General features: G+C 37.2%; 1 protein-coding gene across 2 annotated transcripts; it reads right to left on the bottom strand.

Annotated features, from left to right (window-relative positions):
- Positions 1-82,581: 82,581 nt before the first annotated feature.
- On the bottom strand, positions 82,582-138,004 carry CPZ (carboxypeptidase Z). Of its 2 annotated transcripts, XM_074229856.1 has the most exons (11): positions 137,835-138,004; positions 129,087-129,119; positions 124,742-125,116; positions 121,951-122,163; positions 116,820-117,016; positions 111,024-111,185; positions 102,478-102,636; positions 92,737-92,872; positions 89,418-89,557; positions 85,100-85,199; positions 82,586-83,825 (listed from the first exon to the last, which is right to left on the bottom strand). In XM_074229856.1, the coding sequence occupies exons 1-11, from the start codon at positions 137,923-137,925 to the stop codon at positions 83,464-83,466; spliced, it is 1,968 nt and encodes a 655-aa protein (XP_074085957.1). In that variant the 5' UTR covers positions 137,926-138,004; the 3' UTR covers positions 82,586-83,463. The 2 variants fall into 2 exon arrangements, with proteins under 2 accessions (XP_074085958.1, XP_074085957.1); XM_074229857.1 differs by lacking the exon at positions 102,478-102,636 and having other exon boundaries at positions 82,582-83,825.
- Between the last annotated feature and the right edge of the window lie 6,175 nt (positions 138,005-144,179).

Genomic DNA, 144,179 nt, shown 5'->3' with positions numbered 1-144,179 from the left:
TTCTGGGTCTTCCATGACTCCAAATATGATTCTTCCCATTACACTGCAATGACTTTTATTCTTTACTTTTCTATGCTAAGATCTAGTCAGCTTGGGAATTTGACTCCAGATTCTCTGAGTTGCCTAACTACCGTGTCTGGGATGAGGCAGGCTTCCCAGAGATGACTGGTTCTGTGTTTCCAATCAGGTTTATTGTGTTCCCAAAGTATCTCATCTATCTACCAATTTCACGTCCAGTTGCCTTCATGATCGTCATGGTTATTAATCAGCATTGATCGAGTTCCTCCCAGGGAGTGAGGAACTAAACCAACTGTGAAATTCAGCTCCTGATTCAGAATCTGAGCAGGATTGAAGGAACTGATTGGTCTTTCTATGATGAAGTTGGCAAATATAACCCACAGACTTTGCCTGTCAGCTGCATGTCCTGAATTTATAAACTACAAAACTCAGCATCGCTGTTTTGTTATTTGTTTCCTTTCTAAAATGAAATTGTTGCAGACATTCTGGAAATAAACCTCTTTTAGCTTCCTCTTATCCCATTAAAAAATACAGTGTGAGATTCAGTGTAGAAAGAGTCTAGATCTAGACCAGGACTAAATTCAAATGTTGCCTTGCTACCCACCTTGGCCACATTTTCCTGCCCTATTAAAGGAATGACTCAGACTAAATTATTTTCATTGTTGTTGCTTTACTGTAAATAGCTAATATGAAATAATAAATGAAAAGCTAGCTTAATTTTCAGGAAGACTTGGATTCAAGTTCTCCTTCAGGCATATACCAGCATATATCAGGTGTGTGATCCTAGGCAAGCCATTAACTTCTCAATGTCCCTAGGCAACTCTCTAAAGTGATGAATTCAGGTAAAAATCAGTTTCCACTCTCTCTTCAATAAACCTCTTCAGAAATATATTCAAGGATGTATAGTGACTAAACTTTCAAGTTTAGCTGGCTATTCTCTTCATTAGCCCTTCCTTCCAAACCAGTAAGTTTAAATAATAAAAATTCACCCTTAAATAACATTGTGAGAGGAAGCTAGGTGCACAATGAATAGAGGACCAGCCCTGGAATCAGGAGGACTTGAGTTCAAATTCAACTTCGGACATTTAATAATTACCTAGCTGTGTGACTTTGGGGAAGTCACTTTAACTCCATTGCCTTGCAAAACAAACAAACAAACAAAAATAACATTGTGGGTTTTAAAAAGACCTTCCTTTGCAATGATTCTCTCAAGTAGGTAATATAATAATTATTAGTCTCATTTTATAGATTTAAGAAACTGAGGTTTAGTGTGACCCAGGTCCCCCAGTTGGTATCAAACCTAGAATATGAACCTAGATATCAGCCCCAAGTCTAGAGTTCTTTCAACTCTGCCTAACCTATCTTCTCTCTAGACTGATGTAGTCAGTACATTCTAGTGAATAGAGTCATGCAGTCAAGTGACTTTATTCTCTAGTTTTAGCTTTGATACCACCTGTGTGACCTTGGGTGAATTGTTTCACGTCTCTGACCTTTAATTTCCTCATCTGGAAAATGGAAGTGTTGATGTTTATAAATGAAGATTCCACAGATGACACGAGACGCTAATGGACTGAACTCTAGATCATATCTGGATGATTGTGTTCAGGACTGGATACCACATGTTAGGTCAAGCTGAGGCTTTTCCAGTCAAAGGAAATCAGCATAGCATAGGAAAAAAGACACTACTACATAGGAGGATATTTGAAGGAAATGAGAATTTTTTTTTCTCTAGAGAAGACGTGGGATAGGTTACATTGCCTTTCTTTGTGTATCCTGCATGCTAGAAAGAAAGTTATTTTGATTTGGGGTGTGGAGGGGATTCTTTTTTTGTGTGTGGAGGGGATTCTTAATAGTTAGAACTATGCAAAATAGTGCAGTCTTTGGAGATGATTATCTCTCTTTCCTTAGAGGTTTTCACGTAGAGGTTGTACAAACATCTGTTGGAAATGGAGGGGATTCTTGCCCAGGTTTAGGTTGAACTTAATGAGCATCAAGATGTCTTCTGACTCCAAGCCCTGCAACTCTGTCGGGGGAAAAAGAACTTGGCAAAATTGAAATAATGAAAAGAGAGTGCACCAAATGAGATACTCACAACAGTCATGGGATAAGAGCAAGGAAAAGACCATCACTCTCATTCATCAGAAGAGGAATCTGAAGCCCAGAAAAAAGAAGCATCATACCCAGACTTACCCATCTAATTCATAGAACACCTGAAGATTAGATCTTAGATCTCTTATCCATCTAACTCCAAATTTCATGTTCATGTCACTATACCAAATTACCTATGAATTATTTTTACCATCATTAAGCAAGCACTTGAGGATCTCATAACTCTAACTCTAACTTGAGGACCTCATAACTCTAATGAAAGGACTTTAGAGGTCAGTTAGCCTAACTCACTCTCTCATCTGTATAAATATTAATCACCAGAGGCAAGAATTTGAATTTAGGGTCTCTGATTCCAGACATTGCTCTTTCCATTATACCTAATAAATAAATAAATATATATATATATGAAATAAATAAAATGTTGCTTTTGGAATTTCTTTAAATAAATTTAACTTTTTATTTTCTTACCAAGAAGTGTTTGCTTTAAGCTCTTGGGGTGATACTAGTAAGTAATTAAATTGAAAATTTTTTGGGGGGGGGGAAAGGAAGGGGAGACCTGATGAATTCCATCCCTCCTGCTTCGTGGGATTTGATAGGGAAAGCTTATGTGAACCTATAATAATTCAATTCAATTCAATTTAATTCAGTTCAAGTGTTAAGGATTCAGTCTTACCTTCTTAAATTTTAACCAAAGTCCCACATCTATTTGTACCTACCCCCTGCCCACATCTGGCTCTCATAACTTCCTTTTCCTCCTCCTTTCCTTCCTTCCTCCTGTCTTCTTTTCTTCCTTTGTTTCTTCTTTATTTGCTCACCATGTCAGGATCAAGACAATTTCTTGACTCCCTTTACAGTCCAGGAAGTAAAAGCTTAGGAGAGTAGTAAGCCTCTGTCTTCCCTATGTTGAGATTCGAGTTGGGTATGTACAAACTAACCTTATGACACATTTGTCAAGGGGGGAATAAGGATACATGATATAGATTGATCTCAAGGAGGTCAAAATGAAACAGAAAGACAAAGATGCATACACAAATAACCAAATATAATTGGAAAACAACCCCCAAATAACATTGCCAAAAATTGCTGATGTCACTCCTGAATCTGATTAATATTCAATAAATTAAAAGAACACAAAAACAAAATGGAAATGATATAATTGTAATAACCAGTATTGACCCTGGAGTAGAGAAGAGAAAATATGTTCCCTTCTTTTCTTGGAAATGTAGGGGACTATGGGTATATGATATGATATACATTATCAAGCAGAGTCATTGTGTCAGCTTATTCTGCTTAAATTGTTTTTACTTTGTTACAAAGAAAGATCCACTTGCTGAATACGGGATGTTATATTAGGAAATGACTAAGACAGAAAAAGCAAAAATCATTAAGACTAATTTTAAAGTTAATGGAAACATAGAAGAAAAAGGTTTTTTTAATGTGGTATACAATGAAAAAACTTCAACCTGACCTCTTTAAATGTGTTATTGATGCTTAAAAGTGGGAAATGGATGAAAGAAAATGCATCAACATTGGTCACAATGGTCTCACGTAATGAAAAGCATCTGAAGTCTAAAAAGTACCATCATCAGCAAATATTTGACTTACCAAGTAGAGAGGTATGGTAACAACATTGTGAGTGCACTAAGGGATTGATTCTTGAGTATCTGGAGGAGGAAAGAAAGCAAAAGCATATTTTGTAAGATCTTTGATCTTACTGCTGCCACAAAAAATGGCTGAGAAAATATCAATAACAACTGTTCCAATCTTCATACATACTTTCCCATATATTCAGGGTGTTCCAAAAGTCTTGGTGCATTTTTAAGCTTTTGAAGATTTTGGGATACCCTATATGTAATTGTATATATCCATTGAGAGTATCTTTGATGCATCTTTTAGAAGGAAGCAGGAGGTTTTACAAGTGATTTTCCAGAGTAGATCATATTAATACCATCATTTCATTATTAATTGAAAAATGATTATTATCTATGGTCTATTTGTTAAAAAGTCTCTGATGTAGAGGAGCACAATGCCACCTAAAAAAGTTCTCCTGAAAGTGTCTCTTATGCATACATCAAAATTATACAATATTCCTCAAAAGATACAAGGAGTTGGCTAGCATGTTTATAGGGTTGCCTGGAATCATGGTTGATCACTGTATTAATCAATGGTCTAAAGTCTTTCAAAGTGCCCTGTTTTTACAATGCTGTCATTTTATAAATTGTTCTCCTGGCTCAGTGCACCTCACTTTACACCAATTCATAAAAATCTCCCCATGTTTCTATGAAACTCCCCCCTTCAATTATTTCTTCTATTTATATACCATAATTTGTTAAGTCACTCCCCAAATGATAGGTACCCATTTAGGTTCCTGGTCCTTGAAACTCCAAAATTGCTGTCATAAATATGCTTGCACATATGGTCCTTTTCCTCTTTCTTTTATCTGACTGAAATATAGACTTAGTGAGTATCAAAGGGTATGTACAGTTTAATAACTGAGCATATTGTAAACTACTTTCCTGAAAGGCTAGATCTATTTAAAGTTCCATCAACATTAATATAGACATTTGCATTAATGTGACCATTTTCTCACAGTCTCTCCATAAATTATCATTTGCCTTTTTTGTCAAGTTTGCCAATCTAATGGGTACAAAATTGCCTCAGCATTCTTTTATCTTTCATTTCTCTAATTATTGGTTGTTTGGAACTTTTTAATGGCTTAGATTTGATCTTTAGAAAATGATCTGTTCATATCATTTGGGCATAGGGAGATGTTTTTTTATCTTGGGGCATTTTTTTTTAAAAGTATGAGACCTGGGAGCAGAACCAAGAGTCCATGGTACACATTAACAACATCATGAATTGATCAACCTAGATAGATACAGCTCCTCTCAACAACTCAGAGAGCTTGGACAACCCTAGGAAGCCAGCAATGGACAATGCTAACCTCATTGAGAGAAAGAAAAACCAAACCAAACCAAACCACAAAAACACTATATTCATTTTTTTTCAAAAAAAGTTTTCTTACGTAATTCTTTCCTATCTCATGGTTTTCTTTCTCTTCCCTTAATCTTAATTCCTCAGACAAAAAATGACTGATATGTAAACATGTTAAACACAAATATATGTATACAATATTCAACTGACTCTTTGCCACTGAGAGGAGGGGGGTGGGGAGGGAGGAAGGAAATTACGTAACTTAAAATATGCATGCAGATGAAGTTGAAACACTTTCATAACATGTAATTGGAAAAAATATCAATTGTAAAAAATAATATGAGACCTGATTTTCAATTATTCACGAGTAAGGGATATGGAAAATGAAGGTGATTAAAAGTCAAAAGAACCATCTGATTCTGGGTAGTTTACTTTCCCCTACCTGGGTCAGGTCTCTAATCTGTGAAATGAGAGTATTAGGTTGATTGATTACTATATCCTTCGAAAATTCTCTTTTAGTTCTTACATTCTAGTTCTCCAGTCCTTCTTAAATAAGATGTTTTCTGATTCTCTAATTCGCTAACCATTAATCTCTTAAACCCATCAAGACGAATCAAATTCTCTTAAACTATTATAAGCTCTGTTATCCTGGCTACATTAAATTTTCCCTTCCCCAACCCATCCAGTCCCTCAAAGACTAGAGTGGCTGAGAAGGAACTTTGCTTCCTGAATTCCCTTCTCAAAGTCTGAAGGTTTTTCTCAGGCTTCCTCTGATTATTCTGGCTCTAATTTGCCGCTTTACAAAATTGCCTTCTTGACTTTCTCCTCTGAAGTGAGGCTCTCCCAGGACCACCAGGGCTGCTGTGGACCCAGACCCTGAACAGCCAGTGGAAGGAGGTCGCCTGTTCCCCAGCCCCTAGCCTGGAGTCACTATTACTTCTAATTGCTGACTGGTTGAACCCTTTGAAGGACAAATGCTTGTCCTAAGGCAGGACTGCTGATGGATGTAGGCGTTTCTTGTTCTTGTCATTAGTAATTGAGAGTAAATTAATATTTACTAACCAGAGTTGCCTAGGGAAGAGAGAACTGGCAACTTGAAGGAAGAAATGCCAAAGAAGAAAATGTGAACTCTTTTCTAATACTTTGAACTCAGTTGACAACCATTAAAAAAACCACTGAAAGAAACATGATATAAGTCTGATAGTTGAAGTCACCCTTTTTCAGAATTCCCCCACCCTTGAACTTTTTCATTGTTCAATATAGTTATATTAACCTCAGATTCACCTTAGACACAGTTATTTAGATCAAAGGAAGGGAGAGACAGAAGTTTGTGACAAGCTACTTCCCCTTAGTCATGTTCTTTCTTAAAACAATGGAGCAACTTCCATTACCCAGAATGCCTGAGGAGTGATGAATTAAAGTTTCTGGGTAAACTGGAGTTGAGTAGAAATGCTAGTGACAGAAAAGTCATTCTAAAGAATCCAAATCCTTTTTCTGACTTAGTAAGTGACATCTAGTGAAGACAGAGATAATATGACATAGTAGAGACAATTCTGGGCTTAGAGTTTCTCAGTCCTCCCCTTGTCTTCCCTATTCTCTTTTACTTGCTTCTTCCCATAGCTTAGACAGATGACTCTTATAGCTACACTTGCTCTCTCTCATGGTTTCCTGTTCTGCATCCTATCTAGTCCCAGGAATAGCTCTTTTCAGATATCTTAATGAGGGATAAGACCAAAAACAGGGAGATCAATTAGGAAGCTAGTACAAGAAGTTGGGTAAAAAATGGTAAGCATGTTAATATGACAGCAGAGAGAAGGGGATGGATGGGAGAGATAATTGAAAGGAGACAAGATAAAAAAAGATAAAGCAGTTGACTGGGTATAAGAGTATATGAGAAAGAGGGAAGGATAAAGGAAGGCTCTGACCTAAGAAGCTGTACTGATAATAAGCACATCTAAGGAAAGATAGGTACTATGGTTGTTAAACAATTCTCCATATTAAGATAACCGTCAACATTCCCAGAATGGTGTGGGAAGGGCAATGGAAGAGACAAAAGCAAAATATTGCTACAGGGTCTTGAACATGATGGTCAAGGCAGGAGGAAAATGTAAAGAGGATGCTACCAGGATTTGAGTGCATGGTCACACCAAATTCTCATCTGATGGGATGATCTTCTGAGTCCATCTTCATTTCATGTATATTCTGGGCTCAAGGCTTCTGAAAAAGGATCAGTGTTTTAGGTTAGAGGTAAAGTCTCACTTATATTTCTGATTCACTTCCTATCTCTAATGTATCAAGCAGTTTCTAGCCTATAAATTTTACTTTTAATAATGTTCTTTGTTCTCTAAGAAGAACATGACATCAGAGAGGTGAATTATATTTGAGTGAAGGAATGCTGTACAACATCACTAGTCTCACTTTTTCTGCTGAAGTCATCTAAGCCCAGCAGTCAGATATGAATCAGGATAAGTTAGAGGTAGCCCTGGATATGAAGCAATCAGGCTTAAGTGACTTGCCCAAGATCACACAGCTAATAAGTGTCTGAGACTAAATTTGAACTCAGGTCCTCCTGACTTCAGGGCCAGTGCTCTACCCAATATAATATCTAGTTGCCCTTCTTTAAAAAAAAATAGAATCCGGGTAAAAAAAGGTATGAACTAGGGCAAAGACAGACTATCAGAGAAATTCTAGGTTGGAAAATTCATTTTTACTCTGAATGAAAACACTATTATTCACATACAATATAATCTTGCTAAGGCACAGGTCTGATCATGTCCTTCCTCTGCTAATAAATCTACAATGGCTTCTAATACCTCTAGAATGAAATACAATATCCTGACATTTAAGATTCTCCATATTCTGGATCCAACCTACCTTTCCAAACTTATTTCATAATACTCCCCTGGACTCAACTTTACAATCCCAAAAAACTGAACAATTTGCTATTTGCAATATATATATGGCATTTTATCTCCTTCTTCTATGTACTTTTTAAAGCTGGTCTTCAAACCTGAAATTTTCACTATACTTCACATCCACCTGATTTCAAGTCCAAGAAGGTGCTACTCCTAGATAATTTCCTTACTTCTAATTTCATCACCAAACTGTCACACCACACCCCTCAGCCTCCTCCTCCCTCTGATCAGAAGGTTGGAAGATGGATTACCAAATTCCTCCCAATAGCTTCTTTTAGAGAGGGCAGAAACTGAACTCTTGTCTCCTGTGTTTTCTATCTACTACTCTGCCTAGTTTCAACTCCACAGAACACTACATTGGTACCCTTGGTATTCTGGTCTTTCCTCCAACTCTGTTGACTCCTTTAACACATCTTTCCTTATTAGACTGTAAGCTCCTAGAGGACAGGGGTTGTCTTTCTTCTTATTTGTATCCTCAGTATCCTTTGTATCCAGCAGTTCATAATAGGCATTTAATAAACCATTATTGAATCAAGTTGGCAATTTACTCCCTCTTTATCTCTGCTGCTCATGATCCTTGTGAAGAAACACCAAATATTAGTTTAGATTTTAAAAAGGCATGATTTGAAGATAAACGCAAGGGCAAGTAATGGTGAATGAATGCAAGAGTATAACATGGCCAAGAACATTTTGAGTGAAGTGAATAAAGGTATTATATGATCCTATGGAATCTAGGATCCTCAGATGCTATAACAATCACAATCGCTTTTAGCACTCAAGGATATAGTTTATGTAGGCAGGAGAAGATAACCAAAAACAGGAGTTTTATTTTGTCTCATTGGAAGAAAAGAGAAAAATCAAAGGAGAGATCATATTTAGGATGAATAGGACAATGGTAAAAGACAACGAAAAGAATAAAGAAATGCATGTCTTTTATGTTACTTTTGGTTTTCTGACAAGGAAAATAACATTTTTCCACTGTAAAGAACTGAATTAAAATGGCTAATAGTCAGAAATTCCATTTGCCTTCATAAGTCCCAGTCAGCTGGTACAGATGAAGTACATCCATGGTCAATGAAACACATGGTAAGTGCTCTAGTAGATTTTACAGGCCCACAGGTTTTGAGATGGATGGGTTCTTAGTATTTAGTCCAAGATGAGGAAACTGAGACAACATATAACTCCAATTACACAAAACAGAGATTTGAAGCAAGGACCTCTGCATCCAGGTTTTTCACTATACAGTGATGAAAGTAATAGGTTTGATCTTTCAAAGATTATAGAAGAAGGGGAGATTTGCTACAAGACTAGGAAAAAGACAAATGCTGTCTTTCATTTTAAGACAGAGAAAAGATAAGGAGGAGGTTTGATTTCATCAGGTGCAGATCACCCCAACTTACCTCATATTTCCTTTTTTTCACAAGTATTCTGGATGTGTAGATCTAGTGATCAAGGAATGATTAGGACAGTAATAGCAATAACAACTAGCATTTTTGTAGCATTTAAGGTTTGCAAAAAACACCAGTAGTTGATCTATTTTACAGATGAGGAAACTAATGGAGACAGGGGTTAATTGACTTGCCCAGGGTAATACAGATGGTAAGCTTCTGAATTTGAAGTCAAGTCTTCCTGACTCACAATCAAACACCGAGTCTGTTTGTGAGTGTATATATAGGCACACACGTGCTTTTTATATTGCACATGCATGTTCACATATATGTAGACACACATATACATGATATAGATAAACTTTACCACAATTTTTTTAAAGCATTTGTCAAAATCTCCCATGAAATTATTGTTTATAAAATGAAAAGTTGCAGACAATAGTAAACAAATAAATGGTTAGACTGAGTAGATAGTTATTAATGATTAAAAAGAGGATATTTCAAATATCTATATTTGGCACTGTACTAATTAACAATTTTATCAATGACTTGGATGAGTCTTTGCTTGTCAAATGCACAAAGGGATACAAAACTAGTATAATCCATATATTACATATATAAATACTTACATATCTTTGTATATACATATACACATTTTATATATATATGCAGAGAGAGATTAATGGAGAACAACTTAATTAAATTTGATGGTGATATTTAATAGGGATAAAAGAAAAATTTAACAGATTCACAAAATGCACTTCACAAGCAAATATCAGGAGTTGTGACTAGAAAACAATTTTATTTTTTCTGAAAAAGATCTGGGGTGTCTTGGGGGACTCTAAATTTAATATGTCAGTTGTATGTCATTAAAGCCAAGAAAGATCATGCATTCAGTAGCTGCATACCGTATATGACTGGGGAGATGATAATCTTTTTGTGGAATACACTTGTCAGAGCACATCTAGAACATTCAATTCATTTCAAAGTGTAATATTATAGGAAAAGATTGGCAAGTTAGAGAATTTCCAAAGGAGGGTGACTTGAATGATGAAAGAGCTTAGCATCATGCTTTATGAATAATTTGATAGGGAACATGTGAGGGGGAGTTGAAAAAGTACACTGACCTTCTAAATGTAAGAATGCAATGCATGATGAGGACAATGCTAGGACTATCAATGAGACAGGTTAGCCTGAAGAGAAGCTCAACTAAGGTATAGGAAGGTCTTGGGAACCCACTCTGGCCTGCCTAGTTCCTTCCCCTGATCCCTTTAGATAAAGAACTTTCATTGATCCATAGCTGATTGTAATGCTAGCCTTTCACTAGCCTATGACTTAAGCTAATAGGCAATCAAATCAGAGTCTGAGGGCTGGAAGGAATCTTAGGAATTCATCTCCCTTTCCAGATGGGGAACTAAGACCAAAGAAGAGTAAGTGAATTTCTCAAAGACACATAAAGAATAGATATTATGGACAGGATTTGATTTCGTGTCCTCTGAAACCTGAGTCCTGCTTTTTCCACCATCAGTTTGCTGGCACGATGGATGGAGTGCCCAATCTGGAGTCAAGAAGACTTATCTTCTTGAGTTCAAATCTGATCTCAGACTACACTCATACCACACTAGTTGTGGGATCCTGGACCAGTCACTTGAGTCTATTTGCCTCAGTTTCCTTATCTGTAAAATGAGCTGGAGAAGAAAATGACAAACCCTACCAAGGAAAACCCTAATTGAACTTGAGAAGAGTTGGACACACCTGAAACAACTCATCATGTGTTAGAAACATAATGGTTCAAGTTGCAGGACAAGTGGGTAGTGATGTAAACATTTTCATGGATTTATTGATGGGTACTGCTTGCAATCATATATAACAATGCATAAATACCTTAATAACCAGTTTATTCTAGGGTTGTTACATGCAAATCATCAGTGAGAACCAAGCAGAATTTCCCAAACTCTTGTATAGTCTTCAGTTACATCAGCAGGAAGAATATGATTGGAATTTTACAGTGGGCAAATGGGAAGGCAAAGGTTCACACATTAAAGACCTGAAAGCAGGAGATCTACCAATCAGGAAATTCCAGAGGTAAAAGTCACTTATCACAAGTTGGAATTCTGCAGTCAGCAGGAACTGACCAGATGGCAACAGATCTAACATCAGACATCTCAGCTAATTTCAAAAGGCTTCAGCTCACTATGTGATCTGCTTCCTTCAGACAAAATGGTAGCTCTTTTAAAGTTCTCTTTTGACATTAATAAACATCATCATGGATTTTTGAATTCTGTCATTTTGTTCAGCTATAATCTCATTGTTCAATCCACAACCTGCTGCTTCATTTCCCCCCCTCCAATATCAGGGGCAGGGAGACCAATCCAGGTGAGTCTGCAATGGCCCAGGCTTGGGCAACAGGGATGTGGATCACAGATATGCCAAGTTATGGTCTGATGCCAATGGAAGATTGAAAAGCATGGAGCCAATAGATTGGAAAGTTGATGGGAGTTATGGATCTCCACTTTTCAGATATTAGTCAAATTCTGTAAGTTATTTTTCACCTTCTGAAAGATGACAGATGCTACCAGGTCTTCTGTTTCTGTACTATGGGACCAAATTGCAATGGGACCTTCCTTACTGTGTTTCTGTACATTAGGATTGATTAAAGAAATGGAGGAATTTTAAGTTGAAGAAGAGGAGACTTGGAAGAAATATGATAGACGTCTCCAAATACTGGAAGGAATTCAGTTGATTCTGTTCATCCCCAGAAAATAGCTCTAGAAGTGTCAGTCAGATCTGATTTGGACTTGACATGAGAAGTTAGATGTCCATGAGTGGAATGGTGTACCTTAGGAGGCAGCGAGGCTGGTTGGCTACTCATTGAGGATGGTTTAGAAGGCATTCTTATTTAGGGCTGGGTTGGCCCAGATCGACTTAGAAATCCCTTCAAACATTGCGATTCTATAATGAATGATCTCTAAAGTTTGTTATAGCTCAAAAGTCATTCTCTATAGCCTAGAGAAAAAAATGATTTTTTTTCTTGAATTGTAAAGCATCATAAAAAGAGGATAGGTTTAGAAACAAGCAACCATGATTTTTTTTTTTTTTTTTTACTTTCTCAGTAATTCACTGTGTGATATTAGGTTAGCCATTCAATCTCTCTAGGTTTCAACTTCCTAATTTGTTAAGATAACAATTTGATGGTGATGATTTGTTAGGTTAACTAATTTGTAAGGATAACAGAGGTAGCTTGGTGGTACAGTGGATGGAAAGCAGGACCTGGAATCAGGAAGACCTGAGTTCAAATGTGTGACACTGGCCACGTGACCCTGAACAAGTCATTTGACCTCATTTGTCTCATCTGTAAAGTGAATTGGAGAAGGAAATGAAAGACCACTCCAGAAACTTTTCTGAGAAAATCCCAAATGGGGTCAGAAGATATCATACATGACTGAAATAACAGAACAACCACAAAAGTAGGTGAGTCTGGAGCCTTAGAGCTAGAATTAGGGTACTTTGAATTCTTCTCCCCATCTCTCGTCCACTAGCTACTGCTTCTCTTTTCTTGGACACAGTTTCCTATTCTGTGTAATGAAAGACTTCAATTATGTGTTCTCCAAGATCCCTTCCAACTTTAAAGTCCTAATTCCCCTTAATATTAGTTCCTTCCTTTTATCTCCAGTTTTCCCTGAATATGTCTTATTTTTAAGTAGTTGTTTCCACATTGTTTACCCCATTAGATTGTAACTCCTTGAGGGCAGGGACTGTCATTTGCCTTTCTTTGTATCCCCAGCTCTTAACACAGTGACTCGCAAATAATGGGAGTTTAATAAATGCTTGTTGACATGACTTGCCTCGCCTTGGCTAAAATGCTATGATTCATCTTCATTCTTCTCTGTTTTGAAGCTGTAATTCGCAGCTCAGACAAGAGCATCCATCTCACTCAGTGTTGGGCACAGGGAGGAAGCAGTCAAGGTTTCAGGGGAAGTGATTGGAACCAGATGTCAGAGCTTCACACTCTCATGAATCTTAAATTTCCCACTGGGGTCACTGGTGAGTTTGGGTGAAGGGAAGAAGTTGGAGGATAATAGGATCTGAGCCTTTAAGGTCATCCTTTTTTTAGAGGAATAAACTGAGGCTTACAAGGTGTAATGATTCACATCATAGGACTTTTTTCCCTTCTAAAAAGAAAAATGTCACTTCTTGTCAATCTTTGCTTCCTAGCTAGTGATATGAAGGGACAGGGAGTGGTCCAACAAGACATTTCTATTTTGTCCCCACCCCCATCCCTCCACTGTTTCCCCTAGATCCTTGGGAGCCAGGCAGCTCCAGTCCCACAGTGTTGATGTGCTAATGGGTTGGGTCACACCCTGAGGGCTACTTTGCCAGAGCTCCCCACAGTGGTGCTGTGGGAATCTCAAGCTCTGCCCTTCAGTGACTGGGGGTGGGGTGGGATTGAGGGGGATGGGGAGACTGGAAAGAGTGGTGGCTGCAACCACTGGGGGAGGCAACTCTTTGTTACCTCATCTGGGAACAGTTTGCCTGGCACACTCAAACACATTCAGAGACCCATGTACTCCCATTATTCCCATAGTCAATGAAAGGGTTGACAATGGAACTTCACATATACATATGGGTATAGGCAAACTCTCATTCTATTCCAGTCATATGTGCAGAACCACACAAAGACATGCATGTATAACTCACATCTCTGTATAAAACACTAATACACATTTATATGCTCAGAATACATGCAGTGATATAGATAGATAGATATAATTCACATATAAATACTTATACGTCCAAATGAATTAAGCATTTATTAAGCCCCTATTATGGGCCAGCCTCTTTGTTAAACACATAAAAATATATCATTTGAACCTCGCAATATCTCTGGTAGATAGATGCTATGGTTGAGAAAACTGAGGCAGATAGAGATAAAGTGACTTATCTAGGGTCATGCAGCTAGGAAGGATCTAAGGTTGAATTTGAACTCAGATCTTCATGACTTAAAGTTCAGCACTCTATTGATTGGGTGACCTAACTGTCATGAAATTAGGGTCACATATTTTCATACACATAAACAGGCATGTGCATATCCACATACATGAATACAGGCATTTAAACAAATATCCACACTCACAGACATACCAGATAGATTTGTATGAATACATATGTATATATTTTTCATGCCTAAACACTTGTACTAATGTATATACTTATACCCTAACTTTCACATACTTGAACATCTTCCCCTATATAGTCCTACATAAACCTGCATATCTACATCCCCTCCCTTGCATACTCATGCACAATCAATATATAATATATATGTGTGTGAAAGTATGTCCTTCATACATATAACAATGTTGCACCACTAAAGACACTTGTTTTAAGGAAAATGTCACATACAATAAGCTTCCTTTAAAAATGTGTTTTTACTAAACTGAGCCAGAGGATTTTGGTCTTCTTCCCCTGCAAGACTGAAGACACATTTATGTAAACGTGTTTACATTTTCAGCAGGGGTATGATTTCCAGGAGTCAAGGGTATGATGTCGACTCAAATTCTGGACGGTAAAACAGCAGTTTTGGAGGTTAATGTGAAATGTGTCCTGAAATATGGCAAAAAAACAACCTCTTCAGAAAAAGGCATTCCATAAACTGCTAATCCCCTCCACATGGATAATATTTCCCCATTGCTGCAGGCCTATCTATTTCCTTTTGAACTTGTGAACAGAAATTGATTCAAGGTGACGAATTTGTAATCAGTTATGATTGATGGGCTGGAGCAGAGAATCGGACGGTGTTCTATCAGTTCTCAACTTTCCTCTGAGCAAATGTTTCATTTTATCTGCCGTAATCTCCAGGTCTGATGGAGGGACCTGCATTCGGAAAATAAAGTCAACTGTGATGTGTAAGTTTTATTGAAACAGATGCCATTTAATTAAGGGTTCAAAGAGAGGGAAGTATTAAAATAGAGCTTTTGGCTGCCAAGCCCGACAGAGGGCAGGGCCTGTGTTCAACTATTACTGTGATTAGGAACGTAATGACTTGGGAGCTAATCTCTCCGGACTAGAAAGAGAACAGGACAAGATGGAAACAGAAACATCTGTTTGAATATTCTAATTTCAAAGGATAATTGTGAAATTGCAGCTTGGGATTTTTTGATACCTCTCCCCACCCCCCATCTCTTCACATGATTTCATTAAATCTCAGTTTTAAAGTGTCTTTAAGATAGGGACCAGTGAAATATAGTGTGAAAGGAAGACTCTTGAAAGAATGCAAGTTTTCAAAGCTACTGCTTCAATAAAAATGGAAATGAAAAGAGTCTGAGGAAAGCTGGACCACTAGTTAACCCTGAAGTTTGAGTCAATTGTGTCCCTTCTCTGTGTTTTTCTTTCTTCTTTGATTAAAAAGAGGGCACTGTACTATCTGATCTCTAAGGTTTCCATATTCTATGTTCTTTGTTCTAAGTTCCATTCTCAGATGAACACATTGTATTCTATGTCCTAAGATTCCATCTCCAATATTCCATAGTCTATGTTTCAAAACTCCTTCCATCTCTGACATTCTATGTTCTGTGTTCTAAGGAACTTTCCAGGTCTATAATTCTATGATCCTAATGAAATTTTTGGTGATCATAAATCTATAATTACATACATATATCCATCTATCATAAACATATATATGCACCAATACATGTATGCACACAGTCATTCATTCAATGTGGGTTTTTGAGCTCTTGAGGTCTTATATTTGATAAATATGATGTAAAAGAAGAAAAAAAACTATATTGTTGGTAGAAATTTAGGAACCCAAAGAAGAGAGACAATTATTTAACACAAAGAATCATGTTGGGGAAGTTAGTGACACAGTGAGCCTGGAATCAGGAAGACTTGTTCTCAAACATCCAAATCTGTCCTCAGACACTGCCTAGCTATGTGACCTTGGGCAAGTCACTTAACCATGTGGCTATCTTATTTGAAGAAGGAGAGTAACCATTGGAATTCATCCAGAGGGCATTTACCTGCAGACTTTGAGAGACCTTAGAACTTTGCCATATAAATATTGGTTGAAGGAATGGGAATGTTTATCCTGGCAAAGAAAAGACTGAAGGGAGACATGAACAGTGCTTTCAATGGTATGAAGAGTTGTTTTGTGGGGGATGGATTAGACTTCCTTCATGTGACCCAAAAGATCAGAATGAAGACAAAAGATGCTAGTTAAAGTGGGGGTGCATTTCAGTTTAGCACAAAGAGAAACTTCCTAGCAATTATGATGCCATTCTAACTCACCAGGAGTGGAAGAGACTTCATCATTATCAGTGAGCTTAATATCCTCAGAGTATTTAAGTTGATGCTGAACCAATGTCCAGGTTATTTTTGCATCAATTTTCTGTTTTAAGGATATGCTTTTTACACACACTCTTGGTTATATGTTTATTGTCTCTCCTGACAGAACGTAAGCTATTGGAAGTCATTTTTGCCTTGGTGCCCCAAGTGCCCATCATCCTACTGTACATTATAGATGCTTAATAAATACTTGTTGGCTAATATTTCAGAAGAGATTCATAGTTTAAAAGAAGGGTTGAATCAGAAGACCTTTGAGTACCTTTCAATCCTTAACAGTCTCTGATTTTAGGTGTGAAATTTTAGTTAAATCACATAGCCTTACAGAATCTTGGTTTCCACATCTGTAAAATGGGACTTGCCACTGCCTTCATCACAAGGCCATTGTGAAGATCAAAAGATTAGATTCGTGAACTACAAAATTCTGTCCCAATATTGATGATGATAGTGAGGACAATGACTATGATGATGATTCTGATTTCAGGTCACCTATGTTCTCAATTTCTTCATTTCATTATGACTCTATTCAACCTGAAGCTCTGCTAGGCCATCATATTTTATATGAGAGAAGAGCATTAGCACTTGGTTCTCACCAGATTCAGATGCTAGCAGTGTGACTGACATTAGATTCCTTATCATCTCTGAGGCTCATTTTCCCAATCTGTCAAAGCAAAATCATAAAATTTTCATTGTCCAAAACCCTAGCTGGCTATGGAGAAAATGCTTTACTAGATCACAGCATCACAATATATATCCAAGCCAGAGACTATTTAGTCCAAACTGATCATGTTTGTCCTTTGTTCTCAAAAACCATGACATGAGGGGAGGTGATGTGAATTGGATTTGAGTGGGGGGATATTGTGTTAAGTCACCAGCCTCACTTTCTCCTCCAGAGTCATCTGATCCAGTGGCCAGATATGAATCAAAATGACTGGAGATGGTCCTGAATGGGAGACGATCAGGGTTAAGAGATTTGTCCAAGGTCACACAGTAAGTGTCAAGTGTCTGAGGTCCACCTGACTCCAAGGGCAGAGTTCTATCCACTGTACCACCTAGCTGCCTCTTTGAGTCATCACCATCATCATCATCATCATCATCATCATCATCATCATCATCAATCACCATAACAATAGTGAAAAATTATACAAGTGATCCACACAGAAAAATCAAGTAGATGAATAATAATAATATGTTTTGTATTATCATCTGGATTATGACAATCAGTTGGATGGCTAGCCCATTAATTTCTTCTTTCAATGCATATATCTTGGAAAGCTATTGAAGATTGGGCAGGGAGGTTGCACAGTGGATAGAGCATCTGAGTTCAAATCCAGTCTCAGACATTTAATAATTTCCTCAGACATTTAATAATTACTGGGCAAGTCACTTATTCCTATTGCCTTACAAACCCCCCTAAAAAGTTATTGAAGATGGACAATGAATTGAACTTTGAATTAAATGGGAAAAACAGAATTAAAATTAGTTCAGAGGACAATGGAAACACCTATGATGAATGTAAATAGCTTATAGTAAATAAATCTAGTACCAATAATTATGTGTATGCAAAATAGGGCCTAGCCCAGTAGTGCCAAGCTCAAATTCAAGGGGGAGTAGCTAAATCATACATAATGATCCTTGCAGGTCACATGACTTAAAAACTACATGTTAAAAATAAAATAATTTTTTAAAGAAAACTATGTAATAAGATAATTTATGTTCTATTGTATTTTTTTCCCTTATTTTGTTAAATGTTTCTCAATTACATTTTAATCTGGTTCAGCTGTTCTGAGAGTGTTGCTAGACAACCTTGGCAAGGAGAATGAAGCTCTTGAGGACAGGGATTATGTAATTTCTGTTTTTGTTTCCCCAGCACCTAGCAGAGCTCAGGAATCACAGTAGGATCTGAATAAATTCATGTTGCTGACTGGATGCTTGAAGGCATCATTAAGGAAAGCCAATAATGCTATCCACAAATTACTCTAAGGCTCAGAGGAATGCCCTCGGTATATTAGGTAGATGCTTTATTGAAAATTTATGTATGATATAAATAAGAATTTCACAGAATTGAAAGGGACAATGAGTTATGATTTGCAAGGGATGCAAGAAGTACCCACAGGAATGAGATAATGTCTCCAAATAAATATTGATAAACCTAGATGGTCAAAGTGGTATGGCAGAAAAAATACATTAAACTGGAAGTTAGGATATCTGGGTTCTAGTGATGGATCTTTCACTAACTTGTTGTTTAATCATAGCACATGATTGTCCTTCTTTGAACTCTGATTTCTTCTATAAATTTTCTGTAAATTCTAAATTTTCCATAAATTCTGAATCTTTCTTTTTTTTTGAAAGTCAATGAAGTTAAGTGGCTTTCCCAAGGTCACACAACTAGGTAATTATTAAGTGTCTGAGGTCATATTTGAACTCAGGTCCTCTTGATTCCAAGACCAGTGCTCATCCCTGCACCACCTAGCTGCCCCCCATAAATTCTAAATCTTTTATGAATTCTTCCATAAATCTACCTTTCTACCTCGAGAAACTACTTGGGGACAGGAGAGAGAGAGAGAGAGAGAGAGAGAGAGAGAGAGAGAGAGAGAGAGAGAGAGAGAGAGAGAGAGAGAGTTGACCTTAGGACCAAAAAGATCTGAAGTCTAATCTTGCCTATTGACAAAAACTGACTGTGTGACTTTGAGTAAGCCTTTCAATTTTTCATTGTTTAAGGCAAGGGTGGGGAACCTTTTTTTCTGCCAAGGATCAAAACTCAAAAATTAGCCTGCTATATTTGGTCAAAAATTTAATTATTCACCCCTAAAAAGCTCCTAGATTTATTGAATTTTGAACTCCACCTGCAGTTGCCTTGGCAGTTCCAGACCAAATGATTTTGTGGGCCAGACATTCTGGGCCCTGGCTTAAGGCAACTATTGGAAGAGCAGGGAAGGACCTGCATTGTAAAAGGGAGTTTCCTGGCAGGGAATTCCCTAGATCAATGAAATAATCATCCCTATATCATACCACCATGATATCGATCAATTGATACAATTAATGTAAACTCAAATTTAAAAGATGATGATGATGATGATAATGATGATGATGATGAAATATGCAGGTTATTAAAGTTCTTAATCTAATTTTTCCTTTGCTTTCAATAATAATTTTTAACAATAATTTTCTGGGGATTTCCTAGTTATGAATAATAATGTTATGGAATTTGAGAGAATATACAACATCCTTGATGCAGTAGAGAGAATGGTAAAGTTGTAGTCAGAAGTCCTGACTCCATATCCACTTCAGATGCCTACTAGTTATGTGACCTTGGACAAGTCACGTAATTTCTCTCTGCCTCAGTTTCCTCATCTGTAAAATTAGGAATAATAACACCTCCCAAGATTATTAGGAAGATAAAATGAGAAAATATTTGTAATTTGCTTTGAAAATATGATGATAGAAATGCTAGATTATGATTATGGTTATGATTATTATTACTATTGGTAGTAGTAGTAGTAGTAGTAGTAGTAGTAGTAGTAATTGTAATAAAAGTATTATAGTGTTACTATGAAATAATGAGATTACATTTTTAATTTGGCTTAAGAAAACTAGTCATTTCTTACTTTTCACTCCCATCACTAATACCATAAGCAATAACATATCTAGTTCTCCATTTACTATACAAGGGTACTTGGAGTCTTTTTCAGTCATGTCCAAATCTTCCTGATCCCATAGATCATAGAACACCAAGAATGTCCATGGGGTTTTCTTGGCAAAGATACTGGAGTAATTTGCCATTTTTTTCTTTAGAGAATAAAGGCAGAGATTTTGTGACTTGCCCAGGGAGACACAGCTAGTGTCTAGGGTCAGTTTTGAACTCAGGGGTTCCTTACTCCTGGTCCATCACTCCAGAGGCACTATGATTACCTCTAAAGTTGTTTATAGTGATATTCAATGGAAACAAATCAAGAATGCAATTCAATTAATAAATATTGTTCATGTGGTAGAGTGGGGAAAGTCTTGGTTTTAGAATCAGATGACCTAAATTCAAACCCTAGTTCTTCTCTTAACTATTTTGATGACTTATGGTGTCCCTTAATTTCTCTAAGTCTCAGTTTCCTCTCTTATGAATTAAGCAAATTATACTCCTTTATTTCTAAAATCTCTTCTAGAATTAAATCCTATGTTCTGTCTTGTTCAGTCATTTAGTCATATCTAACTCTTCATGACCCCATTTGGTATTTTCTTGGCAAATATACTGGCATGGTTTACCATTTCCTCCTCTAGCTCATGACAGATGAGGAAACAGACAAACAGGGTCAAGTGACTTGCCCAGAGCCACATAGCTAATGAGTGTCTGGGATCATTTGTGAACTCATCTTCCTTACACCAGACCCTATATTCTATCCATTATTATCCTACAAGTAAAAGAAAAAATTATATTGTTGTTAAAGCACTGTGCTAGATGTTAGGAAAAATGCAGAGTTTAGGTAAGACCTATTACCTGGCTTCATGGAGTGTGTAGTCCAGTAGGACCTTAAGACACAAAACATAGGTAACTCATATATAATGATACATTATTGTTAGATGTGAGTAAAACTATATGAAGTCCACAGGGCAAGGTTGTTACTTATTGAGGAAGACTAAGAAAGGTTCATCAAGGAGGGTTCCATTTAGCTTGGGCTTTAAGGTATGGAGAGGAATTCAGCAAGGGAACGGGGAAGATGTGATATTCCAGACATCAGAAAGAGCAAAGGCCTCAAGTAATGAAATCAAATCAGGGGCAGGAAATAGTCTAAATTGGTTGACGTGTAGAGTACATGAAGATTCATATGAGATAACTCTGAAAAAGTTGAGTGTTATCAGATTGTGTGGGACAGAGGAGCAGGACCATTACTTGGGATACAATTGGGAACCACTGAAAAATTTTGAGCAAAGAGGTGACATGACCAAAACTACAAATCATAGGAAAAACCAATTAGAGACAGTAGAGAGGGGGCCTGGAAGACCTGTTCAGAACTCATAATCTAGAGGCAATGGAAACTGGAGTGGCAATGTTGTGAATGAAGTAAAAGGGGTGGAAACAATTCCTGTTAATTTAGTAAGCATTTATGAAGCACTCACTATTTGCAAAGCACTGTGCTAAACCATGGGAATATCAAGATAAATTAAATAATAGTCCCTATTTCCAATAATTGTTTTCTTTGCTTTTTAGTCATATTTTATACTTTCCAAAACATTTTACCATCCCAGTCTTCTATTGTGCTCCCAATGATCCAATGATTTCAATAGTATGAATTTTTACCTATTTTACAGATGGAGAAATTGATTGTCAGAGAAGTACTTTGCTAAGAAAAGTCACAAAGTTTGTTAGAGCTATGTGAGTTCTTGTATGCCTCAAAGTACACATACTTACTCTGGAGCCTAACGAGATAACATACTCCAGAATCTATTTGCCCCTTCTCCTCCCTCTCCCACCTTTAAAAAAATAATCATTAATAAAGACATACTGAGAATAGGAATTTTGGTATAATTAAATTCTGAATTTGGAGTCAAAGGAGACCTGAATTTTAACATGATTTTTTAATTATAATATGATTTTTGTGTGACTGAGTAAGACTTTTGCGCCAATATGACTCAGTTTCCAAATATGTAAAATTGGAGAGTTAGAGTAAATGATTTCTGAGGTCCCTTCCATATTTTAGAGTTATGACCCTATGTTCCTAGAAAGTCATTTCCTCCAGACAGCTGTGTGATAGTAGAGCGACCATTTACCCAGAGGTCGAGAAGATCTGAGTTCAGATTTAATCTCTGGAATTTACTGGCTGTGGAATTCTTCAATCAGTTTCCTCAGTGATAAAATGGGACAATAGTAGGATCAAATGAGATATCAATAAATATCACAGGATCTGACACATGGTACGCATGAAATAAATGTTCATTTTCTTAATAAATAATCACTGTCTTCCCTCCTTCCTCTTTGGACCTCAGTTTCTTCCTCTGTAAAATGAGGAGGGTTGGTATAGATTTCTCTTTCCAGTTCTACCCTCTATCAGCCAAATCTAGAACTTGAATCTCTTTTTTCCCATTTCAATGTGTTTCCTACCATACCATGATCCCTTTGGTTATCAAATAGCAATATATTTGGGTCTTGGATTAGTTAAACTACAGAGAGAAAAGCTACTCCTGCTGCCTGGAATTCCTCTGGCTTCTGTTTCTCCTTCAGCCTGTTGATCTACATTCTTCTGTGGGTTCTCCCCAGAGCACTGAGAGCTTCCTTTGAAGTTGGTGCTTGAAATCTGAGGAGAGCTGACCCACCTTTCAGCTGCCAATTCAACAGGTCCCCATGCTGACAACAATCTGCCGGCTCTTAGCTCCTGGGCAGAGAGAGGATTCCCTCCACTGTAACTCATCTTCCTTCTACCCTTCAGAGTTTCCTGATAAAGGGATTTCAAAAGGGTCGATTTGGAAATGTTTCTAATACACATAAGTCACTTTTTCAATGTCTTACCCCTTCTAGGATTGCTGGTAGAATTCTAGGAGACTGTTGTGGAATGGAGACACTGGAAGTCAGAATTCTCTGTCCTTCTAGTCTAGAAGTCTTTCCCTGGACATCTTGGCTTCCTGACTTCCCTGGCTACCTTCAAGTCTTGTTCAAGAGATCTTTACAAGCTTACCAACCTTCTCTCCCCACTCCTTTGGCTCCTTGAGCCCTTCGAGACTGCTTTTAATTTACCCAATATATTTGTCTGTAATTGTTGGCTTGTCTTCTCTATTAGAATGTGAGTTCCTTGTAGTCATTTGTCATCTTTCTGTATTCCATGGAAGTCATTGAGTCTGATGAACAATAGATTATTTAATAAAGTATTATTGAATAAGATAAAGGGGAATTCAAGATTTAAAATATCAGAGCTGAAGTAGACCTTAGGGCCAAGATCAGAGATTATCAGTGCTGAATTTTAGAAGATTAGAGTTCAAAGGGATTTTTGAACCTAAAACATCTTCTGAACTGTGATGGAATTTAGGAAAATAGAGCATAAAACATTAGAGCTGTAAAATCCTTTGGGTTTTAAGCATGGTTCTTGTTGGTTCTTTGTTTTTGAAGAGGACCCATGACATCAAGAGGTTAGGCTAAACTATTAGGTGAAGCAAGTTGCCCAAAGTCATCAGACTCACTTTCTCTTCAAGGGTATTCAAAACTTCTAATTGCTTCAATACTCATTGACTCCTGAATGGGATGTCTTGGATGGAACTGATGATACTTCACCCTGCTTTTAGTCTTGTTTCTTTCACATATTTAATGCAGAACTTTAGATAAGTGGGAAGTCACATGGTTTCATAGACATAACACTTGACTGAAGTTCAGTGGTAGGACAAAAATTCCCAGACACAATAGATGACCTTGGCATCTTCAAAGTCTGACCAAGCTCTGAGTATTCCACAACTGTTTCAGCCTTCTTCATGGCCCTTGGAACAAATTGTTTTCATCTGCCCTTCAGTGGGGGTAGGGGGGGGTCTTCACCTGTTCCAGGCAGACACTCCCCTAATTCACTGAGGGGTCCGGGGTCTTTCAGTTACTCTCAGCATCTGATGAAATGGTCTTACAAATGTAGCTGCAAACCTGCTTCAACTTCTTGGAGACATAGGTGAAAAAGAAGAGGTAGAAAGGTTTATAGAATGTCAAAACTAGAACTCAATTAGACTGAATTCTTCATTTTACAAATGTTAAAACTGATATCTGGAGAAAGTTTTAGGAATATAGATTTAGTTTTTTGATTTTATTTATTTAGGACAATGGGGTTAAGTGACTTGCCCAAGGTCACATAACTGGGTAATTATTAAGTGTCTGAGGCTGGATTTGAACTCAGGTCCTCCTGACTCCAGGGCTGATGCTTTATCCACTGCACCACCTAGATGCTCTTAGATTTCAGTTTTGAAAGAGACTTTAGAAATAATGTTGAATGCCTTCTCTTTATAAATGAATTACAGAGAATTTTAAAAAACTAGTTCAAGGTCACACAGGATGGGTTGACAAAATCAGAATTTGAAGCCAGATCATCTGACACCAAATTTAGTGCCATTTCTATGAAACTTTATTGTTTCCCACTTGCCTAAAGTCCTTAATCAAATATATGAGAGAAAGAAGATTAAAATCAAGGTAAAGTATCATCAATTCCATCTAAGACATCCCATTCAATAAGTCAGTATTGAAGCAATTAGAGGTTTTAGATACCCTTGAAACACAACCTTAGCTTCTCTCAGAAGTCCTCTGACTTCAACCACATCCTCAACATGACCCATAAAATTCACCCATGAGGTCATAGGATAGACTAGAGCAGAGGTGTTTGACACCTGTCCCATAGTTCATGGCAATACTCTTGAGTGTGGTTGGAACAGATTAAAATATAATAGTGACATATTTAAATAAATATACAGAAAAACATAGATAATGTTAAGTTGTGGCTTTCTAAGTCAATATGTAACCTGCAGGGACCTTTATGTATGCCTAATGGCCTTATTCTATTTGAGTTTGATACCACTGGACTAGAAGATCTATGGAAGAGTCTTCTAATTCAGGGATGAGAAATAAGGCATTGGAAATTCTGAATTTTAGAACCTTAGAACATATATAAAGAAGGCCTAACTTATGTTTAGTACCCCTTTACTCCCAATTTCTCCCATCTAGGGCCTGTCCTTCTTGAGATGTGGGGCAAAATCCCTTATTTAAACAAGTCTTTTCCTATTTCTCCCTTCAAAATTTACTTTCAAAAATTACTACCTTCAATAATTCTTCTTGGTCTCATTAGTCACTGGTTTGTTAATTCTGGTAAATTAATTTATGGTAAAATGTCATTCCATTACTGAAGATAAAACTCCTTGAGAACAAGTTCATTTTTCTGTCTATACCTCTAATGTCTGGCAAAATACTTACTAAATTTTTATTGGGAAGATTGGCACTAACTAGCCATGGGACACTGAACAAATAAAAATATCTAACATTTATGTAGCTCCTACTATCTGCCAAGAACTATGCTAAACATCTTCCTAATGTTAGCTCATTTTTTCTTCACAATAGCCCCAAGTGATATTATCATTCCCATTTTACAGATGGGGAAACTGAGAAAAACAGAGGTTAAGTAACTTCACCAGGGACATTCATCTAGTAAGTGTTTAAGATCAGATTTAAACTCAAGTTTTCTTGACTCCAAACCTCCAATTCATCTTCACAATCAGGACCTTAATCTCTGCTGTCAAATCATTATAGTGGACTCTGACTAGCTTGAGTTATTTGTTCTAAAGTAGTTTTTAGCCATAACTTTCCATGTTTTAGATTCTAAGGCCCCTCTAGTGCTGACATTCCATGTGCTATGTCTCAAGCTCTGACATTCTATATTCTATGTCTCTATTTGGGTCAGGCTCCAGTTGGTCATGCTTCATTATTTTGAAATTCAAATGAGATAATTTTGTAAGGTCTTTCCATGGCTGGACCAATTCCAAGTCATACCAGCCTCCTCCCATTGGGGAGTTCTTTCTAGAATCTCCATTTTAGGGTCCAGTATGGCCATACTTCATTTCCCTTATGCCATATATTTAATTTCATGGACATGTTATGATGATTATGATCCATGGCCATTTTTGCATGTTCTCTTTCCCCATTAGAACACTAGCTCTCTGAGGGGAGGGATTGTCTTTTATTTTTTGCTTCTATTTGTTACCCCAGAATTTAGCAAAGTACCTGAACACAGAAATCACTTAATAGCCATTTGTTACCTGCCAGCCTATGCTTTGACATTCTAAGATTTTGGGTTCCCATAAAATTGTGGAAGTGATTTGGGGATTTCAATATTAAGTTATGTCTTTTGTACAAAGCTTCCATTTGCTGGTCAGAGATAAATAGCATAAATCATCTTTTCACATATTCCTCACATAATTTAAACAAACTACGATAGTTTCCATAAATTCTACTGCACAATGAAGAAAGAGTAACTTCCATGTTAAAACCCAATCAAGTAACCAAAGACGCCACAAAGTGGTCATTTATGTGAAGTGCAATTTTCCTCTTAGAGCCAGAGTTCTCCCAGAGGCAGAAAACATAGAATGAAATTCCTGAACTCTCCCTTATTAGAAAGGAGCCCTTTGAGAGATTCATAGAACTAATTCATCTTCACTATTTCCTATTAGAGATGGCTGAATTTTTTTCTGATCTATTTCATCTATTAAAATATTTCACATCAAGTAATAACAGGAAATTATTGGGATGCAATTACTCCAGTTGCCGCTCAGTTTATGGAGCTTTAAAAACAGATTGGAAGTTTCTTTGCATTGAGTGTAGGTTAAAAGGAAAAACTATCATGATGCTCCTGACTCTTCATACGACTTCAAGTCAACTCATCTGACTTAAAATCTTGTCTTCTTTCTTTGCCTCCAAACTTATCTCCCCTTACAAGTAGTTATCAAGACTTCACTTGAACACTTCACATGAAGGAAAGCCCTCTCTCTCACAAAGCAACAATGGTAATTGCATTATTGACTAGCTCCAATTACAGGAAGTTATTTTTATTTAGTATTCAAATCTACCTCCTGAAGCCCTTCTTCTCCTCTCTTGAGTCAATCAGAAAAGCTTCTGTACTCTTTCCCAGGTCCTCTAGATAGAAGAAAACTGCAAGAGATCACAACTGTACTACCTTTCATTTCCAAGATGAATATCTCTAGTTATTTCAAATTACACTCACATGACATTGTATTAGAGACAGTTAGGTGGCATAGTGAGTAAAATACCGGGTCTGGAGTCAGAAAAGGATGTGAGTCCAAATCCAGTATTAGATATGTGCTAGTTGTGTGACCTTAGACAAGCAATTAAACTTCTGTCTGCTTCCATTTTCTCATCTTTAAAATGGAAACAATAATAATACTTGACTCCCAGAGTTGTTGTGAGTATAGAATGAGGTTGATTTGCAAACCCTAATGAGCTATCTAAATGAGAGATAAAGACAGTAAGACAGGGGAGGAGAGGAGAGAAGAGGAGAAGAGAGGCAGGGGAGAGGAGGGGTTTGGAGGGGAGGGGAGGAAAGGAGAGGGGAAGGGAGGGATGTAGTTGAATTAAGAAGAGATGGGGTAGGGGTTGGGGCTGCTGTTATTAAATACCTGAGTTCACCACAATGCTAATGTTTCAAGGCTGTGGTCTCAGAGAGCCCACTGCAGTGTGGCTCCCCAATGTGCATAAGGCTCTCCCAGAATTAATTGCTGATAATGGAACAGGCTTGTTTCCCTAGAGATGCTTTGAGAATAAGATAGATACATGTCTATCTGAAATGGTTTAGGTGCCTGTGTGAGGTAAGATGGACTAGTTCACTTGTGCATTTCAAAGTCAGAGATCTAGTCTTAAAAACTATTCCAGTGGAAAGATCCCTAGACTTAGTGTTTAGACATCTGGACTTGAGTTTACTGATTTTCATCAAATGTGTGACCTCGAAAAACTGATTTCACCACTTTGAGACTAAGAAGAGCCATCATAAAGTAGTGGAAAGGGTACTGGTCTTACAGTCAGACTCCATGGTTTTAAATCCCATTTGCAGAAATTTAACATCTTTCAAGCCCAGTTTTCTTATCTGTAAAACTGGAGAATCATACTTATACTATTAGTTATGGTGTTTTTTTTGTAAATCTTTTAGTGCTATAGAAATAGAGCTACTATTATTGTTTTTTCATTATTGATTTTTTTATAATTGATGTTCTCCAGTGGAATCCCTCATATAAGTTTGATTCTCTCATATAAAGGATTACTCTCAAAGAGACATCTTTTCTTGATAAAATGTCATTTTAAAAAGAAATAAATATATTTCAACAAAACTAAGCAATACATAAACCTAGTCTGACATTATATATGGCATTTCACACTGTAATCCCTAACTTACATTAACCAAGAAGAAAAGTGCATTCTCCTCTCAAATGCATCTCTTATTTGAGACTGTTAGACATTGTAATTTCTAGCTTGATTACTCAATTGTTCTTCCCACTTACATTTTTGTAGTCACTTGCATATATATTGTTTTCCTGGTTCTCAGTTCACACATGATTTTCCTTGTTTCTCTGCATTCTTCAACACCTTGAAGTAATCAAGTTTCCAACCTTACTACTCAACTGAAATTACTCTATGCAAAGTTGCCAATAATTTCCTAATTACTAGATCCAATTGTTATCATCATCGTCATCATCATCGTCATCCTCATTGATCTCACTGCAACTTTTACCACTTTTGACTGACTCCCTGCACATTATCTTCTCTTTTGTGACACTTTTATCTCCCCTAAGTCTCTCCCTACCTAAATGACCTTATCTGTTTGAGCTCCTTTGCCAAGTCATTGTTTATCTTCTACCCTCCAAGTCCTATCAAACTGATTCTCTTCTTTCTTTTGTTTAGCTCCTCAACTCCCATGGATTCAGCTATCATCTTTATGGGGATGATGCCCAACTTTACATTTTCAGTTGAATTTCTTGAATTCTGATGATACATCTCCATGTGCATGGCCTGTCAATGACTTAAACTCAACATTTTCAAAACAAAATTCATTTTATATTCTGGTAAATTGGACATTCATGATCTCTGCCCCTCCTCCCTATCTTTTCCCTCTTCTCTCCTCCCATTACCTCCCCCCTCTATATATATGATATAAAATATACACACATATATACATACATACAATATTATATATAAAAAGATAGCTATATATCAATAAAAATATAAATAGGAGAATATATATATATGTATATAAAAATAGCCCCTTTTCTAAAAACATTGCCATGGAAATTTGATGGGGATGGGTGTATAAGGTATGCAAACATTTTACCTAGTTTATCCCCAACTTTCTTTTTCACCTTGTAAGAAGCTTTTTAGCTTTAATAAATTACATAGCCAAAATGGACAGAAACTACATGAGGATACTTAATATGCATGAATATGGGTAGAGAGCACTTGGGTGGACCAATATGAGGAGGTTGGAGCAGAGAGTTGATTGAGAATTAGCTACTGTGATTTTAGGTGAGTCTCCTTGAATCTATTCCATAGTACACTTCTGCCTCCTAGTTCTCTAGACCACAGCCTGGGAAAGCCGTCTTTCCTTTCCCTGCCTAGTCACCAATGGGAAGAAATGGGAGGTAGTTTTAAGAAGTTTAGCATCTTGTCTGCAGCCATCACAATGAGAATGTAGAAGCCTTTTCACTAGATGTTTATGTCTCTTCCTATCTAATTTGAAACAACTTTTAAAGTATACAGACATTTCAACAATTTGTGTCCAAATCTAGAAATGTATGCTTTAGGATTGAGAAAGAAGAAGGTAACCTAAAAGGACAGCTCAGGATAAGGTATGTTTGTGATGGTGGTGGTGGTAAAATGTTAGTGTGGAGGGAGAGAGAGCAGGAATCTCATTAGAGAATTTCTGCAATGTTAACAATCTCTAGGACAATGATACTCACAAAATTGCTTATGAATCCAGAGAGATTTAATAAGGAAATGAACCATTAGCCAGTGCTTGTGAGAGATAAAGACTAGTGAACAAATTCAACAGATAATCTTCTGTCAAATCCTTATCTTGCAGCACTACTTACTTCACAGAGTTGTTTTCAGCAAAGTGCTTTGTAAACCTTGAAGCATTCTAGAAATTGTGTAGTGGTGATTGTGATGATGGTGATGTAGCTGATAAATATTTTCTTCACAACAACCATTTGAAGGTGGCAGCATAGGTGAAAATTACAAATATTGGCTTAAAGGATCAATAACATTGAACTCTCTTGGTGAGTATTGATGAATGGACAATCTACACCAATCAGTAGAATGTTCAATGTGGTTGGCTCATTGAGTCAAGGGTTTAGATCCATAATATTCCAATAGCTCTGTAATCTTATGGATGGAGATATGTATACTCCATGGGAAAAAAGAATATATACTAGTCATGACTTCCTATCCTATGCAATTCTTGCTCACACTCTCCCATAAATCTTTCATAAAAGAATTATCCAAGATGTGGGGATTTAACTTTATATCTTATTTATATTTTGTGGGTATTAGAGCTATATTCAAGCAGACCATCTGTTACAATTCAAATTCACATTTCATGGATGAAATTTTCTAATAATTATTGCATACAAGTTATCATAGGTAATTGTCTGTAGCCTACATTTTCCATGCTTCTCTATATTGCTTTTTGGATCACTCAAAATAAAAGGAAGTAATGTCAGTCATTAAATAAGAATAAATATTCATTATAACAATTGTTTTGATTCATAGAATAATTTTGAGGAATATGCTTTATAAAAATTAAAGTGCTATGTATATGCAAGATTATATTATTGTCATTAAATTAAACACAGTTCCTGCCCTCATGGAAACCACAGTTTTGAAGGGGAAATGGGCATTTACACAAATAATCATAGTATATGGTAGAGAATAGTAAATATCTTAGGAAAATAAGTAAAATAGTTTGAGAATTGCAAGAAGTTAAATAGCATTTCAAGGTCAAATTAAGGAGCATTTCTTGGAGTAGACAGCTTCTTAACTGGACTTGAAATATGGGTAATATCCCAACAGGTGAAGATAAAAATGTGAGTCAGAATAATGACTAGTCTTTAAGAGGATCTGTGTTTGAGTTCTGGCCATGAAATAGGGCTGTTAGAATAACTGACTTCTAATATCCTTTTAAGCTCTATTAAGTTATGGATACTTCCAATGATGGGAAGTTTAAGATTTCACAAGATATTCCATTCGATTATTTTCAAGTTTTCCATATATAGAACAGAAATCGTTTCCTAACCCTGTTCTTTTAGACTATATAGAACAAATTTGCTCCATTTTCTGTAAAACCAGTTCTCCTATTTTGTCTGAAAAAAGCACTGAGATCCACAGTGGGCAGGCATTCCTGGTACAGTTCCCCATGCATGGTGTATTATTACAGCTCACATGGAAATACCTCAGGCTCATGGTTTCCCTGCACCCTTCAGCAAGTGGTATGAGAATGCCAATTAGCTGTCTGTATGAGGTCACAGGCATCCTGGACTTGGCTACACTGAATTATTTTAATGTTAACTTTCGGGCAGGTTGTGGGTTCTGCTGTTTGATTTACCGTTCAGCTCACATGATGATGAAACTACTCATGGAGATTCTGTCCTGCTGAAATATTGAGCCTTCCCTGTGGCTAACCTTAATGTGAATAGCTGAGACAGACTGAATAACCTTCAAGGAAGCTCTGGTCCCTTTTCAGGGACCTCTTGGGATTTTCATAGTTCTTGAGATTCTGTAGAACATGTTTGAGAGGAAGTCTGTTGCAATAGAAAGAGAACTGGATTTGATAATAGTAGAGCTAGATTTGAACCCTGGTTCTGTTGTTAACTCACTGTGCAATGTTGGGTAAGTCATTTACCTTTTCTGGACTCTTGTTTTCTCACTTAATAATTCATGGCACTAAGAACTTATTAGATGACCAATATAATGGTAGATGCTGTGGATACAAAGACAAAACGACAAACAGTATTTGATATTGTAGAACTTAGATTGCATTATATAAAAGTGTTAAGATAAGGAGGTTGGAAGTTGTGGTATATGATAGTAATGGAATATTATTACGCCATAAGAATTTACAAACTGGTTGATTTTAGAAAAAACTGGAAAGACTTACATGAACTGATGCAGGGTGAAGTGAGCAGAACTAGGAAAACATTGTACAAAGTAACAGCAATATTACATGAGGATCAACTGTGGATGATTTAACTATTCTTAGTCATGATCCTGAAAGAACTCATGTTCCCAAAGAACTCATGATGAAAAATGTTATTCACATCCAGAGAAAGAACTGTTGAAGTGTAAATACAGATTGAGTGTGAATACAGATTGGCATACTGTTTTTCACTTTATTTTTTTCAGATTATTTTTTCTGATGGTTTACTTCTTCATTCACAACAAACTAATATGGAAATATATTTTACATGATCATAAATATGTAATCTATGTCAAATTGATTACTATTTTAGGGAGAAAGGAGGTGAGAGAGGAAGGAGAAATTTGAAACTCAAAAAATTTTTAAATGAATGTTAAAAATTGTCTTTATATGTAACTGAGAAAAATAAAGTAGTTCCAAAAAAAGAAGAGGGACTTGAACAAGATGGTTTCTAAGGTTCCTTCTAAAGATCTTATGAAAATTCATGAAGATAAGAGCAGTTAGCACAACCTTTGATCCTGATCTCATTCATTGTGCTATCCACATTTTCATTCATTCATTGGGTTGGCTCCAAACTGTCATTTTTCCTTTCTTGATATCACTTAACTTTGTACCTTCTTTAGAAACATATTTTTCCCTGGGAAGAAAGGCATTTATTACATTTGTACAATGTAGGAAAGCATTTCTACATATGGCATTCCTTTTACAAAGATTGGTTCATTTTCTTCTATGGGCAGAATGCTCACTCCCACTGGTATGGCCAACAAACAAACAGCAACAATTTTTTAACCTGTCAAAGAATATGGCGTGTTCTCCTGAGAGAATCTAAAGAGAATGTTGAACCCCTGGAGTTTATTAACAACCATCTTTGGTTCAGAGAATCCCCCATAGTGGCAATCATCATCAAAGGCAAGATTTTCTTCTCATTGGAGCAAATACTCAGGGACCATGAGTGGAACTTAGAGGAAAAGAAATAATAGCTCAATTTAAAAAAGCTCTTCCAGAATTTAAAAATTAATGAGCTGGCTATGTTGTAATAAAGTGAGATCCCCATCACTAGTGATCAAATACAATCTAATCATGAGATTTGGTATCTAGAGAGCTAGTTCAAACCCCTGATTTTACTGATGGGAAACTGAGAGTCAGAGAGGGAGAGGGATTTGTCAAACATCATATAAGTTTAAAAAGATGAGATTTCAATAAATCCAGTTCTATTACCATTCTACCATTAAAAATGACTTCTATAAAAAGAAGTGTTGATCATGTGTTAGGCAATTGAATGGTATAATAATAATAATAATAATAATAATAATAATAATAATAATAATAAAGAACTGGACCTGAAATCAAGAAGACCTGAGTTCAAATTCAGCCCCAGACATTTACTGGCAATGAGACTTTGAGCAAGTCAAATAACCTCAGTTTGACTCAGTTTCCTCAATCGTAAATAGGAAAAATAATAATGCCTACTTCCCAGGATTGTTGTAAAGATAAAATATGGTTAAATTTATAAAATCCTTAACTCAGAATCTCGCACATAGTAGGTATAATATGTAAGTGCTGTTGGTAGGAGGTGTGGATTGAATTAGCTTCTCTCTGTCTCTCTCTTCTCTCTCTGTCTCTGTCTGTCTGTCTGTCTGTCTGTCTCTCTCTCACACACACACACATACACACACACAACTTGGGCAAAGGAAGAAGAATGACATAAGAAATTACAATAATTTTTTTGCATTTTGCTTTGCAGTTTTTTTGTTTGCATTTTTTCAAAAGGACCTTTGTGACTCCTAACAAAGAGAACAATGGATGTAAATGTAAATGACAAGAAGGCAAAATTTTAAGCTAAACACAGCAGAGATCTTAATAGTTTAAGTTGTCCAACAGCAGCATAGGCTGCCCTAGAATATTGTGAGTTCTTAGATACATCTTAAAGTAGAAGCTGCATGAGTATGAGCTGGAAATTTTATCTTGAGAATCCCTGTTCAGATTGAAGTTGGGCTATATCATATCTAATATCCCTTCCAGCCCTTACTCTCTGTCACTCCTATAAAGTCAAACAGGATCTTTTACTCCACTGTCAGTAGTCAATGAATAAGTAAATGTCTTAATTTGAAACATGGACTGATCATAGTAGGTAGGTAGGTAGGTGTTGGGAAAAGTTAGAGTCAAATTATGGCAGTTTTTTGCCAGAGTAGTGTGATATAGGACATAGTGACCTAAGAAAGAGGGCTGGTTCATTAGTATTAAGAAACAGAAGAAGATGCAAGTTCCAGAAGATGAACTGAGCTCTAGTCTTATCTTTTACATGAACTGTGTGACCTTGGCAAGGGTTCTTTCCCTTCCTGGTCAACAGTTTCCTTATTTATAAAGTAAGGTGATAAGAGCAGAGCAGGGTTTTTAAATCTTTTTTGTGTATCATTGGAAATCTGATGAAACCTATGAATCCTTTTTCAGAATAATATTTTAAAATGTATGAAATAAAATACACAGGATTATAACTTGTTCATTTTCAGTTCTGTCAGACTCTTTGTGATCCCATTTGAAATTTTCTTGGCAGAGATGCTAGAGTAGTTTGCTATTTTCTTCTCCAGCTCATTTTACAGATGAGAAAACTAAGGTAAATAGGGTCAAATGACTTTCCCACAGCTAGTAAGTGTCCGAGGCTGAAACTGAACTCAGATCTTCCTAATTCCAAGTCTAGTGTTCTATATACTGGGCCACATGGTTGTTTTACAAAGGGAACCAACTAAAACATAAATAGAATTATCAAAATATAAAAAAACACATTCACAATTCCTGATGTTAAGAACTCCTAGATTTTGATTTTGAACTTTCATTAAAGAAAGCCATTAGAGTGGAAAGTGCATTGGCTCCAGAGACATAGAACCTGAGTTGACATCTCACCGCTGATGCATACTACCTCTGTAAGATCAGGGAAGTTGTCCTCCTGTGCCACAGTTGCTTCACCTGAAAAATGAAGATGCTGGGCCAGATGACCTCTGAGGTCAAGTTCCAATGCTTTTACTTACTATCATCAGATACCTGGGTTTGAATACTGATGTTGTGACTACTATCACAGTGTCACCTAGATTAAAATCCCTTTATCTCCCCAGGTAATTTCTTTACCTATCAAATGAGGGAGATTGAATTAAATAACCTCTAAGTTCCTTCTGGTTCTATGTCTATAATATGCTGCCTTGATTTATTATTAAATAGCACCAACTATGAGTAGAGCATAGGGCTATAAACTCTAGGGATTCAACAAAAATAAACTGGTCCCTACCAGAAGAGGGTCACAGTTTATAAATGTAAGATAAGTATAATGCAAGGTCATTTGAGGTAGAAGAAAACACTGGCTTCTGGATCTGCTAGAACATTCTAGGGAAAGGGGAAAGGGAAGAGTCCAGGCAAAAGTCAGTTAGAAGATACTTTCTAGGTGATATTTGATTTTCTATGTTAAAATATTCTCTTCAGCTCCATTATCTAGTGTTCTGTTGTAAGGTCTCCTTCTCTAATGGTCCTTGTTCCATAATTTTTTTCCCCTTTCAACTTTAATGCCTTATGATTTTAAAGGTAATTGTTAGAGACATTTGAGACACCTTCCCAATCAAATATTATGAATACTGTTACATATCTAGAAAATCTTGAAGTCATCTGGGATTTTGGAGGAAGATTATTGATCAGGGACTTGGGGAAAGGAAGGAGAATGACAGGAGGCTTCGGGGAGAAAAAAGATAAGGAATTAAAATAATTCTTTTACATTTTGTTTTGCATTTTTCCGTTTCTAGCCTTGGTGCTTGCATACAGTAGAGGTTCTGAAATCCCACACTAAAGGCAACCTTGACCCAAGGCTAAACAAAGCCACGTGTCTCTTTGGTTATTACTTACATGCATTGAAATAATTTTCAAATGCTTGTCCCCTCCCACAAAAAAATTCTAAATGTTTTCTTCCAAACCATCTTTCTATTCTCTCTTTATTTTCAGAGTTGACGTACCACAACTAGAGAGTCGGGGAAGCTCATTTGTGTGAGCATGAGGTCAGCAGATGCTGCTAATAGCCTTAATTAGGGCATCAATCTCTTTCCTGTTAGAGGCAGCAGATAAAAGTAGAGAAAGCCAAGTGCTCTAGGTTGGTGTTGCTAAACTGGCCCTTATATTAGGACTGTAGGACTGAAGAAGTTTGGGGGGCAGGGAAGCAAGAGACAGACCAAGAAATAGACAGAGACAGAGATAGAGACAGAGAGATGGAGACGACAAAGAGACAGAAAGAACGATAATGATAGAAAGAGATAGAATGAGGCAGACAGAGAGACAGAAAGACAGAGACTTAGAGAGAGCCAGGGAGGTAGAGACACAGACAGACAAAAAGAGACCTAGAGACAAAGATAGAGAGACAGAGACACAAAGAGAGAGAGATACAGAGACACAGAGAGACAGAGAGAAACAGAGAGAGAAACAGGAGCCAACTCATTGTGCAAGAATTGTGTGGAGTCCAGATTGCTAGCTGTCTTGCCCCATCTATCTCTATCAGTGCCCCTCTGGATTGCTGTATATGTCCCCCTCATTTTGTAGATGATGCAAAGGGGAGAAGGAATGTGTCCAACATCAGACAAGTAGTAACTGATTAAGGACTTGATCCTGATATTCTTCCTATAACACCATGTGCTCTCTCTGCAATGCTTCAACTTCAAGCCAACCCCTTATTTTGTCAGGGAAATTTCCAAGCACATTAAAAAACAAACAGATACAAAGAAACTTTAAGAAGTATCACTATACTGTTCTGATATAACAGATAAACATCTGGATCAGCTGAATAAATACAGTATTTGTGCAATGTCTTTAAACATCAGACCCCTCAGTTGCTCCGTGTGTGTGTGTGTATAACTTAGACTCTGAGGAAAAGAGAGAAAACAACAATGGCATGATAGAAAACTATGCTTGTCAAGGAGTCAGAAGACCCATGTCCTAGTATGCACTGCCCATTAACCAACTGCACACTTTTGGCAAATCATTTCCTTCTCCAGGGGCAATCATCTCCCTCAGCTAAGAGGACTGGAGTCAATCACTTCTAAAGGAAAATGATCTGTTTTGGAAGAATCCCTTCCATTTCTAGCATCTTATGCTCTATATTCAAAAGAAAGCTAGGTGGATAAGAATCTTGCCTGAAAGGTAGGAAAAAACTCAAGTTCTAATCCATCCTCCAGGAATACTGGTTGTGTGGTCCTAGATAAGTCACTTTAGTCTCTTCTGCCTCATCTGTAAAATGGGGATAGCTCCAGAGTTGTGAGGACAAAATGACATATTGCTAAGGAACCTTTTAAAGCTTAAGCTATCAAAATGCTAGTTAGTGCTATTTTTAAGTTCTTCCATCTCTGACAATCTATTTTTCATTGTTATAGTTCATCACATGTCTTGTGTTCTTGGTCTCCTTGTATATTCCAAACACTACATTCCTGTGCTGAAACTACCCAAGAACATACTAGAGGATCATTGATATAGAGCACTAAAGGACCACAGAGGTTTTTTAGTCTGATTCTTTTGTTTTACAGATGAGGAAACTAAGGCTTTGAGGAGGTATAGTGACGTGTCCATGGTCTCAAAGGTAGAAAGCAGTTTGTAGCAGCATCCTCTGACTCCAAATCCAGAATTCTTTTTGTTTCTATATCCCACTGCATCTCATCATTTGGCACAGAATTTGCCTGGCTCTGTGTTAACTTTGTTTCCTTTAGTTGATCTTATACATGGGATTGATGGTAAGGAAACCAAGAATACGGCATAATTCAATTGCAGTGGAGTTGTAGTATCTGTAAAATGGGCAACTACCTCCCCAGGGAGGTGAAGACCAAATAAGATAATATTTATAAAACTCCTTTCAAATCTTAAAGTGGTATGCAAGTTTCAGCTATTATTATTCTTATTAAATTTATTTTTATTTCCCAGTCCTTTCTTTCTCTACCATATACTCTCATTCATACAAAATCCCACTTGAGTTTCAAGCATCACCTTTCACACAAATGCTCCCCCCGATTGTACATAGACTTCCAGAGGAAGAGTGCTAAGGGTATGGGTTAAAACAGATGTAACAGTAATGTGACCAATCTCCTTAAATATGTCCATTCTTCAATGGGAAGTGGGTTATCTATAAGGAAGAGTTTTGAACTAGTAGTTACAAAAGTTTCTATGTACAAAAGTGAGTTTGCACTCTCTGCTGCTCTCTAGTGGCTTCTTGCTAAAATATTTCCTATATACCACAGGTTAACCTCTTTTGTACAAGATTCAGAAATATGCAGATCCTCCTGCACTGGTAACCTCCAAATGTGTATGATCATAATCTGAGCTCTCCTGAACAGATGGAAAGATAAGGTTTTCTTTTCCTTGCCACACACTTCAACGTGTGTATCTCTAGTACTTTTTTTTTGCAAGGCAAATGGAGTTAAGTGGCTTGCCCAAGGCCACACAGCTAGGTAATTATTAAAGTGTCTGAGACCAGATTTGAACCCAGGTACTCCTGACTCCAGGCCCAGTGCTTTATCCACTGCACCACCTAGCCACCCCTATCTCTAGTACTTTTAATGAAATCAACTTTTGGTTCTGTTTACCTATGTTCAATTTTCAAATGAGTATTAAAATATTAAAAATAATTTCTGCTTTCTGAAAACATGAAAACTGTTGAGAGACAGTATCTCTAAAGTCATGAAAAACCTGGGTAAGGACTCTTTAAAGAGAAGGAATAGGGCAATTGGAAACAGCTTAAAATCGCATCTATAGTGAGACTCAATGTGGCAGGCACTTCTCAGATTGCTTTGGGGTCCTGCCATCAGTTGCCTCATCCATTGTTGACCTTATTTCTTTCTTGTCTATTGTCAAATCTCTTAGCATAACCTAAAGGGGAAGCCATTCCCAAGCATTATAGATGCTAACCTGGATCAGTTGTCAGTAGGGAATCAAAGGATTCTCTTGCTTGCCTTGGGACTTGAGGTTGTCTTTTCTCAGCTTCCCCAATTTGCCATTAGAATATTAGCCTCTGCTCCCTCATGAAAAAATCTACATCCATTTCAATCTGTAGGAATCCTATCTATTCTTCAAGTTCAGCTCAAAATCCTCCTTCAGACTTTTTCTCATTCCTCACTATACACCCCACTCCTCTCAGCATCCACGGAGATCTCCCTTTCCCTCTTCTACAATCTTTATTGTCAGTGCCGCCTCAGAGTGATAGTGTCTTAAGTAACAATCATAGTATACCAGCTGGAAAAGACATTAGAGACCATCTAGTCCAATCTCTACATTAGTTATATTGTATTTTTTAAAAATTAAATATCTTATTAAAACTTAACACTGAACAGACATACTACTAAGCCTGATTAATGACTATTTACATTGAAGTTAATTCATTCAACTCAAAATAAGTGAATAGTTTTTCAGTCACTCCCCTCTAAATTTCCACTGGGATTCTTTAGCTATTCATTCTCATTTTACTTTTTCTCTTGTATGGTTGAAGTCATTGTTTATTCCATTCTTCTGCCAGTGGGGATTTTTTTAACTTTTTAAAAAGCATTTTAATGATTTTTCCTCATTTTTATATAATCTTCCTTTCCCTATTCATCCACCAAGAGACTATCTTTTACAATAAAGAACAAAAAAAGCAGGAAGAAAAAATTCTCTCAAATAAACTATTCCTTAAAATAAAGAACCAAAAATACATGGTGGGGAAAGTCCCCTCAAATTAATAAATTATCTATCAAGTCCAACACCAAATGAAGTTTTCCAAATCCATAGATCATTTCCTCTGCAAAGGGAAGAAAGTATATTCTCAGTTCTCTTCTTTGAATTCATTAATTTCATGTTACTCTGTTGTAATTTTGATAGCTGAACATTGACTTTTGTTTTTTTGGGGGGGTTTTTGTTTTGTTTTTAGGGTTTTGCAAGGCAATGGGGTTAAGAGGCTTGCCCAAGGCCACACAGCTAGGTAATTATTAAATGTCTGAGGTTAGATTTGAACTCAGGTACTCCTGACTCCAGGGCTGGTGCCCTATCCATTTCACATTGACTTTTCCCCAATATTTTGCTACTGCAAAAAAGGTATTAGGAATATTTTAGCATATGGGATACCTTCTTTTCTGCCTGACCTCCTTGGGATTTATGCTTTGTAGTGGGTAAAAGGTTATGGATGTGTAGGGACACAAAACTTTCTAACATAACATGTTACATGTGAGAAGAAATCTAGAACTCAGAACATTAAGACAACAGAATGAGAAGGAGTCTTAAAATACCAAATATGGAATGTCAGAGTTAGAAGGAACCTAAATAGTAATTACTATTTATTGAACACCTTAAAGTGTTCCAGGATCTTTCGCTATTTTATCTCATTTGAGCCTCACAATAATCCCATGAAGTGCATACTGAAGATTTTATGCACCCTATTTTATAAAAGAGGAAATAAAAATTTAGAAAAAATAAGTTTTGTTTATATTTACATAGCTTTTGCATGTCGGGGAGATTCAAAGAGAAATCTTTCTGATTCCAAATCCAACACAATCAACTATGTCATGCCACCTGTCAACAAAGAATAGACTATCAACATTAGAGATCTTTTTTTTCAGATAAGGAAACTGAGGACTAGAGGGCTTAAGCCCTAAGCATGCTGACTTTTTCTAAGTATGCTGACTTTCAGATCTATTTCATCCTGAGGAGATAGAAAGCTTTGCTCTATGTTATGTGGCAAAGTAGGAAAAAGCCTTCTCTATTTCTTTCTGATATTGGGGGCGGGGTGGAGAAAAATGCTTTACTATATTTGTGTGCTTTGGGGAGGGGTATAATTTAAAGAATTTTCCTGTCCATTCTCCTTTTCCCTTTTGCAAACTACCCTACATATATAGCCACAAACCTACATTCATACACACATGTACACATATACTCCATTGCAATAACATACAGAATGATTATTTCTTTAACTGTCTAAAGATCAAGTAAGAGAATGATATTTTTAAAATTTAGGGGACATCTAGGTAGCACAGAGCACTGGTCCTGGAGTCAGGAGCACAGGAGTCAGACACTTGAAACTTCCTGGTTGTGTGATCCTGGGAAATCACTTTACTCCAATTGTCTCACCAAAAAATAAAAAAAAAATAGGACATTTTCTGGGAGGAGAGTTCAGAATAGGTTCTTATACTTCTTTTGTACCATAGACACCTCTTGGCAGTCAAGTGAAGTCTATAGACTCCTTCTTGAAAGGTTTTACATACACAAAATTACATACATGGGATCACAAAGGAAATCAATGATATTCATTCATTCAATTATTTTCAAGGCAATGGGTTTTAATATTTTAGGACTTTAGTATTTAGTTTGCCCAAGGTCACACAGTTAGTGATTATTTAGTGTCCAAGGACAAATCTGCACTCAGGTTCTCCTGACTCCAGGGCCAGTGCTCCATCGACTGGGCCACCCAGCTGTCCCTATCAATGATATTTAAATACAGTTTTTAATATCTGTTGTCTCAATGAAGGCCAAACTTAAGGCATTCAGTAAACTCTCTAGGCCTCTATAATCCAAAGGGCTGCATGAAAGGATTCCTAAGGTACCATTTCAGATTTTTTTTTGTTTTTTGTTTTTGTTTTCACAAGGACGGGGTTAAGTGGCTTGCCCAAGGCCACACAGCTAGGTAAGTATTAAGTGTTTGAGACTGGATTTGAACCCAGGTACTCCTGACTTCAGGGTCGGTGCTTTATCCACTGTGCCACCTAGCTGCCCACCATTTCAGATTTAACATTTCATGTTGTAAAATATCTCTTAAATATGATGTTTTAAATCCTATATATGAAGATGACTTCCAGTTCTTTCTGATGCAAGGTATAAGAAAGACTTCTTGACTTCCAGCTCTAAGTGCCTGGGCTTTATGTTGTTTTCCTTTTCAGAAATAAAATTCTGAGGTCAGTATAAATAGGTATCTCTCATATATGACAGCTGATGATTTATCTATTAAACTGTCTTTCAATTCTCTCTATTCAGTATTACAAGGTCACTACCAGCTTTGAAATTCTGTTCTTTGCCCTAAGGTCTTTTCAGTTCTGATATTTTATGTTCAGTGTTCTAAGTTTCTTTTCAGTTCTAATTTTCTATAATTCAAATTCTTGGCTTTCGCTATTTTTCTGTAATCCAAATAATCATAAATCTGGTCTTTTCAGAAAATTTTACCATTCTTCTTAGTATTCAACAAAAGAGTTAATTCAATCAAAGGAAATAAATCAAGGCAACTATTGACTGATGTATCCAAGTTGCTAGCATGGTGGCCACATGCAGATTAGGTCAGAGGTGAAAAGGGTTCTGTTTTAAGATAAAGACAAAGTCAACCAACAAAGTCAATTCTTTAATCTCTAATTTCTTCATTTCCTTCTGTAAAAGGACAAGACCCACATGATGAAACTAAGAAGCAGACACATTGTTAACACTGAAACCACTCATACTTTGGATAGGGTGATAATCAACTGACCAAGTTTATAATCTGACCAAGTCTATAACCATGATACTGGTAGGGAACTGAAAAGCAAATTTAAAAGAAATTCTCACTAACTCCAAGGTAGCCAATTTCATATTTGGACACTTCTAACTGAACTTTCTAACTACTGCATAGCTGCAAAGCATTGAACAAAATTACTCATGCAGTTCTTGGGGACAAAAGAAGGATTGAGTGCTTAAATGGTTTATAATAAGATGGTCTTTGAACTAGTTTTAATCTCTGATTAATAGATCCGTGTCATTTTGAAAGAACATCTCCAATGGGGGTTCATTAACCTTATTTTATGCCAAAAACTAAGCTTTGGGCTATAGCTAGGTGGTACAGTGTGGAGAGTACTTAGAATCAAGAAGAACCATGTTCCAATATTATCTCAAATACTGTTAAACCATGGAAAAACTTTCATCCTCATAAGTTTTAACTTCTCCATTGTATAAAGAAGAAGATGATGATAAAACCTATATCACAGGTCTCTTAGGTGTATGAATGAGACTATATGTTTCTCATAATTATAAATGTTACTTACTCTTAGATCTATCCATTTATCTTTTTAGCAGTGACTGATTTTCTGTCTCTTCCCCTTCTTCCTTCAATTCTTTAAATATGATTGCCTCCTCCTTCATAATATCTTGTCCTTGACCTCTTTCCTACCCTTCCTCCCCATTTTTGTCTCTTGGTGATTCCATAAACTCCCATAGTTTCCATTTTATTAATTTTTAAAAATATATTTATTTTTCCAATTAGATGAAAATATAGTTTTCAACATTCGTTTTTGTAAGCTTTTGAATTCCACATTTTCCTCCCTCCTCCCTCTTCTTAATAGCTAGGAATCCAATATAAATTATACATGTATACTTATTTAATATGGTTTCCATATAACTCCTAAACTGCAAATAACTCCTAAACTGATATCTCCAATTGACAATTTGTCCCTAGAGTTCCAGTACCATATTGAGACATATGGTTGAGTATTCTTATTTCAATAACCCACTAATATCTCAAACCCATCAAGACTCCCAAATAATGTTTTTTCTTCCCAGAAGTCTGCCACCTTCTGTATTCTTCACATCTTTTTCTGGTGTTGCCATTCTCCAAGTTAGCCAGACTTGAAATCAGAAAGTCAACTTGGCACTTTCTACTTCCTTACTCTATCCATTCAGTTTTCAAGTCTTGACAATTTGACCTCAGATGACTTCTTGCATCTGAGTCCCTGTCTATCTCTTGACCATATTGTCTTCCCTCTGACCATCAGTCTCACTTCCATGAAATCAGAAACATGAACTCTTTCTTTGAGTTCCCAGTTCTGATTGGTGAGCTTTGACTAAACTTTGTCTTCACAACATGATGCCAACTCTCCCATTCTCCCATCTTCTCTTTATGTATTATCTTTCCCAATTAGAATGTAAGCTGTTTGAAGGCTAAAACTATCTTGCTTGAATTTATATTCTAATGGTTTTCAAAGTTCCTGAAACACACTAAGAATTTAATAAAAAAAACCATTGTCTGTCCATCTAGTATCTATCTCATTGAGACTATTCTAATTCACCCTTTTTCCTGTTTCTGAAATAAAAATTCCCCTTGCATTGCACAGGAGGGACATTGTCCATGAACTCACATTGGTTAAGTGGTTAGACAAATGTGTGCTCCTGTCTTGTACTTCGGCAGGAATGCTATCAGTTATCTTCTGCCAGTTTCTGACATCTCTTAAGACTGATAATATTCACTCTAGGGAATTGTCTGGCCCCCTTTGATGACCAAGAACATGTCTACCTCTGCCATGTGAGTTTATCATGAATTTCCATCACCTAATCTTTGAAGTCCAGATCTCCCCATTCCCCACTATCCATTGTACTCCTGAAGAAATATACAACAGCACACACACACACACACACACACACACACACAGACATGCAATTCTTTATAAGACCTAAAACTAAAAGACTAGGAGCCCTTTGTCATTCTTTTTGAGACTCTTTGGAGGACAGTTCTTCCAACAGAACTTTATGAGTCCCCATCAAACAAACATCTAAGAGGAGGCTTCATCACTGAATACCAATTAGGGCTCATCTAGTCCCTCTAAACAATTTCCAAAGGGCATATGTTGCAGAGGAAGTTCACAGAGCAATGTGAAGGGGAATGAGACATGGAGAGCATTGGCATCCTCTTTAAATAAAAATTCTGGGAGAAGCTATCCAATCAGAAGATAAGGCCAAAGAGGCAGAGGATACTTCCAACTGTATCCTTTCCAGGATCATTGTTTGAAACCTTCAAACCTTAGGGACCATAGGCAGAGTATTGTGTTCGAAAAACTTCATCACATTGATCAAGGAGTTTATTCATTTGACTAGAGAGTCCCTTAAATTGACATTCTGATCTTTTTGCCCTGAGCAGAGAATTCAAAAAGGTCATGGTCCTCTTGTATTCTTTGTATTGTTGTTTCATGCACCATATTTTAGGAGGGATATCAACAAGTTATAGCAGGTTCAGGCAAAAAGTCCAGGATAGTGAAGGGATCAATTTCTAGAATTGAAGACATTTAGCTCAAAAACAGAACAGAACCAGGGTGGGCTATGAAGTTGGTAGTGGAGTGAGAATATGATAGGTATCTTCAAATAATTCAAAAGATTTGTTCTGTTTGGTCCAAAAAGGAACATTTAAAAAGAAATGGTGGTTGTCTCAGAGACAGAAATTTCAGGTTAATGCAAGAAAATCTTCCTCACAGTTAGAGTTGGCACAAATTGAAATGGACCATTTTGGAAAGAACTGAGTTCTCCATCACAGAAGGCCTTCAAGTAGAGCCTGAGTAGCCATTTTTTTAATGATTGTTGTGGCAAAGAATCCTACTGAGGAAGGACTGAGCTAGACATATTTTAAATGTAGACTACATCTCCTAATTGAAATTCTCTATCACCCCAATATTCTAAGAATCTACTCTGAGACCAATGTTGTATCCAGGCCTACCTTGTTATATTGTACTTCACTGCATTGTGCTGTGCCAGCCTTGTGGCTTTGTCAACCTTGCATTAGCAGATCTGTCAACACCACTTATCCAACAGTATTGTGTTCACGTTGTGTCACTGTGTCACATTTGGTAATTGTTAAAATATGTGAAACTATTATTATTATTATTATTATTATTATTATTATATCCATTATGTCAATCTGTGATCAGAGATCTTTGATGTTACTTTACAATTGTAATTTTGGGGAGTATCATGAACCATGACCATATAAAAAGACAAAATTAATTAAAAAGCTGTGTGTGTTCTGACTGTTCCACCAACTAGTTATTTGCTTTTCTCCTCTGTTCTGTCCTTTCCCCTCCCTGAGACACAATAATATCGAAATTGGGCCAATTAATAACTCTACAATGGTTTCTAAGTTTTTAAAGTGAAAGGAAGAGTCAATCAATGTGGCAAACTTCATTTCTGTCTTTAAAAATTGCTAGTCACCCCAACCTACAACAACCACCACCCTAATCAGTTAGGAGCTGAAGGTTTGTGCTATGGCTAGCATTTTTATTTTAGTAATCAATTATTAAAAATTAAGTCTTGTAATTTTTTTAGACAGAATGTTATTGTATCCTTAATAGAATACGTATAGTGTAAACATAACTTTTATAAACACTGGGAAGCCAAAACTTTCATGTGACTCATTTTATTTCATTATTCCCTTTATTGCAGTGGTCTGGAACCTATGATACTTTTAAGGTATGCCTGTATGATTCTGGTTACAAGTAAACCTTGTTTGCATTCCCAATCCTGACCAAGACCCAAATAAAAGGAAGTCAAACTTTTCAACATTTGAGAAGTTTCAAAAAGATCATGTTCAAAATGGGCATCAGTTCAGGGAGTCCTTCCCATAATTTTATTCTTTTCACCCCACCACCTTCCCATTTCTATCCTGAACCAGATCACTGTCACTTGGCTAGGATTCTGAAAGGATGCCTTGTTTCCAAGGTTTCAATGAGGTGTGTAAAAATCTCCTGACAGCTCCCAAGGAATCCACTAAGAAGATCCGAAAGGGAACAATGGAAGAGATACACATTCCTAGGTTGTGTACCCTTCCACCCTTGGCCTCAGGGCCCAGGATCTGTGGTCAGAATAGCAGCACATCTGGACCACAGACCAAATTCTTTCCTTTTGGGCTGTCAGTTCACAGGCCATCTTGGACCTGGCAAAGAAGGCTGTTGGGCAGTTCAGTGATTTGTCCTCAAGTTTTGCTCACACAGGAACCAAACTTAAATGGAAAACAATAGATCTAAAATAATAGATTAAAGAAAGAGCTGAAGGCTGAGAGCTGATCTATCTGGCCAGTGATGGAGATAAATTGTCTCCTCTGCAATGCTGACAAGAGTGGAGGAAACTGTCCAGGGGCATGGAAAATTGCAGGATAAGAACTGGTTGTTTTAAAAGGGGGTGACAATATTACCACATCAAGAGGATTTGCCTTGAGAGGAATTAAGCTGATATTTTTTACCATCCAAGGCCTGAAACCAAAATATACCTTTATTCAAAAAAACAGAAAAAGAATAAAAACTCACATTTATTAAACATTGTTCAAAATACTTTCTACACAATATATTGAAGAGCAGTTATTGTAAATGGCATAACCATACAAAAGTTCAAAGAGTTGAAGTCATTTCTCAACAGCCACACAACTAGCAAGTAAACCTGAACTCAGGTCCTTTGATGGTACTTTGAATGTCTTGGAATTTCAGAATTAGAATCTCAGAGGCTATTCTAGGCAAGCTCAAGTCTTCCTAAATCCAAGGACTGTGTTCTATCCACTAGTCCATCTAGCTGGATGGGATTCCATGTGAGAGAGTCTAGAGAGGAGATCCCTCCTTTATTATGAACCATCTGGCTGGATGATCACTTGCTTGAAAGTGGAAGAGAAGACTCCAGAGAGAAGCAGGAACCTCCTCTATACCTCTCCAACAAGTGATCATTCAGCTAGATGACCTAGTAAATAGAGCATAGTACTTGAAATCAAGAAGATCTAAGTTTGAATCTTTCCTTGGATATTAGCTGTGTGACCCTAGGTAAGTCACTGAACTTTTCTGTCTTAGTTTTCTAATCTGTAAAATGGTAATAATAGTAGTATCTGCTTCATAGGGTTATTGTAAGAAACAATTTAGTTAACATATGTAAAGCACTTTGTAAACCTTAAAGAACTATATAAATGTTAGCCTTCATTCAATTCATTTCCTAACTCACATTCTGATTCACTAATTTATTTTTTTAGCATTCTATTCATTTATTCATTGTATACCTATTCCTTTTTTTCTCATAAAGGGAAATTCATTATTTTCTAATTTTCCACCTTTGGAAAATTTGACAAGGAATAGTTCATTTTTGTCTCTGTTTCCAATTGGACAGTTCTTCTTTAAGCCAAAATTGGCTTTTTTGTAGCTCTTCTCAGTGTTCACAGAGAGCAAATATTTCTCACATAACAGCCTTTCAAATATTTAAAGGTAATGATCATAATGATCTCTTCTGCCCCCTGCCCCTACTCCCTACTAAGTCTTCTCTTCTCCAGAATAAAAATCCATTATCTCCTCTATGGTATGATTTTCAGGCCTTTCATCAACCACGCCATCTCCTCTGGACATATTTCTATTAATAAAATATCTTTTTTTAAATGAAGCTCCCAAAACTGAATTGAACACTCTGGATGTAAACTTACCAGGTTAAAAGACAATGGGTCTCTGATCTATTGCTATTGTTCTAAAAGGCTACTAAAAACATCACCACATCTTTCCCACTAAATACCTTCATCACGTTTCCTTCATAGTAAGCACTACTTAGTGGAAAGACTACTGACTGAATTTAGAATGAGATTCAACTTAAACCTTAATCATCAAGATACTCTCTTATGTTATTATATGATACTGTCCCTCTGGGAATGTTACTGTTAGGATTATCCTAGATTTCTATCTCAACAATTATAAAAAATCAATTAATCAGAAGCTTGAACTAGATATGAATATAACTTAGATATTCTTATTGAAGTGATTATAAATCAAACGTATTTCCATTTGATGAGGAAATTGGGGTCAAGTGACTTGCCCAGGATCATATAATTAGTAAGTGTTAAATGTCTAAAGTCACATTTGAACTCAGGTCCTCCTAACTCCACGGTTGGTGTTCCATCCACTGTGCCACACAGCTGCCCTCATCTAAGAGATTTTTTAACAAAGTGTAAAAAGCTTCTTGATCAATTAGAAAGAATAAAGATCATTGAATGAAGTCAAATAGTGCTATACATGGAGTGTGTTTTGATTGGCTGAAGAAATTCAGTCATACTTGGTGAATTTTTTATAAATAGCAGACCATTTCAAAACCCAAGAGAATAATGGCAAGTTAAGAGAGAACCTATTTAATAGTGGTCTCATACATGACAGTCATTCTCAGCAATACAATGATCCAAAACAATTTCAAGGGATTCATGATTAAAAATACTATCCACTTCTAAAGAAAGAATTGATGAAGTCTGAATGCAGATTGAAGAATATTATTTTCCACTTTCTGTATTTTTTCCATGTTTTTCCCCCTTTGAGGTTGTGACTTCTTGTACACCATGACTAACATAGTAATATGTTTTACTTGATTGAACATGTATAACCTATATCCAATTCTTACTGTCAAGAGGGAAGAAGGCAGGAGCAGCTAGGTGGCACAGTGGATAAAGCACTGGCTCTGGAGTCAGGAGTACCTGTGTTCAAAGGTCTCAGACACTTAATAATTACCTAGCTGTGTGGCCTTGGGCAAGCCACATAACCCCATTTGCCTTGAAAAAACCTAAAAAAAATTTTTTTTAAAGAGGGAAGAAAGCAGATGAGAGAAAGGAAGAAAGAATATTTAGAACTCATTTTTTTAATGTTAAAATTATTTTTACATATAAAATAAAATATGTAAATTTTTTATATCAAAATATTTGCATATACAAAATATTCTTAAAAATAATTATCTCCCACATAATTTCACTTGATTCTTCACAACAATCCTGACAGTGTGGGGAGAAAGGAAGGAAGAAAGAGAAGATATATAATCATTATTTAAATATAACTCAGGCACCTCTGGGCTATGAGAAAATGCATAACAAGAAATTGAATGGATCAGAATGGAACCTCTCTTATTGCAATTGAAAGAATGAGTACCACGCACTTGTGGGGAGAGGACTGAATGAGGCAGCTTAGTGGAAGATTTGGTTGCAGTTGAGAGTGATTGAGCAGAAAAATGACAGTGTAATGGTGGGCTACATGCTCTCCTGGACACTTTGAATGGAGACAAAAATGGGTTATTAATATGCTTAAGAGTTCTTCTCTGATTGCCAATCTGCTCATTCATACTTTTGAGAAGAGCTAAGTCTAAAACATCCTCATCTTCCCTCTGTCTTCTCTGGTCTTCACACATCCTTCTTTGCCTTCAGTGGTCCTAATGTTGTCACCTCAGCAGGTGAATTTCCATTGTTAGATTTCAATCCCCAGTAAGTGATTGACTTGATGCAGAAGAATAACGAAGGAAAATAGTCAATTGGGGAAAAATATCCTTAATAACATTTTTATAATCATCTCATTTCTAAGATATCTGAGGAATGTATTCAAGTATATAAGAATGAGAACTATTGATCAATTGTTAATAAATATGAATAGATATTTCTCAAGAAAAGAAACTCAAGCTATCTATGTTGATATGGAAAAATGCTTTAATTCACTAATAGAGAAATGTGTATTAAAGCAATTCTGAGATCCTACCGAATGTCCATAAAATTGACAAAGTTGAAAAAGAAAAAAAAAAGAAAAATGTCAGAGGGACTGCAAGAAAATAGGCACATTGATATATTACTATTGGGATAGCTGTGGAGTGGTCCTCTCATTCTAGAAAGTGATTTGGAACTAACATAAAAAGTCTCTAAACAGTGCATACTCTTTAACGTAGTGTTATCACTAATAGACCTAACTTCAAAGAGATCATAAAGGAAACAATCATATGAACAAAATCATTGATATCAGTTAGTACGTGTGTGTGTTTGTGTGTGTGCGCGCGCGTGTGTGTGTGTGTGAAAGGACTAGAAATTAAGGGTTTACCCTTTAAGTGGGAAATGGAATGGCTAAACAAATTATGGTATATGAACATAATAAATTATTATTGTGCTTTAGGAAATGAAGAAAGGAGCAGTTTAAGAAAACCTCAGTAAACCATGTGAAGATTATATGAACTAATGCAAAATGGAATTATCAAAATCAAGGGAATAATTTATACAGTAACAAGAATGATCTGGGGAAGTTAGATGTTACAGTAGATATAGCACAGGCCCTAGAGTTATGACAACTTGAGTTCAGATTTGACCTTAGACACTTAATACTTATTCAACTGTGTGACCTTGTTAAGTCACTTAACCCCATTGCCTTGAAAAAAATAAAAAAATCCAAGAATGTTCTAAAAAATAATTTTGGAAGACTTAAACTCTGTTTGAACTCTGATCAATGCAATGGCTACCCATAATTCCAAGGGAACAATCATGAAGAATGCTACCTATTTTCTAACAGAGAAGTGAAGGACTTAAGAAGCAGAATGAGACATACATTTTTGGCTAATATGGGCAATATGGCAGATATGGGAATTTGTTTAACTTGACTGCATATTTTTTTTGAATTTTCAGCTAGTGGGAAATGTGGAAGAAAAGAGAAATAAATGCTTGATAATCAAAACTAAACACAATTTGGTTAAAAAATAAAAGAAAGAATTAGTCTGAATAGTTGGCTTCTAACATTCTTTACAGTTCTTACATTCTGTGTTCTGTACTCTAAGGTTCCTATTGAAATCAACCTTCTTAGGCTCTTTTGATCTTAGGTCCCTACCAGATCTCACATTCTAAGTTTCTTATATTTTTCCTATATTTTCCTTTTATTTTTCTTACAATTCTAAGGTGCTTTCCAAATTCTCTGTCCTATATTGTAAGATCACTTCCAGCTCCAACATCCCATATATTGTGGGCTCAGGGCTTATTCAATACTAGCATTCTATGGTCTGTAATTATACCTCAAAACAATATCCCTTTATATTGATTTAGATAATAAAATCTTTAACCAATTCTTCTTGCCTGATCTATAAAGGGCATTTTATCATCTTATAAGATGATAAAGGCTTTTAATATCATGGAGGCAGACCTAATCTTAGACAGATTGCCTCTGATAGCTTCAGTTATTAGACATTCCACCGGACTAGATCTACCAGAAAATTCCTTCTTTTGAATAAGCACCATTTGGCCTCTAACTGCCTTCAGCAGCTGACCATCCACCTATTTCCGGTTTACTACTGTCAATAATATTTGCCCACTGGGCCCTTAAATCACCAAGTTTACTCCAGACGGGGGTGATTTATAGCCAAAGAGAGGCCTCCTCAAATGCCTGTAAACTGCCCATTTGCAGTTTACAGAGGATCAATGGTGGTCTTTAATCGTTTATAATGACTCCAGTCCTTTCTAATTGTTCTATTGCTTCACAGGGGTCAGTAAATTAACTTAAATGAAGCTAAGGAGAAATCAGGCTTAGATTGAAATTTGAAAACATTTCAAGTGTCTCCAATTAGTTTTTTTCCTGTGATCAATATTTCCTCTATGGGTGGACTTTCCTTTATGTACTACATGATTGGAAAGGACCTTCAAACCTTATATTTCTTTAGATTTATAAAGTGCTCATCCCACAGCAAAAGAAGGTATTGCAAACATCATTATCTCCATTCTACAGATGAGTAAACTGAGGTACAAGGAAGATTAGATTTTTCCTACAATCAAACTCATGTCTCCAAATACACCAACTGCTATACTGCACTGAAGATCCCTGAGAACAAACAACATTCAATGTCAGAGCAAGAAGAGATCTCAGATATTGTACAGGATGGAATTTCTACCTGCATTATCTTGGACAGGTAATATTTAGCCTCTCTGGGATTTATCAGACCACAGAATTATAGATTTAGATCTAGAAGGGGTCTTTGAGGGAATCTATTTCAACCCTTTCATATTATAGTGGAAGAGAATGAAATCTAAAGAAGTTATATTTTGTCCAAGGTAGTTAATAATAATAGCTAACATTTATTTAATGCATTGTTGTAAGTTAGAGCTTTAAACATATTATTTTATTTGGTCCTCACAATAATCCAAGGAGTTAGGTACTATTATTCCCAATTTTGCACTTAAGAAAACTGAGGCAAATGGAGGGTAAGTGACTTGTTCAGTGTCATTCAAGAATAAATGCCTGAGGCTGGATTTGAACTCAGATCTTTCTGACTTTTCTGATCTAGTGCTAACTACTCTTGAGTAGGGAATCAAAGAGTCAAGATTTGAATCTAAATTGTTTCTTCCACTATAAAATGAAGGTGTTGACCTTCCAGATCCATTCCAACACTAAATCTATGACCCTATTAACCTGTGAACTAATGCCACCCAAACATTTTACAAAGAAATTGAAGCCCAAGTAGGCTAATTTTATCAGAAATTCATATGTTGAAATATTAGATAACATAATGATAGGGATTTGTTGGTGACAGTTATACCAAGAAGATTTCTGTTTGCTATAAGTAAATACTTCCCATAGTAACTATCCTTAAGGTTTTCTTCTAGATTTCATTAAAACAAAGGCTGAATGACTACTTGTCAGGAATCCCTTAAAGAATTTTACCTTAAGTAAAATCTACCTAGTTCTCCTTGACCTCAAAGATCAGAGGGAAGAATGAAGGGGGAAGAATGAGGCTTGACATAAGGAAATACTTCCCCATAGTTAGAAATTTGAATGGACTGCCTCAGAAAACAGTGAGTAGCTCTTCACTAGACTATTGTTGTTATTCAGTCATTTTTTTCAGTCATATTTGACTCTTTGTAACTTCCCTTTGGGATTTTTTTGGCAAAGTTCTTCTCCAGTTTGTTTCACGGATGAGGAAACTGAAACAGATAAGGTTAAATGACTTGCCCAGAGTCACACAGGTAGTAAGGGTCTGAGGGCAGATTTGAACTCAGGAAGAAGGGTCACAAAGAATCTTAGATTTGAAGTAATCACATATGAAATTGAATCCAACTTTTTACCTTTTACTAGCTTTATGCTCTAAGGTCAGTTATTTCACCTTTGTAGGTCTCAGTTCAGATGTAAAGGAAAAACATAATACTGGATGATTCCATAGGTCACTTTTTCCCATTACCATGTTATTTTTTTTATTTTTGAAGTCACATGCTGATAGTAAGTTATTAGGTAGTCATGGAAGGGTTTCAATTGTTCCAGGCAACTACAAGATTCTATAGTCATCATTATAAGATTGGAACTTTCAGATCCCATCCCCAAAGTTCTGGCTTTCCATAGTCTCACCAGTGTTTGACTAAAACTTATTCCAAAACAGGGATAAACAGAACACAAAGACCCTATTCTCTAAGGACTTAGGATCTATTAAGAGCCTGAAAATAAAAATATTCATAGCAACCCTGTTTGTGGTGGCAAAGAATTGGAAATTAAGTAAATGTCCTTCAATTGGGGAATGGCTTAGCAAACTGTGGTATATGTATGTCATGGAACACTATTGTTCTATTAGAAACCAGGAGGGATGGAAATTCAGAGAAGCTTAGAGGGATTTGCATGACCTGATGCTGAGTGAGATGAGCAGAACCAGAAAAACACTGTACACCCTAACAGCAACATAGGGGCAATGATCAACCTTGATGAACTCATTCATTCCATCACTGCAACATTCAGGGACAATTTGGGGCTATCTGCAATGGAGAATACCATCTGTATCCAGAGAAAGGACTGTGGAGTTTGAACAAAGACCAAAGACTATTACCTTAAATTTAGAAAAAAACCTGATATCTTATTGTCTGATCTTGCTATCTCTTATACTTTATGTTTCTTCCTTAAGGATATGATTTCTCTCTCACCACGTTCAATTTGGATCAATGTATACCATGGAAACAATGTAAAGACTGACAAATTGCCTTCTGTGGGGCGGGTGGAGGAATGGAAGTAAGATTAGGGGGAAAATTATAAAATTCAAAATAAGTAAAATCTTAAAATAGAGTCTGCAAATAATATAATATACTATAGAGCATAATAAGATCAAAGGGGGAAGAGATATAGACAAAATACTTTAGAATTCATTTGTCTGCCTTCATTCGTTTATTTTCTTATTTGGTTATTCATTTGCTTCTTTGTTTGCTTATTTATTCATGTTGGGAGAAAGGAGATATCACTTTTAACTGGTGGGATCAGAAAGGCTTCATGGAGAAAGAGGCACCTGAGTTGGGACTAGATGGAAGAAAGCCTTCAATAGACATTGATGTGAAGGACATTTTCTAGAAACACAAGTTAGTAAGTATAAATACCATGAAAGCTAGAGAGGGCAAGATGACACCAGGGAGCTTCAGGTGATCAGTTTGATTAGTAAAAAGAAGATGGATAAAGGACATGGATGACTTAAGAGTGGAAAGGTTGATGTCACATTGTGGAGAGCTTCAAATGCAATTAAGGTTTTTAAGGTTTTTATTGTTTTGTTTCAAAAGATTAGAAATTATGCCAAACACTAAACAGGAAATTAGGCAGTAAAAATTTTGAAAACTCTCTTTCTCAAGGAATGTTGTATATTTTCTTTCCCAGATATCACAATGACTGAAAAACATCTATAAAGTCAAAAATGGGTGGAGGAGAGAATACACACATACACACCACAAATATATATGCACACACACATTCACTCATACACACATCAATGAAAACATAGATGATTGAAGTGAAAGAAAAAATTATCATTAAATAAAAGTTTGATGTTATCAATGAGTAGTGTTACACATTCATATTAGCAATTACTTCCATGACAGTAACAAAGGACATACATAAATTCTCTCATTTGACCCTCCCCATAATTCCATGCAAGAAGCAGGGTTGTAATGGAAAGAACAGTATCCTGTAGTCAGGAGAAGTAACCTCAACTCATGTCTCTAACATAAACTACTTGTGCAACCATAGGATAATCATTAAATTTCTCTGAGCTTCAGTTTCCTCATCTATAAGTTGGAGATGATAAGCAACACAATAGAGATGTAAGCAAGCAGGTTTTTTTGCTTTGACATGAAGACCCGATTTCAGGTCTTGCCTCTGATATATACTAAGTGCATTATCTTAACCCTCAGACACCAGTGGTGGAGAGAAATCACCAACCTACATCTATGAAGAGAGCTTCCACAATAAGAGATCCTATGAAGACTCCTCCTACCACCCAATAGGAGTAATGGTACATGCATACCCCACCTCACAGTTTTATTTTGTGGAAAACGTCTTATAAACCTTTAGATTTCAAGTGATTCATTATTATCGTTCTTGACCAACAGAATGGGAAACTGAGCATCAGCAAAGAGAAACTGCTCAATCAAGATCACAAAACTAAAGTAAATCAAAACCTATAAAAAAGGAATTAGCCAGTGAGAGGCAAAGGTCCCTGCTTTTGATGAAATAGGGCAATGCTACAATATGACAGGTAAGATGAAAAGCTGAGATACTCCTCTGATTCTGTTCTCCACCCTCTGCCTCAGGCCTGGTTGTCCATGCTTAGTTAAACTGTTTTTATCTTCCATAAATCCTAGTAAGCTACTTTAAGACCCATCAGACTCCCTCAATTGATACTTAAGTGTTTTTTTTTTCTGCACTAACTGCTTCTTGTTAAATAGTTTGACATTTATGTGTCTAGACTTGGACTGTTTTGATATTGATTTGGTGAAGAAGGATAATGGAGTCCAGTGGCAACATTATTCTTGCTGTCATGTGCCGCCACCACCACCGCCGCCATCTATCTCCCAGGGACTGTTTTTGTTTCCCGGATTGGAAACCCAAACAAAAAGAACCATATAAGGAGCTAAAAAGGGGGGCGCTGATGGTTCTTCTCCCTTGACAAAAACTAGGGAAGAGATAATTAAAATGTTCCATACAACACAGACCTGAAGTTTTCTAGTTGGTCATGGAAACCAGAGTTATCTGACACAGTCCAAATATTGCTATAAACCAACCCACCCTACAAACACTGCTAGATTATATTTAGATCATATCTATAACATTCAGGCCTAATCATGTTGTTTTTCTGCTCTACAGTTTGCTGAATCTATCCCAATAATATCTCCAAATCCATTCTTTCTTCATGCTACCACACTAGTATAGACTCTCATTACCACCTGACTCAACTGTTGCAAAAGTTCACTCATCAATTTTTCTGGCATCTACTTTCTCTGTTTAAATCCACCTATCAAATAGAACATAAAGTGACTTCTACATGGATATAGCTAAATCATTCTTTGGGTCAAAAAACTCCATTGGCACCCCATTACTCGACTAAAGTTGATTCTTTTGCCTGTTATTCCAAGTCAAATAACAATTTGATATCATACTTTCTTTCCAGTCAAATTGTTATATTCAAGCCAAATCAGTCTTCATTCTTTCCTCTGTCTCCTCCATGCAATATTCCCCAAAGAAATGATTATTAATAATCAATGATTTGGGGATATTCAATTTTTTCTTTTATGTTTATTTCAAGACCTTAGTCTCTGAAGGTTGAACTATTCTTCTCTTCTATGGAGACCTCACCCAAGTGGGGAAGCCATTGTGTTCTGCTCAGATTTGGGTGGGGATAAATGCTTTTAATAGATTGCCATCCAATTCTCCCAACTATCCATGGAAGGTAGTTACTGCAGTTATTATTTAACCTCAAGGAGCATGCTGATAAATATTTATCAGCTGGAGCTCCAGAAAAAGTCATGTGCATGACTTCCTTTTCATTTTAATCTGTATTATTGACATTCTCTCCATCATTTCAAGTTTAAGCAATCAACAAAATAATAAATGAAGTTCTGATTGTAACATTCATATTTCTGAAATGCAAATGCTCATGAAAATTTTGACAATCAATTTGTGCACCAAGAAAAACTGACCTCAGCACACCTCTCTGATTATATATATTATCACATTTTATAGATGAAATAAAAGCTCAGGGAAATTAAACAACTTGCTTTTGGTCACATGTGGAATAAATGTAGAAGGTGAGACTTGTTTCTGTGCCTTTTCTGACTCAAGGGACATGGATCTACACAATTTCCATATAAGTGCCCCCCCCCTCCCAGTGTTGAGTGCACCTCCCTGGGAGCAGGGTTATATGTTTTGCTTAATTGTGTTTGTGTATTAGCCTCCCATTTGTCTGTGAGTTCCATGAAGGCAAGGACTTTTTCTCATCTAAACTTTCCATGTTCCTCAGACTCACCACAGTACTCTATATATAGCTGGCAATTAAAAAATGCTTACTAAATGACTGACAATGAAAATTCTTCATTGATTGCCTAAGGCGTACTAACTTAAGTCCAAATTTCCAACCCTAACCTACTTTTGAAAACTCATGGCCCAGTTCCCTACTTCACCTTCTTAAGCTCAAAACCTTAAGTGCCCAACTTGTTAGCTCTTCTCAGTCACATTGCCCAACCAAAACTTGTCAAGGGCTGCATGGAGAATTTAATATTTATTTATGACTACAGTGTAACCCATATTGCTGAGTATAATAAAAATGTAACAATGTGATAAAGTATAATAATAAAATAAAGAGTATAATAATTAAACATTAGTTTTGCAAACAAAAATAAGAATATATTGTTTTACTGTAAATGCTGAGTCTGCTTTTATGATTCCAGTGCATTTCTAACTGATTTGGGATTGTAACAATGCAAAGAATATTTTCAAAATACTTGTCTGAAAGTTTTTTTCTATTTTTACTTTTTACATGATTCATATGGGGGAAAAGTTGTTCACAAATATATGTTTCCCCCCAATAGAGACATCATGAGCAGGGCATGTTCGTGAAATGCCAGATATTTCTCTTTAGGAAGGTACAACTTACAAAAAGTTCAATAAAGACACTTAAATTAATTTTTCTTTAAGTTGCATATCTGATCACAATTCTCTTCATTCTTTTTTGTAGGTTTGCAGATGTGTTGATAAACAAAGCAGAAAACATACTGAAACACGGTGTTTTCTAATATCTTGAAATCCATTCTCAAAATCATTTGACAAAATAGCAATTAATGCTGCCTATGATAAAGTTGTCTGCTGCAATTACAGTGAGTCATATAATGTTTTAAAATAAAGATTCCAATTCCTGTGAACATCCTTTTCTAAAAACAGACTCCAAGACAGATGCCAAAAGCACACAAAGTTATGTGAAAAAGTCAGGTCTTGTTAGTTAAGGGTTAAGTTGGTTTGTGATGTTGCAACATTGGCACATGCACTCATCTGTTCCTTCATTTTCTGGCTGGTCAAGCTGCATGAATGGACTTTGAGGCATTGCAGCCCTCCTGTTAGGGATTAGATCATAAACAAATTAACCATCTTTTAAAAAATTCCCAGTTAAACACATCTGTCATCTTTCCTCCATCTAGATTACCCCTTCTTCAACCCTACTTTTCTCCGTGATGATAGCCTATCCATTCTTGGAGACCTCACCTAGAAGTTCCTCCTTCTATGCAAGTTCCACCAGTCACACCAACTAAAATAAGTTGTTCTTCATCTGAGTGAATGAGCAAATGAAACAAAAGGAGGGGACATTTACAAACAAAGTGATCAGCCAAATTTTTCTCCCTGTCTTTATATAGGCAAAAATCCCTTTCCTGAATCTTGTCATGGTGCCTCAACTTAGCATGAAGGTGACCCAGGGTTCTCTTGGGCACTGCTAATGAAGCCCCAAGCTATGGAAGGTCTTACCAAGCTAGAAACAACTCAAGCATGAGCCTCATTATAAGAAGTATTTCTGTGGAGCAGAAATTAGGAGCTGCCTTGCTATTGTGGAAAGATTCATCACCAGCAAGATGATACTTTTTCAGCCACTGCAAAAATCAGAGATCATCTATGAAATCATAGAACAGTTGGGATTTGTGTCTGGGAAAAGATTATTCATTGTGCCTGAAACAAAGAGTCTTGGAGTATTGAAAGATATGTCAAGTCCGGGAAGGAACATTGAACATAAAAGGTTGTTGGAGCAGGAAGGAACTGGAAGCATAGAATATCAGAGCTAGAATGCATCTTAGAGAATTAAATGTGAGAACTGGAAGGGATCTTATAACACCAGATGTCAAAAATGGAAGACACCTTAGAATACCGAATGTCAAAACTGTGGGGGACTTAGAAAATATAGCATAGAATGTTAGATTGAAAAGAGACATATCAACTAATCTAACTCAGCCAAAACCAGAAGAAGGAATACCATATCCACTAAACTACTATATGAAATTATCTTAAGGAAATTGTTTTTATATTAGTGAGAGCTGTTATTGTTAAATCATAGAAAAGAAAGCCTTGGCTAAAGAAGGGAAAATTTCTGAACAGAACTATTCAGCAACAAAATGAAAAGCTTCAGGAGATAGGAAACTTCCTCCTTTGTGGATATTCTCCCACAATAACTGTCATCCAGGTCTGTCAGATGTTGTCAGAAGTCATGCTTTGAATAGAGGTGAGCCTAAATGACCTTTGAGGTTCCTTAATATTCTGGTTTTCCACAACCTTGTGATTCTAAGTCTTTTTTTCTATACTTAGTCTGGTACTACTTGATCTGAAGAGTCACAGTTCTGCAGACACTGAAATCCAGGGCATTGTCCATATCACTTCTCCTGAAATGTTTGTCCTGAGAATTGGATTCTCCAGCCTTGGAGGTCTCCAAGCAGCCTGAATTTATTAAATAAAAAGGAAATTCATTTTTGTGTATATGTTGTACTAGATGGATCCTAAGATCCCTTTCAATTGTCAAAATCTGTGATTCTGAAATACAGAGGGTGACAGCATCATCCAGAAAGTAATGATGGAAAACATATCGGTATAGTGTGGTTTCTGAGAAATAATACAAAAGGTGAGATAAGCACTTCTTACTTCTCTGCTGAGCCTCTCTACTTGTCCCTGTCTGCTGAGTGGTTCTGGTGTTTGTTAATAACCCGCCATGATGAATGGATCCACAAGTCATTATTATCATTGGCATTATTACTGTCTGCAAAGCTTGCTCAGGTCAGTTGAGGAGCAGGAGTCACCCAACTAATAGTCATTTGAAGGCAGACAATATTTCCAGCTCACTAATCTCTTTATGGGATACACAGAACTAATGCAATGGTCATTTTGTGAAGCACAATTTATTGGAAATTAGATTCTGCCTATTTTTTCCCTTTCAAGGTAAACTGCATTGTATAGTGGATAAGATAAAGGTGGACCTGAAGTCACTTTGACCAGAGTTCAAGTCCTGTCTCTGACATATACCATCTGTATGACTCTGGATAAGTCATTTAAAATATAGACAAATATTGTTTGCTTTTGTTCTCAGAGAGGGCCAATATCAGGAGGGTGATAATAATTTTAAGACTATCAATCATTGAATTACTATAATTCTTCCTTGTGCAGCTAAGTGGCACAATGGGTAGAGTACCATTCCTGGAGTCAGGAAGACATTTTCCTGAGTTCAGATATGGGTTTGTGTACCACAGGATCACTGGAAACACAAAAATTTTGTAGCTGAAATTTTCTTCAGTAAATTTCTAAAAGATTCAATTTGGGGCCCAACTCATTATCCATCAGACATCCCTGCCATAGATCTACACAGTTAATACTGTAGGCTCAATGGGTTAACCATAAATCTAAATCTTCTAATTTGGAAAATGGACATTTAAGATTTTTGTGTAGATTATAGGGCAATAATGGGAAAAAAGCATGATCTAAATCCTGTACAAGTTTCAAACGCAAGTGAAAGCTCTCAAATAGATAGTTCTGTGTGGTCTTCTCATTCCAGTCTTCTTATTGACACCAGGATTATTCAGGGAACTACGATTAAAGAACGCAGAACTTCAGAATTATTGAAAGACCTTCAAGGGTACCTAAGATAACCCCCTTATTTTATAAAGAAGGAAGGTGAGGATCATATAGAAAGGATTTGCCCAAGATAATACTCATAATTTTATGACCAAAGTTTATGACAGAAAAATGAAGACAGAAACTGGTTTTGAATACAAGTCAAGAGACTTCAGTATTCTTACCTCTACTCCATATCATAGAAGTTAAAAGAAAATGTATCTTGAACAAATGCTTTTTACCTCGCTATATGGGGAAAAAACCCCAACATGTTGGGCAGAAAAACAAATATCTACGTTTGGCAGGGGGAGCAGGGGAACAGAGATTAGGATTAGGAGTGCAACTTGCAAATTATTCTTGAGATTCTCTTGTCTTTGGCAACCAATACCTTTTGAATCCCATATACAGAACTACTTTTTTTTTTAAAAAAAAAGGTGAAGGCATTTATTTCTTTGCTAAAAAAAAGCATAATTTATTTAGATACATATTTTAGCAACATCCAGCTAACATATCTCTAGGTTCATTTGTTGATCAAAAATCTAGAAGAAATAACAATTTAAGGGGAAGCTAGGTGGTGCAGTAGATAGACCACAAGCCCTGGAGTCAGGAGGACCTGAGTTCAAATCTGACCTCAGACACCTAATTAACCTAGCTGTGTGACCTTGGGCAAGTCACTTAACCTCATTGCCTGAAATAAATAAAATTGGAAAAAAATTAATAAAAAAGAAATATCAATTTGAGTAAAGAGACCATCTTTTTCCTTTCAACACAGTATAATAGAAAAGTCCCTGAACTTAGTATTGGAAGATCTGAGTATGAATTTTAGAATTACTATTTTTGTCTGTCAGTGTGATTTGTTCAAGACTTTATCTCTCTGATTCTCATTCCTTGTCTACATGGTGGCCACATAGTTCTTGTGGAGACCTAAAGATGGTCATGCAGGTCAAGTGCTTTGTAGACAAAAATAAATACAGAAATGTGGATTCTCATTTGATGAGTTTAAGTTTAAATCTAATTTTTTCAATGATAAGTTTTAATTTATTTGCTAATATATAAATTTAGACTCAACTAGTAATCCTGTAATTTTTTAAAAGTACCTCTGAGGTCCTTCCCAGATCTAAAGCTATGATACTAAAATTTTATAGATCTTTCACATGGAACAAGGAATAGACTGGGATCCAGCAGAAGTATTTTCATTTTCCTTTTCTGCAAAATTAAAATGTATTCTATATTTGATGATTTATGAGTTTGAATGCTGATGAGGGTAGCTCACTACCAGTAATTCCTGGGTTCTGTGTAAGTGGAGAAAAAATCAGTCAGTCTGATGAAAGAGAACAGGTATCTTTGTATCCTTTTCATAGTACTAAGTACAAAGGCTACTAGGTTACACATTAGAAAGAATGTCCAGCCTGGAGTCAGGAAAACTTACCTCCTTGAGTTCAAATCTAGCCTCAGATACTTATTAGTTGTTAACCTAGGGAAGTCACTTTACCACTTTCTGACTCAGTTTCCTCATCAGTAAAATAGGAATAAAAATAGCACCTATCTCTCAGTGTTGTTGTAAGAATAAAGAATCATTGCAAAATGCTTAGCAATTGTGTCCGGCACTTCATGAGCACTATATTGATGATAGCAAAGATGATAATGATGATGATGATTATAACAGTGAGAAGTTGATGATGAACTAGTCTCTGACAAAAAAAATTCAAATGAAAAGTGATACAGTCCTTGTTGTCAAAAAAAATCTTGCCACCTAATGTTGAATGATGGGATAGATTCAATCCTGTTGAATATTACTCAAAAGTAAAATTTCATAAAGAAGAGGTGAAATTCAAATATTTCATCTTTTCCTAGAGAAGCAAAGGAGGCTCAGATATGAATTACTGCCGATTACAGTATTAGCTGGTGCCAAAGTAAGAGAGAAAAAACTGTCAATCTTCTTTTCTGACTTGACAGTCCATGCCAATATCCAAAACTAGTATATGTGATATCTCACAAGTAAACTGATTGATTGTGAAGAACTAATTTGTTTTTTCTGTTCCTAAAACACAGTTTTCCCTCTCCCTCATATTAGAAGTCTCCATTTCAGGCTCTACTTTCCCCAAAGTTTACATGAGTCCTTTAAAGTATTAGGCTACCAGGGCACATTATTCCATCTTTGACATATTTTCTCCTGTTGCTTGGGTTCTATTTCCACTTCTTTTCCATGGAGTACCACCTTTTGCAGTTTAGTCTCAGCCATGTTCGGCAGAACAGAAAGAAAAGTCTGCTTCTTATTTTTCTGGTGATGGGATGCTTTCAGTAGAGCATTTCTGGTCAGTATTCTGAGAGTATTTCACATGTGATGAATTTGGGGTTTGACAATAGAAAGCTTTGATGTGTTTGCTAGTCAAATAGATGGAAAGAATAAAGGTGAAGAAAGTCATTTTTCATGCCAGTCATAAAGGAATGAATGTCAAATGAATGCTGTTTTAAGCAGAAAGGTAGAGGGGCTTAAGGGGCTAAATTCTCTCTCTTTCAAAGCCAAAAGAGCAAGAAAGGATTCTAGAGAACATCTGATTTGAACAATCCATTCATCTTAAAGAGAAAAATGATGTCTAGATAGGGCAGAATCAGAAGTAAATCCAAGTATTTTCATGCCTTGATCAATAATGTTTCCTTTCTCAAACTTACTTGCTAGCTGTTCTCCCATAAACAACATTTCAACTCTTTCCCCTGCCTTCTACATGAGAAAGGACTTTTCTGATCCCTTCACTTATTAGCACTCTCTCCCTCTCGAAATTTCTTCATATTACTTTGCAATCACTTAATTGTGTACACATCATGGCCTCCCTTTCTCTGTCTCCCAATAGAAAGTAAATTCTCTGAGGTCAGGGACATTTTTGGTCTAGCACAGATTCCACCCTTCTTCAATGGGTGCTGTGTTGGGTGCTGATAGAATGGATACTGTAGTAAAATCAGAGAATCTCAAAGTTGGAAAGGACTCATAGAGGACCTTTGCCTAAGACCTTCCATCTCTTCTATAACAACAAGATGCAGCATCTCCTGGAAGATCTTCAGGGAAAAAACACAGGAACATTTTTGGTGACCATATGGGACATTGACTTATATGGAAAGGAAACAGAACCTAGTTGGGTTTGGACTTGGAAGCTTGGATGCAAGGGAAAGAGACCTGAATCCCAGCATTAGTACTTACTAGCTGCATGACCCTGGACAATTCTTCTCACTAATCTAAGGATCAGTTCTTCATCTGTAAAACTGGAATACTATTCTTTGCATTTACTTCCTCATAGGGATATTCTGGGGAAATCATTCTGTAAAGCAATGTACTTTAGAAATGGGAGCTATGGGGGTGGCTAGGTGGCACAGTGAATAGAGCACCAGTCCTGGAGTCAGGAGGACCTGAGTTCAAATTTGACTTCAGACACTTAAAAATTGTGAACTTGGGCAAGTAACGTAACCCCACTGCCTTGCAAAAAAAAAAAACAACACCTTGCCTAGTTGGAGTCAACAATGACTTCCTAAATCACATGAATTTAGAGTTCAAAGAGATCTTAGAGAGTATGTCATCAAATTCATTTATTTTATAAAGAATTAAACTGAGAGCCAGTGCAGGGAAGCAACTTACCTACAGACAAAGGCAATTCATGCTAAGTTAAAGCCTGGATTCCCAAACTCCAAATGCTTCTTTCTTTTCTACCATAAGGTCAATGATCTTGGGGCAACTAAATAGTGTAGTGGACTGAAGACAGATAAATCTGAGCTCAAATATGCCTTGAGATTTGAAGTTGATGACTCTGTGTGATGAGCTATGTGATCCTGACTGAGTCATTTTATCTGTCCATCTCAGTTTCCTCAACTATAAAGTGGGGACCCTTACATAATTGTCATAAGGATCAAACAAATAATATTTGTGAAATGCTTAGCATAGTGTCTGACAAACATTAGATGTTTAATAAATGATTATTCTTTTTTTTAGGTTTTCACAAGGCAAATGGGGTTAAGTGGCTTGTCCAAGGCCACACAGCTAGGTAATTATTAAGTGTCTGAGACCGGATTTGAACCCAGGTACTCTTGACTCCAAGGCCAGTGCTTTATCCACTATGCCACCTAGCCACCCCATAAATGATTATTCTTTTATCCCTTTGACCAATTCTCATCTTCTATGACCATTCTGCAGCTCTGATACTTTACTGATTAAGCAAACACAGTTATGTAGGCTTCATAAAACAAACTAAAATTAAAACTAAAAAGGATTTGTCAACATACATTTCTCATAGCTGTGACTTTGATGTATTCCTTTAATTTCTATAAGATCCAGATCTCTTATCTTTAAAAAATAGATAATAGTTATTTGTTCTATCTTTCAAAATTATCACTGGTAGAGAATCTGGCATTTAACTCTTAAAGTATTATAGAGATATGGATTGTTATGAATATTATTGTGACGAGGGATAATTAGTTGAGCCTGACCAGTATCTCTTGATGAGAGTACCCTACTTGGAGAATTCAGGAAGCTGAAATGGATTCCCTGGGTCATTTTCAGAGATGTTGTGGCTCACTGCAGTTTGAAATGATGAAGTATCCTTTTATTATTCCCATGATGGCCACAATTGGTACCTGTGTCAAAGAGGATTTGTTCCCAAGTCTGGAAGAATAGATGTTCAAGGTAAAGGGAGAGGCAACTTGTGGTCATACCCTCTTCTTACTCTCTCCCCTGAATATGAAGCTAGGATTTGCTCCCTTCACCATTCTAGTAGGAATGACAGCTGCTCATACATTTGATGTCTAGGGGAACTTGAGATATCTCAAATCCTTGGCTGACTTTTTTTCTTTGTATTTCTTTCCCTGAATATAGGTGACTAAATAACTACTAGAGAGATGGACTTTGGGGAAGTAGCTACCTCTGGATTGCAGAGTTCCTCCCCTTTTAAAAGGAAACCATCTGTTATTTAGTTCATATTTTGTTTACCTCAGTGCTTTTAGGAGATCTTAATAAAGCTTCGATCAATCAATAAATCAATCAATAAACATTTATTAAATCTTAAAATGTGCCAGAAACTTTGCTAAGCTCCTATCATTTTCACAAAACTACTGCACAAAGCTCATTTTGAGAAAGAGGTCATTGAAAATCTGTATCATCTGTGTTTATCAATTTTATAAAGGTCAGGAGGTTGATACCTGTACCAATAATTCATGGCAAGGCAGAGGAGAGACCCTTCCAAGTACCAAGGCAGCCCTGAGACTAGGGAGCATACTTAGGAGATGAATAAAGTTAATGGAGGATTAATGTATGGACCATTACCAAAAGTTACTAATTGGGTGGGGTACAATGGAAAGAATGCTGGACCTGGAGTCAGAAAATCTACTGATCTTCCTGAGTTCAAATCTAGACTCAGACACTTAGTAACTAGGTGCCCCTGGGCAAGTCCTGTTTGCCTCAGTTTCCTCATTTGCAAAATGAGCTGAAGAGGGAAATATCAAACTACTTTATTGATCAAGAAAACCCCAAAAGGAGTAACAGAGAGTCAGACATCAATAAAATGCAACAGAAAATAAAAGGAACCTTGTAACTCTAGGTTATGAAGTCTTTGTTTCTCAGCTTCAGACCTGGAATTTGAACTCATGACTCTTGAACCAGATTCCAGATCTCTTTCTCTATTTTCTGTCTTTAAATTCTCTGAGGACAGTCATCTGGAAGGAGGATTCAATTTGTTCTGTTTTTTCCGGAAGACAAAGTTCTGAAGGATCCTCAAGATCATTTATTTAAATTGTCTCCTTTTATAAAGGCAGAAACTGAATCCCCAAGAAGTTTATGTGACTTGGTCACTGTCACACAAGGATGAAGAATGTTCACTTAGGTCTTCTGATTCTAGATTTTAGGGTTCTCTTCTACACTACATTATCAGTGACATAACGTGATAAGAGTCTTTTTAAATTTTTATTCTTTTTTTAAGAGGGAGTAGAGAGGTCTGGATTTAGATTCAGAATACCTACATAGTTGAATGACCCTGGGCTAATCACTCAACTACTATCTTTCTCAGTTTCCTCATCTGTAAAAATGAAGATAATAATAGTCCTCACCCCCCCCTCCCCGCCCAGGACTGTTATGAGGAAAATGAGAGAATTTTTTTAAAGTTCTTTCCAAAACTTGAAGAACAATATTAATATTATCTAATTATGTTGTCCTTCATTCTTGAAGAAGACCATGACATCAAGGAGGTGATGCCATGATATGCACATGAATTGGATTTTAGTGAGGGGGTGGGAGGACTGTCTTGTCACCGGTCTCATTTTCTCCTCCAGAGCCATATGTATCCAGTGATCAGACATGAATCGGATGACCAGAAGTGGTCCTGGGTATGAGGCAATCAAGGTTAAGTAACTTGACCAGTCATCTAAGGCTGATGCTCTATCCACTGTATCACCTATCTTCCCCAAAATATTATCATTCTAGAGGCATCCACCTCTCAATCAAAAATGTGAGAACAGTTAAGGGGAAGCAGATTTCGATGCAATATCATGGTGATAGAGGATGGTAGGGATTCCTAATAATTAGAGCTGCCCAAAATGGAACAGGCTACTGATGAGAGATGGTGAGATCCCTATCACAAGAGACAGACTGATTAACCTCCCCTTCCAGGGATGTTGTAGGAAGAATCCCTCCATAGGGTAAAACACAAATGTTCAGCAGGCTATTGAGAAAACCTTTGAAATGATGTAAGCAGCTGCATAGGGCAGTTAAGCAGAACCTCACTGCCCCTCACATAGGAGCCAGGCGTCAGTCAGAGAGCGACAACAAAGCCTTGGCAACCCTGGAGGGGTCTGACACTGATGTGGTCTGGCAGCTCAAAGAGGCTGGCCATGACTTTCTCAGCCTCTCTAAGTAAATCATGGCCTTTGACCCTCCCCCTCCACACAATGTCCCATGAGTGGCCAGGGAGACCTACTCCAGGGAAGCCCTCGGGTCAGCCCAAAGTTGGATTGTCTGCACTTCAAACAGTTGACCCTCTTCCTCTCTCAACTCTTTCTCACACCTAAAGATCAGACCTTTGACCCCAGAGACTATACTTTGATCAGTACATGGAGTGATTTGTTTATCTTACATATTAGTTCAGGCAGATGGGTTTGAACTGTAGAATATCAGTTTGGTGGGGAGGAGGAGGGTTCCCTTCCTCCAGCCTTTCATTTGGGAAAAGAGCAGCTACTTCTGAGTCTTTCAACTTCTTGTCATTAGCCCTTGTTGAGGATTTGATTGGGAGGGGGGCAGAGGGAGAAGTGTGGCTTTCCTAATGTTGCTGCTTCAGATTTTGAGTTAAAACAATTGATTTATAAGTTACCAGAGGCTCAAACTGATCTTAGAATACAAAATGTCAGAGACGGAGGAGACCTTAGTACACTGAACTGGGAAGGGATCCTAGAACACAAGATGGGAGAAGTGGAGGGCTGCTATAGAACACAGGACATTAGAACTGGAGGGGACCTTAGAACACAAAATGTTAAAAGTAGAGGACCTCTTAGAACACAGATGTTAGAAATGAAGAGAACCATAGACCAAAAGATATTGGAGCTGGAGGAGACTTTAGAGCAAAGGATGTTAGAGCTGGAGGGAACCTTACAAACATATTAGAACTAGGAGACCTTAGAACATAGTATATTAGAGCTTGAGGAGCTATTAGAAAACAAGACTATTAAAGCTAAAAGGAACCTTAAAACATAGGGTATGGAAGTTGGAGGGGATCTCGGAACACAGGATATTAGAGGAGAACTTAGAACACAATATTAGACTAGAGGAGACCTTAGAAACCAAGGATCTTAGGACACCTGATATTAGAAGGCCTCTTAGAACACAGTATATTAGAATTGAAGAGTACTTTAGAATACAAGATGTTAGAATTGGAGGAGACCTTACAACATATTAGAGCTAGAAGAGATATTTGAAAACAAAGGTATTTATGAGAGTTGAAAGGAACCTTAAAACATAAGCTATTAGAACTGAAGGCAATCTTGGAACATAATATGTCAGAACTGGAGGTGACCTTATAACTCAATATATCAAAGTTAGAAAGGGCCTTAGAGAATAGAATGGAAGGAACTTTATAATAATCATCTGGTCCTATATACTAATATGACAGATAAGGGAACAGGACATGACTCAAGGTTACACAGATAAATCAAGGATATAACTAGATCTCACAATCAGGTTTCCCACTCACCAAACTTGTGCTCATTCCATTTCACCATATCATGACAATATGAATAGCATCTTTGACTTTTAAGCATGTTAAAAAGTCAGACCTCTTCAATAAATGAATGCACCCATGATGTCATCAATATGAAATATTTCACTGACCATGGATTAGTCAGACTTTCTCAATTTTCTGATCTCTAAAATGAAGACAATGTTGACTTACTGAGCCTGTTTCAGAGGTTGTTGGAAAAGCATGTAAAGTGTTTTGCAAACCCTTATGTGCTAATTAGTGCCAGCTATTATTAGCATCAGGAGAATATTGGCATTAAAAAGATAGGTTTTTGTTTTAGAGTTCAAAGAAAGTTCTACAAAGTCTTCCAAATGTAATCTAGTCCACTCTTTTTATCCTATCTAAATTCCGGGTCCAGCACATTTTAAATCTGTAGCTTTTGACCAAGACATATTATGTGGATAGTTTAGACTATCCAAGAAGCTACATGTCATTGTGTAGACAATAGATTTTCTTGGTTTTGGTTTTTCCTTCATGGGTTGATAAGAGTTCTTTTGAATAATTATGGATCTCATTTAGGAGGCTCTGCAAATGATCTGGGGCCTAATGAAATCAATGCAATGTTCTCCACAAATAGGAGTATCCAGAGGATCATCATCTACAGAGAGGAAATGCCCAACCTGCCTTGAAATCATTTGGTCTGGTGGTATAAAGGCAAATGCAGGTGATTCTCAAAATTCAATAAATCTAGGAGTTTCTAGGAGTGAATTAATTATTTGACCAAATATATAGGTGAATTTTACATTGATAATTTTGTTTGCCTTATGAATAATGTTATAATTCAAATGGATCTTGGCAGAAAGTTCTCCGTCCATGATCTACAGGGAATCCCTCTTCTATTTGGACTCTGGCAGGCAAGGATACATCAATCTCTCTGTCAAGCACTGCTTGACACTGGTCATCAGAGAAAGGTTGAACAAAGTGACATCTTTTATTGGTATTTATCCAGGAATCTTGTATGATCTTAATGTTTCTGAGACATAGTCTATGGGGAAAACCCTATCAAGCTGAATTTGGATCAGTAGCATCAATTATTATTTTCAAAAGAAAATAGTCAATAAATTAAACAAATGGGGAATTTAGTATTATCTGCATATTTTATTCAATTGTATGATTATAAAAGTGTAGCTTGATACAGAACACTTGCAAAACTATGCCCTTTTTTCAGTAAAGATGTCCTATATTTTGTGTAGATCTTTCTCTTTTTTGTAAAGAGGAGAAAAAAACCATTTGGCCCAGCATTGGTGTCTTGCTGGTTGATTTTTACAGTGGCAATTCTATCTATATTTTTTCTTATCAATGAAGCTCAGAGTTGGAAGGAACCAAAGAGAATGATTAGTTGACTTTCCATATGAACAAGAAATTTGTCTATGATGTCAATCATTCAGACTTTTCTTGAAAGTTTCCAGCTAGGGTTGGTTGGGGGTGAGGGTAGGGGTGAGGAAAGGTGTTGGAGTCTGCCTATATAATTTTAAAGGCATTAAGGATTGATCATGGAGAAGCAGTAATGGACTATAGTTGGAAATGTCAAATGCTGCCAAATTTTACAAAATCCAGAGAAATCAATGCATCGGGCAAATCCTCTATGAAGGATAAAAAGACATACCTCTATACTGTGAAACTCATACTCATAAAATTTTTGTAAAGATGAGGCTTTCCAGGGTTCTCTTGGCTACACCACCCCTGGTTATTCTCAGAAATACAATCAGTGGCAGTCCACTGCCAACTGGTAACAAGAATCTCCTGGGAGAATGTCTACAATGCAGGAGTGTGGGGCTACTAAATTATTTTTATTGAAGCATCGCCACATTGCAGAGACAAGAAGCTAGATAATGTACTAGGCTTGACTCTAACTTCGCATTTCACTTTTTAGATGCAAAAATCCTCTCCAAACCAGATAAAAAAATCTTCTGGTGGTTTAAAGAGCCAGTAGCTACCAGGGACAGCCCATTTTCATGTACAAATCAATTTGTCTCCACTGATGGAAAAGAATTGCAAAGCAAACAAATTATCCATGCACCATTGAGCTCAAGTCACTCCAGGGATGCTAAGCTTAAAGCATCAGAAATTGTTGGATTGGTTTCCCACTCCCACCCCCTACATGCCTTTTTTAAAAAATGGCACCCTCAGGGATGGCTGGGGGGGGAAAAAGACATAACTGTCAAGATACTGAAAGATAACTTCCAAGTTCATTTTCTCTAGAAGTCAACTCTCATAGAATCATTAAGATCCATCTTGTTGCTCCTTGGAACTGGTCTCTTAATGTATTCTTTACTTCAGTTCCAATGACCCACTCACACTCTATGCTATCTCCAACTGGAAAGGTTGTCCCAAAAGTTTTAGTATATTTTAGAACTCTAGTAGCTTAAAAGCTATTAGGAGTTAATAGACTAGGGGTGCCTAGGTAGCATAATGGATAATGCACCGGCCTTGGAGTCAGGAGTACCTGGGTTCAAATGCAGCCTCAGACACTTAACCTAGCTGTATGGCTTTGGGCAAGCCACTTAACCCCATTTGCCTTGCAAAAACCTAAAAAAAGAGTTAATAGACTTGTGATGGAAAATGCCATTCACATCCAGAGAGGGAATTCTGGAGACTAAATGCAGGCCAAAACTTACTATTTTCAATTTTTAAAGTTTGCTTTATTATTATTATGAACTCCCCCCCCATTTTTTTCCCTTATTGATTTGATTCTTCTTTTACAACATGATTAATATGAATATATGTTTAACATAGTTGTGCATGAACATCATGTTCATGTATAGCCTATATTATATTGCTTTCTATCAGGGGGAAGGAGGAGGGAAAGGAGGGAGGGGGAAAATGTGAATATTTACAACTTTAACAAACTTTTACAAAAATGATCATTGAAAACTATCTTTGATGTAATTAGAAAAATAAATAAATTAATTTAAATTTAATTAATTAAAAATTAAATTAATTATTAAAAGATTTAATAGACTTTGGGACAAGAATTTAATAATACCTTGGGATGTCCTCTTTTTCATATAAATCTAGACACAAAGTGTGTATCATGGATAGAACCCTATGACAAAGCAGAAAAGATACAAGATTTAAATTATTGACAATCTATTAGAGGATGAGAAATCAATAATATAGCAACACAGGTAGTTATAATATACATTGATATAGTCATCAGAGAAGCAAAGTGACCTTTAAGCATTCTCTTTCTACTAGATGGCTGAGGACACAGAGATTAAAAATGAACTCAGCTCCTGAAAATAGCTTACATTTCACTAGTTTTCATTATGAGGAGGATGGATCAAGAACAAGATCAAGATAGATAATTTTTATTTAGGCAATTTGGATTCAATGACTTGCCCAGGGTCACACAGCTAGTATAACTTTTTTTTTCCAAATGAAGAAAATGAGGTAAGTATGATGGAAAGGGGACTCAAAACCTTTGGAGCCCAAATCCAATATTTTTTCTCCTGAATCTTGGTACCTCCAAAATGACCTCATTTTTGTATCTGAAGCTCAGAAATGGTCCCCAAAGGTTACTCAGTCACAAAGTGAAAGAGCCAGGACTCCCCTTAGTACTCCTGACTCCAAAACCAGGGCTCCTTCCCTTCCACTCCATACCACTGCCTTTCACAGAGCTGTGGAATGGCTTAATCCATTAGTCTTCAATTTTTACACCAGGCAGCTGTCCCAGGGAATCAGTCCTATCATTTATCACAACCTGATTAAGAGGCTCCTATTAGGTCTTTTTAGTGCTTGTTAATGTAAATAATATACTGTTTCAACTCTCCAGTCTTGGTGTCCCCAGATCTCTTAGAGCATTCTTCAATACCAGAAGTTTCCCTAAGCTTGCTTAGTAATGATTCATATTTTAATTAATTTCAATGTTTAAAATATCATGAAAATTTTAGGCACTTTATTTAAACAAAGTCCCCAGAATGTTTTATCCATTCATTTTCATTCACTTTTCCTTTCATATGGCCAGAGACAATCCATTCTTCTGTGAATTTGTCTCTTTTTTTTTTGTTTGTTTGTTTTTTGGTTTCTTGTTGAGTTTTTTGTTGAGAAGATAAGGTTAAGTAACTTGCCCAAGGTCACACAGCTAGTAAATAACAAATGTCTAAGGCTGAATTTGAACTCAGGTTCTCCTGACTCCAGAGTCAATGATGCTCCACCAGGTATTTCTTTTTGTTTTTAGGGGGTTTTTTTGTTTTTAGAGTTTTTTGCAAGGCAAATGGGGTTAAATGGCTTGTCCAAGGCCACACAGCTAGGTAATTATTAAGTGTCTGAGACTGGATTTAAACCCAGGTACTTCTGACTCCAGGGCCTATCCACTGCACCACCTAGCCACCCCCTCCACTAGGTATTTCTTACAAAATAAAATTACATCCCCTCCCACTCAATGTTTGTAACCATTCTCCTAGAAGGGTATATGAGAGTTATTTTAATTTTTTTTGCTATGATCCAGAAACCCACTCTGAAAAACCTCTAAATAGGTATGGGCTCAAATTTCTATAACACTGATTGAATTACAAGGTAGTTCTCATCTCCATAACCTGGTAAGTAATATTTCTATTTTGCATGCTAAGAAACTGAATTTTTCCAGATAAGTGACTTCCCTGCATAGTAAATGTAGAAACTAGTACTAAAACCTATGTCTTCTATAGTCCAGTTCTAAAGTTCTTTCCACTTCCCCATGCTAGCTTCTCTCTGATCACATTTGCCTATAGTGTAGCTCATGAAACTTTTACTAAGCATTTTCCATGTGTGTGACATGGAGCCAGGGGTTAGGAACAAAAGACAAAAGTATAGCTCATTCCTTGATCTCAAGGAATTTTCAACACCCCCCCCCAAGTGATACAACTAGTATAGAGGTAAACACACTGCAATTGTGAGATTAAATAAATCTGAGATAAGAATGAGTGGGCATCAGCAAGATTGGCAATCAGGGAAGGTGAGTATTCTAAGAAGTGAGGGGAGAAGGAAATACAGTGCTCAAACCTGCACTGTATACAAAGGGCTTCTCCCAGATATATTATGATTGTTGCATTTTGTCCCTCTACTTCAGTATTTTTGTTCAACCCCAACAAGGGCAAAAGCATCAAACATCTCTCAGTCCAGAGGGTGCCTCTGCTCTCTTCCTCCACTTGTGGTCCTGTCTTCTCTGTTGTGCTAACAAAAAAGAAATAGAACAAAGAAACAAATCACAGCATTTCAACTTAATCTTAAATCTCACAGTTGACCAAACTATATATACATCTGGTTGCTTCTTGGTTTCTGATTAAATTTATCCTGACTCTGTCTCTTCCCAACTCCATGGGCATTTCCTCTTGAACTGTTATGATAAAACCCCTCTGAATCTGAATTTTCTCATTTTTAAAATGAGGATTGTACCACCTTATGGCAGTTTACATTTATACAGCTTTTAAGGCTTTACAAGTACTTATTTTATAAGCCTTAGAAAGTGACATAAATATGAAATATGTCATCAACATTTGGAACTATTTCTTTGGCCCTGAATTTTGGGCTCCTTACTTTCAAAAAAATTCCCTAATCACTGAAAGTTGGGAAATTGGACCCTGAAAAGATTTTAGCCACTTAAATTTACCACACTGAGACTTAATGGAAGTAGTTTTCATAGGAGTCAATGGAACTGCCCTTCTGAGAAAAATTCTCCCAATGAAGTTGTCACCTGGAGGAGCACAAGTACTGAGAGAATGATCCATAGTTTGTTACAACTTCATTCATAAATTGACTTTAGAATATAATTCATATTACCAGCTACCTGTATGTACTAACATGGCCACCCAATTTGGTGGGATATTCCTTCAAAAACATCCTTATCTATTGGATGATGCTTGAAAACACTATCTCATTAAATTGAAAACAAGGATCTATGACTGGTATAATATAATTGATTAGTGAATTTGAAGTCTGGACCTGGGTTTGAATCTCAACTCTGCTTTTTACTTAACCTTTGTCACCTTGGGTTAATCATTTCCCCCTCTCTAGACCTCAGTTTTCTAATCTGTAAAATGTAGGGGTTGCACTAGTGATCTCTTGGGTCTTTTCCAGCATCTCATCCTAAATTCTTAAGATTCTACTAAAATATCAAATACCTTGAAAGTCATGCTTTCAGTGGTTCTTGCTCATTGATAGACATGTGAATGCTTCAGATTCCTCTCAGAGCAAATTCTTTGAATCACAGGAAGGAAAGGGATAGGTGAGAATAGAAAAATGCTGTGCTCAACAGGCAGGGGATCCCATAAAAGGAGGAAAGGTCCAAGGATAGGAAGGTCAAGAGATGATCAGTAAGCTTTGCCTGTTTAGCAATTTTGGTGAAACTTGATCTAACAGAAATAATTGCATGAAGCATCTTTCTACTGGTTTGCACTGAATGAAAGTTCCCTAGAAAAATCAACTTACTTCCCCTCTGCTGTGTGAACAAGACCTAGATTGAACCATCAAAACACACACTTACTCAGATTCATCAGGACATAACACTCTGTGACCCTTCCTTCAGCCAATTCATCAAACCATACAATTATTAAATACCAACAATTATAAGGCAATGTGCTAAGGGCTAGAAATACAAAGACAAAAGTTAAAATAGGATCTGACCTCAAGGAGCTTATTGCCCTTGTTCTAGCCTCAAGAGACAAGTATATCAAAAATTGATAAAAAGGTGATTTGGAGGGAGAGGGCAAGTCACTGAAATTAAGAGTCATCAGAAAAAAATCTTCACATAGTTTGTGAGATGCTAGGGCATATCTATGCTAAAGCATAAATAACAAAATCCATAAACTACATGGTCCACTCATAAATCCAAGACCATGTAGAAAAAAGTTAGAGAACGGGAAGAATCTAAATTCAGAAAGTGAAAAGTGAAAAGGACATTAAAATATAGAACACAGAATTTCAGAAATGAACAAAAATCAACTTTAGATGATAGAAAGTGAGAACTAAGAAAGTAGATCCTCAAGGATTATCTAGCCTCTTTTTTATGGTTTAGGAAACTGAGGCTCATATCAGGTTAAGGGACTTATTGAGGTCACACAGGTAGATAGAGGTTAAGGTAAAATACTTTGAAGTTGTTTTTAAGATATTCAAATATAAGGTATTATTGAATCAAAAACATTTGATTCCCATTCTAATTTGGTTTAATAAATGTCCAAATTGTGTGTTCAGGGTGAAATGTAGAATGGTAGGTATTAGAAGTGAAAATAGGGGCGGCTAGGTGGCACAGTGGATAGAGCACCAGCCCTGGAGTCAGGAGTACCTGAGTTCAAATCCAGCCTCAGACACTTAATAATTACCTAGTTGTGTGGCCTTGGGCAAGCCACTTAACCCCATTGCCTTGCAAAAACCTAAAAAAAGTGAAAATAGAGAACAAAGAGAAAATATAAAATGCTATCATGGTTGAATCAATAGGATTTGGTAATTGAATGTGAAACTCAAAAGAAAGGAAAGAGTCAGAGATGCCTTCAAATTTCCAAGCTTGGGTGATGGGGAAGATAGTGGTTCTATTAATGGACAAAATAACAAAAATGATCATAGAATCTCAGCATTTGAAAGGAATTCAGAATTCATCTCATCTAATATTCACTTGAATCTTCCCTTGTAGTATAATCCATTCCACTTTGGAGTAACTCAAGCTATTAGCCAGTTCTTCTGTTCCTCTGCCAGCCCCCTACCCATTCAGATGGGAGGAGAAAAGATTATGTTCTAGAGCTAGCTTTCACTTGTGTAACACTGAATTTTGCTTATTTGCTTATTTTGTTTTCTAAAGGACCCTCCCCCTATTTTTTGGTCTTAAATTGTGGTGTGCATCATGGGGAAAGAGAGAGAAATAGAAAGACAGAGACAAAGATGGAGACAATGAGGGACAGAGAAAGAGACAGAGACAAACACAAACATACACAGAGAGACAGACAGACACAGAGAGAAATAGACAGAGAGGGCCAGAGAGTCAGAGACTGAGACAGAGACAAAGAGAGAGACAGAGATAGAGAGAGAGTCAGAGAGAGATACAGAGAGAAAAACCACTTCTTAATAGGGTGGTTGATGATTTATGGAAACTCCTTTCTGATGACAAAAAAATTATCTTCATACCCAATTAAAGGCAAATAAATCTAACATGGAGGTTTGAAGCCAATTCATGTCCTTAATCAAACTGGTTTCCAGCTTATCGCTTCCTTGACATATATCATCTGCAATGGATCATGGGAGGGACTAACATATAAAATATCCTTTCAAAATTATCTGAAAACTACATTAGAAGAGGGACCATAAATTGGATCAGAATTTAATCTAACGACTATAGATAAAAAGTGCAGTAGGCGGCTGAGGACCCATAACCAACAGCAATTGCTTCTCTTCATGTGGAATTAGATGGTTAAGCAGAACAGTAAAATATGGGGCTGTCAACTAATCAATTATATTGGAGTAGTTGATCATATAATATTATTGGTGAAAGCCCATAATGTGAGTTAGAAGGGAACAAGCTCCTAAACTATTAGATTCGCAGCCATCAGGAGGTAGGGAGAATTAGTCCTCAAAAAAGATGCCAGAGATTTTTACAATTTTAAAGCAGTATCTAGCTACAAAAGGTGCAATGTACTCCAACCAGTCTCTTCTCTCTGGGAGTACCTGTATATAAAAGAAAAGAAAAAGAGACAGGGGTATGTAACTGGGAAAAGAAAAAGACTTGGTTGGAGGGGTATGTTTAGGGAAGAGGCTATGAGAGCAATCTTCAAATAAGTAATGGTTTATTGAGAGTTGACACAGTGGAATCAGGAACTCATCTTCATACCTTCAAATTTGATCTTAGACATTTATTAATTGTGTGACTACTAACAAATGACTTAATCCCATTTGTCTTAATTTCCTCATCTGTAAAATGAACTGGAAAAGGAAATGGTAAACCACTCTAATATTTTTTGCCAGAAAACCCCAAATGGAGATGTGAAGAGTCAGATACAACTGAAACACTTAGATCACTATTGAAAGGAAAGAGGATTAGATTGTTCTACTTATCCCAATGGGTAGAACTAAGAATAAGAAAAGTTAAGGGAAACAGATCATTAGACTATAAAATGTCAGGACTTCCAGGGTGAACCAAGATGGTGGCACAAAGCTAAGAAGTTTCAGAAGCCTGTCCCAAAACAACTTTGAATGAAACCTCTAAATAGATCCTAAAGTGACAGAACCCACTTAAAAAACAGTGAAACAACTTTTCAGGTAGGTACCTAGGTAGGGAATTTCAGGAAAAGGTCTGTTTGACTAGTAAAAGGGGAGTACAGCCCAGTGGAGATGAGAGAATTGGGAAGCCAGTGGGAGGCTTTTAGCCACAGTACAGCTAAGACCATGGCACAGCTCCGACAGCAATGAGGATCCCAACTCCAGGTCAGAGAACAAGGTTTTGAGCCCTGGAAAGCTGGTTCAGTGTTGGGTAATCCCAATAGAGGGAGCAAAATGGGAGCATCAGAAACTTCCGGAGTGGAAGTCAGGGACCAGAACCCTGATCCTCAGAAAACAAACAAACAAAAGAACTTTGGCCTATACACCTTTTACCATAGGAACAGAGTTAAAAAGAAAATGATCAGTTAAACCAAAAAAACAAACAAACAAAAAACCTACTAAGGTTGACAGTTCTATTCTGAAAGGGGTTATAAAAACATCATCTCAGAAGAGGAAAGGAGAGACAAAATGCCTACATGTGAAGCCTCTAAGGATTATTGAATTGGCCTCGATTCCAAAAAGACCACTTAAAATAGTTCAAAAAGGATTTAAAAACCAAGGAAGAGAGGGAGAAGAAAAGCAGAGAAAAGAAATGAGAGTTGTGCAGGAGAACCATGAAGAATTACTTGAAAAAAGCAATATTTTTTTAAAAGTATATTCACAAATGTTTAATTGCTGAATCAAGTTTTGGGGGTGACCATAGATGCACTAATGGCACATCTCCACACAACTGAATGCTCCAAGTGCATTAAGTATTAAGTATGGCTACAGATGTAGTACTAATGGTACATCCCTAAACTGGACTCTCCAAGTGAATATACCACTGCTATTCACATACTAAGAACATGTCTGTAATCTTTCAATTCAACAGGTCTTCAGGAGAGCCTATCTCCAACTGAACTCCTGCAAAGATGGGATGACCTTTACTCAGTCCTTAGACAATACACTGAAATGCCTTTCAACAAGTTAAAGGCAGTATTTAATGAAATCATTGTAATTAAGTTACTTATGCACAAAGTTAGGGAACTTAAGATGGATTCAATAGGACTGGCCTTTGGACAGGCTGGGCCCCCCAGAAAAATTCCCCCACCCCCCAAAACCCATAACAGGTAAAAGTCATATGAAATTATTAAGTAAGCTTTCCCCAGAGTTTGGTGAAAGAAGCCAGATTTAATTAAAACTTTTCTAAGACATAGGGCACAGGCACCTAGCCCTTGGAAAGCAATAATTTTAAAAGTAAAATTGTTCAGTTGGAAAAACAAAGCTAGCCAATTAGAAAACAAAACAAAAAACTAACAAAAAATAAAACCTTAAAAAGTAGAATTGGACAAAAGGAAATGAATGACCATGAAACACCAATCAATCAACTAACCCTGGAACATTGTTCTAGCAAGACAGATAAAAGGAGTGTATTTTGAGAGGTTGTGGGTACAAGACAGTTTTAAAACAAGCAAGACATGAAAAGATTTATTCTAAGAGAAGGCAAGGTATTAGAGGATAAATAACACCACACGAAGAAACAAAAAGAACTATTAAAGTAGACGAAAAGAAGGGAGGGTGTGATCACTGGGTAAATCTTACTTTGAACAGATTTGTTCCAAAGAGGGAATAACATGTATTTCCAACTGGATTTAAAAAGTTTATTCTACCCTACCAGGAAATGGGGGAGGGGAAGGAGAAAGAGGAAGGAAGGACTGATAAAAGGGAGGGCAAAAGGAAATGTTAAACTTACAAAGAAAAAGGGAAAGGGAGAAGGAAAGAAAAAAGTGTTGATAGAAAGTAGGGCTGATTGAGAGTCAGCAATCTGAAGCAAAACATTGGTGAGGAGAGATAAAGGCAAAGGAAAGGCAAAAGTACAAATGGAAAAAGATAGCATAGAGGGAAATACAGAATTAATAATCAAAATTGTAAATGTGAATAGGATGCTTTTTCTTCCTCATGTTTTTCCCCCTTAATTCTAATTCCTCTTTCAGAACATAACCAAACAGAAATATGTTAAACACAAATGTATATATACAACTTTTACCAGATTGTTCACTGCTGTGGGGAGGGGGGAGAGAAGGGAGGGTGATAGAAAAATGTGGAACTCATAAACTTGTAAGTGTATCAATGTTGAAAACTACTTTTGCATGTAATTGGAAAAATTAAATTAAAGAAAAAATCCTGAGGGACAGGACTTCAGACTTGCATGAACTGATGCTGATTGAAGTGAGCAAAAACAGAATATTGTACATACTAATAGCAACATTGTGAGATAAACAACTATGATGAATTTGCTATCAAGAAGTAAAATAATCAAAGACAATTCTAAAGGACATATGATGTAAAATACCATCCACATCCAGGGAAGGAATTGTGGAATCTGAATGTAGACCAAATTTAACTATTTTCAAAGTTTCAAATGTTTTATGTATTGTGGGTTTTCCTTCCTCATGGTTTTCCCCATTTTTGATTTGACTCTTCTTTCACAACATGATTAATAAAGATAAAAATTTAATATAGTTATCCTGTGTTGGTATACTATATTAGATTACTTTCTAGCAAGGGAAGGGGAAAGGGAAGGGAGGAAGGGAGAAAAATGTGAAACTCAAAACCTAACAAAAATGATTGTTGCAAACTATCTTTGCATGTCATTGGAAAAAATAAATTATTTTTAAAAGAACTATACAATAATGGAATTGTTGTTGAACTCCCTGTTACTGATGTTTGATCAGAAGCTGAAGGATCACTTGTCATCAACTAATGAAAGGGATTTTTGCTTCAGGTGGAAGGCTGCGCTAAAATGTTAATGATCTCAATATCCTTCCACCTCTTATATTCTGCATTTTGGCTAAGATTCCTGTTTCTAATGGTCTAAAACTTGGTATATGAAGTCTTTTCTAGCAATGACACATTACTGCTAGGGTACCAACCTCACAGGATTATTTTGAGATTCAAGTGAATTTGAATCTCAACCAAGACATTTACTAGCTGACTGTGACAAGTCACTTATTCTCTTAGCCTTTGAGATACCTAAGACTAAAAGTCATGAAAGGGTTTTTGTCATGGTAGCAGGAACCCCAATACTGGCAATCCAACTGATACTAAGACATTCAATTATGATGACACTTAAAATTCTTCAAAATTTCTGTGATTTGGCAGGTTTCTATTCATTTTTATTCTTCACTTAACTCACTTAGGGGCAGCTAAGTGCCACAGTGGATAGAGCATTGGCCTTGGAGTAAAGAAGACAAGAGTTCAAATCCAGTCTCAGACATTTGCTACTTAATTAGCTGTGTAACCTTGGGGAAGACAAGTAACTTAACCCTGATGGCCTCGCCTCCAGGGCCATCTCCAGTCATCCTGATTCATATCTGGCCCCTGGATCCAGACTCTGGAAGAGAAAGTGAGGTTGACTTATCACAGCCTCCCCTCACTCAAATCCAATTCACATGCTTGTATGGCATCACCTCCCTGATGGCATGGTCTTCTTCAAGAAGGAAGAACAAACAACAGCAACTCACTTAGATTCTGACCTTTTCATTCTTTACTATTGGCTTCATATGAGTACCTATGACAACTTAACTAGACTAGCCAATGAATCATAAATGCATAAGCCTATGTTAGAAGTCTTTAGACATCCAAAGAGCTTTCATCCCCTAGAAGATCCACTGAGACCCATGGCTGCCTTTACAGTTACATATAAGCGAAGGGCCTTAGTAGAATTAAGATTATAATAAGCAGTGTGGTTACTTATTATATGGCACTTTCTGGTTATAAAATATTTAATTTCACTAAGCCTGGTGTCCTCTGGAGTACCATACAACTCCCTAACTCTATAATTATCATCTAATGCAAGCCTTGCATCAACCCTATAAGAAGGTTGGATGGGTGATAAACCCAAAAAAAACTCACCTGTAAAATCACAGATACTTTGAAGTATCATCATCAAATGTACCATAGTAGAGTCAAGGAGAAGTTCATCATATTGGTGGTAGAAACAACCATTTTTAATGAAAGTCAATTCAATAAGGGCAAGAAAAATACCAAAAATATAATACAGAAAAATGGAGAAATTAGAATTTGGCTTTTCCTATTTGCAATTGTTTAATTCTTGAGATGATCATTGAGATGATGCCCCCACCAATGCTGGCTGTTTGTTTGTGGGATAAACATATTAAGAGAAGGAGGTGATAAGTCTAGTGATATTTGAGGAGCCAGGTGGGTTTGTGATGATTTAGAGAAGTGAAATAGGACCACCACCATGGCTTGCTTCCATCCTGCAAAGGTTTCCGTCTTTCATTTATAATGTCTTCATTGTTTTCTGCATGGGGATCAAAATCCTCTAGTGGGTCATGGTGCTTGTAGCCATATCTGCGTGGACCTTTCATTATCTTCTTGGGATGCAGATCTATAGGATGAAGGATGAAGTCTACCCTGCCAGCTCTCTTCATCCTAAGGGGTATGGTAACTTTCTTGATCATCTTGGTGTAACCTGGGGCTTGGGCGATGACAATATGAGTTCCTGGAGGCAATAGCCTCCAGTAGTCACCATCAGCAGCTGAGGAAACATAAAATGGGACCCCTTATGAAATCATCTGTCAAATGACGCACCCAAAATCTCTAAAATGGAAATTTTAGAAAGAAGTGACAATAACAACAACAAACTGGTCATAGACATCATTATATGTTAGAAAAGGTACCAACTTGGGGTTCAGAAGATTTGATCACAGGCAAATTATTGCCCCATTTTGAGCATATTTTTCAATTTGTAAAACTGACTTCTGGGAAGTAAGTGCATTATGAACAATTAAGGCCAATAGAAATGAGATCTATTGTTAATATCACTATTTTGGAAACTTCAACATTTTCCTGCCACCCCAGATGATGACAAAGAAACATGGCAGTAAGAGGGAGCAGCTAGATGACTCAGTGAATAAAGCACTGGGCCTGAAGCCAGGAAGAGCTGAGTTCAAATCCAGCCTCAGACACTTCCTAACTGTGTGATACTGAGCAAGTCATTTAACCTCTGCTTCAGTTTCCTCAATTGTAAAATTATGATCATAATAACACCTACCTCCCCCACGAGTTGTTGTATGAATCAAATTAAAGCATATTTGTAAAAGCTAAGTACAGTGCTTAGAATATAGTACTATATAAATGGTTGTTTCCTTCCTGAGATGATGGAGAGACAAGTGTGACAAAGTAAAAGAGACCTAAAAACTTGGGAATTAGGAAATGTCAACATTGCCACTAACCAATATTACCTGTGTGATTTTGGAGAAACCATCTATCAAATCTAAAGTTTAAAAAGATTATAAATCTATAAAATGGAAATAATAACTATCTTACCTCCTTCCCCAAATTCTCTCAATCATTGATCTGAGACCAGGAAAGGAACAGTTCTCTTTTCCAGTATTTTCATTTTATCAAAGAGGAAACCAAAGAGACCAGGCAAACTTGGTGGGGGGTGAGGGAGTTACTTGCTCAAAATCACACAGCTAGTAAATGAAAGAAGTTGGTCTTCTGAATCCAAATTGAGGACTCTCCTTTGAACCTAATGACCAACTGTGGAAGCTACAACCAAAACCGTACCTTAAAATCTCTGCATAAATATCCTCAATTCATCAATATCCTCTAATTCATCATCAGATGGGCATGTGTACATAATGAAACATTGTCACAACTACCTAGAGAGATGGTATGGGGTTGTGATGATCCCCTTGGAAGGAACAATGAACCACGATTATATTAAGAATCCAGTACAGCTATTCTTGGTAATAACTAAATTGAAATGCACAAATTTGGTCCAGAACTTAGTGTAGAGAAACATACCTGTAGTAATATCATGGCGGATTCCTCTGACTAGGATGCGTGCATTTTTTACAGGTTTTCCAAATTTATCTGTTACTGTACCTTTAATTCCTCGGTGTACCTGAAAAGATAAGAAGTGAAAGAATGATTTTTAGATGGCATTATGGCCAAGTGCTATGGAATCTTCCATCCCTCTATATATCTGTTTCTCTTTTCACACATGGGAATAGCTCATAGAACTAGATGGGACCTCAAAGGACAGCAAGTTCAAATTCCTCATTTTACAGATGAGAAAACTGAGGCCCAGAGAAGTTAGGTGACTTGACCAGGATCAAACAACCATTAAATGTCTGAGACAATATTTGAACTCAGGTCTTCCTGATTCTAAGTCCAGCTCCTAAACACAGTACCATGTTGCTTTACATGCATCCATATTCTATGCTATGAAAAAAAACTTAATCCTACCTGATGATCTCTCAAAATCATGGACACTTAGATTAATTGGATCAAGAGCTAGAACTGGAGAGATACTAGAACACACCTAGTCCAAGCACTTCATTTTATAAAGAGGGAAACAGATCCAGAGAGGTTTAGTGATTAGTCCATGCTCTATAGACAGAGCCATCAATCAAACCCAAATCCTCTATATTCCAGGGATGGTTTGTCCACTATGCAATTGCACTCTTGGTGAGGAAAAGATGAAAGATGTTAAAAACAAGCATTTGGGGTACAGACATGGCCTTCTCTTATTCAGGTTTAGGGTAAATACCCCAAACTGCTTTACTAAAATTTTGATTCAGTTTACCCTACCCTATGCATCAAGCAGAATGGATCTAAGCTTCATCTCTCATGGCAGTCCTTTTAGGTATTTTCCCGAATTACAAGCCACAATGACTAGCATCAAGGGGTCACAATTTTAGCTACATCAATGGAGATAGTTCCCATAGGAGTGAAAATCCCAGAGGGGTCACAGAGAGTTAGACATGACTTGAAAAAATGATTGATCATTATGTACAAGACCACATAGTGTGTGTCAGGGACACAATTTTTTTTGCTAATGAATAAATCTTAGAAATAATACAAATAGGGTCATCTAGGTGACACAATGGATAGACTATTATTGGTCTTGGAGTCAGGGGGACCTGAGTTAAAATCCAGCCTCACATACCTAATATTTTCTTAGCTGTGTGATCTTGACCAAGTCACTTTACCCCATTGCTTTACCAAAACCAAACCCACCAAAATGAGATAATACAAATACAAAAAATACAAAAATAAGGTTGACTGGGATAAGGAGAGAAACAAAATGCTATTAGACATTTGTGGGACAAAATTAACATCCTATGTTCAGTCAGCAAAATCCAAAGATCTTTTTTCATGTACATTGTCTTTCCAGTCTCATTTCCCCCATCTGCCTCAGATGTGATCTTATTTTTTTAACTCAAGTGTAGAAATCTATACTTACTAGTTTTTACCTTTTATTCTAATCTACTGAGACATCCTTACTTTGTAATCTGGTTTGTTAAATTTCTTTCCAAGCTTCATGTTATCTACAATTTTAAAATTCGATTCAATATCCAATTCAAAAATCATTTATTAAACATCCACTATATGATACAAGCCTGAAAGCTTTCATGCAATAGCTTGATGAAACGATTGAAACTCTGAGGGTCCCCTCCTACATAGATTCTTTTGTGATGACAAAGTCAATTTCTGCCCCAATACTCACCTATGCTTTATTTTTGGAGGCAAACAAGGACCATTTCAAATCATCCAGATCTATATATGGCCACTAAATCAAGATAGCTCTGAAGGAGCAAGAAAGACTGGTGACTTTGATCAGGGTCCCATTCCCACACCCCCACCCTCACACACACTCAAATCCAATGCATTAGAAAGGCCATGGCATCACTAACCTGATGCCTTGGTTTTCCAGCCCCAGTGCTGTGAGTTATACAGTTCCTTAATTTCTTTCTTTTTCTCCTTCTTTCTTTCTTTCTTTCTTTCCCTCTCTCTTTCCTTCCTTCCTCCATTCCTCCATCTTTCCCTTCCTCCTTCTCTCCTTCTTTCCTACCTCCCTCCCTTCCTTCTTTCATCCTTTCTCCTTTCCTTTTTGTACTTGCCCAAAGGTCTAGGAATATTTCTTGGAGTTTACAGATCCCAGATCATTCTGATTCTCCTTTATTGGCCAACAATGTTTTTCAAACTAGGAAAACATGGCTATTATTAAGGCCCTGGTTACTTTAGAATGAATTCAAACAGCAATTCTTTCTGTTTTGCCCAGACATCCTGAGGATATTCCCCTTCCAGACTGATGTTTTTTGACTATGAAAAGGAGGCTCCTTGCTTCTTTTCTTTATCACCTGCCTTATCGTTCAGATTCTTTTCTTCTCTTTTGGAAATGGTCATTATTGTTCTCTTTATTCTTTTTTCTCTTACCTAACCTTAATAACTACACGAGCTTTGCCTTAGTCAAATTGTGACCTAGGAAACACCTAACTTTAAAAAAACCAAAATCTCCCATTGCAAACAGGGACAACCTCAATCTCCTTTACAATCAATTCAACTGACCATTTACTGAGGAAGTACATGGACAGTATCCCACTGATAACAGGTCTCTGTTTGGGGCAGCTAGGTGATACAGAGGATGGAGCACCAGACCTGGATTCAGGAAGATTCTTCTTCATGAGTTCAAATCTGGTCTCAGACACTTAATAGCTGAGTAACCCTAGACATGGAGAAGGAGATGGCAAACCCTTTTGCCTCAGTTTCCTCAGCTGTAAAATGAACTGGAGAAGGAAAGGGCAAGTATCTCTGCCAAGAAAACCTGAGAGGGATCACAGAGACTGAAAAGTGACTGATCATTATGTACAAGATCACATGTGTCAGGGACACAAGTTGTTTTATCTTTTTTTTGCTTATAAATAACATTTTTAGAAATAATTCATTTGTAGGACTTCTTTTAGGACTTTAGAATACATATTTGAATGAATGAATAGGCCTTTCTTACAAAAAAAGAACATTTCACCCAATGGATAGATGCCAGTTTCTAATAATTACTACTTAGTATATTTCCATAATATTTTAAGGTTCACATAGTATTTTCCCCACCACAATCCTAGAGGGGCTCTTGTTAAAGTACAGTAGGTTGGTTAAAGACAAATAGCAGCAGTCCCAGGGCTTGAATCCAGGTCTCTAGGCCCCAGAACTTGCTCCCTTTCCATTATACTACTAGGCCTAGATGCAGTATATGCACCTGAGCTTTCCCCTCATCATCTCTGCTTGAAATGAAATCTTTAAAGAGAAAAGACAATTAGGGCCTTTCAGCATGGACCTGAAGATGTGTTTCCTTGAGGTAGCCAGGGGATATTTACGAGCCCAATATGAAAATCTGGCCAACATCAACAGGGAAGGGGCTTCAATTGACTATGGCAGACTTATTCCTTATCAGAAATAATTTACTCAGTCTTATCTGGGGGGAGAGGGGGGTACTTTCGGGCCTGGGTCTGTGTTTCTTCCAAAGATGCTACAGAATAGACTTTTACAGTATCTGCCCATTAGTATCTTTTTATCCTGACCTTCAGGCACAATAGGGACGGATCAAGTCCAGCCCCATTTGGGTTCTGTAAAACTCATTTTCACTAGACGGCCATAAAATGAAATGAGCTTGGCAGTCTGGATGACCCGTCATTATTTTATGACACTGTTTTGCTGAGAGATGCAGAAGGTCAATGGCAAAACCCATAAACAAGGAAAGTAAAACAATGCTAATAACTTTATATTATATCCCAGGCTTTCTGCTACTACATCCTTAAGGTCTGAACTGAGGTCAGACCAAGAAAGTCTTACATTCATTGAAAGGGATTATTTGGTTCCACTCAAAAATCCTTTGTTTAGTCTCACCCTTCTTTAAGATTACACCAGGTCTGGTCTATAAAATCTTATATAGATTGAGAAAAATATGGCAGAAGCTTCCACATGACTATCAAATATAGCATTGGAATGGAAGTCAAGCAACCTAGGTCCTAGTCCTGCTAGTGCCAATGGCTAGCTCTGAGAGCCAAACCTCATATCCTTCTTCTAACAGTGAGAAAAGATGCTCTCTGAAGCTTTTTCCAGCTCTGACATTTTGTGTTCTAAGACTCCTTTGAACTCTGACATATTCTAAGCTTTAGGGGTCCTCTCAGCTTGGATAGTCCTTGTTCTAAGATCCTCATCTCTGACAATTTGGATTCTAAGACTGCACAAATATGTCAAATCTGAAAATCTAATATTTAGGTTAGAATTTCAGTGAAGGAATTTGGAAAACAAAAATTGACCAGAGCAAACAATACAATACCATTTCCATAAAATTCAGGAGGGATTCTTTGTTGTGTTGCCAGAGGGTGTAGAGGGCTTCCTCTGGGGGAAACTTCACACAGCCCAACTCCACAGTGATTTCAAAGCAGTTGGTATGAAGATAATTGAAATCTGACATACCTAAGAGAAGACAAGATGGAGAAAAAGTGACATTAGATGTGATCTGTGCCCAGAAAAAAAGGAGGAACAAAGCATAGCAGATTTGATCCTAAGAATCAATGGTATGGTCAGAATTCTTCCAATTATTTTTTTCTTTGCCTTTTTTTGACTCCTCAGCACTTAACCCAGTGGCTGATTGACAACCCCTGCTTTACAATTCCATTGCTATTCTAAAGATAAAAAAAGTAGATGGAACATTTCTTAAATGCCCATTTTAAAAGGATGAAAATAATTCCAATGGTGGAAGGGAAAACACAAATTTCAGCAAAAGTCATTTGTAGAATTCAGCATCCCAAGAGTCTGGGTGAATATTTCCTATCATTACTCTTTTTTAAAAAAAAAATTATTTTTATTTTTGTACAAATGATGTTTTTATAAATTACTAAAATATTCTTGTTTAATATTAAACACAATACCCCTCCCCCCAAAATATAGACCCTATAGCTCCTATCATTACTCTTAAGAACAATGTACAGGGTATTGGGGATAACAGCAACAGCAACCATTAATGGATTGACTCTCTCCCTATATGGAAAGTTATGGGATCCTGGGCAAGAAGTGATCAAGTCTCAGTTTGTTATCTATAAAATGGGGATACCAGCAAAAGCAACCATTGGTTGACTATCTCCTTATGTGCAAAATCATAGAATCCTGGCTGAGAAGTGATCTAGTCTCTCCAAGTCTCAGTTTTGTTATCCATAAAATGGGGATAATAATAACAGCAACTGGTGATTAAATGGGCACTGGAGATACAGAAATTTTTTTTTAATTCCTGTTCTAAGGAATTTGAGTTTTATAAGAAACTTCAAGGGGTGGCTAGGTGGCATAGTGGATAAAGCACCAGCCTTGAAGTCAGGAGTACCTGGGTTCAAATCCTGTCTCAGACATTTAATAATTACCTAGCTGTGTGGCCTTGGGCAAGCCACTTAACCCTGTTTGCCTTGCAAAAACCTAAAATAAAAAACTCCAAGATTCTTACAGCTAATTAACTCAGGATAATTAAAGAAGGGATCCAGCACCAACAACTGGAAGGATCAGGAATGATTTTAAGTTGAGCCTTAAAAGAAGTTCGGGGTTGCAAAGAGGAGGAGAGGAGGGAATACATTCTAGCCATGAGTATAGAGACAGGAGAAGGGACACCACATTGAAGGAAGAGCAAAAGTAGGTTAGGTAGGCAAGAACACAGGAACATTTAGGAGCATAAAGTTGTATAGGTCTAGAAAGGACTTTAAATGTCCTTTCTGAAGGAGCACTCTATATTTTATGCTAGACATCACAGGAAGAAGACTCTTGAGCAGGAGAGTGACATGGTTAGACCTTTGCTTCAGGAAACTAAGTTTGGCAGCTTTGTGAAAAGTAAATTGGAAGAGGGCGAGATCAGAAATAGGGTAATCACTGAAGATTCTACTACAAAAATTAGAATGATGGGTAATCATAGTCTAATCTAGGATGGAAAGATGCAGTCAGGTGTAGGAAATTTTGTGGAGGTAGAATGATAACTGACTAGAATATGCAGGAGGTTGTGAGAAAGAATGATGAGTCAAGACTAAATCCATTGTTGAAAACCTTCCAAGAAGGATGCAGCAAATAAGAAAGTTTAGAAGATATGAGACTTGAGAGGAAGATTTATGGGTGAAGGGAAAGGATCAAGGGTTCAGATTTCTGCACTACCATTTACTAAGTGACCAACCAGGTGAGACCTCAGGTCTCAGTTTCTTCATCTGTTTAGGCAGGACCAGATGACTTCCAAAGACCCTTCTATCCAGGACCTACACTAAACATGTGATGCTGATGGAACATCCAAGTGGGGATGTCCAATAGGTGGCTGCGGATGCAGTAGGAACTCAGGAGATAGATAGAGCAGGATGGTGAGATTTGGCAGTCATTGGCTATTCCATCAACTATTAGTCAGTCTTACTGAGATATTGGAAGGAAACAGTCTTTGTAAATGTCAAAGGATGCTAGAAATGGGAATTCTTACTGATAATGATAAATGATAAATAAAGCATATAAACATTCATATAATATATATAGAAATATATGGATGTATATGTTTATAGGTGTACATACCTATATACATATATTCTCTATTCTCAGAGTCTATTGAGGCTCAAAGACCTACTCAGAGTCTAGTAGGAGAGAAGACAAGGATGTAAGTTAATGTGCCATAAAATTAATTTTATTAAGGACATCCAGAGAGATAGCAACAATGGCTCCAGATATTTTAAAGCAAGTTCCAAAGGTATGTCTGGGATATGAAAAAGACCCAGAGGGATGCTTCATACATATTTGGGAAGCTTCTAAATTAACATGATATGGCCCTTTATAAAGCCCTTTATACGTGATTTCATATGATTTTCTCAAAATTTCTGAGAGGTATATGTTCCAGGTATTATTATTCCTATTTTTGTTGCTGTTCAGTCATCTTAAAAACATGTTTGACTTTTTGTGACCCCATTGGACTTTTCTTGGCAAAGATACTGAAGTGGTTCACCAATTCCTTGTCCAGTTCATTTTACAGATGGGAAAATTGAGGCAAGCTGAGGATCATATAGCATCTGAGGCCAGATTTGAATTCCAGAAGACAGGTCTTTCTGACTCCAATCCCCATACTCTGTGCCAACTAGCTTCTTGAAAAAGCCAAAGCTCAGAAATTAAACTACTTGCTCAAGGTCATGCAACAATTGTCAAAGGTAGGATTCAAATGCAAGTTTCTCCTGACTTTAGCAGGCTCTCCAACTGCTCCACACTGCTTACGGAGATTTTTTTTAAAAGACATACATAAAAATAAATAGATAAGTTTCGATATAAACCAGGGAGGGAGCCTGACATATGTAATAAAATTATGGATCCCTCCAAGAACATTGACCATTAAAAAGAAAAGAATCTCTCTGAGCCTCAGTTTCCTCTTCTGTAAAATGGATAGTATGAATATTTTCCAATGTGCTGTACTGGAGAAAAGACTGTGTGATTTTTAGGTACTAATTGTAATAATATTTAAGGAAGCAATCAGTAGGCATTTCTGAAAGGGAAGAATGGTATGGCTGTTTCCATCCTGCAATATCACTTAATTATCCCCTGAAGTCACTCTACTAAGCCTAGCATTTCCTCCCCTCAAGCCCTACAGTGGGGAGACTTACCTCCTGTAAAGCTATACCAATCAGCACCGTTGATAATACTGCCCCTTTTGAGAAAGTTGCCACCACATCTATTCTCTGATTTGTCCATCATCATGGGGTGAACATTGGCATAGGCCCTGGACAGTAACCTGAACATCTGAAAAGAAGATGAGAAGTGTATCTATTTCTCCAACAAGGACCAGAATGCTCAGGAAATAGGGAGTCTAAACTTTGGCGGAATAGAGAATGTCAGAGCTAAGTCTGGACTTCTACAATCACTCAGGATTAAACAAACCAGAGAGCACTAGACTTGGAATTAAGGAAAAAAAAACCCAACAGTTTGAGTTCAGATTCCATCTGTGCTACTTAATTAGTACCACAGTGACTTTGAAAAAGTCAATTAACTTCTCTCAGCCTCATTTTTCCTATTTTCAAAATAAAGGTGGTGGAACTTGATCTTCATTGATGTCCCTTCCAATGTTGATAATTTATGATTCTGAATAATAACAACAACAGCATCTTAGATAGTACCTCTTTGTTTTATAAATGAAGAAACTAAGGTTTGGAAAGGTTAAGGAATTTGCCCACTTGCAATGTTCTCCCTCTTCATCACCTCTCGATTCCCAGACTTCCCTCAAGTCTCAGTTCAAATCTGGCATATTTTAAGGGACCTTTTTCCTATTTGCTCAGCCCCTAACACTTTCCCTACTCAGACCTTCCCCCATTTTATCTGCATATATCTTCCCTATTAAAATGTAAGCTCCTTGAGGGGAGCATGACCTTACCACAACAAAGCACTATATAGTAAACATTTAACATATGCTTGATCTATCTAGTAAAGACCAGAGTTGGGACTTGAGCATAACCTCTGTCTGACTCCAGGTCCAACCATCTTTCCACCAGACTTTTCTGATTCAGTCCCTTTTTTTAACAGATGGAAAAGTAAATGCATTGTCCAAAGCCATTTGAGTAATAAGCAGCAGAAACAAAATTTAAAAGCAAATCCAACTCTCTACTAGGCTATACTGAATTCTGCCAGTAACCAACATCATGACCTAGGCAACATGCATGTCCTCTCTGAGCTTCAGTTAGCTCATTCATAGAATGAGGATAATAACACTCACTATTCCTATCTTATAGGGGTCATTTTGCAAACACTACTTAAATTCACATTAATATTACTAGACATTAATACCAGACCCTAAGTTCTATCACAGTAGGGTCCTGTCTTAGCTAAATTTAGCATCACCCTCAAGGTCTAACATAATGCTCTTTATAGAGTGTAGTTGGTCAGGCTTGCTTAATAATTGTTTTATTAAAAGAAAATGAATAATTTATTTGTATATAATCTTTAAGTTTTGTAAAATGCATTGCTCATGAAACCCATTGAGGTAGGTAGCTTAAACACTACTTCTACATTTTCAGACATCTAAGTGGCATAGTGGATAGAGTTCTGGGTCTGACATCAAGAACGTTCATCTTCTTGAGTTCAAATTTAGCCTTAAACACTTCCTAACTCTGTGACCCTAGTTTGCTTCATTCCCCCATTTGTAAAGTTAGTTGGACAAGAAAATGACAAACCACTCTGGTATCTTTTCAAGAAAACCCCAATTTTTGGGGTCACAGAGTTGGACATAACTGAAAAAGACTGAATAGCAACAACAAAATTTGCATTTCATAAATGTAGAAACTAAGTTCTACAGACACTAAATGATTTTGCCTGGGATTGCCTTTATAGTGGATGTTAGAGATGAGAATGGAGCCCAGAAGTCCTAGCCCCGATGCTATCATTTTTTCCATCAAAGGGCTTCTCCATAATAACAGCTTTCTCTAAACTACCACTGTAAGATCACCCACAGCATCCATCTCCCAAAAGTCTCTGGGTTTCCAGAGAGACCTGTTTGTTGAGGGCTAATATCGGCTGATGATTTATTGCCGAGGTGAGATGGTGTTTTACTTTTTTTCTTTCCAACCTGTCTTCTGGGACTCACTTAGGCAGACCGCCTGCCTACAGAGACTCTTTTACTCATCTTTGTTTATACTTGGTAGGAGATGGTACCCAAAAGAGTCAGGCTTATTACATATTAGTGCATTGACTAAATAGCCCTGCTCATTAATGCATTTCCTCTGGCAGCTCCCTAGTGTCTAAGACTGTGCCCAGTCAACTATCTTTCAAGAAGAGAGAAATGAACTCAGGGTGCAGAGGAGACTCACACCATAGTGGAGTCCTGAGCAGACCCTGCCCCAACCCCAACTTACCTTCTTCCTACCCGCATCACTTAACTCCTACAGAACTGAATGTCTTTCTCTGAAAAATGACAGTTGAATTAGATGTTTTCCAATTCTCTCTTACTTATCCTAAGAACTCCTTAATTTCTTAGCAGCAAATACTTTATGGGGTTGGAATGATGTGACACAGTGGGAAAATTGCTAAACCTGAAGTTTATTGGGCAAGTCATTTTGCTTCCTCACCTGTAAAAATGGGACCAGTGACACCTGCCCAATCTACCAGGTGTTTGTAATGATGAAGTAATGCCCCATTCTCCTAAATTATCATGGTGCCAGGATTCTACTTCACAGAGAGGGAGTTGATCAAATGCCATCACTTACATATCACAGACAAATTATCTTGAGATGATTTCATTCTATAGGAGAAAGAACTGAGGCCTGGAGATGGGGAGGAAATTGCTCATTGTCACAAAAGCTAGTAAAGTGGCAAAAGCATGAGACAGTATTGTCTTGATCCGGTATTCTTCCTCCAGGTGCTTTTTCATTGAAAAGAGGTCCTCTCTACTGGGAGACGAGTCCAATGAATTGATCTCTAAATCATAAATATCACAATTGGAAAGGATCTGAGAGATAGCCTAGGTTATTCAATTAAATTCAATACAATAATTATTGAATGATCTATTATATTCAGGACACTGTGCTAAGAGAAAGAAAGAAATGAAACAAGAAGGAATGAATGAAACAATAAAGGAAGGAAGGAAGGAAGGAAGGAAGGAAGGAAGGAAGGAAGGAAGGAAGGAAGGAAAGGAAGCAACTTATATTTTACTAACTTGTAACTAGATAAGTAAATAAAAATATGTACAAAGTCATTCAAATAACTGAGTCATCTCCTTACCAAGTTCTATCAATTCCACTTTTTTTTAGGTTTTTGCAAGGCAATGGGGTTAAGTGGCTTGCCCAAGGCCACACAGCTAGATAATTATTAAGTGTCTGAGGGCAGATTTGAATTCAGGTCCTCCTGACTCCACAGCTGGTGCACTATCCACTGCCCACCTAGCCACCCCTATCAATTGCACTTTTGCAACATCTCTCTAATCCCTCACTTACCCTCATCACCCTAACAAGGTGCTCATTACCAGGCCATCAGACCTATTGAAAAAGCCTGCTTCCTTCCACTCTCCCCTTCTGATCAGTCCCTAATAGTGCTGTCAGCCTTTCTTTCCTTATGCATATGTAACAGGAGTGATAAAACTGAACATGGTCCAGACTTCTCCAATTGCAGTAGTCATATACCGGTTGTACAATGATCTGATTGTATCACTTTTCAGTTTAAAATCCTTCAGTGACACCATATTGTTTATCTAACAGTTAAAACTGCTCTTCCTGGCGTACAAGGTCCTCCACCATCAGGTGCTACCACTGCTTTTCTAGCTTAATTTCAAATAATTTTCCATATGATCTACTTTCTAGTTTCTAGCTAAACTGAGCAAATTATATTTCCTATATTTTGTTCAGTCATTTTTCAGTCATGTCTGAATCTTTTGGGGTTTCTTGGCAAAGATACTGGTGTGGTTTGCCATTTCCTTCTCCTCATTTTACAAATGAGGAAACTGAAGCAACAGTGGTTAAGTGACTTGCCCAGGGTCACATGGTTAGGAAGTATCTGAGATCAACTTTAAATTCATGAAGATATGATTTCTTTACTCTAGACCTGATACTCTATTGACTTTGCCACCTAACTGCCTTTTCCCCATAAGTATCCTCCAATTGTCCATTTCCATATCTTTGCTCTGGAAATCCTAGAATCCTCTTCCCCATCTAGCAATATTGACTATCTATACATTTTTTCAAAATCTATCTTAAATACCTCACCTTCAGGAAGACTTTTACGAACACCAATCCCATTTGATTAATAACCTTCCTCAGGTCTCTCACACAGTATTTTACCTATTTCTTACTCATTTACCACTTAATACATATTTCCAATTCCCATTGGATTATTATATGTATTAGGACTGATAGCACATCTTTATCTTACCTCGGTCTCTATATGTATCCTCATAATCCACTGTGCACAGTATACCTTCCTTCCTTTCTCTTTCTTTCTTTTTTCTTTCTTTCTCTCTCTCTCTCTCTCTCTTTCTTTCTTTCTCTTTCTTTCTTTCTTTCTTTCTTTCTTTCTTTCTTTCTTTCTTTCTTTCTTGTTCTTTCTTTCTTTCTTCCTTCCTTCCTTCCTTCCTTCCTTCCTTCCTTCCTTCCTTCCTTCCTTCCTTCCTTCCTTCCTTCCTTATCTCTTTTTTCTTTGCTCAAAGCAAATTGAGCCCTGTACCAACGCTGGAGAAGGTACCAAACATCATCTACAGTCTAGAACTAAAGCTCGGTGAGTGATTCGTGTTGCACCACTGCCCTCTAGTGGTACTACTCTTTATGCCAGAATCTTGCAATAAAAAGATTTTAGATTTGGCTGGAGTCTCAGCAGGGGAGTCTGTCCCCTGGTTGTTAACATTTTTCTGTGTCACGTTCATTGTGGCAGTATGGTGAAGACTGTAGAGTCCTTTTAAGAATAAAGTCTTGTGCCTATATTCAAAATTAAATTTTGAAGGATATATTAAATCTCAATAGAAGGGTGTAACTCCCCTCTCCTCATACAAACTTACAAACTCTCAGAAATCTTTTTCAGGGTAAGAACCTCATATCTACCTCAATGCCCACCCCAAAAAGAAATCACTCTGCAATATGTCCAATCAGAGATTGTCTATCTAATTCTTGAAGATTCCAGGGAAATGTAATATTTTTTTTCCCTAAGTAGCTCCTATTACTTTGTTGTTGCTCACTCAGCCATGTCCAAATATTTCTTTTCTTGGAAAAGATACTAGATAACTTTGCTATTTCCTTCCAAATGAAGAAACTGAGGAAACAAGAGTTAAGTGACTTGTCCAGGGTTTCACAGTTAGAAAGTATTTGAGGCCAAATTTGAACTTAGGTCTTCCTGACCCTAGGCATAGTTCTAATCCCTGAATCATGAAACTGCCCTCTTTACTTTGGGATAATTCTATTAGAGAGTTTTCCAAATATTAAGTATTAATTTATCCCTTGGCAGATTCTACCTGTTGTTCTTGATTCTGTTCTCTAGGGCCAAACAAAACAGCTCTAATCTTTTGAGATAGCTATCTCATCTTTCTGGAATCTTCTTTCCAAGCTAAACATCTTATATTCCTTCAACTGTTGCTCAAAGGGCATATCCTCAAAGCCCTTTATCATATTGTTACCCTCCTGTGACACATCTCTTGCTTATCAATGGCTTTCGCAGACTGTGATATCCAGGACCGAATAAAATTCTCCAGACTGGATCTGAGATGCAGAGAGACTGTCACCTGCTTATTCCCACTAGCTATGCCTCTCTTAAACACCATCCAAAATTGCAATAATTTATTCTTGTTGTTTATTAGGCTATCACATTATTAACAGAGATTGAGCTTGTTTTGCACTAATAACCTCATAACTTTTTCAAAAAAATTGTTGTTTAACCATCCATCTTGGAAAAATCTTTTCTTTTAGGCCAATTATAAAACTCAACCTTTATCCTTATTAAATTTCATCTGATTAGCTGGAATCCAATTATTACTTATTTCCTGTCAGGGTTTTTAAAGAGCTTTACTCATATCCCTTCCAACTTTGTGTGATTCGCATATTTAATAGAAAAAATATTATCTATGCTTCCATCTGAGCCACTGATAAAAAAAATTTTAAATTACACATATCCCTAGAATGATCCTACCAATTTATCATCAAGCCAATAATGACTACTCTGAGAAGGGCCATTCAACTAGTTCCTACACTATCTCACTTACTACCATCTCTATATCTCTCTAATTTATGCATGACAATAATATGAAATATTTAATCAATTGGTATGCTGAAATCTGGGTAAATTATACTTGGATCATTCCCCTGATATCCCAGTTTAAAAAAGGAAATGAGGTTTTCCTAGCATGCTATGTGCTTCCTAGATATGTTGGCTCCTTGTGGGCACTGCTTCCTTTTCCTGATGCTTGCTAATCATCATTTTCATTATTCACACCAAAATTCTCCCAGGAATCAAACTCCAACTCCATATCCTAGGATCAAAAGACTATTTTCATGACTTGTTTGAAAACAGGGACAGAAAATGGACCCTTCTCCATGTCTGTCCTACCAGTCCTTGTTTCCAGGAACACTAACAACTGGGGGAAAAACTTCTGTTAAAAAGTGGTCAATGAGGGGCAGCTAGGTGGCACAGTAGATAGAGCACCAGCCCTGGAGTCATGAGTACCTGAGTTCAAATCAGACCTCAGACACTTAACAATTGCCTAGCTGTGTGGCCTTGGGCAAGCCACTTAACCCCATTGCTTTGCAAAAACCTAAAAAAAAAGTGGTCAATGAGCTGAGACCTGAAATTTAGAATTCCAAGAGGCAGGGGAGAAGATGAGCCATAGCATATGGGATAGCCTGTATAAAGACACAGAGACAGGAAATGGAATATCAAGTTTGGAAAATGACAAGAAAGCCTCTTTGGTGGAAAAAGTGTGAATGAAGGTAAGTAATGGGAAACAAGTCTGAGAGGAAAGGTCAAAGCCAGATTGTAAGGGGCCTTCAAGAGTAATCTGGAAAGTTGGTATTTTATCCTAGAAGCAATACAAAGTCAGGAAGGATTCTTGAATGTAGTGGTGACAAGATTAGAACTTTCTTTAAACAGTTGGGTGAAGTATGTATTGGATAGTAAAGAGAGTGGCAGTAAGAATCAATTCAGAGGCTATTGTAATAGTTGAGAAGTAACAAGGACCTGAAGTGATGGCCATATGTATGGGGAGAAGTTAATAGAGAAGAGAGAAAAGAAAACTTATCAGCTGATTAGATATGGGGGTGAGAATGAAAGAAAAGTTAAGGATGGTTCCAAAGTAGCAAACTGAGAGACCAGAACGATGATTGTGACCTCAATAAAAATAGAAAAGTATGAAAGATATAATGAATTTAGCAGGAAATATTGCACATTCTTTTTGGGACATGAGGAGAATGAGATGCAGATTGTCTGATGGAACTGGAACTCAGCAAAAAGATTAGGTATATAACTATATAGTTATATTAACTATATAGATTTGGAGAGGTAACTGGGTGGCTTAATGGATAGAGAGATGAGTCTGGAGTCAAGAAAACGTGAATTCTAATCCCATCCTCAAACAACTAATTAATTGTGTAATCCTGGCCAAGTCATCTAACCTCTGTTTTAATCCAGTGGAGAAGGAAATGGCAAACCAATTCAATGTCAAGCCACTTCTGTTCGACAAAGAAAACCCTATGAACAGCATTGATGTGCTATGGTCCAGGGGATCACAAAGAGTTGGACGTGATTGAATGATTGAACAAATATAGATTTGGGATTCGTTTATGAATAGATAAATGAACCCATGGTAGCCAATAAGACTATCAAAAAACAGTGTGTAGAGACTGGAGAGAATCCAACACCTTGAAGATCTTGTATCCTCATATTTTCCTTAGTAGAAGAAGATGAACAATGCCTAAGCAAAGAGGACTAAGAAGTGGTTAGAAAGAATGAAATAAAAGCTTATAATAGTAGTCATGGAAGGCAAGGAAGTAGATATTTCCAGGAAAAGAGGTGGCTAACAGTGACAAAAACTGCAGAGGGGACAAGTAGGAGAAACCCTGAGAAAAGACTTAGTAATTAAAAAGTCATTATAATCTTGTAGATACCTGCTTCAGCGAAGAGATGGGATTGAAAAACAAGATTACGAGTTGAGGAACATATAGGAGATGAAGAAACCTAGATCAAGAGTATATACTGGGGCCGCTAAGTGGTGCAGTGAATAGAACACTGGCCCTGGAATCAGGAGGACCTGAGTTCAAATGTGACCTCAAATAACTGCCTAGCTGTGTGACCTTGGGCAAGTCACTTAGCCCCATTGCCTTAAATAAATATTTTTTTTAAAGTACATACTATTTGTTCTGAAATTTTAACTAAGTTTGAGAGTATAGCTATAGTATAACAGCTTGAGGGTCAAGAAAAGTGTTTTGTCATTCTTTTTTGCTGTTGTATTCTTTTTTATATAGAGGTACTTAGATACACTTAGTGGCAGCAGAGCAGGAGCCAGTGGTTAAGGCAAGAATGATAAAGGGAGAATAAAATGTAGGCTGTATTTCTTCCTGGGATCAGATAATGTTTTGCTTTTGTTGACATCCCTATGCTTTTGTATCTTCTCATACAGTGACCTGCATGCAGCAGGTGCATAATAATGATTTGCTTAATTGAACTGAATGATCACAGGGCCACATTTCTGGATGATTTGAGAGGAAATGAGATTAAAGGCATGGGGGAAATTTGGATTTCACCAAGAGAAAAGTCATCTGTTCCTCAGAATCTAGAGTCAAAGAATAATGAACAGGAGGATGATAAAAGTATGGCAATGAGGATGGGAGAAGTCTAAGGCCAAGCTCAAATCATTGCTACTTTCTCAATAAAGTGGGAAGCAGAGAAACCAGAAGCAGAATAAAAATTGAGTAGTTTATCTCCTCTGGCAACTAGTAAAAGCATCCCTCCAAACCAATCTGTATTTTTATCTTATGAGGATTGAAGATTGTGATTGCACACACACACACACACTTACACAGCCACATTTTAAATTTTACCAACTGAAAGATAATGGTTTTTCTTAGTTTAGAAAACAGAGCTTAAAGTCAAGAAGGTCTGGGTTTGGGTCCTGCCTCTGAAATATACTTTCAGGACCCTAGAAAAGTATGTATCAGTATTTTAGATTCTGCTCTGAAACCATGTGGTGTATGAGGTAACAGTTTCTTTTCCTGGAAATTCCCTATAACAATAACATCACAGATCTAGGCACCATCCCTATAGAAGTATACACAATAAATACATTTACTTACATTAAACAATTTAACTGATTACATTTCTGTAGAGCTTTATGCATGTGTTATCTCACTTGATCTTCAAACTAACCCAGTGATAGAGGTGATTTGTGTTATCTTTTTAGCTCTTTGAGAGCATCCTACTCTTTGTGACTTTATGTGCCATAACCCTTCAGATCTTTCCATCCTCACTATCATCCCACAGACACGTTTATTGCTTCCATGACACTATCCATCTACCTCATTTAACAAAGAAGGAAACTGAATCTCAGAGGAATTAAGTACTTTTCCCAAAGTCACATGCCAAGAAAGGAGTTCAGGCAAGAACAACACCCAAATTTCCTGACTCCTCTTTCACAGGATGATAAGATCAAGCTCTGGCAGAGATCTCTGAGATCATTTAGTTCAGTTCCCAAATCAAGACCAAGAAAGGCCGAGTGATCTGCCTAATGTCACACAAGTAGTTAAAGAAACAGATAACATTTGAATCTAGGTCATTTAACACCAATTCTCATGCTGTTACTCCTCTCAAAAGATTCCTTCAATGATATAATACTGACACCTCACAAGAAAGCCATGAGGAAAATATTTTGACTTACCATGAAGAGTTTATATTACCTTCTCATCAGGTGTGGGAGAGAACATTTTTTCTTCTAGGGGATGCTTTGAGAGATCAAAAGGATATGAAACCACCAAGTCGCCCCCATGGAGACTGGCTGACAACACAAATGGGATGGTCCTCATCCACTTCATGATGGCCTTGGTCTCTGGAGCCACCTGAACAAAGAGAACAAGGACTGGAAAGGACTTTAGGGGTCACTGAGTTTAATGATTCCTCTTACAATTGGGAGTATTGAGAACCCCCAAAGGAAAAGTGACTTGCCCAAGGGCACACAGTTCATCAGTAAAATAAATGAGATTTAAAGCCCTTTTAATCCAAATCTAGCTTTTCCTACCCTATCACATTGCCTCACTTCTTTCAAGGCTCAGTTTACCACCTACAAGAAGCCTTTCCTGATTCCTCTAGGAATTAATTAGTATTCTCTCCCTCCTCAAATAATGTTGTAGATACTAATCTATTTATATGTTGTATTCTCTGCCCACCACATCTCCCATAGAATGAAAGCTTAGAGGATGTTTTAATTTTATCTTTTCTTTGCATCTTTGACACCTAGCATAGAATCCAGCATACAGTAGGTACTTAATAAATGCTTTCTGGATTAGATTATTGACATTTATTCCACATGCGATTCCCATCAGTCTCCAATTTCCTAATCATTAAAAGTGAAAATCAAAACCAAGTCAGCAGTTATTTATTAAGCTAGAAAAGTTGTGATATCAAAGAGTCACAATCCATAGTTAAGTAATAATTTAAGTACCTGTCAACTATGTACAGAGAACTTTTCTGGAAACTGGAGAGATTCAAAATTTTAAGCCATTAAATTTCTCCTATCAAGTCATTTTTAGCCTAATAGCAGACAGGACATACATAAATGTTTGATAATCATTTCAAAAGAGAGATACTAGACTTGTGATTTCATTGAAATAGAGAGGAATTTCCTCTATTAATGTAGCATAAGCCTGAAAGGGCATATAGATGGTGCAGTAAAGCACCAGGACTGAATTCAGGAAGGCCTGAGTTCAAATCCAGCCTCAGTCACTTGACTAGCTGAGTGATCTTGGATGACTCACTTAACCCTGTGTACCTGAGTTTCCTCCTCTGTGAAATGAGCTGAAGAAGGATAAACTATTCAACTATGTTTGCCAGGAAAACCCAAATTGTCATCATAAAGAACAAAAAATAACTGAAATGATTACACAACAACAAAAAACTCTATAAAATTAAATGATTTGCTTAGGGTTATTTGGCAGTATACATCATCAGAGGCAATATTCGAACCTAGATCTCTATGGTTTTAAGGTCATCTACCTTCCATAGTAAAAGTTGCAAAGTATGAAATGAGGTCTAGGAAAAAAGTCACTATAGACTTGGGAGAGGCAGGACAAGTAGCCAGAGAAGTATCAGTTGGCCTCTCAGTAATTTCCATTGTATTTCAAGGACGTCTGGAAAGAAGACACAAAGATGCATGGAATCTGTCATCCCAATTTGGTTGCAGTTAATAGTAATGAGGCTGGAACTTCGAGTCTTATCTATACATAGCCTAATTTATATCAAAATAGTAATTTCTTGCTCATTAACTTTTAGGGGAAGCAGATGACTTGACAAGTATATTTGAAACATCTCTATGCTGATGCTGGGATGATGTCAGATGTATTGCATCATCAGTTTGGTATTCTTTGAGGACAAGTATAGTGTTGGAATTTACTAAGTCCCAAGCCTAATACTTGTCAATTCATCCTTCATGGCAAGTCATTCCTTCCCTCTTTCTAAGTCTCAGTACTTATCAGTAAATTGGACATGCTCTTTCATTTCCAGCTTCACAGGGCTCTTATGAGAAGAGTTCTATAGATAAAAGAAAGATTATTATCTTCAGGTCCAAATATATTGTATACAATCTTTTTTTGAGAGTTGGGAAAATATCTTTGTAAACAGTTAAGGGTTTTGGGTTTTTTTGTATACAGTCCTTCATTGCCTCCCTCTAGATTAGGGGAGGGAAGCATCTGACTGGCAAGTTGCCAAGGCAATCACAGTTGGGACTCAAAATTCAATAAACCTAGGATCTTTTGGGGGGGGTGAATTAATTAAATGTTTGATCAAATAGAACAGGTGAATAATCTTAAAAATATCCAAATGACCCTTGAAAGAAAAAGGTTCACTATCCTTGTTCAAGCTATATGAGAATCAGCATAGGTTTAAATTCAGATTTGAGTCAGCATAGAGTCAGCATCAGATTTGAATTCAGAAGACCTGGGTTCAAATTCTGATTCTACAACTTAGCATTGGATGTCTCTGGGCATCAGTTGCCACATCTATGAAAAGAGGGGATAGGGCGAAATGATTTTAAAGTGCTTTCCAGTTTACAATCTGTGAATTATAACTGGATCTGCTCTTGCCTGTGCTCCCTTGGCCACCTGGGGTCACTGTGTATCCCAAAACTTAGCTTATTAGCTATGTGACATTAGACAAGTCCATAACATTAGAATGTATTGTAGGGATGGATGACTCCATCTTCTTCCCTCTCCCCCACGTCTGCTTCTCATTCCTTCTACCCTAACTAGCCTGAATACTCTGTGAGGTCATTGATAGTGTCTGATTCATACTCCAGTTGCCTTCCAGGGCAGCATGGTGTCTTGCATTCAGTATAAGGAGACTTAATAAGTGTTTATCAAACTTAACTCTAATCAGAAAAGAAGGAAGTTTCTAGACAGTAACAGCCAGCTTTGGTAATGCAAGCACACTACCTCCTTGCAATCTCTACTCACTACTCTTCAATTTGTCTCCTGAGATCAAGCAGGATGATGGGCTTTGTAAACCAACTATGGGGAGATAGTATTTCAGACTAACATCTCATATCATATGATCCCTTTCGAATGTGTTAACAGCCTCCTGTGATTTCTGGATTTCCTGGGAGTCTGACTATGAATTAACTACTCAAAAAGCATTTATTAAGAGCTTATTATATGACTATTCTATTGCTTGCTTTCTCACTGGATTAGAGTGGAAAAATCTGGAATGTTTTAAAAAAGTGCTTTTTATATGCCAAATTAGTGCTAAATACCAGGGATGTAAAGGAAATTTGGAAGGAGGAAGGAGCAAGCATTAATTAAGATCTATCAGATGCTAGATGATATTTTTACATATTTTTTCCATTTCATCTTCACAATAATCCTAAGAATGTTATTATGCCCATCATAAAGTTGAAAAAGCTGAGGCAAGCAAAGTGACTTGCCCAGAGTCACATAGTTAATAAGCATCTAAGGCTGGCTTTGAACGCAAGTTTTTCTGACTCTAGGCCCAGTGCTTTATCCATTGAGCCATCCAACTACGTCAAAAAATTAAAAATAAAATTGTTAAGTTGTTTCAGTTGATTAGGACTCTTTGTGACCCCCATTTTGGATTTTCTTGGCAAAAATATTGGAGTGTTTTTCCATTTCCTTATCTAATTCACTTTACAGATGAGGAAACTGAGGCAAGTAGGATTAAGAGTCTTGACCAAGGTAACACAGCTCTTAAGTGTCAGAGGCTAAACTTGAATTTGGATTTTTTTCACTCCAGGCTTATGCTACAGTTTCAGTCTCTACCTGCTGTTCTAAAAATTCTTTTAGCTTATGATTCTGCTCCTGGTTCATCTACTAACTCACTGTGACTTTGGACAAGTCAATTACCATCTGTGGGCATTAGTTTTCTCATCTGTTAAGATAAAAGGATTGGACTACAGGACCTCAAATCTCTCTTCCACTCTAAGAGAGAGTCTTTATAGTTGGAGGATTTATTTTTCTAGAAGAAAAGACACACACATAAATACTTTCAAGTTCTTTTTCTTTTCTCAAATTATCCTAAAGTATCAAGTTTCTCATAAAGACTTCACAAAGAGTATATTAGTTGACTTTTCTCTGCATGGGCATTTCAGACATGCTCTGGTCAAACAATTTTTAAAATGAGCACTCAGCAGGGCAGGTTTTAATGAAGGCTTTCGAAGTTAGATGCCAAGAGACTTGGGGAATAGTGGCAGAGATGAGGTCTGTAACTATAACTCTCAAGGTATCACCCATTCCCCTTTGAGGAGAAAGAAACAAATGATGAGACAACATGCTGACATCAGGAGTTTATTCAGTAAAACAAATTCTAAAGGATGTCCTGGAATTGGTAGAGATTTAGTCCAACCTTCTAGGTCTTTTATCTCTATGGTCCTATACAATGAGGACTCAATGGGAAGGATAAGTGGAAAGGACACTCACTGAGAGGTCTCCAAACATGTTCCAAATGCTACTTCTACAACCCCTCCGCTCCATCGTTGTAGAGACTATAGGATTATAGTGTTGGTCTTGCCCTGGCCACCAACTCACTCTCTGTAGGCCCTTCTGCTCTCAGTTCATGTGGAATCTCAGTAATCATACCTATAGCATGGCAGGATTTGACTCCATCTCCCACATAGAAGTCTTTGCTTTGCTTTGCTTTGCATGTACCATTTGGCTTCAATACTTATCACACCACAGTCACACACATACACACACACACACACACACACACACACACACACACACACAAACAGATCACTTCCTGCCTTTTCTAGCTTTCTTCAAGCCTCTGACCAAACCCCACTCATGATCTTTTATCAACTCTCTCTATATCCTATATGTTTCTAGAATATGAGCTTGATGGCAGAGATTGTATTTCATGTTTTTGTGTATCTCCAACACTTAGGTGCTTAATAAATAAGTAAGGAAATGAAAGATGGGGGGTGGAGCCAAGATGGCGACAAGAAGGGATCGAGTCTTAGGAGCTCTCTGATAAAATTCATCAGCTAAGGACTCTAACTAAACTTTCAAGAGACAGAACTCACAAAGGGACCCAGTGAGGCAGTTCTCCTACTCAAGATAACCTGGAAAAGAGCAGAAAGGCTCTGCTCCCTGGATAGGAGAGGCGGCCTGCCAGAGGGATGGCCTGCTAGAGCCAAAGAAGTTAAGCCTCCTGGAAGCAGCCCCAGGGTGCTGGGAGTCTCAGCTCACAGCAGCAGGGGAGTCTCCTGAGCTGTACCCCAAGAAGCACTGGGCACAAAGTGGGGGAACAGTGGGGGACCTCTGCCAGAGCCAGCACGTGGAGCCCAGCCCTCAGGGCACACAGGAAGCAGCTTGGTCTTTCCCCAGCCCTGATCCAGGAAACAGAAGCAGGCAGAGCCCATAAGCAGGAGCCCCCAGGGCATGAGCCCATTGAGCTGAAGGAGGGGAGTGAAGAGAGACTGCAGAGCTCTGTCCTTTACCTCTGGAACAGATCCTGATAGCAGTCTAGGCCCCCCCATAGAACAGCAGGGCCCCCCCACCTCAGCCCCGTGGCAGAGGGAGGTGCTTATGGTCATTCACAGACCAGGAGGGAGGACAGAGCCTCACATGCTGAGACCCTTGTGGGAGTGCCCCAAAAGCTCAGGAAGCACCCCAAAACCAGGTCCAGGCTGCAAAAGCAAATGAGCCCAAGAAGGATCAAAATACTCAGTCTGAAGATGAGGAAGCACAAACTCCTGCATCTAAAGACTGCAAGAAAAACAGAAATTGGGCTCAGGCTATGACAGAGCTCAAAAAAGACTTTGAAAGTCAAATGAGGGAGTTGGAAGAAAAACTGGGAAAAGAAAGGAGAGAGATGCAGGAAAAACAGCAGCTTAGTCAAGGAAATCCAAAAAAATGATGAAAAAACTAGCATGCTAAAAACCAGCTTAGGTCAAATGGATAAAACAGTTCAAAAAGTTATTGAGGAGAAGAATACTTTAAAAAGCAAAATTGGCCAGATGGAAAAAGAAATAAGAAAACTCTCTGAGGAGAACAAATCCTTCAGACAAAGAATAGAATTCAGGGAGATTGATGAATTTACCAGAAATCAGGAATCAATACTTCAAAACCAAAAAAATGAAAAATTAGAAGAAAATGTGAAATATCTCATTGAAAAAACAACTGATGTGGAAAACAGACTTAGGAAAGATAATTTAAAAATTATTGGAATACCTGAAAGTCATGATCAGGAAAAGAGCCTTGACATCATTTTCAAAGAATTACTACAGGAAAATTGCCCTGATATTCTAGAAGTAGAGGGCAAAATAGAAATGGAGAGAATCCACCGATCCCCCAGAGAAAGAGATCCCCAAAAAACAACCCCTAGGAATATTATAGCCAAGTTCCAGAACTCCCAAGTCAAAGAGAAAATATTACAAGCAGCCAGAAGGACACAGTTCAAATATTGTGGAGCTGCAGTCAGGATCACACAGGACTTAGCAGCAGCTACATTGGAAGCTCGTAGGGCTTGGAATATAATATACTGGAAGGCAAAAGAGCTTAGAATGCAGCCAAGAATGAACTACCCAGCAAGGCTGAATGTCCACTTCCAGGGAAAAAGATGGACTTTCAATGAACCAGGGGAATTTCAAAGGTTCCTTTTGGAATGGCCAGAGCTGAACAGAAGGTTTGATCTTCAGATACAGGACTCAGGTGAAGCATGGAGATTGGAGGAGAGGGGGAAATATGAGGGACTTAATGAGGATGAACTGCATGTATTCCTGCATAGAAAAATGACACTGATAATACTCATGAACCTTCTCAGTTAATAGAGCAGGTACAGAGAGCTTTTATAGTTGAAGCACAGGAGAAAACTGAATTCGAAGATAAAATATGGTGTAAAAATGGAGTCAATAGAAAAAAAGGGAAATGGAATGGGAGAAAGAAAAAGGAGAGGGGGGAAATAATCCAAGATATTTCACATAAGATTTTTTTTATTACAATGAGCTATTGCAATGATATGGAAGGGGGGAGGCAAGGGGGAATGAGGGAAACTTTGCTCTCATCAGAGATGGCTAGGAGAGGAAACAGCATATATACTCAATGGGGTATAGACATCTGGAGTAAGAAGGAGCAGGAGCAGGGGGAAGGGGTGGGGATGTGAATAAAGGAGGAGAGGATGGACCATGGGGGGAGAGTGGTCAGATATAACACATTTTCTTTCTTACTTCTTGCAAGGGGCTGGGAATGAAAGGCCTGCCCAGGACCATGGGGCCAGGTGGATTCTGGGCCTAAGGGGTGGTATGGGGGCTCGGGGTTTCTTGGCCCCAGGACCAGGGATCTGTCTGCTGCACCACTCAGTGACCCTACAGCAGAGTCAGAGTGAAAGGAGAGAGAAAATAGAGTACATGGTAGTGGAGAAATAAGAAAGGAGGGAGTTGCAATCAGCAATGGCAAGGGTGGAAAAATATGGAAATAACTTTTGTGATGGACTTATCATAAAGAATGAGATCCACCCATGACAGAGTTGTTGGTGTTGGAACAAAGACTCAAGCACATTTTTTGTTATTATTATTTGGGGGAGGGTGCAGGGCAAGTGGGGCTGGATGGACTGCCTGGGGCCACATAGCAGGGTGATCTTTGGGTGTCTGGGGCCGAATTTGGACCCAGGTGCTCCTGGCTCAAGGGCCAATGCTCTGTCTGCCACCCAGCCACCCCTACTATTATTACTATTTTATTTTATTTTGGGTATTCTTTTTCTTTCTTTCTTTTTTTTTTTTTTTGGTTTTTGCAGGGCAGTGGAAATCGGGTGGCTTGCATGTCACACGGCTGGGGGATTGTTGGGTTTACAAGGCTGGATATGGATTCGGGTGCTCATGGCTCCAGGACTAGTGCTTCTTCCATTGCTCCACATGGCCATACCTACAATTATTACTATTATTTTTTTATTTTAATTTTTTTCTCTCCACTTTACTTTTTTCACCCAAGCAAGTCTATCTATATTCATGGGGGAGGAGGGGTATTTTGTTTACTTGTAAACAAGAATATTTTATTAATGTAAAAAATTTTGTACAAAATGAGAATAAAAAACAAATTTTAAGAAAAACAAATGAAGGATGGAGGGAAGGAAATGAAGGAGGGAGGAAAGGAAGTAGAAAGAAAGGGAGAAGAGAAGGGAAGGAAGGAGGAAAAGAGGAGGGGAGGGAGGAAGGATCAATAATTACTTTCTATCAAGCATTGTGTTAAGAATTTGGAGCTACAAATACAAGCAAGCAAGACAGTTCCTGCCCTCAGTGTTAGATGGCTTGTACTCAGTTATGTTAAGACCAGAATCTTTGAAAGAAATGTAAAAAAAATTACATACTTTTTTCACAACTTCATAGCACCTAGCAAAGGTTAAGTTAGCTATATATGTCCTGTTAATTGATAGGCCTGTTAACTGAAATAAATTGGAAAATAACATCTTTGAGGTTTGGGGACACTGTCTATAATGACCTTAATCCCCTTGGCCTCCACCTAGTCTTTTGTGGCATTAGATGCACTGAGGTAATTCTGTATTATGGTTTTATATGTCTGTCTCTCATTCCCATTCAATATTTTGAACCCATGAAGGCCAATATCTTATATACCTTTCCCAGAGTTCTGACCACAGTACTTAGTAAATGTTGTTGTGATTGGATTAGACTCTCTGAAATCATCTGAGTACATAGCCTATGTTCCCTTTGGGATTAAAAGAAAGCAACTGATTGAGATAGAGTTGATAAAAGATGTGTAATTCCTACCTTACCCCACCAGTAGTACTGAGGAATGGGAATATGGTCAGTTCGAACTCCTCGGATACTTGCTAGTCGGTAATATTCTGAAGTCAGGTCAGGGAAGTCACGGTTGAGGTCCAGATTCTGAGAGTTTTGCCGGCCACTTGTCCATCCATTATATCCTGCACCCTGAAACCAGGCAGTGTTCAAGTCAGTTCAATACATCAGCAACTTCCCAATTTCCAAAGAAGGCAAGTATGAAGAAAATGAAGCAATGTGGTGAAGGGTAAAAACAATGGAGTAGAAGTCAGGAAACTTGGGTCTATGATATCCATGAACTGATGTATGATGAGCAAAACAAGAAATCAATTTATATAAGGCCAAAAACATCAAAGAAAAAACCAGCTAAAAGATTTTGGTACTCTGATCAATGTAATAAGAATCAAAAAAAAAAAAACCCTGAAAATTAAGCATGCCACTTCTCTCTAATCAGAGAGGTGATGAACTTAAAATGCAAAGAGAGAGCCATTTTCAGGCAGACATTTTCCTTTTATTGGAATGAATATGGATAATAGATATAATTATATAAGAAGCCAGACTTCAGAAAAGCCTGGAAAGACTTCCATGAGTTAATATTGAGTGAAGTGAACAGAACCAGAAGAATATTATAACAGCAACAGTATGTGATAATGAAACATGATGGAATTGTTCTTCTCAGCAGTACAATAATCAAAGACAAATCTTAAGGACTTGTGATGGAAGATATCATTGACATCCAGAAAAGCAACTATGTAGTTTGAATGTGGACCAAATCATACTATTTTCAATTTTTAAAATTTGTTTAGTGTTTTATACTTCTTTTACCTCTCATGGTTTTAGGGAATATGTTTAACATAACTATACATGTATAACCTCTATTAGATTACTCTCTGCCTAAGGAAAGATGGATAAAAGAGAGGGAGAAAGAAAAATACAGAACTCAAAACCTTACAAGAATGACTATTGAAAACTATCTTATTAAAATAGATTTATTGAGAGAGAGAGAGAGAGAGAGAGAGAGAGAGAGAGAGAGAGAGAGCATGAGAACGAGAGAGGGAGATTTATGATAAGGGTTTCCACTGGAGAGAATTGGCTATACAATTGGGGGGGCGGGAAATAGAGAGAAGGCAATAGGGAAGAGATTACTAATGAATAGCAAATAATTTTTTTTGCAAGGCAATGGTCACATAGCTAATGTGTGTCCTTCATTTTCAAAGGAGACCATGACATCAGAGAGGTGATGCTATGACAAGCATTTGAATGAGGAGGATGCTGTGCTAAGTCACCAGTCTCACTTTCTCTTCCAGAACCACTTGGGTTCAGTGGACAGATATGAATAAGGATGATTGTATATGGCCCTGAATTCAAGGGAATCTGGGTTAAGTGACTTGCCCAAGGTCACAAAGCTAGTAAGCGTCAAGTGTCTGAGGCAGGATTCAAACTCTCATCCTTCTGACTCCAAGGTCAGTATCCACTATGCCACCTAACTGCCCTCTATTTTATAAATTTTTTTAAAAATCAAGATGTTCATCATTTTTCCTTGGTAAGGTTAAATCTAGAGTAAATATAGTATTTAGTACTGGTCATCTCATTTTAGAAAAGGCACTACAAGTTAGGGCTTCTCCAGAGTGGGACAGTCAGAATGATAAGAGGGATAGAACTCATTATATATCATGATAAGTTGAAGGAGTTACTAATATTAGACTGAACAGAAAACTTAAAGGGTGGATGATGAGAATTGGCTTCAAATATTCAGTGTTATCATGGTAAAGAGGTGCATATTGAAGTGCCAGTTATTATGATTGTATTTCATGCTCTAGTAGTCTTTCATTTCTAATAGACTGTGTTCTGTATTCTAAAGTCCTTTCCACTTCTGAAATAGAGGAAGACTTCATCTTAATATAATCTTGCTAATAGAATTACACATCATTGGCAACGACTCCATTAAGTTGAGAATTCTTCATCATCAGGAGATGAGGGGCATTAAATCAAAGACTATTAAATCAAAATTCACCTATCAGAGGTGTTGCAGAGGGTAGATTTGTTTAGGTAGGGGCTGTACTTGATAATATCTCAGATTTCTTCCATCTCTGATATTATGATTCTATCTTTTCCAGGTATGACATCCTGTGTCCTATGTTCTGAGAGCTTTTCATCTCCACCATTTTGTGTTCCATATTCTGAAAACCCTTCCATCTTTATCATTCTCTATTTTAAAGATTCTTCCATTCTATGCACTTTCTCTAATGTTCTGTGTTCTAAGTTTCCTACCATCATTAATGTTCTATTTTAGGCAGCCTGCTGGCATCATAGATAAGAGTTTTGTACCTGTCATAGACACGTGCTACCTATGTAATTGGGGGGTTACCTCAGTTTCCTCATCCATAAAATAAGAAGAACAATGGCACTCATCTCATAGGGTTGATTTAAGAATAAGAGAAGACAAAATAATAGCCAACAATTTTATATAGCACTTGCTATTCACCAGACATTGGGGTAGATATTTTATAAATATTGTTTCATCTTATCCTCACAAAACCCCTAGAACTGTTTTTTCTATTTTTATTTCCCATTTCATAGTTAAGGAAACTGAAGCATAAAATAAGTTAAGTGACTTAAAGATCATACAACTAATAAATATCTGAGGCAGAATCTGAACTCGCATCTTTCTGACTCCATGCCCAGAATTCTATACATTGAATCACATAGTTGCCTATATTTGCAAAATACTTGGCAATCATAAAGTGCTACAAATATGTCAGTTATTGTTCTATTCCATACTCAAATACTCTTCCATTTCTAAAGCATTCTGCATTTTAAGGACCTTCCATTTCTTATATTCTATGATCTACATGCCAAGCCTCATTTCATTTGAAGATGCCATAATTATAAGGCTCATTGGCAAGCACTAGTGACCTGCCTCTTTGTACCTTTGTTTCATAGAGTATATAATAAAACCATTCCCAAAGTTGCAGAGTCTGCATCAGACAGGGAACTCTCCCTCCTGATGTGATGCCTTCTCTAATGTGTCCTGGCGGTAACTATTGAAAGCTTATCCACCCAGTGGGACATAAGAAGATAAAAGCTTCAGAAATTCACAAATGGAGAAATGGATTGCTGTAGGGGCCATAATTACTTTCAGGGGGATTTGACCAGAGCTCAAGGGGTGAACCCATAGGTCTATGCTTGAAAAAAAATGTACTGTTCTTCTAAATCACCATAGGGAGTAAGCAAGGGCAGACTCTGTATCATGCTGTGTACAGGACAGGCCTCTTAAGACCAAACCAGGCCAGTAACTCAGGACTGAATTATCCCTTCCATTCCTAAATTCATCCTTTTCAAGACAACCCAGCAAGAAGCCCCAGTCTTTCAAAAATTCTTATCCTTAGGCTGTTCCAAGAATTTAATCTACTAAATCTATTAGTTCTACCTCAATCTCAACATTTCTCCCAATTGTCCCTTGATTTCTATTTCTATTGCCATCATCCAAGCCCAGGTCTTACCAACTCTTGTCTGAAAGTTGCAATAGACTCTCAAACAGATTCTATGCCTCCATGAAACTGTGTGATTTATTAGATAGACCTCTAGAATTGAAGTCTGAAAGACTTGGTCTGATTCATGCCTTATGTTCTAACTAGTAGATTCATGGATAGGTCATTGACTACTCCTGGCTTCATTTACTTCATTTATGCAAATGTGGGATTGCATCTTACCATAAAATCCTTTCTTGTTCTAAATTTATGACTGTACAAGCCATTCTCTTTTACTCTGACTCATCCAAAATAATCTTAATATCCTCTTTCTTTCTTTCTTTCTTTCTTTCTTTCTTTCTTTCTTTCTTTCTTTCTTTCTTTCTTTCTTTCTTTTCTTTCTTTCTTTCTTTCTCTCTTTCTTTCTTTCTTTCTTTCTTTCTTTCTTTCTTTCTTTCTTTCTTTTTCTTTCTTTCTTTCTTTCATAACACTTCAATAGCTCCCTATTAACCATAGGATAAAGTTCTCACTCCCTAGCCTGAGGTATTAACCCTTTATATTTATGTTCTAATACCTTTCCAAGCTATTCTTTCCCTAATCCCTATTTCAAATGTCATACTCAAGCTCAACACCCCCCCCAAAAAAAACCCCAAATACACACACACACACAAATGGGTTTTCCAATCTCCCTTGGATTTCCAATCTCCATGCCATTGTGACATTATACCTTATTCCCCGCAAGTCTCAATAGCCTACTTACCCCATCCCATTAGTATCAGTTGATATCTTTCTATCTGTCCTTCAAGGTCATATCACAGTTCAATCTACTCATGAAGATAACTGACCTCTCCAAGGTAGAAAGTATTTCCTGTTCTCAAGAACTCTCTGAAACCAAAATTGGAGAAACCTTTCCTCTCTCTACTAAAAATTAGCCTTACTGAATGATGCCTCATAATCCAACAGAAGATCCTCTCATATCCTGTGAACTTCCCACCATTTCAAAAAGCTTATGCATAATGGATAGAATTTAGGATGTGGGTTCAGAAAAATCTAAGTTTGAATCCTGCCTCAGAAATCACTAGCTGTGAAACCCTGAGACTTCTCTGTGCTATGACAATTGTAATAATTAATTGTAATAATTATAATAAATAAATAATTATTATAAAATTAGCATTTATATGATGGTTTAAGATATGCAAAATATTTAAAAATAATCTCATCTTATTGTCACAAATACCATTGGAAATAGGTGCTATTAATATACATTTTCTACAGATCAGGAAACTGAGACAGAGGTTAAGAGACTTTCCCAAGATCACATGGCTAGTGAATGTCTAAGGAAGGATTTGACCTCAGGGTTTTATGATTTCATGTCTGGTACTCTATAAATGTTATGGTGACACCTAGGTCCTAAAGTTCCTTCCCATTCCAAATCTTTATTCTATGCTTCACAGCCCTCAGATGCATGTGTCTATATGAAGTCAAAAATGCAGAAGAAACTTGAAGAAAACACTTGTACAAATAGTATCTCATCATTACCCTCCCAAACAACTGCTTTAGAATCATAAGATGTCAGGGCAGGAAAGGAGCACTGGAGATGTATCTACTTTTATAGGTCTCAGTTTTCTCATTTGAATCTGTCTTGAGCATTATAAGGATCTTTCACATGTGATCATTTAAAAATTCACAAAGTGAAGTTCTTCCAATTCCTTTGATAACTGTTGTCTTCCCCCATTAGAGTGTAAGCTCCTTGTGGATGGAGGCTGCCTTTCTTTTGCTTTGTGTTTGTATTTGAATTCCAAATGTTTAGCATTAATACCAGAAAGGCACACAGTAAACACTTGATAAACATTTATTGATTTGAATTTCTGTCCAATTCCATCAGTTATAGGTGAGGAAACTTTGCTGTTGTTGTATAGTCATTTTCAGTTATGAGCAAGTTTTTTGTATCCCTATTTGGAGTTTTCTTGGCAAAGACACTGGAGTGGCTTGACATCGCTTTTCCAACTCATTTTACAGATGAGTTAAGTGACTTATCCAGGGTCACACAGCTAGTAAGTGTCTGAGGTCAGATCTGAATTCAGAAAGATGAGTTTTCCTGATTCTAAAGGCAGTGGTCTATTCACTGAGAGGAAATTGAGAAACCCTGAAAAACTGAATGACTTACCTAAAGAGACTTAATTTATAAATGACAGGACCTGCTCTGAACCCAGAACCTCCAACCCCTAATCTAGTGATATTTCCACTGAACCAAACTAAGATTCAGTCCCTATCATACCCCTATTTCCCAAGGAATAAAAGTCCAGGATTTTACCTCCGCTGCTGCCACATCATAGCCATCAGGGTTCATAGAAGGTAGCAGGTGAATCCGGGTGGTGTTGATCAGGCTCTGGATTCTGGGATTGCCCAGCAGGTATTCTGAGCACAGATACTGAGCAAGGTAGATGAGCATCTCCCTCCCAGTGACTTCATTTCCATGTATGTTACCAATGTACTTAAATTCTGGTTCAACTGTGGAAAGAGGCAGTGAGAGGAACCATCATTTAGAAATGCCAGCTATCTTCTAAAAGTCAGGGGTAGAAATGGCAGAGCAGTGATTCACTAAAAGTGATTGGTGATCATTTAGCAGAAATGTGTCTGTTGAGATAACTATCAGAGACATTAGAATTGCAGAATCATAGAATAAAAAACTTGGAAAAGATCATTTCATGCCCTTTTTTCATTCACTGTAGAAAACTTCTCTAGAAAGTAATATATGTAGGCATATATATATATATATATATATATGTGTGTGTGTGTGTGTGTGTGTGTGTGCGTGTGTGTATACATATATATATATATATATATATATATATATATATATATAACTGAGAGTTAATTTGAAAACTACATATGCACATAAGGGGGTTATTTGTTACTAATATAAGGTATTATTACCTATTATTATTATTCTTATTTTATCTTTCCTTAACCCAATTATTAAGTTTGGATATATGGATCACATTAAATGGAGAATTATCAGATCTCTACTTCATGTTATAAAGGTAGTGTTTATAAAACTAACTCTAATCAGGAAGTAATGAGAAATCGTATTTCAGAAATCATTCTCTATGTTTGATCATGGGATGGGGATAGAATACTAGACCAGGAGTCAAGATGGCCTTGAAGAAATGAGGAAAGTTCCATACTTTGGGACAAAGAATTAGTTAACATATGAGGCAAGATTCAAGACAAATCTTCTTGGCTCCAAGCCTAAAATGTTCAATTCCCTACACCATCTTGACTCTCATGAACAAATACCCAGAAACCCAGAAAAAAGGAATGACTTGCCTGTACCAAGAAACTCCAGTCCCTAATCTAGTGATATTGCCATTGAACTACACTATGTTTGTCTCTGATCTATCTCTGCTTTGTTGGAAGGAAAATCAACATAGATGAGCTCTACCTATTACCTAGGCAGTGTCTTCAGGAGTACACAGAAAGACTCTTCTCCTTTCTGAGCCTCATCTTTTCCCCAAAAGGTCATCTCTATTTGAGATACTCTAGATAGAAATCTAGATACTCTAGGTATCACAGAATTATGATGTCCCAAATTGAGAGCCAGGAGAGAGTTTAGAGGTTGTTGAGTCCAAACTTCCCAATCCTACCTTTCTTTATTTTAACAGATGAGGAAAATGAGGGCTAGAGGTTAAGTAGTTTGGTAAGAGGCAAGTATCTCTGGGAAGGAAGATGGGAATCCTCATCTTCTTAACTGAATCCAATTCTCTGTCTATTGCCTTATACCTTTTTTTCCCCTTCCTACTTGGTATCAGCCAATTTCTAAAACTGCTCTTGCTAGAAACTCCCAGTTTCCCAAGGGCTCCTCATTTATGACTTCAGAAAAGAAATGCCATTTGAACCACTCGCTGGAAACCTTATGCCTTCACATAGAATATCTAGAATTCTTAAGCATCTGCATTTTGATGATACAGTCAGTAACTGAATGTATTGAACTGAGAGGTATGGCAAGAGTTTGTTGTAACCATGTGGTCTATTTATTGCCCCTGCTTCACCTTTTGGGCTTCCAGCATCGGATGTCTCCATATCAAGCCTTCCCTTAAAAAGCCAAAATAAAAATTTACTACTCTCAGCACTGAATAGCCTAATTCTTCTGCAAAAGCTCCCCTATACTTCCACAAGCCTCATTCATGATTCAGATGCCGAAGCACTCTGTCTCTATGGGATACTATTCTTTAAATGGAGTCAGCATTAGCTGTTAATTCAGCCCTCTCAGGTCAAGCTCAATAGGCCTAGTCCTTCTATACCACAACCCTCCAAATAACTCAATAGTTATCATGTTTCTCCTAAAGAGGATGCCTGGGAAAGGATGCTAAAAACAAGACACAAAAACATTTATCCACAATCTCATACCTCTCTAATGAGGAATAAGACCCAGCCAGAGAAAACTAAATAAATCTCATCAAACAAAAGCATTTGAACCAAGCATGAAACTCATTCATTTGAGCCCCATGTTGAGCAAAAGGCAAGATAAAAAAGTTCATATATTTTCAACATAATTTCACATTTTTCCCTATAAAACCTCAGCACTCAGGCAACATCAATGAGAACAAGTAAATTACATATCTAAATAAATACTCTTCTACTTGTCGATATCAGAGACCTTGGAAACTCAATTCTTTTTTTTATTTTTTATTATATAAATATTTTATTTGCTTTACAATTATATACAATAATAGTTTCTACCTATTATTTTTTGTAAGGTATTGAATTTTACAATTTTTCTCCCTCCTTTCCCTTCCCTCCCCTCCCCACAGAAGGCAATCTGATAATCTTTATATTGTTTTCATGCTATGCATTGATCAAAATTGAATTGTTGAGAGAAAAAACATATCCTTAAAGAAGAAATAAAATATTAGAGATAACAAAATTATGTAGTACATAAGACAACTTTTTTTAAAAATTGAAAGTAATGATCTTTCATTCTTTGTTTCTGGATAGGAAATTCAGTTCTACCTAATTTATCAATGCATGATTATTCACTGATGGTCTACTCACTTCTACTATCCCTGTCAATTATTTCTGAAAAACTCACTGAAACTAGATATCATTCCAGCTCAGATTTTCCAACCTTTTTGAATTATTAAGAACTGTACATACATTATCATATTTCATCTTCATAACTTAGGAAGAGATTATTATTTCCATTTCGTGCATGAAGAAACTGAGGCATAGAGATGCTAAATAACTTGCCTAGAAACACACAGCAAGCAAGTGTCTGAAGAAAGATTCAAACACAGATTATCTTGACTCCTGGTCTAATACTCTAGCCACTATACCATGATAAAGCATATAGAATGGTTTCCAAAAATACAATTTCTTTTTACTTAATGATTACAGTTGAGTTTTTACAACAGTAACAACCTAGCATGAAGTAGATATTTAACAGTAGTTCCTCATTTAATGTGATCAGTACATCCAAACTGAATAATTTGGGCTAAATAAAGTTAAAATAAAATAATAACAATATATATATAATACCTCATATTAGTAACAAATAATCCCCTTATGCGTATGCTGCTTACAAATTACTTCATAGAATCTTAGTTATATATGCCTACAGAGATGACCTAGGTCAGTTCCTACCTGGAAAAAACATTCCCCCTACAGCATAAATGAAATAGATACAACAATACACTGTTATTAGAACTGTAAACTGGACCAATCATTCTAGAAAGCAATTTGGAACTATACCCCCAAACCATTTGAAACCCTTTGATCCAATGAGTCTATATTCCTAAAGAGATTAAAGGAAAAGTTAAAGAATTGATTTATGCAAAAAAATATTTATAACAGCATTTATGTGGGAACAGAAACTAACAGATACCCACTAGTCAACAATGTCTGGTATATTAAAATGATGGAAAGTTTTTTCGCTTTAAAAAATAATGGAGATGGTTTCAGAGAGACCTAGAAAAGTTTCTATGAACCGATTGGCAGTGAAGTGAGCAAAATTAGGAGATCAAATTATACAATTATAATAATATTATGAAGACAAAAAAATTTTTTAAAGATTTTAACTCTGATCAATTCAATGATCAACCACAATTCCAGAGGGGTCATGATGAAACATATTGCTTACTTCCTGGCAAAGAGGTGATAGATTTAGAATAAGATATACATATATATGTGTATATATACACATATATGTATAATATGACATAAGATATATCTCTTAATCTTTACTCTGAATCTACTGCTTACATATATATATACACATGCATACATATATATACATACATAAATACATACATACATACATAAATACATGTAGCATAGTCAATGGAGTCAGCTATTTTGCTTGGTTCTACATATTTATCACAAGGATTTCATTTTCTTCTTTTCTCAGTGAGAGGAGGGAAGAGTGATGAAAGGAAGTAGATTTTAATTGATTTAAGAAAATAAAACTGAATTAATAAAAAGATGCCCCTATATGATATTATTATCCAGTAGTGATCCATCCTTAATAGCTAATAAACAATGAAAACAGAACTCAAACACAGACCTCACAATGCTAAATTTGGGCTGTTTTCACCACGTAATACCATATTGACTTTTTCAGGCCATAATAATAACATCGATCACAAGATATCAAATATTCATTTTGCTTTGTACTACTATAAAGACCTAATAAGGTCCTTTAATTCAGAAATGTTTTCAGATGAGGCAGTAGTAATTACATTATAAAAAGTAGTAAGTACATTATAAAAAGAAAGTCCTGAATATTGGCATTGCCAGTATGTTCCAGTAAAAAGAACATCAGAATTGAGTCAGAATACCTGGGTTCAGATTCTGATTTTGTTACTTTTTAAATGGATCACTTTGGTGAAATAATTTAACTTTCTAAGACTCAGTTTCTTCCTTTTTGTTTTTTGCAAGTCAATGGGGTTAATTGGCCTAACCAAGGCCACACAGCCAATTCATCTTAGGGCTAAGTGTCTAAGGTCAGATTTGAACTCAGGTCCTCCTGAATGCAGGGTCTGGTACTCTATCCATTGAGCAACATAGCTGCCCCTTCAGCTTCTTCTTCTGAAATTTTAAGGGCTGGAACTATATGACCTTTGAGGTCCCTTTGAACTCTATAAGTGGAAAAAGCAAGGGATTTGAAGACCTGATTTTGAATCCTGACTTTCCCACCTAATAATTATAGGACCACAAAAATAGTCCCCTAAATCATAGGAACTAAATGTCCTCATCTGGAAAAGGAGTAATAAGGTATGAATCCCTACTTTCCTGTGAAATTGTTTCGATGAAGAATTTACAATTACAAATGTGGGTCATCATTATAATAATTCAAACTTCCTTCTCCATTAAGACATGCAATATCCTCAAGCCCCTTCTATGCAGAACTTGCTCTCCCACTTACATTGTAATGTTCTCCCACTTACGTAATTCATGTTGACCTGGTCGATCTGAAAATTCAATCACAAGAAGATCTTTCCCATCAAAGCTGCGGCCAATGCTGTAGGTCTTGGCAATATGAGAGCATCGGGAAGCTGTCTTCTTCAGTACTCTCACCATTTGTGGGTAAGAGTGGTGAGCAAACTGGATGAATGTGGAGGACATATTGGAGGACAGTTCTTCATTCTCATCAATGTTTCCTATGAAAAGAGAAGGAATGTTACATCCGGTGTGAGCTTGGATACAACTTCACTTTCTGAACCTTGGTGCTCTCCTGCAAAATGAGAGAGTTAGGATGAAAGTCCTTGTCAGATGCACTATGTTCTACAGCTGTTTGACATCCTCTATTCTCAGGTTCATTCCAACATTAACATTTACTGTTCAGGGGTAGCTAGGTGGCACAGTGGATAAAGCACCGGCCCTGGAGCCAGGAGTACTACCTGAGTTCAAATCTGACCTCAGACATTTAATAATTACCTAGCTGTGTGGTCTTAGGCAAGTCACTTAACCCCATTGCCTTGCAAAAAAAATTTACTGTTCTAAGATCCTTTACAACTCTGACATTCCCTATTCTTCTGTCTCTTTTATATATCTAACATTTTCTATTCTAAAGATATAAGATATGTCTTAATTTTCATTCTCTCTTCTGTTCCTGTCATCACTAAGATTATCTGTTCTAAACTCCCTTCCTCCTCTGAAATTCTCTGTTCTAAGTTCCCTTCCATCTCTAACATTCTTTATTTGCAAGTTCCTCTCACCATTAACATTCTCTGTTCCAAAATTCTTTCCAGCTCTCACATTCTATTTTTGAAGATGACTTTCCAACTCTGACAGAGTATATTCTATGCTATTAGAAGCAGGTAAGTGACACAGTGGATAAACCTGTATTCAAGAAGACTTAAATTCAAATTAGGCCTCAGACACTTTCAATATATGTGTGACCCTAGATAAGGTACCTAATCTCTTTTCACTATAGTTTCCTCATCTCAAAAATGGTCAACTTTAAAAAGTCTCTAAGATCCCTCTGGATCTGATATTTTTATGAGTCCATGACTTTGATATAACAACTGCTTTCCCATTCTCTTGGCAGTGGTCCTTAGTTGATCATGGTGACAGAATTCAGGCAAATCTACCAATTTCTCTCCTACTCCTCACACTCACCCCCCCCAATTCACTGAAAGAAGTCTCCCTAAAAAGAAATGAAGGGATGTGCAGGGAAGTATGGATGAAGATGGAAAATGAACAAGAGGAAGAGAAAAGAAAGGAGGAGAACAATGAAAAAATATTTCTATGATGCCTTAAGGTTCACAAAAATTCTTTCCTTGATACAATCCTGAGTATTAAGGAGGTGCTATGTGCTATATAGTAGTGAATCCTAGGTAAATGTATTACTTGACACTATATATTTCACACTACACTAATACAATGCTTGACTTTATTAAAGCCTCATTTCAATAATAAAAACTAAATAATTTCTGATTTGAGGTAAAATGCTTTATAAATATTATAACTTTTGTTCTCTCACAATAATTCTTAAAGGAAGGGCTAGTGTGATCACATTTTACAGATGAGGAAACTAAAGCAAAAAAGGATTAAGTGACATGACTTCTCCAGTGTTATACAACTCATATGTGTCTGATCCAGATTTGAACTTAAAAAGATGAGTCTTCCTGATTCGAGGTCAAGCACTTTGAAAGACTTAGTCATTCCAATCAATTCCATGCTCAACCACAATTCCAGAGAATGCATGATAAAACATATTGCCCACTTCCTAACAGGGAGGTGATGCATTCAGAGTGAAAATTAAGACATAAATATATAGGTATATTATGTGTGTGCATATATTTACACACATGGTATATAGTTATATATGCATATGTATGTATACTCACATATATATATATGATATAATGTGATATATGTCTTAATCTTCCTTCTAAATCCATTCCATATATATGCATATATATATATATATATACACACATATACTATTTGTGTCCTCACTAAATTCAATATGAGTCAATGTATAAAAACAGAGCTTGATTCAAATCTAGTACCATGTTTTATATAACCATCTGATATGCTGGCATGGTCCTGATCCAACATTCACCCTTTACAAAGAGCCTTAAGACACCAAATTAAACTATTTGGGGAGGGGGTGTAAATGAGTCTTTCCAAAACAAGTCCAGTTGGACCTAATTTATTATTCTCTGCCATAAAGAGAAATACAAAAAAAAGAGGAATAAAAACATTCATTTTGGTTGACATCTAAGACAAATAAATAAAGTGGGCACTTGGGGAATCATAGAATTTTAGATTTTAAAGGGACCTTGGAAACCCCTTAGTCATTAGCTTATAAGATTTAGAATTGAGAGGGAGCTTAAAGGTCATCTAGTCCACAGGTTCTTAAGTCTCTTGTTGTGTTGTGCCCACTTTCGCTGACTGGTAATCTATGCCCCTTTTCAGAATAAGGTTTTTTAAAAATATATAAGCTAAAATGTACAGGATTACCAAAAAATAATTATGTTGAAGAAAAAATGTAATTTGTTTTAATCATTCAAGTTCATGGAGCCCCTGAAATGTCTCCAGAAACATGAACCCATGGCACTGGTTTGTGCTTCATCTTGTCAAAGATCCCATTTTACAGAAGTAACTTTCTCTTGACTACCCATTAAGGCAGGGGCAGATGAGAGCCCTGGATTTAATTTTCCCATTCGATACATGTCAGCCTCTAATTAAAAATGAAAGTAGCTTCCTGACCCTAATCTGTGTATTCACCTCTCAATTTTTCTAAAGGGTTATAGCATCCTTCTTCTTCACTGACAAAGAAACGATCACAATCCAGAAAGTAGGGCCAGGCCATGTCAATGCTGTCAAAGGCAGGTTGGCAACTCTTCCTTAGGCTCTCACAGACATGCCGACATGGTCTTATGACTCTGCCCCCATCACATCGAGGAGCCAGGATGGAGCAGCCCAGGAACCGCAGATCTGGGTTACATTCTCCTTGGAGCAAATTGTGAATAACACTCAAGAGGATGTACTCAGAACTGAACTCCACCACCTCTCGAGACTTCTGATCCAGGAGATTGGGATAGGAAGTCTTGTTGTAGGATACATCATTGCAATAAAGAAGATCAAGGTCCACACATTTGGCTGTAGAAACAACAAAATGTGATCAATGGGTGAAACAATTATCCTTATAATATCATCAAATATTAGAGCTGAATTTTCCTTAGAAAAAGGCACAACAGGGATGCAAGCAGTGATATACTGTTAAATATTTAATAACCAGGACTCTTAAAAAAAGGATGTACAACACACTTTTAAATTTAATGTACATCAACATTTTTCTGTCACTTTTTAAATTCCAAACAAAAAAATCAAGAGCTGATGTGTAGCATTTGCTGGTTTCCATTATACATATATATATATATATATATATATATATATATATAGATAGATATATATATATATAGATAGATAGATATATATAGATAGATATATATAGATAGATATATACACACATATATATATATATATATTACATATATATATATATATGCTAACAATAAAAATTTAACAAATGGCACTAGAAACAAATGGCACTAGAAAGCTAGTTTAAGCTATTTGTAGTACACCTCTGGATGAAAAAAAGACATTAATACACTGTGCATAGAATTTCAGAAATGAAAAGGACCTTAGAACCCCAAACAGACACCCAAAAGGAACTTTGAACCATAGAATATCAAAACTAGAAGGGACTTTCAAGTCCTTTAAATTCAATTCCCTCATTTTATAAGGGAAAGCATTGTGACCCAGAGATGCTGAATGATTTTTCTGAAGGTCATACAGGTAACAAGTAGCAAACCTTGAGGAGTTTAAATTATTATAATTATGAACTCCTTGAAAGCCTTTAATAAAAATTTAATTTTACTTATCATCTTACACAGTAATATATATATATATATATATATATATATATATATATATATAAAGAATTGAATAGGTGAAAGAATAAAGGAATGAATGAATGATTGGATTGATCTGGCCAATATTTTAAATTTTTTAATTTAATTTTTTTAATTTAGAAATATTAGGAAGCACCAAATTCAAGTATAAATTCAACTTTTTTTTTATGCTCATTATTGTTTGGCAATTCAACTTAATTCAATAAATTATCTGTAAAATAAGCTGGAAAAGGAAATAGAAAAACCTCTTCAGAATCTTTGCCAAGAAAACTCTAAATGGGGTCACAATGAGTGAGATATAATTGAACAACAATTTCCAAATATACAGAGCACTATGCTGGGAGAAGTGCAAAGTTTAATGGTCTCTGTTCTTATGGAGTTCACAGTTTAATAGGGAGGCAATGCCCAAACACAGACCACCACATCTTTTACTATCTAAGGGTATTAGTTACAAATATAGGTCTACACACACACACACACAGAGGTTATATTACATGAATCTTTCAAAAGACTGGAAACAGGTTTTTATATGAAGTCAGAGAAGGAAGGATTTTTATTATCTGGTAGAATCAAGCAAGGATTTTTGAAGAAGGTTGTGACTGATAAAAACTTTAAGAGATTTGTAGGAATCTCACAGAGTAATGGAGGAAGGATTCCTTACATGCAAACAGCACAAAGACATCTAGCCAGAAAAAAAATATTAAGCAGGTTTAGGGAACAGAGAATGGTCCATCTTGTCTAGGAACCCAAAGTAAGTGGTGGGGAATAGTATTAGATTAGGCTGAGAAAGTAAATTAGTACCAAATTGAGATCATCACATAACCTTGAATGACAGGTAAAAAAAGCTTAAATCACTGAAAATAAGAGAGAATCCAATGAAGAATTTTAAATATAATGGTGACAGATCTATGCATAAAGATCATTCTAGTAGTGGTAATGAGAGATGGTTTATAGCAGAGAAGGGAGAAGGGAAGTAAGGGAAGAAGGTTCATTAGAAGACTATTGTGAATAATGAAGACAGGAATTAATGAGATCTTATGATGGTTATTTCCCCTCTCTGCACCACAATTTCCTCAAATATAAGTTGAATATTGAACCAAATAATCTCCAGTATTCATTGAGCAAGATCTTTCTGGCAGATCTTCTAAGCAGCACATCTACCCACAAACCATGTGTCCAATAATCTCCAATTCATTTCTTGTAAACTTATTAAACAGAGCTGCCTTTTGTCAAAATGACACAGGAACAAACAACTTTCTTCATTTCAAAACCTATTTGCTTTGAATTCTTTCAAAGGCTCTGATCAAATATGGTGATAAATTGCCTGGATCATATCATCTTCTATGACATTCTAAATTAGGAAAAATCAAGAGCCTCATTTATATATTTACAAGATCAACATCAGAAAAAAGCAATGGTTTATTTGCTTGTTTTCTCTCCAGACTAAGAAGGGAATTAGATTTGATTACTGGGCATAACTACTAATTATCTCTCTTTAGGAAACAACAGGACTGTGTGGTAATCAGAATAAGCAGGCTATGGATGGTTGAATATCTGACTCAGTACTCTTGCAGTTTCCTATTCTCCTAGGATCTGGAGGTTCTGAACATCCAAATATCTCCTGAAGTGGAAGGAACAGGGAGAGAGGGAAGAAACATAGCAGACAGAACTGGAGATACTATTCATGATAATGAACAGGAGAAAGGCTTGGGATTTCACTTGTATAAGGAACTCCTCCTTGAGAAAACTCTATCAAACCAGATTGTCATCTTCTCTGGGACTTATATTCTTAAAAAAAATTACCAAGACCACAGAGATATCAAGTAAGCCACCCAGGGTCAGCAAGTGTCAGAGGTGACTTGAACCCAGGTCTTCCAGATTCTAAAGCCATCTCAATACTTTCTCTACCACATTGCCTTTTGTTAAAGACATACAGTCAGTCAGACAGAGATAGGGACAGAGAGAGAAAGAATGAAAGGAAGATGAAATGAAGGAAAGAAGAAGGAAAGAGAGAAAAAAGAAGGAAGAGAGGAATGAAGGGGGGTGAGGAATGGGGAGGAAGGAAGGAATGGAGGAGGGAGGAAAGGAAGGAGGGAGGGAGGAAATAGAGGAAGAAAGGAAGAGAGAAATGATATAGATAGATAAAATAAATACAGTACCACTGGAAATAGCCACATCAGTTATCTTAGCATGTCTCCTGCTACTGATGCCATCAACAAAGCAGTAAAAAGGGGTGAAATTAGACAGATGGGCTAAATAAATTCATTCTGAGATCCAGGGGGAAGGGCTCAAAGATCTCTGGCAGCATTTCAGTCTGGGATATTGCCACTCACCCAGTCTCTCAAGGTCATAACTGCAGAATTATAAGGGGAAAATTTTCTTTTCTCTCACCTGTCCTAGCCATCAGCTATAAAATTCTGGGAATTATGACCACATAACATCTCATGCTTTTATTCTCTTCTCTCTTGTCTCATGATTATTCCCTTTACCTGTACACTGATCTCCACTTGAACCATTGCAAGTTTTTCCCATCCTTACCCACTTCCAATTTTCTTGCATGTTGCTGCCAGGATACATTTTCTTATGCATTTATTTGTGATCAAATCACCACTGCCATTTGAGGCCTTCACAACCTGATGTTCCTCTTTCCTACTTTATAACATACTCTCATCACATAAAACAATTTATTAACAAACATTTGGAGATCAAGAACTGGGGTTCAAATCCTACCTTTGCTATATATAGAATTACCTATGTGTCCTTGGTCAGGTTCCTTAACTCTCTTTACCCCAGCTCTACCTCTATAATATAGGAGTGTTGGTCTAGATTTCTATTTCTTCTGATGCTCTAAAACCTAGTTTAATTATATGGTGTTTTACATAGAAAACTAACTATGCCAAATTTATGGTGATTAAGGGCTTCAGTGAAAAACCAGAAGATTAAATAAATCCATGAAAGTGAGCTTTTCCACATATCATTAACAAAACCCAGAAGTAATTAAGAAAATAAATTTCATATAAAATATAATAAAGTATGTTAAATATCTTAGAACTGACATATAAAATATGGATGCACATATTTTATAACTAAAACTATTTTTACAGACACTCACACATTTACACACTCACATACATAGGTTTGTATGTATACTGTACCATTTTCTGCATTCGGGGGACTGTGGCATTCTCCTGAAATCAAAGAAAATAGGGAAATTAAAGATTAATTCAGCATTTAAAAAATTAATTCATGCATTCAACAAATATTTCTGAACACACAAAGGAAAAGAAATAGACTGAGGACTTTTATTCTCATTTTATTCTCATTTACTCCTAACTCAGTATGAAACTATGGGAATCAATCCATCAATTACCAAGGAGTGAATAGAACATGCACTGTTATTTGATCCTTAATATAACATCAAAATCTTCACTTCTATTATTCAGCACCAAGATTATGGCTCTTTGGATACCTCTTTGCATGGAGATAATTCCACCTCTCAAAGTCTGTCAATGGATCACAGCCTTGCTAGGTCTGACTAAAATGAAAAGTTTCCCTAAAGGGGTCACTGGATGACATTATAGTTATTGTCAAAGGACCAGTCAAGGTCAGTGAAAAAACACTCATCTTCAGAGAGTTGGCCAGCAAGGAATGACTTTCTTCAACAACAGGTCCTCAAAAATAATGCCTGCTAATGTGTAAAGAGGCTTTGAGCAGCATTAGAAGAGGGATACTCCCTAGAGATAAAATCAGGAATCCATGAAATACTAAAAACTTTCAGACATTCAAGTAGAGTCTTGGTCCAGCCATTCTGGAAATCAGTTTGAAATTATGCTCCAAAATGTGACTCAGAAATCCAAATTATTATTTCAAAAATTATTACTTCAAAATATTGCTTCAGAAGGCTTCATATATAACAAAATATTTATAACACTATTCTTTGCAGTAGCAAAGTATGTAAATGTTTTGGAAGAGAGCAAGAATTATTGCATTGATTGTATTTGTATCCCCAGAACATAGCACCATATGTTCTTTAGTTGTCTTCAGTTGCATCCAACTCTTGGTGACCCGATTTGGGATTTTCTTGACAAAAAATACTGGAGTATTTTCATTTCCTTCTCCAGTTCATTTTACAAATGAAGCAAAAAGGGTTGAGTGAATTGCCCAATGTCACAAAGCTAGGAAGTGTCTGAGACCAGATTTGAACTCAGGAAGGTAAGTCTTGCTGACTCCAGGATCAGTACTCATATTCATTGCACCATCTAGCTGCCTGTGTTTGTCATATAGCAAGTTCTTAATAAAAACTTTTTGGTTACTTACTGCATGATAAGAAATGATGGCTATAGTACAGAGAAGCAGGGGAAGACCTATACAAAGTGATACAGAAAGAAGTAAGCAGAACCAGAAAAACAACATAAACAGTAAACACAATTTACAATAGGGTTAATGTAAAGAACAACAAAACAATTAAAATAAAATTCCATGATATCAAAGGATCCAAGATTGGCTTATCAAAAAGAGTTCTGAGAATATATCTCCCCCTTTCTTAGAGGATGGGTATAGAACACTGCATAATATGTCCAAATATTACTAATCTCAGAATTATAAAATAACTTCATTTTCTTGTCTAAACAAGGGGACAAACTTGTGAAATCAGTACCAAAATGTATTTAAAGTCAGGGGACTAGGGTTCAAACACCCCTACCAGCAGCATGTATGTGGCTGAGTCCTCTCCCTTCCCCCTCCTCCTGGAGTCTTTATTTTTAAGACAACATTTTGAAAATTAGAAAATGTGATCTTACCATGATGCAATATAAGGATCAAGTGAGCTAATGCATATAAACACCCACAATGTCATGTAAAGATTGAGTATTATTGTTGTTGCAGAAGTTATTGTCACGTTATTATTATCTGGTGAATCAAATATGAGGTGGCAATTTCCACTGTTTCCCACCCATTTGGCATAATTGTTCTCATGGGCATATGCTGTGTGAATTTATTGGATAAATCAGCTTATTTTAGCCTGTGAGTCACCAATGCTTAGGACATTAAACAGTGCCAGACATATGCTTACAATGGTCTAATTTGGAACTTGAACAAAATAGGACAATACTTTAGAAGAACCAAAATCAATACTTTAGAAGAACCAAAAAAAGAATATACAAGGATAGCAACACTGGGTGTGGCACCCAAGCTTCCAGCTTTAACACTCTCATGGGAGCATAATGGGAAGGAGAATTATCATCTGTCAAATGAAGGGCTTGGACTACACAAATGCCAATGTATCTAACGTTTTAAGGAATCTAACACTCTCTGTTCTATGGTCTCTTCCAGCTCTGATTTTCTAAGGAATCTCATATTTCATGTCCTAAAATCTTTTCTTTCTGATGTTCTACAATGTTCAGGTCTTTTTTGGTAGTGTCCAATTCTTCATGAGCCCATTTGGGTTTTTTCTTGGCAGAGCTATTAGAGTAGTTTGCCATTTTCTTTTCCAACTAATTTTACAATGAGGAAATTGAGGCAAATTGGGTGAAATGACTTACCTAGGATCTCACAGTTAGTAAGTTATTGAGACCACATTTGAACTCAGATATTCCTGAATCCAAACCTGGTATTTTGTCCACTTACCTATTTGCCCCCTGAACATAAGGCATGCAATATCTTTCAGCTCTACTGTTGTATGGAATCTGCCATTCCAAATTCTACAGTCCCTTTCTAGCTCTATTTATAAAAGAATCTGACATTCCATGTTCTAGGGTCCCTTCCAACTCTGATATAAAAAAAAAACCTGACATTCCATGTCCTGAGTGAAATCCCTTCCAACTGTACCATTTTTTATTCCGTGCCCTTGGATTTCCTCCAACTCTGGCAGTTTCAAAGAGGAAGATTTGAATCTCATGCAAAGAAAAATACCCTAGCAATTGAAATTATCCCAAGGTAGAAGAGCAGGTTTGGGGGTGAGTTCCTTCTCACTAGAAGTCTTCAAACAGAAATATTGAAGATGTTGTCAAAGGGGCTCTTTGTCAGAAATTATCCAAATATTGTTCCTTGAGGCAAAATATTATAATTTATTTTAACCACTTTTTGTATTATCTCTTCTCAGTTCCTTTCATCATGATATGTATTCTCTTCTGGAAATACTACTACTTGTCAATACCTTTCCCAAAATATGATAGCCAGAAATGATCATAATATACCTTATCTGGAGCCTTGTCTGATCAGGCCAGAAAGCAGCAGGACAAGTGCCTCCTATTTAATGAACTCCCAGGATTGGTTAAGATGGGCCTGTGAGTCCTTTCCAATTCTGAGAGTCTATGTTCAAATGTTCCACCCAGTTCTCAGAATTATATGGATTTAAAGTCAGAAAACCTAGGTTCAAATCCCCACCCATTTAAGGAACCTCCCATCTCTAAACCCTATGTACTTATTGCTTGTGTGGCTCAGGCAAACCATATCACCTCTCTGAATCTTGAATATTGGCCATGCCATTTTGTGATACTGGAAAAGCCTCTTTTCCTCTGTTGACTTCAGTTTCCTTTTCTATGAAAGATTATAGATTATCTCAACTCCTTTTGAACTCTAAATTTCATGAACCTAAGCCTAATTACTATTACTTAGATACTTGTGCTAATTAAATAGATGGATTGATTTAGTGTTTATGATCCAACTCAAGGCAAAATATCATTAAATATTAGTCTAAAAATGGACCGTGAATAAGCCCTGAAAATGGAATCATGGGAACTTCTACTGAGTCAGTTTTCTCAACTGTAAGACGATGTTCTGAAAGGAATGTAAACTATTTATTTAGGACAAAGCCATGTGTATCTCTTCAGATTAATCTCTGCATCTCAAAACTAATATTTAATGGTATTTTGCCTTAAGTTGGACCATAAGTTAAATCATAAATTTGGAATTTGCTTGGCAAAGATACTTGAATGTTTGTCATTTCCTTCTTCATTCATTTTCAGATGAAGAAACCAAGGCAAACAGGGTTCAGTGACTTGCCCACACTTGGTAAGTAACTGAGACCAGATTTATATTTTAGTAGATATCTTCCTGACTCCAGGTCCAGTCCTCTATTCACTGTTCTACCTAGCCACCCCTTTAGCCAAGTAAGGTTGTACTAATGTGGATGTGGGGGTTCAAAGCATAAAATTAGCCATTCCTGTTATCCTCCATCCTAATAAATCTAGATTGACAATGCCACATTCAACTCTGGATGCCATATTTAATTTTAGGAAGGTCTTTGACAAGTAGAATACCTTCTGAAGGAAAGTTGCCAGTAAAGTGATTTGGAAACAAATCATGCAAGGAATGATTAAAAGAATTGGGAGAGGGGCAACTAGGTGGCACAGTGGATAGAGCACCCCTGGAGTGAGGATGATCTGAGTTCAAATCTGACCTCAGATACTTAATAATTACTTAGCTGTGTGACCTTGGGCAAGTCACTTAGCCCCATTGCCTTCAATAAATAAATAAATAAAAAGAATTGGGGGAGACTTAGACTGTAAAAGAGAGGAATTTAAGAACACAGATATTTGAAGAGTTATCAAGTTGTTTTGCTTGGTCCCAGAGGACAAAGCTAGAATAAAGAGAGGCACAAGTTACAGAGAAGTTTTATACGTGCATTCACCACCTACTGAGGATCAGGTAGAAAAGAGTCATAATGGCAAGATACTATTAGGAAACACTCTATTTTCTAGAGCTAAGATCCAGAAAGCAAATTGTGCCCTGAGCTTGTCTTAACAACAATCCTTTGTGCTCACCTTTTGGAACTGATGATGCCTGAGCTGGAACAAGGACCAACAGTCCCAAACACGAAGCCCTGCTATGAATGGACTTTTCTTCACTAAGACTACCTTGACTCTCTGTTGCTGCTGTGCCTCACTATGGTGGCTACTCTACACTGTTGGACTTTTTGTCTAGAAGCAAGTATATAAATCAGAGTTTTGCCACAGTAAAGTAGGTCCCCCCCACTAGGAATAGGGCCCCAGATCATGAGTCTAATCTGCCTGCTTGCTTGCAAGCCATCTCCCTTACTTTCAAATTCAACTTGGGTTTGATTTTTTTCCTTTCTCTAGCCTGCTCTGTTTGACTCTGGCCACCACCAGTTTATTCAGTTGACCATACTGTGGGTTGGAGTTGAACCTTAAGCTGTCTGAAAATGCCTGAAAAATCTATGCCTGAAAATCTATGATTTTATGACATGCTAAGGAGAAGGCATTATGTTAGATCAGAGGTGGGGAATGAGCAGCCTATGAGCCATTTGACTTGGCTCTGCCACATCTGCAGGCATACTCAAAATTCAATAGATCTAGGCACTTTTTATGGGTGAATTAATTGAATGTCTGACCAAATATAATGGATTAATGATGTTAGAAATCTCCAAATGACCCTTGGCAGAAAAAAGGTTTCCTACTTTCATGTTAGATAAATGAAATGGTTCACTGAGTTCACTGAACCCCAAGGGATACATTGATAGATTGAAGTGTGTCCGTACTCTTAGTTGGGAGATTTCCTTCTTTTTTTTAACAAAATTCTTCAGAAAAGAGGCCTTTAGGCTTTACCTAGTTGCCAAAGGATCCCATAACACAGGCAACCCTCCCCCCCAAAATGGAGAACCCCTGATAGATATAATCTGTTTTAGAATGAGATTTTTTGAAGTGTTTCACTCAACACCAGGTGGCGCTGCTGTTAGTAGTTAAGGGCCGGCATTTCATCTGAAATATCGAAAATTAGAGAAGTTCTGAATCCCAGAAGCTTTCAGAGCTGGAAAGGACATTGGGTCATCTCTTCCAAACTGCTGGAATGCTCTCTAAAACATTCCTAGCAAATGTTTATCTAGCCTCCTTCTTGAGCAACTCCAGTCACAAGGAGCTTACTGACAGCCATTGCCTTGTTGGACAGCTCTAATCGGAGAGTTATATAAAACTGAAACGTGCCTGGCTATAACTAATACAGCAATGATGAATCATGCATTGAGAATTGGAGGAAATTTAGAGGATATCTAACCCAATACCTTCATTTTACTGCTAAGGAAATTGGAAACCAAATGACTTACCCAAGATTATACAGTGAGGTTAAGCTAGGAGTCAAATCCTCTCCCCACTAATAGGAATATATCTTCCTTTTATCATTGAGTCTCTTAACATGCATTCATTGGTCCTAGTTCTTTTTTTTCTGACCAAATAGAATGTCATTAAATCATAGATTTCATGCCTCCCCCCCATCCTCCCCACCAAGATAATAGAGTTCAACTCCGTGATTTTATGTATGGGAAAATCAAATCCCAAGAAATAAAGGAATTTGTCTAAGATTGTATACCTGGAAAGGGACAGAATTGGAACTAGAATGTAGATTTCTCTATTCTTGAATCTTTGCCCTTCACTATAATGTCTTCATGTCTCATTCTTTCTTCCATTTTTTTCATGGCTCCTTCTACTTCCCACCTCTTCTTTTCTAGCTAAAATATTGTGCCCTGAATATGATATGTTTCTTTCCTATCCCCATCCTGGACACTCTTCTGAACACATTCCTGCTTCTTCATAGTTATATTAGCGCTTTTTTAAAAAAAATCAAAATCTTGGAATTGGACCTGTTGAAATTTTGCCTTCTCTTGAATGTCTCTAGGAATGGAGAGATTACTCCCTAATAGTCCATTCCATTGGTTCAGCAACTTGAATGATACAGTAATATTGAACTGAAATTTCTTTCTTTGTAGTGTCCACTTAGTTCTCCAACTAAATGGCCAGATAGATCTTCATTTAATTATAGTATCATATTCAAAACTGAACAGAACCTTAGAAACCATCTGATCCAAATCCCTATTTTTAGATCACATGCAGATTTTTATATTAATGGAAAAAAAATATTCTGTAGACTTTCACATCACAAAGAATTAACCAAGAGTCAAGATTTCCCAGAATTGTTTACCCCAAATTGAGAAGTTAACACTTTTAGTCCGAAGGCAAACTATCTAACCAATATATGAGCATCACATTGCATAATCCACTGGACCTAATAAGACAGTTGTCTCCCAGAAGAATTAATGTCAATGTCCATCAATGTGTTAATCATTCAATAAATGTTTATTGAGGGCCTTTTATGAGGTTAACATTGTGATGAATGGACCTCAAGAAGTCTTAGACAATTTGATCACCACAAGTAACTCAAAATAATGACATTTCTATAACAATTTGCAATATTTTTATACTTACTATTTATAATCATGAAAAACCAGAGGTAGAAGGGACAATAGAACGTAGACCATATAATATTAGAAGGTAGAGTCTTTACCCTTCTTTGTTCTTAAATGAAACAAAGAAATGAAGTAAAGAATTTTATCTTGGATAAAAAAAAAATTATCTTATACAAAAAGGTTTTCTTTGAGACTTGAACAAGTGATATTTGGTGAATAATCCCTAAGCTCCATTGGTCTCCATACAGTGTCAAGATGAGCATACTGTTTGGACTGTACTATATATGATTTAGAAAGGCATATGAAAAAGAATGGAATAGAATGAGTGCATGGGGAGAAGGGGTGACATTCTGTACCAATGGTTTCATTGGCCTAATCAATAAGATCACAGCTCCTTGGATTCACTGAAGGAAGAAACGAAAAAAAGGACTTAGGAAGTAGAAAGTCAGAGTTTTCAGGGATCTTAGAACATAGAATGTAGTTAGCTGGGAAGGTTATTAAAACCTAGAATGTCAATGATGTAAGAGATACTAGAAATTAGAATGTTATGACTGAGAGAAATACTAGAAAGTAATGTTAGAGCTGGGAGGGAACCTAAAAGAACAGTCTATTATTGGTATGAGGGTACCTAACTATATATATATATATATATATATATATATATATATATATATGTATATACATATATACATATATATATTATTGTTCACCTATCTCATCCTTTCTCATGTTTCATTTTGCACACAAGGAACACGGATTAGTGAATTTATAGTGAGGAAATTCAGATCCACAGACAGGGTAGGGTTTGTGCTAGAAAAGAACTAGGAGCAACATAGATCCCAAGTAAGTGCATCTTCTCTTACACTGTACCTTCTCCCTTTGATTCTGAGTAGCACAAATCCCCAGCATTTGTCTGAACAGGCAATCCAGAAATCTAAGGACTTGTAGAAAGTTGTTCTTTCCCCTATGTTCTGACCCTGTCAATCCCCCAAATGGTTTTGGCTTCATATCCAGTCCCTGGAAATCACTGCAGGGTCCCACAACCAATCCAAAAAGACCACTAATCTCTATTTCAAACTATATCTCCCCCACTCCAGTGCCAATCTCAATCTGTACCCCCCCCCAATTGTCCCCCTAGAGCTGTGTGATCTGGAGACCTCAGGCCACCTCATTCTGCCTAACTGCTCAAAAGTTCCCTTGATCGAATAACAACAGGCTGACCAGAGTTCCTGGAAAGACAAGGAGGAGCGATTTCCCAGCACCCATCCCTCTTCTTCCAAACACATAGACAAGAGAAGATATATGACCCTGACCTTGGCAGCAGAGGTGGCCTCTCAGCTCTACGTGGCTAGAAGCCACCCCTCCACCCCTATCCCATCACGTGGTGCCCAAGTGGCACCCCAATGAAAGACCTCTACCCAACAAAGGTGGGGGACGTTCTATACAGCCTCAACCTTACCTCCCACCCCCAATGAACTTCTCAGCCCAACACGCCTCTGTCCAGTCTGTTTTTAAAAGACTCTCCCCACCCCAAAAGACCCCTTTGCCTGGATTGCCCCTGAGGAATCCTGAATGGGGCTGAGAACTTGTTTTCCTGCCTCTTGAGGTGTGTGTCTCCTTTTCCCCCCTCTCCCCCCAGGGATCTCGCCTCCCTGGGGGCCACAGGAGGGGGGGAGGGGGGAGGACGTGGCAGTGGCTCCTCTCTTACCGATGGTGTCCTGATCGGGCTTACAGCGGGGGCCAGCCGCCGTTAGCCCGGTCAGGGAGCCGAGCAGCAGGAACGGGAATGCTGGCCACATGGGGGGCGCCCTTTGTCCGGAGCGACCTCCACCGAAAGCTGTGATGTGGCAGTGCCTGCAGTGCGCTCCCCTCGCAGCCTCTTGGAGCCCCGCAGCCCGGCGCAGCCCGCCTCCCCTCCGCTCTGCCCCCCTCCCTCCCCCCCCCCCCCGGCGGGGCTGCCTGCCCTCCTTCCCTCCCCGCACCGCGCTGCGCCAGGGGCCAGAAGCCCAGAGAGAGAGGGAGGGCCGGCCCGACGGATGCTCGCGTTTCATGGGATCAGATTACAGCTGGCAGCTCGGCCCCCCTGCTCCTTAGAATGGAGAAGGGTGGGGGAGAGAGGAGCATTGCAAAAAGTGGGTCTGGAAAAAGAGAAAAGAGAAACCAGATAAACTTTGCTCCCATTCCTCTCCGTGTCTCCAGTCTTTATTTGAGTCAGAAACTTGGGGAGAGAGCAAGGAGCCTCTGGGAATCTCCCAAAGAGACGGGAGGAGGAGAGACGCAGATACCTTTAAAGGGGAAGGAAAGGGGATGTACAGTGAGCTTTGAGTTCGCTGGGTTCAAAGACTCTCTTTGAAAGAGGAGACGACTCAGCCCCCAAGAGATTACTGGATTAAAGCAGAGTCCCCCGGAGGACTTCGAATCCAGTTCCTCCCACTCCAAATTCAGGGCCCCTGCAAATGCAGCCCTGGGAATTTGTTTCATCAAGGGCCACCCGTGCTCCCAGCCGCCAGATCCCACAGCCTTTGCTCCTTGACCGCTCTACAGCAGTCACCACGGTTGACCAGCATCCACCTCCTGCTGACCTTTCTCCTCCCTTGTCTCTAATCTATGCTGGTTGCTCTCGAATTCTTTGGTTCTTCACTCTCTTCTTACCTCCGAGGAGGATTTACATTTGTCAAAGTCTAGATCTTTTTTCTGCCTCTAAATTCTCTCCATTTTTCCATCTCATCTATTCCCAAGGCTTTTGATGCCCCTTCCATGAAGATGAGCTCACCCTCATAAAGTCAGCCCCAATATCTCTCCTCAACTACCCTCCTGCTTTTCCATTGCCTGCTGGGTTACCTATTTCTCTTTTCCATGGGTATCATCATGTCCAAAGTGTTATCATCTTCCCATCCAATCCTTCTGAAGTCCCTGCTTCAACTTTCCCTTTCGGTTGATGGTAATATCTTCCTCCCAGTCACTTAGACTGGAAACCTCAGAGAAGCTAGGTACAGTGGAAAGAATACAAAATCTGAAGGCACTGGAGCCGAGCTTGAATTCTAGGCATTTGCTCCCTGTGTGCTCTTGGAAAAGGCACTGAATTTCATTTCCCTCATCTGAAAAAAAAGGAGAATTTTGGTCTAGATGACCTCTCAGATCTCTTCCAGCTCTAATTTAATGGTCTTTGACTCCTTCTGCCTCACCTTCTCCCTTCAGTCAGTTGCTAATTTGTAACTCAAAGAGTTTACCTTAAAATAATTCCCCCTTTTATGGGTCCAGCTCTAAATGCTTTACTTCAGACACTCCTATTCTCTTGTTTTTCTTTTTATGTTTTTGCAAGGCAATGGGGTTAAGTGGCTTACCCAAGGCCACACAGCTAGGTAATTATTAAGTGTCTGAGACCGGATTTGAACCCAGGTACTCCTGGCTTCAGGGCCGGTGCTTTATCCACTAAGCCACCTAGCCGCCCCCCTCCTATTCTCTTGTCTGGATTCTTCTAATCACTTTCATACTAGTTCTTCTGGCTCCTGCCTCTCTAATCTGCTCTTTACAACTAGCTTGCTGCCCAGATCACCTCCCTAAGGCAAGGTGGCATCATGGCATTCTCCTTAGTAACTCCCAGTTTCTTCCAGGATAAAATATATACTTCTGAGTGTGGCATTCAGCATCTATTACAGTCTGGTTTCAACCTATCTTTCCAATGTTATTTCACACTGTTTTTCAGTCATCCTGTACTCTTAGGTGTTTCCCACTCTTGTCTTTGTACTCATTATCCTGCTGGCTATATTCAGGGATATCACTTTCACCACCACCCATAGCTTATTTCTGTCTGATGAAATTATTTTCAACCTTTTGAGGCTCATTTCATATGCCACCTTTTCCATATGATCTTTTCTGACTTCCCATTACCCTATTGAAAGTATTCTCTCACTCCTCCCACTTTCTTCTTTGTTCCTATCACACTCAACTGAAGACCAAACTTATTTCCCTACTGCACACTAGAATTACATTATATGTTTCTTGAAAGTCAACACTATTGTGGCTTAGCCTTACCTGATCTAAAATTATATTTTAAAGCATCAATCATCAAAACTGTCTGGTATTGGCTAAGAAATAGATTGGTGGATCAGTGGAATAGATTAGGTGCAATAGCAGGAAACGAGTATAGTAAGCTGCTGTTTGATAAACCCAAAGAGACCAGCTATTGGGATAAAAACTCTCTCTTCTTTGATAAAAACTGCTGGGAAAATTGGAAGTTTGCATGGAAGAAAATTAGATTAGACAAACACCTCATACCCTATAACAAGATAAAATCAAAATGGATATAGGATTTAAACATAAAAAACAATATTATAAGCAAACTAGAAGTTCAAGGACTAGTTTACCTGTCAGATCTATAGAAAGGGAATCAGTTGATGACCAAGGAAGAGATGGAGAACATCACTAAAAACAAACTAGATGATTTTGATTACATTAAATTAAAATGGTCCTGCACAGATAAAACCACTGTAACCAAGATCAACAGAAATGTAGTAAACTGGGAAACAATCTTTGCAACTATTGTTTGTGACATAAGACTCATTTCTAAAATATACAGAGAACTGAGTCAAATTAAAAAAAAAAAACATTCCCCAATTGACAAATGGTCAAAGGATATGCAAAGGCAATTTACAGATGAGGAAATCAAAGCAATACATAGTCATATGAAAAATTGCTCTAAATCATTACTTATTAGAGAAATGTAAATTAAAGCTTCTCTGAGGTACCACCTCACACCTCTCAGACTGGCCAATATGACCAGAAAAGATAATGATCATTGTTGGAAGGGTTGTGGGAAATCTGGGACACTATTACATTGTTGGTGGAGCTGTGAACTCATCCAACCTTTCTGGAGAAAAATTTGGAACTATGCCCAAAGGGCAACAAAAAATGTGCATACCTTTGATCCAGCAATACCACTACTGGATCTACACCCTGAAGAGATGATGGAAAAGGGTAAAAACATCACTTGTATAAAAATATTCATAGCAGCCCTGTTTGTGGTAGCAAAGAATTGGAAATCAAGTAAGTGTCCTTCAACTGGGAAATGACTTAGCAAACTGTGGTATATTTATGTCATGGAACACTATTGTTCTTTAAGAAGCCAGGAGGGATGGGAATTCAGGGAAGTCTGGAGGAATTTGCATAAACTGATGCTGAGTGAGATGAGCAGAACCAGAAAAACATTATACACTCCAACAGTAACACTGGGGTGATGAACAACCTTGATAGACTCACTCATTCCATCAGTGCAACAATCAGGGACAATTTGGGACTGTCTGCAATGGAGAATACCATCTGTATCCAGAGAGAGAGAACTGTGGAGTCTGAACAAAGACCAAAGACTATTACCTTTAATTAAAAAAAAACTGATATCTTATTGTCTGATCTTGCTATCTCTTATACTTTATGTTTCTTCCTTAAGGATATGATTTCTCTCATCACACTCAATTTGGATCAATGTATACCATGGAAACAATGTAAAGACTGGCAAATTGCCTTCTGTGGTGGGGTGGTTGGGGGGTGGGGGGGAGGGAAGTAAGATTAGGGGAAAAATTGTAAAACTCAAAATAAATAAAATCTTTATAATTAAAAAAAGAAAGTCAATACTATCATTTTTCATCTTTTATCCTCAATGCCAAGCCTAGTGCCAGACACATGGAATGAATGGAATGGAAGAAATGGAACTTAAGTCATGGAGCGTTAGAACTGGATAAGGTCTTAAAGTATAAAATCCAAAATTTGGAAGGGAACTTTGAGATCAACTGATCCAAGTCATGATTCTATGGATGCTGAAACAGAAATACAGAGGGGGAAAAAAGTGACTTGTTTGAGGTCGCGAGGTAAACTGGCAGCAAAGCCAATACTTGAGAATAGATCTTTTCCCTCTTGTATTAATATTCTTTCTACTGCAGCAGGGGAAAAATTGTTCCTTCTTCCAATTAGAGACCTAGCAAATTTCCAATTTGTTCTTCAATTCCAAAAGCTATTTATAAGCACCACTGTGGTACTGTCCTCTAGTGAAGGTCATTAAAAAGGATATATTCCCCCTACAAACAAGTAACTTCTGAATATTCTAATGACTTTCTGTGGGATTAGAGAATATTTTAAAGCAGGCAATGTTCACTGGTCTTTAAAGATACCGGGTACAAAAAAATAAAGGGATTGTATTGCACATTCTCTAAGGAACTTTACAGTTCTACTAGTTTATTTTGGTATGCTAAGATTCCTTCCAGCTCCTTCATTCTACATACTGAGATCCCCTTTAATTTTGACATTCTATGTTCTAGGGTCCTTTCTAGCTAAGTCCTATGTACTAAGATCCCTCTTTAGTCCCATAAACACTCTATGGCCTATAGTCTAAAATTCCTTCCAGCTCTGACAGTCTCTGTTACAAACTTTGACATTCTTTAATACTGAAATATGGTAGAAAGAGCTCTGGACCTTGAATCTGAGAGAGTTCTAAACCCGTGGGTTCTAGCTTCAACTCCTCTTCCCCCCAAATCCTGAGTTTCCTTACCCATAAAAGGTTGATGGAAAGGGAATGGATCCAAGATGGCAGCTTGAAGGCAGGAATTCCCAGAAACTCATTCCCCCCAAAACTCCAAAAGCCATCAAATTATGACTCTAGCCAAAATTTAGAGGGTAAGAACCCAGAGAAAGTCTGAGTGATACAATATATCCCAGTCTAAGAAAACTCAGAAGATCTGCAGGAAAGGTCTGTTTCACCAAGACTAGGAACTGGAAAGAACTGCAAAGAACCGCAGCACAGCTCTAGCACAGCTGCAGTACAGCACAGCCAGAGCTCAGCCAGGTCAGGTACCTGGGTCTGTGGCAGAGGGGGTGGTTTCCAGACGTCTTGAGTGAAGGCAGAGTGAGCACTGGCCTCAGAGCAGTCCTGTGGTGAGAACTTGCAGAGGAAATTGGGAAGCCAGACTGCATCTCCAGAGCACAGCCCACAAACAGTAAAGGAGAATGCAGAGGTCTCTCTGTTCTCCCTGGGGCAGGACTCTGCTGTTTGCCCACACTCAGATCCAGGTTGCAATCTGGGCCCCCATACTATTACAGAGGAGCAGGGACCCTCCTCACAGCTCTAGGACAGAGGGGAGAACCTGTAGTCATCTGCATACCAAAGCACAGACAAGAGAGCAGTCAGAGTCCCTCATAAGACCTTGGAGGAATTAAGGTACCTGTGGGGTATCCCCCAAATCCCCCAAAGTGGTAAATCAGTAATAGGCTGATGAAAGGAGCAAACAACAGAAAAAGAAGAAGAATCTGACCATAGAAAATTACTTTGGTCCCATAGAGGGCCAAAATGCACATTCAGAAGATGGCAAAGTGAAGGTTTCTGTATCCAAAACCTCATTCTCAGGCTATGGATGAGCTCAAAAAAGAGTTTTAAAAGCAATTAAGGGAGGTAGAGGAAAAAATTGGGAGGAGAAATTAGAGTGATACAAATCATGAAAACCAAGTGAAACTTGGTGAAAGAAATACAAAAAAAATTGAAGAAAATAATATGTTAAAAACCAATGGAGGGGGTGGCTAGGTGGCTCAGTGGATAAAGCACCAGCCCTGGAGTCAGTAGTACCTGGATTCAAATCCAGGCTCAGACACTTAATAATTACGTAGCTGTGTAGCCTTGAGCAAGCCACATAACCCCATTTGCCTTGCAAAAACCTAAAAAGAAAACAATGGAAAAGTTTAAGCCAAATGGAAAAAGTAACACAAAAGACAAATGAGAAGAATGCCTTAAAGAGCAGTTTTGGCCAGCTGGAAAAGGAGAAAAAAAGCTCTCTGAAGAAAATAACTCCTTCAAATGCAGAATGGATCTAAAGGAAGCCAATGACTTTGTGGGAAAGAAAGAAAGGAAGAAATAAAACTATTCCAAAAAAAATTAGAAGAAAATGTGAAATATTTCATTGGAAAAATACCTGACCTTGAAAACAGATGCTGGAGAGATAATTTAAAAATTATTGGGCTACTTGAAAATCACAACCAGGAAAAGAGCCTAGACTTCATCTTTCCAGAAATA

The sequence above is a fragment of the Macrotis lagotis genome, chromosome 3 (genome assembly GCF_037893015.1).
Source record: "Macrotis lagotis isolate mMagLag1 chromosome 3, bilby.v1.9.chrom.fasta, whole genome shotgun sequence".
In the NCBI taxonomy this organism is placed as follows: domain Eukaryota; kingdom Metazoa; phylum Chordata; class Mammalia; order Peramelemorphia; family Peramelidae; genus Macrotis; species Macrotis lagotis.
The sequence above is the reverse complement of the archived record's forward strand: the minus strand, read 5'-3'. Positions and strand labels throughout refer to the sequence as shown.

Excerpts from the sequence above, each read along its gene's own strand:
- CPZ (XM_074229856.1), bottom strand. The coding sequence starts at position 137,925 with ATGTGGCCAGCATTCCCGTTCCTGCTGCTCGGCTCCCTGACCGGGCTA. Across the intron at positions 122,164-124,741 it reads CCCTTTAGAAAAATTGAGAG|GAAACATTGATGAGAATGAA; the intron begins GTGAATACACAG and ends CTCTTTTCATAG. Across the intron at positions 85,200-89,417 it reads TCCTGAATTTTATGGAAATG|GTACACCGAGGAATTAAAGG; the intron begins GTATTGTATTGT and ends TTATCTTTTCAG.